Here is a 138,949-nt window from a genome sequence, read left to right as displayed (position 1 = left end):
TATAAAATATTTTATAAAATTTATAACTTGGTACTTGATAAATTTTATAATAATAATAATATTTAATAACGTGGCTGGCTCAGGTCTGGCTCTACAGAATGGAAACTGTATAGTTGTTCTTCCCAGGGGGGGGGGTACCATATTCTTCCGGAGACTCAATGTGAATGTCATCTTCTGTTACAATTTAATCACAAGGTAGGTGGTTAACGTTGCATGAAGAATAAAATATTCATGGTTTTAGAATGCACTAAAGCGGGTTAAACTTAAATGGAGGTAAATTTTACGGAACTAATCAGAGGGGTTTTTGAGAAGATGGCTTCTCCAATTGGCTCTCGTGGAATTAAACACAATTAAAATTCAACCGGCACTTTGAATTTCAAATTAAAATTTTGTGAGTGTCTCAGATCTGTTTATAGTGAAGTCCACGTTATAATGACAGTATTTGATCATCTTCAGTTTTGCTATCTACTATAGTGTACGCACATAACATAAAAGTTTTGTTCAACTATTTTTTAAGGTAAAAGTAAAGGTGTAAAAGTAAACGTTGAGTTTTAAATAGTAACAGTCATGTTAATTATTATTCGAAATGTGTTGATAATTTTAGATAACGAATTGTTGAAATACTTACATATTTGAGATATGTCACGCTACTACGCTACTGGTGGAACATGTTAGGGTGAGTCATTGCACCCTAACTCGGCAGTGTCTTGAGCTATGGAGCTCTATGACTGCTCAAAGTAATAACAGTGCTGAAGTTGGGGGTTCCTGATATATAAGACCTTTAGTAGAGCTTGGCAATTTTATCTTTATTTATTTATTATTCTCTAATTTTTTTCTTTTCCTAATATTAATTAATATCTGATATTCTAATTCTAGTTCAATTTTTCATTTAATTTTCAAAGTTAAAATATATGTATGATTTTTTTTTCTGCCAAGTCTACTTTTATGGGAGAAGTGGTAATGGAGAAGGGTTCTCTCCTAGGGAATGGAATACTGTGAACAGTGGCTGACTGACAATCAGCTGCTGGCACCTTTACAGCCCAACTGCTAACTGTCAATCAGGCCACCATTGTTGAAATGGGAGTGGCTTGTGGGTTTGAGGTGGTCGTGGTATTTCGTACATCTGCCTTATTGATGTACGCCACGAGATAGAAGCTGTATCATGAAGCTTTCGAGATGTGAGCTGAATGAAGTTGAGTAATTGAGGGGTACTGGCATATTCATAGAGTAACCTGTTATTCACAGTGTAGTGAGAGTTGCAGATGGTTCTTATGAGTCTGTTTTGAAGGCCAAATAGACGTTTTCTATTGGTCTTCGATAGATATGGGAACCAGACTGGGGCGGCATAGGTCAGATATGCCCTGATGATGGCTGTGAATATGAGCAGCCGAAATTTCAGGGGGAGTGAAGGGGTGACAAGTAGGGGGAATAGTTGTACAAACAGCACACGACAGTGTTGAATTTTCACTTTAATGTGTTGTTTGAAAGTGAGTGTTCTATCCAGAGTTACACCTAGGTACCGTACTTGACGGTATGGGACCATGGCAGGGCGTGGCCATGGATTTTGAGAGTGGGAGGAAGTTTAAGGCGACAGCCACACATTTAGTTGGATTAATCTCTACCTTCCAGGATGAACACCAGGATGTAAGCAGGTTTAATTGCTCTTGAACATTCCTGGCCGCCCTATTCATATTCATGCTGCTCGAGTGGAATGTGGTGTCATCAGCAAATAGACTTGTTTGAACTGAAGGTAGAGATGGCATGTCATTGATGAAGAAGGAGTAGAGGATAGGTCCAAGCACAGATCCTTGGGGGACACCTGCTGTTGCTGGGGTGAGAGCTGAAGAGTTTACTGAAGATGGGGTTCGGTTGTGAACTTCAAAATACCTATTAGTAAGGTATGACTTGAAGAGTCTTATTGTTGAAGGTGGAAAGACAGATGAAAGTTTATATAGTAGTCCATCCAGCCACACAGTGTCGAAGGCTGCTTTGAAGTCTATAAAGACTGCAGCCACGTGCTCTTTCTTGTTGAAAGAATCTGATAACTGAGAGCAGAATTTCATTAGTTGCAGTGTTGTTGAACAACCTGCACGAAATCCAAACTGCTCTGGCCTTATCACACTATCTAATGTATCTCTTATATGTTTCTCCAGAAACATTTTCTCAAAAAGCTTTGAGAAAAAGCAGGGTATGGAGATTGGCCTGTAGCTGGATGGTAGGGTGGAGCGTTTTCCTGGCTTTAGGAGCAGGAATAATTCGCTCTTTTTCCATTCTGAGGGGAAGTGTTGGGTGTTCAGAATGGAATTGAAAATTACAAGCAGGTGTTGGGCTAGCTCTGGAGGCGCATTTAAGATGGCCTTCCCAGAAATACCATCAAGACCTGGGGCCTTTTTTGGATTTGTATTTTTAAGTGCATTTGTTATATCTCCCATTGTAAAAGGTGAGAGATTATTTGGGGTGGGGTCTTGCACTGTTACTAAAACACTGTCAACTATTTTTCTAAAGTGGGTGTCGAGCTCTTGACTATGAGGGACGGGGGGATTTGAGAAGTGAAGTTCTAGATGGGAGGCAAACTCATCCACTTTCTCTTGGTCTGAGAAGATTAGCCCATTTGGGCCCTCAAGTGGAGAGTTTGGAGGTTTTTTCTTGAGAAGTTTTCGGGTAGCTTGCCAGGCTGAGTTGGGTGGCAAAGAGGTGAGGTACTCTTCCCAGGATTGGAGGCGATGTAGTTTCAGTAGTTGAGAGCATTTGTTTGATGCTCTATTGAATGCATATTTGTCAGCAGGAGCTCGTGTTATCTCCCAACGTTTGCGAGTGCTGCGGCGCTCTCTGAAAGCCACTTGAATTTCAGTGGGAAGTAGTGAGTGTCGTTGGGGTGGGGCTAAGGAAGTGTTATCAGCTAGTGCTGTTTTTATAACTTCCGTAATATTTGCTGTATGAGCTTCCAAGTCGACAGTGTTCGAATGTGTGCTTGGAAGGATGGGAATAGAGTTTGACACACTTTCATGATACTTCCTCCACTTCACTGTAAGGCAATGTGGAGGTGGTCTTGCAATGTAGTCGGGCTCACAACAGTGAACAACACTGGCAGGTGATCTGAAGACAGGTCCTCGACCACCTCAACCAGGGAGGTTCTTGTGAGTCCCACTGACAATGCATAATCCAATATGTCAGGTTGAGATATGTCAAGGATAACAACGCATGCGTAATTCGTTGTAATTTCCTCAAGAGAGGATTCGTTCGGAAGTTCTTGACTAGTGCTGCTACCAAGTGGTCAGTATTAGAAGTACACGCTCTGCTGCCTAAATCTTGATCACGTCTTGATTTCTTCGTTGTTTTGATTTTTTGATGACAGTTGAAAACTGCCAGAAGAGTGTAGTGTGGATTCTCTGAGTAAATTTCTTTTAATATTTAATTAATAATTAAATTTTTTCGTGTGAATTAAACTACACAATACGGAGCTAATCATACAATTATTTTGGCAGTCAATTATTAAAACACCGTAAGTAATAATACTATTATTAGTCTTGTTTATGATAACCAAAGTCAAAGTTGTAGATTTGATATTTTGCTAATTCCCAATTTTCAGTATATTGTTGATGAATAGTGCTACATGTACTTGGAATAGATTTCATTTAATTTGTCAAGTTTATTATTTGATCTTTATTATTTAGGGTTAAGACCGAGACCTACACTTTTTAAGTCTGATACAGTTGTTTCTTGTTTGCTAACTTTCAAAGTTTCATGTTAGATTATTATTCACACTTCACAGCCTGAAAACTGTCTGTATTTTATTGTTAAATTTCCATTACCTGCTAAAATAACAGTTAGTCCCATAAGTTTATAAAATCATTTCAGCTAATAAATGTCTACTTAGCTGAAATAGCCTAATAATGGTCTGCAGACCAGTCATCCTTTTTGCGACAGTTTTATGAGTTTATCTACCCTTTATGCGGTCAAGCTGAAGACTGTCTTTATTATATATTTCACTCCTGAAATTCAGCCCTATGATTGGTCTGTCAGTTTCCTTTTCTAAGATACAGCTGAGCTGTATTTAGTGGCATGAGCAATCGAGCATAATATTGCAATTTGCTATCATTTTATAGATTGCAGTGATAGTTTTTGTTCTTTATCAAAGTAATATTCTTTGAAAAATGTTAAGATGTGACTATATAATTATCATTAGAATGTTAACCAAGACCTGGCCTTTTAAACATTTGAAAGCACTCGTTGTTCAAGGTAAGATTGTTTAGTAATATTTGTTTCCCATTGCAATTTCTGTCATTTCATCGTGTTCCATATACTTTCTATTTTTTGTGTTTGAAATATAGTATGATTTCTTCGGTTATAAGTCGTAACTCAACTCAATTATATCTTACTCAAATAACGTTTGCCCTTATTAATAGTGTTATATTATTAACAATAGTTCAACACATTCAGAAATCAGACCACAGTAGCACTACAGAACTGAGACACTGCTGCCGCTCGGCTGTCGCACGGATATGTGTGTTCTTCTACCACCATCACCGTACGTCGGCGCGGGCTCGGTGCAGTTATATGTGTCCCGACTTTTAAAGTCCAATTCCTAACCGACGACTCTAGGCTGTAATAACAGCTGCAGTCTATTACTTTATATTATTGTAGGCCATAGTCGACATGTATAGACTAAAATAAACTAGTAGTTCTGCGAACAGTAGACCTCGCTCATGAATAGCCTACAACTTTCAAACTTATGAGAAGGGCCATTAGGAAAGTACAGTATAATGTGAAGATTTATCCATGTCATCTATTATTTTCTCCATTGAAAGTGCTAAAGACATTGTTTCCAGGGACACCGGACTTATAAATGTCTCTCAAGGAGGTACCTTCCTATCGTCCCCATATTTACAATATTACAACTTTTCTAACAATTATAAGAAATCGGCCAACTGACAGAAAAATGGAATATGCAGTTCATACGATGAATCGTCTCACAGACGAATGAGACGATAGTGAGACGGAAAATGATTCTAAATAAGATGGGTTTGTTGGTGACAATGACAGAAGGTTGCTAATAATATTTTTCATGAAAAGTAGATTCAATCATAGATAAAGGATAAGCGTAAGCCTATATTTATTGTCTCTGATTCAATGTTATGGCGGCTTGTTATGCCTATGCAGAATGTTTATGCTCACAAGTCGGTTTCCGATCTCATACTAAAACGAAAACAAGAGCTAACTAACTAAGCTGTGATGTCTCCGGCCGGATCGGTAGGTCTAGAAACTATTCATGAAACATGGAAATATCGTGTTGAAAAGGGAAGAAATGGTGCAATCAAGTGAGAAGTTTTCTTCAATTGATAAATACAGTATGATTTGGAGCGGCTCAGACGTTTCAAGGTTCACCGCTGACAACTCTTGTCCTCTATCGATAGCATTCCAACGATACCATTCATTCAATACAGCAAATTTTAGAGCGTCACAATTTATATTAAAACCGGAGGTCTTATAAAAAATCATAACACATACGTTTCTGCGCCTTGTTTCAAAGAACTTGCATGCCAAATTTCATCCAAATCGGACAATAACTGCGACTGTAACTGCGGTACAAACAAACAGACAAAAGCCGATCGAGTCGAAACTAAGACCTCAGTTTCGCTTCGGTCAAAAAAGAGTACAGTAGTAATAGAGTAGAGCCGTTAATACAGCGCGGCTGCAGTCGTCGCTTAGGAATTGAACCTTGAGATTGTGTGTTGAAGATGAAAAATATCTCTATAGGATAAGATCCATGCGTCTGCTACTCCCGTTGTAAGGATGACTACTGGAAGAGCTGACTCCTCTAAATATAATTGAATCGCTTCCCAGTGGTTCGGAGCCCACCTTGAGCTGTAGGTCCACTCATTTCTCATCATCATCCGTCTCATTACCCACGCACAAGCCTGGTGGTCATGTGGGCATCACCTCAGCAAAATAGTAGACTGGATAAGGCAATCGGATTGGTTTACATCAAATTTAACCCACTTCAATTTCTATTTCATGTGTTTATGACACATTTCGTGTTTAAATTAATCATGATAGTATAGGTTTTATAGAATTTATTGAGTACAATAGATGTTGTAAAACCTCTACATAATTGAAAATTTAAGAGTTCTATAAATTTCAATGCATTCCATTATTTGTTGTAGGTATGAATGACATTGGAAGTGGTGAATGCCTGGATGCTGATGTGAGCTGGGTGGGCATCCTGACGTCACTCCACCCTTCTGTCATCGCCCGAAGCCTCCAAGTAGGGCATGACAGGTAAGTCTTGTCACATGCCTCTGTGGCCCGGTTGCACTAAAGTCTGTTTAATTTTAACAAACATCAAATGTCATGAACACAAATCTGAGAGGGCATCTTTGAAGAGAATACTTCTCTGATTGGTTCAGGGGCATTTAATCAGCATAAAAATTTAACAGATTTTTGTGCAAGTGGGCTGAATCTTGCAATAATTTTATTCGATTTGAATTTGAAATTTCTAATAAGCTCAGGATTACCGGATTTTAATCAATGTGTACTGTAGATGGTGCGCTTGAAGCCTATGGTACTTTTCTAAAAGTTGTGTAAATCTTAGGTACGGTTGCTCAAAAGCCGGTTAAATTTCAATCTTGATTAATTTCATGGAAACCAATCAGAGGATTTTTGAAATAATTCACGATAAAAATTTAACCGGCTTTTGTGCAACCCGGCCTTGGTGATGAATAGATGATTAAGATATGATCATGACATAAGTGATATATATTCATGCTTTCTGTTGTTGTATTATATATTGTGTATATAGTGTGTGACTTGAACTTATTGTTGTTATGTTATATATTGACGTTGTCTATACTGTAAAGGCTTTTCGACAATGAAATGTTATTTATTTATTTTATTTAACATTATGATGGTGTTTATATGCCTGAAAAACAGGCACAGCCCTTACTATTTCTAACACAGTTTCGAAAAATCTAGTCCAAATTTTCAAGTTATCTCCAAAATTTCTGTTTATGCAACTATCATTTCATGTCAATAACAACTTATTATTCACTAATAATAAGCCGGGACGTTCCCGTCTATTAAGGCCCATTGACGGCTCAAATTATTTATTCAGGCGGTGGGACCTTCCCGCAAGGGACTCCCCACCAACAAAAGCCATACGAATTCACTTTTTTCTTTTATTCACTGATTAATAACAACATGTTCACTGTGGAGAAATATATTAGAAAACCTCTACTCTGTTTCTGTACTCATTTTTTCAGTTTCAAATACAAATATTCTGAGTTGATGAAGAAATTCAGTCTTGTTTTGATTTGTGACTTGGTAATTTCTTTTTCAAGTGTTGGTCTATGTTTCCAGGTTGTACGAGTACACTAATTGATAAGGTGGTCCAGCCTTCACTCTGCCCTCCCCCGCCATCTCACCACTGTGGGTCGAAGCTCGTGACTAGTTCCAATCAGGTAGGCTACATCATAATCTAGTGCATTTTATCTATATTTTAAAAATATTGTTTGTACGATAATTGATTGAAAATTCCACTCCTAAATTTTCAAGTCTTGGACCTGGATGCACAAAAGCCGTTAAATTTTAATCGTGGTTAATTGACGAGAACCATTCAGGCGTTTTGAAAAGACGGCCTCTCGGATTGTTTCTCGTGGAATTTAATCACGATTAAAACTTAACCGGCTTTTGTGCAACCGGCACTAATTTTTATTATTTAATGTTTGAATAAACAGTTCGTTGTCTGTAGACTTCAATAATTATGTTGTACTATCTACTTAAAAATTGAAAATCAAAGTACAATCATGCAGTGAAGAAAGATAGGAGAACAATGTTACCGATCCTAAGCCTTCTATAGACGGTAACTTATTCAGGTTTATTGATGTAATATTAACTGTTCATTCTCGTTTAAAATAATCAATTACATTGTTAAAAATTCTACATTGTTTAAAGACGATCTGGCAACAGAGCAAAGCGAGAAAGAGCTATCCGTTTTGCTGGATGGACAAGGATAGAAATACCATTGCTAATCAAACACTGCCATTATAACGTGAACCTCACTATACCGTTGCCAAATTGTTTGTAGGCTATGTAGAAATATAATTAACTACAAAAATATTTTTATCTCTCAATTGAGGAGTTGGGTGGAAAAACGACCTGAGTCAAGAAATTAAGTTTGCGTAAATTGAATTTGAAATATTTAGTACACATCTACATTATTTCATCAGAATGCAATATTCTTGCAAGTATTGAACTTTATTGATCTATTTACAATATTACAACTTTTCTAACAATTATAAGAAATCGGCCAACTGACAGAAAAATGGAATATGCAGTTCATACGATGAATCGTCTCACAGACGAATGAGACGATAGTGAGACGGAAAATGATTCTAAATAAGATGGGTTTGTTGGTGACAATGACAGAAGGTGCTAATAATATTTTTCATGAAAAGTAGATTCAATCATAGATAAAGGATAAGCGTAAGCCTATATTTATTGTCTCTGATTCAATGTTATGGCGGCTTGTTATGCCTATGCAGAATGTTTATGCTCACAAGTCGGTTTCCGATCTCATACTAAAACGAAAACAAGAGCTAACTAACTAAGCTGTGATGTCTCCGGCCGGATCGGTAGGTCTAGAAACTATTCATGAAACATGGAAATATCGTGTTGAAAAGGGAAGAAATGGTGCAATCAAGTGAGAAGTTTTCTTCAATTGATAAATACAGTATGATTTGGAGCGGCTCAGACGTTTCAAGGTTCACCGCTGACAACTCTTGTTCTCTATCGATAGCATTCCAACGATACCATTCATTCAATACAGCAAATTTTAGAGCGTCACAATTTATTAAAACCGGAGGTCTTATAAAAAATCATAACACATACGTTTCTGCGCCTTGTTTCAAAGAACTTGCATGCCAAATTTCATCCAAATCGGACAATAACTGCGACTGTAACTGCGGTACAAACAAACAGACAAAAGCCGATCGAGTCGAAACTAAGACCTCAGTTTCGCTTCGGTCAAAAAAGAGTACAGTAGTAATAGAGTAGAGCCGTTAATACAGCGCGGCTGCAGTCGTCGCTTAGGAATTGAACCTTGAGATTGTGTGTTGAAGATGAAAAATATCTCTATAGGATAAGATCCATGCGTCTGCTACTCCCGTTGTAAGGATGACTACTGGAAGAGCTGACTCCTCTAAATATAATTGAATCGCTTCCCAGTGGTTCGGAGCCCACCTTGAGCTGTAGGTCCACTCATTTCTCATCATCATCCGTCTCATTACCCACGCACAAGCCTGGTGGTCATGTGGGCATCACCTCAGCAAAAAAGTAGACTGGATAAGGCAATCGGATTGGTTTACATCAAATTTAACCCACTTCAATTTCTATTTCATGTGTTTATGACACATTTCGTGTTTAAATTAATCATGATAGTATAGGTTTTATAGAATTTATTGAGTACAATAGATGTTGTAAAACCTCTACATAATTGAAAATTTAAGAGTTCTATAAATTTCAATGCATTCCATTATTTGTTGTAGGTATGAATGACATTGGAAGTGGTGAATGCCTGGATGCTGATGTGAGCTGGGTGGGCATCCTGACGTCACTCCACCCTTCTGTCATCACCCGAAGCCTCCAAGTAGGGCATGACAGGTAAGTCTTGTCACATGCCTCTGTGGCCCGGTTGCACTAAAGTCTGTTTAATTTTAACAAACATCAAATGTCATGAACACAAATCTGAGAGGGCATCTTTGAAGAGAATACTTCTCTGATTGGTTCAGGGGCATTTAATCAACATAAAAATTTAACAGATTTTTGTGCAAGCGGGCTGAATCTTGCAATAATTTTATTCGATTGAATTGAAATTTCTAATAAGCTCAGGATTACCGGATTTTAATCAATGTGTACTGTAGATGGTGCGCTTGAAGCCTATGGTACTTTTCTAAAAGTTGTGTAAATCTTAGGTACGGTTGCTCAAAAGCCGGTTAAATTTCAATCTTGATTAATTTCATGAAAACCAATCAGAGGATTTTTGAAATAATTCACGATAAAAATTTAACCGGCTTTTGTGCAACCCGGCCTTGGTGATTGAATAGATGATTAAGATATGATCATGACATAAGTGATATATATATATATATTCATGCTTTCTGTTGTTGTATTATATATTGTGTATATAGTGTGTGACTTGAACTTATTGTTGTTATGTTGTATATTGACGTTGTCTATACTGTAAAGGCTTTTCGACAATAAAATGTTATTTATTTATTTTATTTAACATTATGATGGTGTTTATATGCCTGAAAAACAGGCACAGCCCTTACTATTTCTAACACAGTTTCGAAAAATCTAGTCCAAATTTTCAAGTTATCTCCAAAATTTCTGTTTATGCCAAAGGTTTATGTAACTATCATTTCATGTCAATAACAACTTATTATTCACTAATAATAAGCCGGGACGGTCCCGTCTATTAAGGCCCATTGACAGCTCAAATTATATATTCAGGCGGTGGGACCTTCCCGCAAGGGACACCCCACCAACAAAAGCCATACGAATTCACTTTTTTCTTTTATTCACTGATTAATAACAACATGTTCACTGTGGAGAAATATATTAGAAAACCTCTACTCTGTTTCTGTACTCATTTTTTCAGTTTCAAATACAAATATTCTGAGTTGATGAAGAATGCAGTCTTGTTTTGATTTGTGACTTGGTAATTTCTTTTTCAAGTGTTGGTCTATGTTTCCAGGTTGTACGAGTACAGTAATTGATAAGGTGGTCCAGCCTTCACTCTGCCCTCCCCCGCCATCTCACCGCTGTGGGACGAAGCTCGTGACTAGTTCCAATCAGGTAGGCTACATCATAATCTAGTGCATTTTATCTATATTTTAAAAATATTGTTTGTACGATATTTGATTGAAAATTCCACTCCTAAATTTTCAAGTCTTGGACCTGGATGCACAAATGCCGATTAAATTTTAATCGTGGTTAATTTGACGAGAACCATTCAGGCGTTTTTGAAAAGACGGCCTCTCGGATTGTTTCTCGTGGAATTTAATCACGATTAAAACTTAACCGGCTTTTGTGCAACCGGCACTAATTTTTATTATTTAATGTTTGAATAAACAGTTCGTTGTCTGTAGACTTCAATAATTATGTTGTACTATCTACTTAAAAATTGAAAATCAAAGTACAATCATGCAGTAAAGAAAGATAGGAGAACAATGTTACCGATCCTAAGCCTTCTATAGACGGTAGCTTATTCAGGTTTATTGATGTAAATTAACTGTTCATTCTCGTTTAAAATAATCAATTACATTGTTAAAAATTCTACATTGTTTAAAGACGATCTGGCAACAGAGCAAAGCGAGAAAGAGCTATCCGTTTTGCTGGATGGACAAGGATAGAAATACCATTGCTAATCAAACACTGTCATTATAACGTGAACCTCACTATAGCACCGTACCGTTGCCAAATTGTTTGTAGGCTATGTAGGAATATAATTAACTACAAAAATATTTTTATCTCTCAATTGTGAATATTTATTATTGAATCTTATAATGATTGACTTACCACATGTAAGGTTCCCACTATTCGGGCGTCTTAGACAAGCTGATTTTTTTCTAGCTCATTAGCCGGATGCATTGTCTCTTAGGCTGGTCACTAACCGTAGGAAATGCATGATAAACATGTCATACATTATTGTGTCATCAGCATCAGCAAAAAACTTCCAGTAAATTTTTTTTAGGTTAGAGTATTTTTCTATCATTGTAATTTGTAATTTTCCAGTGGTTTATTTATCGTTATTGGTTGTTCATTTTATGTCGGAAGCCTCTAGCTGATGACAAAATATTTATAATGAACATGTGTGTGTGACTGATGAACATGCATTTCCTACCGTTAGTGGCCTGTCTAATAACTAAAACTGTAAAATAACTATAAAAGCGAAATTAACGCTCTCCATAAGAGACCATGTATTTTCTGAAGATGCGCAAAATAAATTCAGCGCATATGTTGCCAGTATAGTTGGGACCTTAAGGCCAAGCCACATGAGGTATTTTTTAGATGAGTCGGCATTGAAGGAAGCTCTCCAATTGGGTTGGCGTTCGGGAATCAGATGATCAGCCAATCGGAGAGCTTCCTGCTCTGCCGACTCGTCTCTAAAACGCCTCATGTGGTTTGGCCCTTGTGCTAAGACTTTTGCTGCTGGTTGATAGACGTCCCCTGTACTCTTTGTCGAAAATAATCGCTCTCCATAAGAGGCCATGTATTTTCTGAAGATGCGCAAAATAAATTCAGCGCATATGTCGCCATTTATCTAAAGTGCCTAAGGCTTATTATTTTGTTATGATTTTAATGGTAGTTTGTATTTTTTATAGGACATGGAGGAGAGAGAGACAAACAACGCCAAAGGATGGCCTGCTCAAACGGAACAGTGGGAAGAAGAAGAAAGATAGGAGAAGACATACCAGCGAAGAAGATACATTTTTACAAAATAGTGGGGCTCTAGTGTAAGAGTTTATATAAAGTGAAAACTACAAACATAGACATTGAAAAGTGCATAACAGTGAATTATTGATGTGAAGTGATAGTGAAAGGACTCATTCATTTACTTTCATTCTCAAAAGACGTTGAATTGTTTCATATTTTTTTGTTTGTTTTTGATATTGTGCATGTTCTGCTGTAAATAATAAATGCCTATGGGGTGGGTGACCTATTTGGGGTATTTTCAGGTATGTGAAAACTACAAACATTGACATTGAAAAGTGCATAACAGTGAATTATTGATATAAGTGATAGATAGTGAAAGGACTCTAATTTACTTTCATTTTCAAAAGACGTTGAATTGATTTATATTTTGTTTGTGATGTTGATATTGTGCATGTTTTGGGGTGGGTGTCCTAGTGGGGTATTTTCAGGCATCGCGGAGGCAGCTGGATGGACGGACTACGCAGAACTTCAATCAAGGTAAAAGTCAGCTCTCGACCGATTCAAGCTCTTTTTCTAAATTCTTATTTCTTAGTTTTATTTTGAATTCACTTTTTCCACATCTGAATCATTGTCCCCTATTTCAGTGAATCAATAATTATTAATTCACTAAAATAGGAGAAAATTTATCAATTTTGAATTTAATTCCTCAATCCATTTAAATTATAAATTTTATTCTTTTGTCTTGTTGAACTGTTGGATCGGTCCTGGGCGACTTGTGTGGATTTGGTAATTGCATGTCTAGACCATCACCCCCTAAGTTTATTCTCTGCTTTTATACTTTTGAATTTGTTTTTATTTTCAGTTGCTTTGGAGTTTTTCTTTAGTTTGTTTCCTTTTATATTTTTTTAACTTCTTCCTGCTCTTTATTTTTTTCAGTTTCTTATTTTCTGTTGCTTTGGAGGCGAACCTTCAGTTCAAATTCAATATCGAAGTATATGTCAATAAGGGATGTTTTGTTTAGTTTGGTTCTTTTGATTTCTCCAAAACTGTCCCCGATTTTATTTGTTTTTATATTCAGTTTGAGATTTGTCTTCAGTTGCTCCTTTTCATTTCTTGGAAACTATCGCCATCTTCTTAGAATTTTTCATATATTATTGTAATAAGTAAATTTCTGGGGTGCTGCCACACTGTTTGCTTTTTTTCAGGAGGAAATCGTCGTCATCATTCATTTGTTTATTGTGTTTGTCGTTGTTGTGTGTTGTTGCATCTCTCAAAATATTGTTAGTGAACTATTTTCAATTGTAATAAGTTTATACATTGTAAAGTGTAATTTCATGTACTCCCTTCCTTCTCATTGCACCATCCATCAATTTCTAATTTCAATTCACTTTATTTTCTCTTTCTTTTTTCTCAATTTCATTTCCAACTTCTTGGCTTCCTGATGGTTCAAAACCCACTTTCCTGACCTGTAGGTTCACCCATCTCTCATCATTATCCATTCTATTACCCACGCACAAGCCTAGAGCTCATGTGGACATTATCCTTCATCCTCTTTCTTTCCCCATCCCATTACTTTCAAAAAACTGTCATTATCAATTACTCAATTGTTTTAGTATTTCTGACCACCTTTCCTATAAAATGATCTTTCCCTCACTCTATAAATTCATTACTCTCAAATTTTAAACCCCTTAAATCTAAATAATATCAAAATTGAGTTCCCAATCTTCAGTGTAACCTGAATCTTTGAATATTTGAAGAGCCGTCTCTGCTAAGGATAATATTTTAATCTCACTTGATAATAATTAAAATGCCACTCAATAATATGATAATCCCAATTGAAGCTTTAGGTCCACTTACCTCCCATCATCATTCTTCCTATTTTACCCACGCACAAGCCTGTAGCTTATGTGGTAATCATATTCTGCTTAAAAATCTATTTTAAAATCATTCGAAATCTAAATTTCAATCCATTTTCAAACGTTAATTTATATTCTTTTCACCTACCACATAGGCACATAGTAATTAATTTTACTCTGATAATCACTTGGTGAACTTGGAATTAGGCAAAGAAACTAATGATGATGTTTTCAAGTGATTATTAGAGTAAAATTAATTACTATGTGGTAGGTGAAAAGAATATAAATTAACGTTTAAAAATGGATTGAAATTTAGATTTCTGGATTGAAATTTAGAATATTCTCAATCATCTATCTTTCTGTCTCTATCTCATTGTATTATTCTGTATTGAAATTTAGAATATTCTCAATCATCTATCATTCTGTCTCTCTCATTGTATTATTGTTTGTCTCACCACCATTCCTTACTATTTTCACTTGTCTCACCCCCCCCCTCCACCATACCTAGTAATCTTTATTACCTTGCATTCCTTAGTCAAATCACTTGCCTCCCCCCCCTGTCATCTACATCAATTATTATTCTCCCCCGTCCTGTCATCTACATGAAATTATTTTCAGTTATAGTTAACTTTTTCTTCTCCCTTTTTTTTCTTCAATCTATTAATTTAAACAAGAATTGAACTATTCATTAACCAAAGTGTTAGATTGCAGTCAAATTATAACTAGAATTATAACTACAAATTATACTACAAATTATAACTACAAATTATAACTACAAATTAAACAAGAATTGAACTGTTCATTAACCAAAGTGTTAGATTGCAGTCAAATTATAACACTTTGGTTAATATTAACAGTTCAATTCTAGCTTAGATTAATAGGTTGAAGTTTCATATTGTATTATTATCATCATAGAGTATTATCTACTTCTTAGCACGCTTCTTGTGCACTTTCTGCTTGCATTGCTTTTCATTTGTTCCTATAATTAGCATTAATATTGTGACAGATGCAACAGCACTTGTGTGGTAGCACTCTTAGCTTATATTGTCCCCCCACTCTTATGGTCTATCTAGACATGCACTTATCAATACCATTGTTATATCCTCTTCTGGAGGGGCACCACCCTCTTCTATTCGTAGAAGTGAGAGTTGTCCCTTAAGAAGGGGAACCACTTTTTTTTGCCCCCTCAGGGGAACTGTCCCTCTTCCTTCCGGGGGGAAGGAAAGCCCCCTTTGGGGGATTTGTCCCTCTCCCTTCTGGGGAGGGAAAACTGTCACCTGGCTCCTGTGGTCCAGTGAAGGCTCAATGCGCCCTTTGGCGTGGGTGGGACCACTCACTACATTGGGGGGGGGGGGGCAGGACCACAGAAACCAATCATTGCTGAGAGTTTTAGCGATTTTAATTAATTTTTGGATTCATGAAAAATGAATCTGTTACCTGTTGCTTTTTTCTGCTGTGCTGTTCTAATTCTCATCCAATACAAATGAGCTCAGTAGTCACAAAAATCCTGAGAAATTTGAATTTCCCGCTGAAATTAGTCAGTACCTCTTGCATGTTTCTGTTGCCCTGGTAGTATTTTAGTTGGTTTTAATTCTGTACCAGGGAGTCAGAACACTTGAAGAGGTAGCAGGTTTTTTCAACGCCTTCCAATGCAAGCATAGGCAACCCGCAACACTGATCTACTTTGTGTACCTCTTGCATGTTTCTGATGCCCTGGTAGAAATCTGGTCATTTCTAATATGCAAATGAGCGACTATTTGAGCGGGAAATTCAAATTTCTCATGATTAGCGGGAAATTCAAATTTCTCATGATTTATACTATTTGAGCGGGAAATTCAAATTTCTCATGATTTTGACTATTTGAGCGGGAAATTCAAATTTCTCATGATTACTATTTGAGCGGGAAATTAAAATTTCTCATGATTTATACTATTTGAGCGGGAAATTCAAATTTCTCATGATTTATGTTACTACTGAGCTCATTTGTATTTTAGAATTGTAACAGGTGCCAGTATTGGAAGTTGAGGTTAGTGCCCGGTTTTTTTTGTGGGCCTATCCTTTCACTGTAAACCTGAATCTAGAACAAGAAGGGAAAAAATGGCGGTTTTGGTTTGGCAAAATATATATATGGTTGGTATATATATGTATGTATGTATAGAAATAAAAAGCAATGTATAATATAGAAGCAATCTTTATTGGTCTTTCATATACAATATGAATGATAATAAATATATATAAATTTCACCTGTGTATTTATTGCTAGCTATATATCCTACTATATTTATATACTAGTGAAAGAAGAATACTAGAGAATCTATCACTGCAAATATTGAAAGAAAGAAATTATTTCTCGAATTCCTGGGCATATTATATGAGAGGCAATAAGAGTAAATATGATATAGAAATTGAGGCAAAAAAATGAGACAATAAATTCCTTTATTAAATATTCAAGATAATTTTATTGATGACAAATTAACTTTGATAAAATAAATAAATACAAATAATATAATATTGGAAAAGAAGAAATAATAATTATGATAAAAATAATAAAATAATAATGAGAGGAAAATACTCAACATAAATGCTTTATGCTCTACATCACAACTCTAATTATTTGCCCTATTATTGCACTATTTTTAGGATAAATGAATGGAATGAATAATGGAAAGGAAGGGAGATTAGAATATTTGTCATGCAGTGCTCTAGGGTTGGACAGACAGATTAGAGAGCGAGAGAGAGATATAGATAGAGAGAGAGAGAGAGAGTGAGAGAGGAAAGAGAGAGATAAGAAGAGAAGAAGAGGAAAAAAGAAGGAGAAGAGGAATAAGAATAAAGATAAGAAGAAAAAGAATAGGAGGAAGAAGAAAAAGATGAAGAGGAGGAAGAAGAAAAAAAGAAGACGAAGAAGAATTCCCACTCTATATCGTCATACTAACTAGCAAACCTCCTAAGTCCACTTTTTCAGGTGTTGGAAGTGTATTCATGCGTATTTAAGGAAAGATTCTTGAAAAGTAAGTATTCAGTAAAGTTTATTTACTTCAATAAAGTAGTTTTCTCAGGTAGTATTTATTTAAAGCTGAAGTTATGTGTGATAAGGAGTTTGGAGATTTGCTACTATTTACAATTAGGTTATCTTAGTTTGCCTGAGAGGAGTAAGGAGGTTTTCTAATACCGGTAACCACAAATAATTTGTTTCATTTTACTTTGTTTCAGTTTGCTCATCAGTTTTTAGCTGGTATTTACGAATATAAATTTGATTCGTCAAGGAAGAAGTGAGGAAATATGAAGAGAAGAAAGGATATTCCTGTAAGTATACTGTGAAGTTATTCATATAAATAAAGACAAATTTGATTATGTCAAGCTTTAAGTTTTAAACTGCTGGCAATTGTAACCGGAATACTACTACTAAGTACATGTCTTCAGTTTTCTCAATTATAATTAACTACGTAGGCTATGTTGTTAACAATTGACCTATTTTTTAAGGTTAAGAGGGTGCATGGTAGCACTACCTATCAGATGTTATATTTTTTGGTTGGCATAGTGATACTGTCAATATCCATGAATAATGTCGTGTTTCTCTAGACAGTCAACAAATATAGTACAGTAGATAGTAATGTAGATTCAGAGATGATTTGATTGCAATGAAAAATTGATAGCATTACAACTAGGCTATTATTTCTTATTATGTTTGATTTCAGTCACTTGCTTGGAGCATTTATCAGCCTATTCATTGACTTATTAATTTTAGTACTCATCAAAATTGTTGAAGATAATGATATTAATCCAGTTTGTTGTTTTACAGGAGAGCAGAGGAAAAAGAATGCTGGAAATGGCTTTCAATTTTGACATCAATGTAATGGAGGTAAGCTTAGGCTGTTATACTTTCAATTTTATTGATCTATATTAATTGCTACAATTACAGAAATAATTATAATATAGCCTTCAAATATAGAAATATATAGGCCTAGCCTAAAAACAGAAATTGTAAATGGGAGAAAAGACTAGACTGAACCTGCACTAGCCTATCTCTTCCAAATTTTAATGAGTAGCCTAATGCAATACAACATTTTTTCAAATAATTCCAATTAAAATGGTTGAATTTCTTATTGTTTAGAGTATTTCGGCTTTATATCAACTTTGCAAAATTCAAAATTGATTTTATTTCCAGATAATCTTTTCTTCAATAATCTTTTCATCAATAATAGCCTATTGATAAACTCCAAGACTTTTTGAGTCATAGATGGATGCATACTATGTTATAATTGAGATATTTCTTTTGCATGTGAAACTATTCTGCATAAATTTTAATTGAAATTGTTTTTCCTCAACAGACGGATGATGATTTACTACTGATAGCAGCAGAAGAGACAGTGACAGCACTTCAAAGCATTAATGACCAAGGTGCTCAGACTTTCCCTGACAATGGAGAAGATTTTAGCATGTTGTCTGACAACTATAATCTCAAAGGTGATGTGAGTGAAGAAAATACCATCCATCAACATCCAGATCATGAAACCGTTCCTGATACCAATCAAGATGCAGATACTTTCCCAGAAATTGCAGAAGATATTCCCATGACATCTGACAACTACAGTCTCAATGCTGTTGTAAGTGAAGAAAATACCATCCATCAACATCCAGATCATGAAACCGTTCCTGATACCAATCAAGATGCAGATACTTTCCCAGAAATTGCAGAAGATATTCCCATGACATCTGACAACTACAGTCTCAATGCTGTTGTAAGTGAAGAAAATATCATCCATCAACATCCAGATCATGAAACCGTTCCTGATACTAATCAAGATGCAGATACTTTCCAGAAATTGCAGAAGATATTTTCATGACATCTGACAACTACAGTCTCAATGCTGTTGTAAGTGAAGAAAATATCATCCATCAACATCCAGATCATGAAACCGTTCCTGATACTAATCAAGATGCAGATACTTTCCCAGAAATTGCAGAAGATATTCTCATGACATCAGACAACTACAGTCTCAATGCTGTTGTAAGTGAAGAAAATATCATCCATCAACATCCAGATCATGAAACCGTTCCTGATAACAATCAAGAAGAGAACTCAGAAGATGAAGATAGCCCATTGGAGGAGGGTGTGAGACCTCAAGTTCGTAAAAAGCATAGTCAAGTTAGGCCAGAAGATTGGAAACCAAATAAGTCTAAAACAGCAAGAAAATTGGGCAAAAAATATTATGGTAAGAAGAAACTTGAGGATGGAAAGTGGAAGTATGATATTAAAAAAAAGGAGAGAGTCATGAAACCGAGATGTTTGTGCAAGAGTAAAGAAAATGGCCTGCTACAGTGCTCATCAATTACAGAAAATGACAGAAAGAAAGTTTTTGAAGAGTTTTGGAGTCTTGATTGGCAAGCTAAAAAGATTTTTGTTCAGTTTTTGGCCAAAAAGATAAAACCTAAACGAGCAAGAAATAGGGTAGAATGTGATAAGAGCAGAAGACAATTTTCAAGTATATATTTCCTGAAAAAAGGTAATAATACAGTTCGTGTCTGCAAAACTCTCTTTTTGAACACTTTAGCTATTGGTTCATGGACTGCTCAAAATTGGCAAAATGAACCAGATGGTTCAGAAACAGATAGCCCAGATGATGAGGATAATGAGGATAATAGAGAGCTGACCTGCTCCAGACCAAAGAAAACGAGGAAAGCAAAAGAAGTACAGAATTAACAAGCGATTTTATAATTTGAGACTACTTTTTCATCATGGATATTTCTGATTTAGAACAATCAACGATTCTACAAGATTCTGATTCAGATTATATTCCTTCTTCAAGTGGAGATGAAGGTAAATGTATAATTTATTATTATTGTTTCCTTTGATTTTTATCATAACCTCAACTATTCAATAACTAATCTTGTAGTGTTTATCTCAAGTTATTAAGAGCCTAATTAATTTTAATCTCATTCAATATGATGCCTGTTATCAAAGAGCTTGAAAAACTACAAAAATTATTGTTTATGATGATAATTATTGTTTCTAATGAGCTGCCATCAGAATAACTGCAACAATTTTATAGGTTAGCTCAATCATGATTGTAAACTCAACTTTTTTGTTACTCTATAGTTTACCATGTAATCCGAGGTCTATAAAACATTCCATTCTTATTAAATATTTATTTGACCTAGTCAAGTAGTATTTTTAATTATTTTCAATATTGGAACTTTCATCAAAATAACAAAAAAATTATTTAATTTTGTTTCATGTGATTGTTTCAGACTCAGACCCTGCCAGCCCAACAGCTTCAATCAATGGTGACAGTGATAATGAAATCAGCACAAAGGAAAAGTCTCGAAAACGTACCAGAAACTGTAACAAGAAAGAAAACAGGAAAATCAAACGCAGTTTGGGTGAGAGCTATATTACTGCCAAAGGTAAAGAGGTGTGTAAAAAATTATTTTCAAACGATCCATGCAGCTGCAGGTTAAAATGCATTGAAAATGTCTCTGCAGAAGAAAGGGAGGGGTTATTCAAGAACTTTTATGGAATGGGTAGCTTCAAATCACAAAATTCATATATTTGTGGGTTGTGCCAGCAATTCACCCCAAATGCCCATAGAATTCGAGATGGAAGTAGAGGTAGGAAAGGTATAACTATAAAATATTTTCTTCAGCTAACTACAAAAAATGTGCAAGTTTGCAAACAATTCTTTTTGAGAACCTTCCAGATTTCAGATGGTAGAGCATTCAGAGCTCTGAAGAAAATAAGAGAAGGCAAAGAGCCTGGCAGTGACTTGAGGGGTAAGCAAGCTCCAGTGAATAAGACCGATGATGCTCGTCTAAAGATTGTAAGAGATCATATTGCTTCTTTCCCTGCATATCAATCCCACTACACTAGGACTCACAATCCAAATAGAAAATACCTCTCTGAGTTACTCAATATCAGACAAATGTACTTGTTGTACAAAGAGCATTGTTCTTCTATGAACACTGAACCATTATCTGAATCCATGTACCGAAGAGTTTTCAACTATGAATTTAATTTACATTTCCATCAACCTCACAAGGATACATGTGTCAAGTGTGACACATTCAAAATGAAAATTGATGTTTGTGAGGATGAAGAAGAGAAAAAGAATCTTGAAAGTAGCAAGGTTTTTCATTTACGTAAAGCTGAACTTGCTCGGCAGAAATTGAATGAAGCCAGGGAAATGTCAAAGAGTAATCCAAACACTTATTCATTTACTTTTGATCTGCAGAAGGCATTGCAATTTCCAATGTTGACTTGTTCACTAGCATACTTTAAAAGGAACATGTATGTGTACAACCTCGGTTGCCATGACTTATCTGATGATTGTGCTTACATGTATAGTTGGTCAGAAGTAACAGGATCTAGAGGGTCCCAAGAAATCCTATCATGTCTGATTCAACACTTGCACCACAACATTTCGAGAGACACAGATCATGTTATCATGTTCAGTGACAGTTGTGGGGGGCAAAACAGAAATATTAAAGTCTCTCTTGCTCTTATGCACTTTATTCAGCAGGACACATGCTCTATCCAGACACTGGATCATAAATTTATGGTTAGTGGCCACTCCTTCTTACCCAATGATGCTGACTTTGGTGTCATAGAGAAATATGCAAAGGGAAGGGTAATCTATGAACCTTCTGATTGGTACAATACCATAGAAAAAAGCAAGCGAAAAAGACCATTCATGTTGAAAGTGCTGGAACAGAATGAAATTGTATCTTCTTCAAAGCTGGAACAAGCCATAACACGAAGAAAGGTCAATGTTGGAAAGGAGAAAGTATCATGGCTGAAGATTCAATGGCTTCGATATCAGAAGGATGAGCCATTCAAAATTTTTTACAAAGAAACCTTGAATGATGAGATGCCTTTTGAAGTGTTGGATATCACAGCAGCAAGGAGAGGTAAACGGTGCTTATCACTTGCCAACATTCCAATGGAACCGTTGTATACGTCTGCACGACCAGTTTCAGCTGCCAAGAAAAAAGACATGATGGACCTCCTGCCTTTCATACCGCCAATTCACCACAAGTTCTTCATCGACTTGAAAGAAGAAGGAGATTCAACTGAAGTAGATGATGCACCTATCATTGATAGAGGTAGTGAGAGTGAATCCGAACATTAAAGAGCATACAAGGACAGTTTATTACTTTCTTATTATTATTTTTCAGTGTTTCAACTATTTTAATAAAAGTCTAATAATTTTCAGTAAATATCGCTCATTGGCCTATTATTATTGAGTTCCATTGACCTATTTCTAACAAAAAGATTCATGGAAAAGTGGTGTAAGTCATTATTTTCATAGTAAAAACTTGTTTGAAAAGTTAAATAAAGAAAATTTTGTAAATTAACAACTTACTGATTTAGATCGAGTTATTAGGAAACATGTACACATGTTTTTAATGCTATATTTTGAGAATTCTATTTACAATATTAAGTCTAATAAACCCTCTTATTTCTCAAAAACTGTGAAATAGTATATTTCGCACCTAGAGCAGAAAATGGGATTTTTCCAGCTCGAAATCGGTTTTCAAGTCCGAGGCCGTAGGCCGAGGACTAGAAAAGATTGAGAGCTGGAAAAACATTTTGCCGTGGTGCGAACGATATTTTTCGCCACACTACAGGTATTGCTGAAAAAATAAATAAAGAATACAAAATAAAGAATACTCGTTAAGCTATCGTACCTATCTCTTGATTTTAGTGGTAGAAGATTTGCAGTCAGGATTTCAGATTCTTTTAAAATTTCACTTGGAATACCACAGTCATCTTCAAGCATTTTGAAAATTCGGAATGCACTAATCAACAATAAATAATTGAATAAAACTGGTTGCGAAGCGAATTAGTTTGATTCGAAACTGGAACTGAAATCATGGCGACTTTAGCTGATGATGAAAGTGGCCACTCGCCCGATCTAGCGGATGACTTATTAACTACTTCCATGAGTGGCTGGAAAGAGACAACTTTCTGGCCTAGCCCGGAAAAGAAACCCTTTTCTGACGTCGTCTGCAAACAAGGTCTTTCAGATCTACGTAGGGACTGGAAAACAGCTGCTTTCTGTGCAGTGTGGCGAAAAGTGACTTACACCACTTTTCCTCTCAACGGCTCATATGTTCTACAAGAATGACTGGTGTAAGAATAAACATATTGATCCAGTATCCATTTGTACATTCAGTAACAAATTTGAGGAAGGGAATTTGGGTTTGTTCAGACCAAAGAAGGATTTATGTGACAGATGTGAATCATTTAAAACAGGTAATTTAGATTCAGAAAATTATGAAGCACATATATTGAAGAAAGAGGAGAGTCGCATGGAAAAAAATAATGACAAAGAAAACAAGAAATATCTTACTTTTACTATGGACCTACAAGCACTACTAATGTGTCCTAAATCAACTGTCTCTTCATTGTATTACAAAATGAAGCTTTCTGTACATAACATGACATTCTTTAATTTAGAAACCAAAGATGGATACTGTTTTCTATGGAATGAGACAGAAGGGGGTTTGTCTTCCAATGAGTTTGGCACTATTATATCAAGTTTCGTCCTTTCTCTTCTCCCTCTACCTACAGATAAAGAAAAAATAATTCTCTACAGCGACGGATGTGCCTATCAAAATAGAAGTGCCATCATTTGCAATGCTCTGCTACACATTGCAATTACAAAAAAAGTCGTCATTGAACAAAAATATCTTGAGGTTGGGCACACTCAGATGGAGGCTGACAGCATCCACTCCACTATTGAGCGAAGGTTGCGATTAAGGAACATTCAAGTGCCAGCAGATTACATCTCAGTGATTAGAGAAGCAAGAATCTCTCAACCATATTCGGTGCAGTACATTGAACACAGTTTTTTCAAATCCTTCAATGATCATTTATTTTATAGAAGTGTTAGACCTGGTAAGGGAGTGGGAGCAAAGTGTGTATCAGACGTTCGGGCATTCATGTACCATCCTGAAGGGATAATTAAATTCAAATTGAATTTTTCTGATAATTGGTCAGACCTTCCACAGAGGAGAATCATGACAATGAAGCCAACAAATCTTCAGGACATACCCAATCTTCTTGGAAATAGGAGAAAGATAAAGAAAAGAAAATACGATGATCTTCAGGATTTGAAAGCCATCCTACCTGTGGACTATCACCAATTTTATGACAGCATTCCTTTCATGGACAAATAAGAAACTTAATCATAATAACAACTCCAATTCAACTTTTTATACTTCTTTCTACAATTTTATATTATATTAACAAGTAAATATAATGTAATTTACCTAGAAAAATTGTTTTATTTCCAGAATCATTTTCTTATCTAGATAATTTCACCTGAGGAAAACCTTCTATCTCCAATGCAATTGATAGGAAAACCTCTTAACTCCAATAAAATATATTATATTTTCAAATTTATCATAAATTTTTACTAAAAAACAAAGAAAACTGCTGCCATATGAATACTGATTGACAGTCAAGTCTTCAAATTGGATGGTTTTCCAATCCATATATACTTCATCACCTCCTACTAAATCTGGAAATAACTCTGAATGAGATGAATTCTCGGAATACAATTAACAAATTTACTATATATAATACATGTGGTCAATCATATAACAACGTATCAAATATGAAAATGAGCTTAGAGTTAAAAAATGAATAATATAGAAATAAAAATGTTTCATATTATAATATAAGTTTATATATATAAACTTAATATATAAAAGTTAATGAATAAGTTTATTAATAATATAAAGTAGATAAATAAGTTTATAATGTATATAATAATATAAGTTTAAAGATGTTTCATATAAAAATGAAACCGGTTTAAAGTTTATTGATTACTCAAGATTACAAATAACTTGTCACTAATGCTAGACAAATATTTTGAGGCTCTTTCAACATCCAGTCTGTTTCTATACTTATTCTTGATTGCAACATGGTTGAAAAGGCTCACTCACAAAGACATGATGTTAAAAATACAAAATTAGGAATCTTAATGCCTTTTCATATAGAACTTGATAGTTTGGCTTAATTTTCTAACTTTCAAATGAAGAGCAAGCCGGAATGGTGGTTTCTTGTGGAGTGGAGTCGAGGGGATAGGTTGTCGTGACCGTAGATGACTACTTGTACCCTCGTAAAATTATGCCACTGCCGTCAAGTTGTCCCCCCGACTACTTGACACCTACTGGACCGGAGGTGTCAACTAGTCCCGACCGTAAACGACAACTTGACACCTCGCATCCTTACGACAGGGTGTCCCCCTGACTAGTTGTCACCTCCTCAGAAAGGATACAACGGAAACGATAGACGGGTATGGCTCACGTCTACTTGCCCCCTAAAAACCGGTTTTAAAAGGGGACAACTAGTCGGGGTGTCAAGTAGTCAGGGTGTCAAGTAGTCGGGGTGTCAAGTAGTCAGGGTGTCAAGTAGTCGGGGTGGCAAGTAGTCGGGGTAACAATTAGTCGGGGTGGCAAGTAGTCGGGGTGTCAAGTAGTCAAGGTGTCAAGTAGTCAGGGTGGCACCTAATCGCATACCCAAGTTGTCTAGTCTATAGGGTATTATAGAAGTAAAACCTCTACTGTTCAGTTCATTGATTCATGGAAAATACTGAGGGATGTAACTAAAAAATTACAGAAAATATTTCACATAGAAAACTAATCTAGATGTAAAAATGGCATGCATTAGAAGAACAGGCTACCTGTTCACAACTAGTCAAGCGCTTTGTCCTGCAGTGGTGAGTCGTCTCTTTCAGTGGGCAGGCCAGCAAATCATAACTGACAGTTCAATCTGAAACAATATACAAAACATGAGCCAAAAACCTTTCCATCAAGCTGAAAGCCAAGTACATGTTTAAATTAAAACAATGAACCAACTTTGCTTGGATGCTTGCATTCCAAATTATCATTTCAAGACTGGATTGGTTTTCTGTAGATAAAATAATAATATTGGAGCACCGAGCTTCGCTCGTTATTTATTAATAAACTATTGATAAACAGAACACCGAGCACCGAGCACCGAGCACCGGAGCACCGAGCTTCGCTCGTTATTTATTAATAAACTATTGATAAACAGAACACAATTTTGAAATGATTGGGGAAGGACTAACAGGCACAGCCCAAAACTGTTTCTTTCTCGAATTTTGATTTATACACTATAAATAGTCCACAAAGTAGGTTATGTTCCATACACTTGAATTCAGGTTCAATTTTCAGTCCAAACATTTCAAAACAAAAAAGTTCTAATTTAGATTATTTACAAACCAAATTGGATAACAAAATAAAACTCACTAATCACTTAAAATTGTCAAATAATGAAAAACTTTGAAAATTATAATATAATCTAGTTTAGATTTATTATCATGTTATGTCAACAAACCAGATTATTTTCATAAAGTCGATTAAAATTTCTCGCTGATTGATTACACAGCTAGAAATAATTCTGTCTCTCTCACACACACGCATCTTCTGTTTTGAAAGACGAAAAATTTTCATCTGTTTTTCCAAGGATAAATAATTGTTATTCTTTTCACGTCCTTCAGCAAGTTTTCCCAGGGATGAGACCTAGTGCAATCGAATTTTTATATCAGAAACCTACTATGTTTCAAATTTCGTGAAAATCGTTAGAGCCGTTTTCGAGATCCGTTGAAGATAAATAAACAGATAACCATATAAAAATAACCAGGTACAATCATATAAACAGATATACAGAAATTTCTCGCTTAATATAATAGGATACTTTGCTTATTCATCATGACGTTACTGTACATTGGCAGCATTCATATCTTTTTGTCGGTCCCGGCTGAAGTATGACAGTCGTAAGGCCCATTAACGGCATAAATTATATATTCAGGCGGTGGGACCTTCCCGCAAGGGACTCCCCACCAACAAAACCCATACGAATTTACTTTTATTTATATTTAAAACGTGGAGAATTTGAAAAGGAGCATTCATTAAAGGACTGTTCGAATTGCTTTTCGTCAAGCAGGCTCTTTTGTATTGACAATTAGCAGATCTGTGGCAATACCTACTATTACTTCAACCTAGTAATAGTATATATAATAGTAGGTATCGCCTGTGGGGGCTTGACCATATAGAAAGCGAAAGATATCTATTAAAACGGTGTCGCGCATATACTGTTCCACTATTTTCCAACATCTAATTTACTTGCATTTAATGCAGCATAATGCTTGCATTGAATGCATCTCAAGCTTGAAGCTATCTTCGCCGATCCACTAGGTTTGCAGCTTTGCACCCATATTGATGGCCTTCTAGTCAAGTATCAGAGTGACACTTCAATAGCTGACTGATCAGGCAGGCTCCTGAGGTTTGTGAAGAGTGATCGAAAACATTTTGGCCGATTAACGTGGTTATCGAAACAAGCAGGTAAATACTATAAGCAGGTTATAATATTATAACAAGCACAGTTACAACAGTGCACGGTTGGTCTGTTATAAGGCTGGCCACTAACGGGAGAACACGCATAATACATAGTCGACATACATTGTTGTGACATCACAGGGGAAGGCATCAAGCAAAGGAGGTCAGCTTTTTGTATCTCAGATTTTTTTGTTCATTTTTTCTTTGCTGCTCTATTTGAGGTTATTCTTATATCATTATAATTTGCAATTTTCCAGTGGTTTATTTATTGTAAATGGTTGTTTATTTTATTTTAGAAGCCTCTCGCTGATTATGAACATGTGTATTTGCATGATTTACATGCATGTTAGTTGCCAGCCTAAAGCTCAGTTTACACCAAAGTTATTAACAAAATGTTAATAACTTAATCCTTAATATCGGGGACCGAGCTTCACTCTGGTGTACAAAAGCATTAAAAATTTATTACAAAAGAATAAATTATAATAAAATTCATACAGAAATGTTTCATCTAATAACAGTAAATTGAAATTAATTCCCAGAGGAATGCATAAACTTCCCTCACAAAGGCCCAGTTGCACAAAAGCCGGTTAAATTTTAATCCTGATTAACTTCACGTGATCCAAATCAGAGAAGACCATTTCAAAAAGATGGATTTACTGGAATTAATCAGGATTGAAAATAGCCCGTCTTTTTTGCAACCGGCACTAAGTACCTGATTTAATGATTACAAAAGTTCAACAGCTGAGTCATAATTTTGACACAGTCCCACACACATGAACTCGCTCACCCACTTCCATCACCAACAGACGACGAAATAATTATCAGATGTTTTTCCAAGGATGAATAATAATTATCCTTCTAATGTCCTTCAGCGAGCTTTCACAGGGATGAGACCTAGTGCAATCGAATCTTTATATTATAAACCTACTATGTTCTGAATTTCGTGAGAATCGTTAGAGCCGTTTTCGAGATCCGGTGAAATACAAACATCTAAACAGAAGTTGCTCGTTAAATAGTATAGGACAGATTCTATTAGATTGAACATAACTTATCATACACATGATGAACATATGTAATTGTCAAGTTCTGTTCAATCTAATAGAATCTATAAGGATTAAGTTATTAACATTTTGTTAATAACTTTGGTGTAAACCCAGCTTAAGAGTGTGTGCATTCAGAGAACATGTATGCAGTCGTTCATCAGAGCATGAAGAGCATGCAGTCTTCATGAGACAGATAGACAAAAAAGTAATTGTATTTATTGTCTATAAATAAATAAAAATATTTATTTTAAAAAATCAAATTACAAAATAAAATCGTATGTACTCAGTTTCAATACAAAACAACAAAAAAAAAAAACAATCTTATGAATACACTAAATAAATTTTATAGAAAATGACCTGCATGGACAAAAAATGCCTGTGTGCAAACCAGAGTTGCATATTACATGTTTTACAGAGAGGAAGGAAACACTAATATTATGATGCATACACAATCTTATTGGGTGTAATAAATTATTAAATTCAGTGAATTATTGGATAGCTGAAAAAAATCTGCATATAGATTTTAAGAACAGTAGACAGGTTGTGACCACCAACGAATTTATCGATCAAGCTAGGCTTTATAATTTGTTGTGATGATGTTTTCTTCATGAGAGCATGAAGAGTCGTTCTAATTTCCACTGAACGATAAGAAAGAAAGAAAAACTCTTATAAAATATATTGAATTAAAAATGGAACTACACTCACTAGCTCACTGTCTGAAAGTAGGTTATGTGGCGAATCATCTGTCCTCCTACACACATTCCTCCTGTCCTTTTGCACACATTCATAGCATCCTCATGAATGATATCATTCTGTGGGGAAAGAGTGTGAAGGCAAGATTTATCTTCATCCTTCAAAAAAAGGCAGTAAGGATAGTTGGAAAAATTCCACACAATACTCACTGCAAGCCTCAATTTATAAACCTTAAAATTTTGACTTTGCCCTCAATGTATGTACTCCATGTGTTATGTAATGTACAGGGTAATTTGGATAAGTATCTTGCAAATGGAAATTTCCTCAGTATCAATACACAAAACAGGCATAAACTTCGGATTAAACAATATTCTCATACAAAGTCTCAGAAAAATTTCCATTTCATGTCAATCCTATTATCTTCTGAGCAATTTCAGTATATATTATTATATCTGGTTATTTATGTTCAACGGATCTCGAAAACGGCTCTAACGATTCTCACGAAATTTGGAACATAGTAGGTTTATAATATAAAAATTCGATTGCACTAGGTCTCATCCCTGGGAAAAATCGCTGAAGGACATTGAAAGGATAATTCATCCTTGACTGAAACAGCTGTGGATAGTAAAAAAGTGAGTGAGCGAGTGAGTATGTGAAAAATCAAAATATCACATCCCCAAAATTCATAAGTTGACATCTTAGATCAGTTATAGAATAGACACGCTGGGAAGTCTAGCCTCTGAAGCCAACATCTACTGTCATATCACCAATCTTGACGTCACAACAGTGACGTCACGCATCGTATAGAAAACTTTCAGATTGTGTCTATTTCAGATTCATGGTGTTTTTAGGTTACTTCTAGCTACGGGCCAAAACAATATCGGTTAAGTTATAATGTGTTATGTGATATCGGCTTCAAAGTTATAATATGTTTTAAAAATAATAAGGTACGGTAGCCTACAAAACTAATTTATTGTCATGCAGCAATGAGTTCACTTACATCACAACCAAGGATAATATTACAGTTACAACTTACAATATTTATGAGTATAAATTTCAACTTACGCATGAAAAGATATTCCACTTTTTTCCTAAAAATTTCAGTGCAATTATATGCTGCACAGGACCTTTTCATAAATAATCATTACATAAATAAATAACAATCTGCTATGGAAAACAAGCTATGTTTAACAACAATGTAAGTTAAACACCACAAACACTTACCCAACAAACTCAAAAACGTTTTCTATAATTTCTATACGATGTGTGACGTCAATGTTGTGACGTCAAGATTGGTGATATGACAGTAGATGTTGGCTTCATCGACTTTCAGAAATACCTACTATTACTTCAGGCGCCACAACTAATTAATGAAGTCATAACATGTAGATTAATATTCTTCCTAGATCATAGTAGTTTCTACAAGCTTATCAATGTAACTTTTGTTACTGTATTAATTTTTTATTGGATGGAATACTATCTAAATTTCAGATTAAAGGCATTTGTAATTTGATAAATAGAAATTTCATTGAAATAAAAACACTTTATTCCGCAAATGCAATAATTTATCCATACTTTCAGCTTAATAAACATAGGCCTACTCGATTCAGTGATAGAACTATTGATAAATTCATCTCAACTAAAAATACTCAATAATAGCTTGTATCAGAATCGAAGGAGAGGTAAATCAAAGATAAACCAAATTTGATGTAACTCTTTTTTAGGAAAGAGGCTCCCACAAACTTGATCACAATAAATCTGTGGTTCAAAGAAACCTATCAGGAGACTGTTTTTCAGTTAGGTAAAACCTTTAATATTGGGATGTTATGGACAGTTCCAACACTTTGCATTTACTTTTTAATTTATTAGTTTAAAAGTTCTTTCACACACTTTATTTACACTGTTCTTCCACACTCTAATTACACTGTTATTTTACATTTTATTTACACTGTTCTTTCACATTTCAATTGAATTTTTAACTCACACTTTATTTACACTGTTCTTCTACACTTCATGTAAGCCGTTGTTTTGTAGAATTGAAGTTCTTCCTTCTTCTTGCTCGTATCCATTTTCGTTTCAAAGTTTCATCTTACGAGAAAAAAAATACCGTACGGAAACTTTTGGAGTCTTGATATAATTCCCGCGACAATTAGGTACAGAACAGTATCCCATGATTTAAAACCCAAAGTTCATTATTACTTTTCACAAGCAAGCAGGACGGTTTGTGCCGGCGCAAACACAAGCCTGCTATTCGCAGAACCAGTCTGGCATTTTGGCGCTACAGTTCGAATTCTCTGGCCAGACCATGGTTTATCTTTGATTTACCTCTCCTTTGATTCTAATACAGGTTATTAAGTATTTTTGGTTGAGATGAATTTATTAATAGCTCTATCACTGAATCGAGTAGACCTATATCTATCAAGCTGAAAGTATGGATAAATTATTGCATTTGTGGAATAAAGTATTTTTATTCCAATAAAATTTATATTTAATAAAATACAAATGTCTTTGATCTGAAATTCAAATAGTGTTTATCGAGAGATTTAAGGATTCAATAAGTTTAGGGAGCGTTCTAGAAACGCATTTCTCATGTTTATCGATTCAATAAAGTTATTGAATGGATACACAGTTTATGGAACGACTGAGAAACCGGGCATAAGAGAAATATTAATTAGACAGTGCTTATATACTGTAAATGAATTTTTTAAATTGGGTCGAGTGAAGTTTTGTAGCTAGTGTTCTATATTATTATTGCCATTGAGCAATTTATTGTTTATATTTACCTGACGATGTCAATATATTTCTCCTAAATATTGATGGCTAATACAATTCTTATTATTGTAATGAAGACACAGAACTACTATTGGAGTCTCCTACTCAGGGTCGAAACATAGTGGAGTGGCGAATTAGAGTGAATCAGTGAGGAAGCTGAGGGAATTTGAATTATTTATTTATTTATTTAATCATTCAGAATTACACAACTTACAGAAAAGTACCACAGGCTTATAAGCCCAGAACGGTTCCAATTCTAATTTATACATGTTTATTATTATAATTTATTATGCATACATGTATCTGAATGCCCCGGATTCCTTCTACAGTCAGTCCTTTAGTTTTTCCTACTGGCGGAGAGTCGCTATAGAGTTCAATGCTGCCCATTCAAAAACATTGAAAATCTATCAAAACTTTCTAATATTGCTACAAAAGAAACTTAATCCTATAAAACTAATAATTACTCATATTTTTTTGTCCCTTGAACCTCTAACATATCTACTCATTCAGAAGATTAATAGAATTGAATAAGAATCAAGACTTGATTTGTAATTAGTGTTCCCTTTTCGTTTCCTTTCGTTTCCAAGACAATCTCTCACAAAGATTAATAGAATTGAATAAGAATCAAGACTTGATTTGTAATTAGTGTTCCCTTTTCGTTTCCAAGACAGTCACTCTCAAAGATTAATAGAATTGAATAAGAATCAAGACTTGATTTGTAATTAGTGTTCCCTATTCGTTTCCAAGACAGTCTCTCTCAAATATTAATAGAATTGAATAAGAATCAAGACTTGATTTGTAATTAGTGTTCCCTTTTCGTTTCCAAGACAGTCTCTCACAAAGATTAATAGAATTGAATAAGAATCAAGACTTGATTTGTAATTAGTGTTCCCTTTTCGTTTCCAAGTCAGTCTCTCTCAAAGATTAATAGAATTGAATAAGAATCAAGACTTGATTTGTAATAAATGTTCCCTTTTCGTTTCCAAGACAGTCTCTCACAAAGATTAATAGAATTGAATAAGAATCAAGACTTGATTTGTAATTAGTGTTCCCTTTTCGTTTCCAAGCCAATCACTCTCAAAGATTAATAGAATTGAATAAGAATTAAGACTTGATTTGTAATTAGTGTTCCCTTTTCGTTTCCAAGACAGTCACTCTCAAACCAACCATCAGTAATTGATGAAACTTTGACAACATCATGAGAATGGTTGGAGTTTGCCAAATCGGGTCAATAAAATAATAATCCCATATAAGCTCCATTATAAAATTGAAATATTTGGAATCTATGGCGGCGGTGAGGAAAAAAGTTGCAATATCCTAACTGTCTTTGATATAGTAAATGTAGATATAACTAATAATAATACAGTGTAATTCATCAAGTTACTTACAGGAGAAATATTCCAGACCAGGATCCAAGCTTTGGAACAGACTCTCAGCAGACGCCCCATGTTAGCTGTCTGATGAGATCCCAGGCATTCTGAAACTGGACAAAAAGAAATAAATTGAATTAAGATGAAATTGAATTGTTGATATTAAAGTGATTGTTAGTGTGGTAGTATATTTTGAAAATTAAAAACCATAAGATTCTTAAATCAATCATTAAAACTGTTTCTGGGATCTGTATCCCACCTTCAGGACAGTGTGACTTTCTTTGATATTTTTCAATAATAAATTATACAAGTTGAACTATCTAAAATGAATTTTTACAAATTAAATCTTGATGCTTGTTTGCTTCTATGTTTACGGTACCGACATGTACTGCAGTTAGAGTATAATGTTAAAAAATTGAACTGAACTAAAATGCAACAATTATTACTTTAATAAATCCAACACTGTTGGATTCTAACCTAACTTAAATCCACACTGTGAAATTAGCCCATGATTGAATAAACATATGATGTCTTTCTAAAACAATCGGGTAGCAATTTTGTGATTGGTTAAAAAAAATTGGCAGTGCTCACGCACACTACAATGGGATTAACTTCAAATTATCAGCATTCCTTATAAATAAAACTCAACTAAAGCCAACAGTTTGAAGTAAATCTCACTATACAGGTCAGCAATCCAGTTGATCACAATGCATAAAGGACTCATAAAATTTATGTAGCCTACTTACTTCTCTACAATTCAAATCCAAATTTAGTCCTGTCAATGACGAGTTATAGAGAGTTATATTTGGAAGAAATGTTTGACCCCGCAGTTCTGTTTATGATAGTAAGGAGGTAAAAATATTAGAAGTCTCCACCCCTATCACAGGTGCTAGAGTGATGAGGGTGGTTTAAAAATCGCATTTTTAAATTTTTTGTTTAAAATCTTGACCATTCCAAAATGATTGCTCTCCCCCCCCCCACGGTTCCGCACCTGCTTCCATAGCAAGTTCTAAAAGCACAACGGATGTAGCTTCAAGCTTAAGAGTGTTGAAAAAAATGAGTGTAGTGAAATGAGTCCAAACATACTGCTCCATTATGGGCGACGCCATTAAATACATGCAATATTTTAAACACTTTAAACTTTGTTGCTTCCTACCTACATCCGCCACTTCAATATGTTTCACCTCAAGCTGAGGTCTGCAAAGATAAATATTCCCCCTGAAGGTTTTGTTCACACCGTAGAATAGCTAGAAATAAGTTTCCGAAATACTTAGGTGTCCTATCTCACAATGTTGAAAATCTGCGCTAAGCTGGTGTGAGCTGAACAGAATGATTAACACTGAGAGATAGGACTACTACGTCTTCCGAAGACGTATTTCTAGCTACGCTACTCGTGACCTTAAGGTTGGTGAGAATTGTAAAAAAAAACATAACAACGGGGAGGAATTTGTGTCAATTGATTTTTTCTAAGTATCAATAAATTTGTGGTTTTTTGACAATTTCTTAGTCTTTTTCATTCAATTTGTGTCAAGATTACATAGAATTAGAAGAAGGACTACTTACCTGCATAATGTGTGAGCCCTCCTCAGGTGATCCTTCAGAGCTGAAGGATATGTGAACCGTTTGTCACACAAATTACACGCATGATTTTTAACAGAATGCATGTCCTTTTGATGCTTATCCAAAGAGGATAACCGGTTGAAACATTTTTCGCAAATCGCGCATTTGAATCTTTTCTCATTCATATGTGTCTGAATGTGATTAATAAGTGATTGTTTCTTGTACAAAATCTTATTGCAATAAGCACAGATAAAATTGGGCATATCAACAGTCTTTCTCAATGAATGTTTTTTACTTGTATGCAAAGCTAAACTCACTTTTGATGTAAAATACACACCACATATCTCACACATGCATCTATCCAATTTTTCGGGATGTTTATCTTCCATATGCCTACGTTTAAAACTGTCTAGTGATTTGCATGCCACAACCAGTAATTCATTGCAAATGCCACAGAACCAAGTTTTCGTTTCTTTATGTGATTCAATATGTCGCTCTAGCTTTTTTGGGTCTTCTATAAACACCTGACAATAGTTGCAAATCTTCCTTTTCTGATGCAAAGATAAATGATCAATGTATTCTTTACTGGTATTCAGCCATATTTCATTTCTGCAACTAACACACTTTCTTTTCTTGAAAAAGCACGAATTAAAATGCATTCTCAATCTTCTAATGCCTTGCTTATACTTCTTACACTCATAACAAGTCATCGATAAGTGGTTCTCAATATGATTTTTGAATCTCTTTTCAGTTTGTAAGCTACTACAACATTTGAAGCAAATAAATGCAGTAGTAACTCTGCCACCTGGCCTTGTGGAAGAAGTTTGAAATTCCTTCAGATCAATTTCATTTGCTAGTATTTTTTTCAGCACATCAAAATGTTTCTTACTACTAGAGTTTTTCAAGATATCAAGTTTATTTTTAAAGCTGGTGTCATTGTTTTCTAAACTTTCTTCACAAGTAGTCTTACTGCCATGCTCCAAACCATGCACTTTCAAATGCAATTTCAAATATTCCTCGCAATGATAGGCCATTCCACATGCGCTACAAACATAACCTCCCAGAGTTGCAAGCGCCAGGACGTGATCTCGAAATTTGTCAATGCTCTCATAAAACAAACTGCAATCTGGAGAGCATAGTTCATTATTTTTCCTATCCTTTTCCAAGTGCTTCAACCAATTTTCTTCATCACAACACTCAAACTGACAAGGCGGACATCTGAACTTATAATGACCACGCTTGTGCACTGTGTATTTCTCAATATCACTTCCAAGATTCTCACCGCATGTTGAACAATCAAAAGTAGGCGACAAATGTTGAAGCATATGCTTCTTCAAGTTGGTTTGAGTTCTACAAAATTTACCACAAACTGGACAAATCCAGAGTAGATGATCTGCTAGATGGTTCATTACAAATCTCTTGTTTTTAAGAATTATATGCTTGCATATAATGCATTTGAAGCTAACATTGAGTTTACTTTTATCTAGCCAGCCGAAATAGTAGGGCATTAATGATATTTCGCCATTCAAAATATTATTCAGCCATTCAGTCAATATTCGACCAGCATTAGGATTCTTCAAATCAAACATCTTTAATTCAATATACAACTTATCAATAAAATAATCATGTTCACTATCGAATTTTGATACATCAGAAGAAATAGTGTATATCATGTGTTTGGTACCCATCTGAGATTTATTAATTAAATAGGGAATCCTATTGCACAAAAGGTCTGAGTTGATATTTGTCTCCATCCTGTAATAGTGGCCTTCAAAGAACTGCACTATTTCTGCGGTAGATGTAGCTTCCAAAGAAGTACTTTCAATTGAATTCCCATTGTTTGTATCATGTTGTTCTAAAACACTACTTGAATCATCACACATATTATCTTTAGTATCTTTAGAATAGTCATTAACATCCACGTTAAAACTGCATTCTACATACCGGTAAGCATTTTCTTCACTAACCATCGATATTGAATTGTCTTCAATATTTCCATCACTATCATCCTCCGAATATGGGTTACATTCTAATGCAGTTTTTTCACCAATTTGAACTTCTTCCTCTACATCAACAGATACACAAGCACTTCCAATATTATTAGATACTGTTTGATGTTGATATACATCAATGTCTTCCTCCTTTATCAATAAATCAGCAAAAGTTGACGAATTTGAAGCATTAGTTCTTGTAGAGGAGATGCATTTTTGTGCTTTATTTTTCAAATTTACACTATTCGAAAGGTCACTATTTAAAATCTCAGATTGCAATCTATCGTAATCAGAAGAGACTGGTTCATAAACGACTCTCACCTTCCTGAGTTTGATTTGCACTTGATGGCACATGTTTTTGAAACACCACAAACTATCCAGTTTGGTCACGCAGGATAAGCACACAGAATGAGGCAAATTGTCACTTTTACCCACAGCTATATCTAATAACTGCATTATTTTATACTGCAACATATTAACAGAAGCGAGTCTATCAAAAATATGGATAGATTGTTCACAAGGAAGTCCACATAACCTACAAGTAATATCAACTTCGGCCGACATAGTTACTTGTCTGTACTTCTCAACAAACTATTATAGTGTCTGGATGAAAAGAAGATATTTAATCCATTGTGAACTTTACATTATAATTATTCACTTTTATCAGAAAAACTTGATGTAAGTTCAGCTTGGACTGAGACAGAGACACAAAGAATACACAAGAAATCACAAGTGTCAACAAAATAACAAAATTCAAAATGTCGTCAAATGTGTGCATTGCGCATGCGGTGCGGACGTCACGGTCATTGCCATCGATATTAATAAAAATTGATATATCGATAGTTCGATACCCATTGGCAACCATCGATAGTTCAGAACATGTCGATATCTCTGTATCGATACATCTTATACAAAAACTTTTGTACTTTGCCTGTCAAGGTAATAAAAAAATCTGGTGTGGCGCACACTCACACAACCTTGCCGTTATGGAAATTGATCACGTGACGCTAGTGTTCCCGCGCATCTCAAGTCTACTATTCAAAGATTTGAGCAAGCTGGTGACAGGGCAATAACGCTGGAGACACACGATGTCTGCTATCTCTTCATAGTAAATCATTTAATAGAATCAACAGTTTGCAATATGGATAATCACATTTTCTCGAATTTCGAGCTTATTTTTAATTTTAGGTGAAAATTTTACAGAACATTAATTGTAGAGATTCTCATGCTCAATCTTTTCCACTCGAAATTTTTTGTTTAAATTGTATCTGAAGCCTGATAATTGAGAATCTAAAATCAAACTTTGCATAGATGGGGTGGAGCTCCTGAAATTTCTACAGATATGGGACTTGTGGTAGTTGATAGAGCTTATCGATGACTATTTTTCGAGAAATTCGCGAAAAACCCTGTTTTTGACAAAATTTTAGCCGCCATCTTGAATCGCATTTGATCGAAATTGTTCGTGTCGGATCCTTATATTGAAAGGACCTTACGTTCCAAATTTCAAGTCATTCCGTTAATTGGGAGATGAGATATCGTGTACACAGACGCACATACACTCATACACACACACACACACACACATACACATACATACAGACCAATACCCAAAAACCACTTTTTTGGACTCAGGGGACCTTGAAACTTACAGAAATTTAGAAACCTTAATTTGTTCGGAAAGCAATACTTTCCTTACCTATGGTAATAGGGCAAGGAATGTAAAAATCTGGTGTGGCGCACTCACACAACTTTCCTTGCCTTTATGAAAATTATTGATCACCTGACGCTAGTGTTCACGCGCATCACAAGTCTACTCAAGAATAGTGTATAGAGAATAAGTAGTGAATAGTGAAAAAAATAGTGAATAGTGCTATATACCATCCTTGAAGTCTACTAATCAAAGATCTGAGCCAGCTGGTGACGTGACAATAACGCTGGAGACACACGATGTCTGCTATCTCTTGATAGTGAATGATTTAATAGAATCAACAGTTGTCAACAGAATTGCATTTGATCGAAATTGTTCGTGTCGGGTCCTTATATTCTAAGGACTTCAAGTTCCAAATTTCAAGTCATTCGTCCGTTAATTGAGAGATGAGATATCGTGTACACAGACGCACATACACACACACACACACATATAGACCAATACCCAAAAATCACTTTTTTGGACTCAGGGGACCTTGAAACGTATAGAAATTTAGAAATTGGGGTACCTTGATTTTTTTCGGAAAGCAATACTTTCCTTACCTATGGTAATAGGGCAAATTTGGGAGAAGACAGTTTTGGGCTATGCCTGTTGTCTTCTCCCAATCATATTATATTTATTATAATTATGATCTGTAATGACAATGGAATAAATAAATAAATATCATTGGCAGTCGTCAAGAAGTCGTCATATCTAGCATGTAGCATTTTATAAAATTTCGGGAATTTATTGCCTCGGAAAGAATAACAATCAATAGATCCTGTATCATATTAGGACACCAGGCTGTGACTGGGACACTGTCCCATGACTTTGTGTTCGAGGGAGTGGAGGGGCTCAGGTTTTTTCTCATAGATTAGACACCAATCACCCAAGTCAGACACATACACCACGTAAGGTCCACTTTATATTGGCAGTACAAATAACATTGTTTTTGCTATCCTTGTCTAACATTCGATAAAGCAGGAAGCACTATCATTTTCCAGCTCCGCAACGTTCCAGATCGTTTTTCAACAATATAAAAATATAATTAATAAACAAAATATTTTATCCAAATTATGAAAAAAAATTTATCATAGGCTTGGGAAAGGTATGTCCAAGGCTATTTAGAAGTAAAGTTAGCATGCACTTGGATTTTGAAATATTAATCGACAGAGAATATTGTTATCAAACCAGATTTCAACTTAACCAAGTCAGATGAAGCTTCATTAAATGTTTCTGTCCAGATCTGAAACCAGAGCTGTATCATCAGCAAACAGAAACAGTTGTCCATGAAGTTTCGACCTTGTAATATTGTTGATGTAAATGAGGAAAAGCAATGGGCCAAGGTTCTTCCCGGAACCACACCATTATTGATAATCATAGTGTCACTGTCCACACCATTTAATGATATTAGGCCTACTTGTTTTCTTTCTTCAAAATAGCTCCAACAGTATAATTCCTGCTTAAACGTAAAATTCGAAGGTGATACCACATTTTCTGTTTTATTAAAAAGCATCATTTCAAAATTTAAGAATGAAATAATAGGTACTCGATTCCTTAAACTGAATCCTCATGGAAAATATTATTTTCTACTAACTTAAATAATATGAGTAGATAGATGTAGGTACCGTATAATATAGTAATATCGGGGCATCGAGCTTCGCTCGTTATTTTTATCTATTGATAAACAAAACACAATTCTCTAAAATGATCGTGTTTATATTTTACAGCTGGCTATACGTCAGCTTATGAATTTCGGGGATGCGATATTTTGATTTTCCACAGAATCACTCGCTCACTTTTTACTATCCACAGACGACGAAAGTCTCAGCTGTTTCAGCCAAGATTAATTATTATCCTTTTAATGTCGTACAGCGAGTTTCTCAGGGATGAGACCTAGTGCAATCGAATTTTTATATCATAAACCTACTATGTTCAAAATTTCGTGAAAATCGTTATATAGGTAACCCAAATAACCACATAAATATATATTTACAGAAATTGCTCGCTTAATATAATAGGATATTTTGTGGTACTAGTAATTCTATAAAAAATGGAATAGAATATTACTCTATAGAAATTATTTCAAATTTCCAATCAAAGCTATAGATAAATAGAGCTAAGAACAGCTAATATTGACAGAAGTCCTTAGTTCTACTTATATAGCATTAATTGGATACTTGAAATAATTATTATACATTAATAATACTGTATAACTGCAATTTCTAATAGATCTTCCATCTGGGATAAAATGACAAAACTATTGTAATTGACTAAACTATCCTTTTCCTGGTTTTCACATTTTTTATTCAAAGACAACTCATTTGTGTTTAACATAAAACTTCAATTAAAAACTACTCCTCAAAAAGTATCCCTCAATAAATGAATGGAGGATAAAATATAAATAATGCATGGGGATATAGGATACTTATAGGAAGAATAAAGTTGGATGACGGGATAATTCAGTTATCAGACAGCGATATAATTTTATAAAATAACATTTATAATAATACTCAACAAAAAACAAAATTAATTGATTGAAATACTTTGTATTATTTGAAACCATACTTGACTTGTGAAAATTCATCTCTTCGAATTTGTGTTCTAATATAATAAACATATATATAATTGTAATACTAATAAATTATCAACAGTAATAACAAATTCAATATATATAATTAAATGCAAACATTTTTCACAAACGCATTGATAGGAAAACATGAATAGAAATTACAATACCTTCAAGAATGTAGAATGCTTGGAGAAATTCGAATGAAATTAAATATCATCCTTGGATACATCCTGGAAAAATGAAATATTCACTTTTCTAGTAGAGGTTGAATTATATTTTGATTTAGGATAATATTTACCTCCAAGTTATTTAAAAAAACATATATTACTATGAACATAAAAGGGTTTCAGAAATTATATTCTTCTTCTCCCAATCTCTTAATTATAATTCAAATTTCCATATCATATGTTACTATAGAACTATAATCTAGATAGAGTACCTCTTCGAAACAGTTGTTAACTGGCAACTAAATTAATAATTTTGTCAGGTTGGCATTAAGTTGAGTTGACTTTGTTAGGTTGGCACCAAGTTGAAGATTTAAATGCATTTATCGAGGAAAAATTGATTGGGCACTGCTACTTCAATCCTGGGAATATTATATTACTAGCCGTCAGGCTCGCTTCGCTCGCCATATCCGTTTAGCCAGACGTTTAGTCTGGACCCCCGACTGGATTGTCCTAACATGATAAAAATGCAGGCGAGCGAAGCGAGCCTGCTAATCTCATTCTTGGACAATCCAGTCGGGGGTCCAGGGGGCGGAGCCCCCTGGCTAGACGGATATGGCGAGCGAAGCGAGCCTGACGGCTAGTGGAGGATAAAATATAAATAATGCATGGGATATAGGATACATATAGGAAGAATAAAGTTGGATGACGGGATAATTCAGTTATCAGACAGCGATATAATTTTATAAAATAACATTTATAATAATACTCAACAAAAAACAAAATTAATTGATTGAAATACTTTGTATTATTTGAAACCATACTTGACTTGTGAAAATTCATCTCTTCGAATTTGTGTTCTAATATAATAAACATATATATAATTGTAATACTAATAAATTATCAACAGTAATAACAAATTCAATATATATAATTAAATGCAAACATTTTTCACAAACGCATTGATAGGAAAACATGAATAGAAATTACAATACCTTCAAGAATGTAGAATGCTTGGAGAAATTCGAATGAAATTAAATATCATCCTTGGATACATCCTGGAAAAATGAAATATTCACTTTTCTAGTAGAGGTTGAATTATATTTTGATTTAGGATAATATTTACCTCCAAGTTAATTTAAAAAAACATATATTACTATGAACATAAAAGGGTTTCAGAAATTATATTCTTTTTCTATCAACTTAATGTACAGTAACTTACATAAATACACATTTTCGACCAGGAATTACATTGAAAAATTTCTGGAGAATTACGTCCAATCGGCTATTTTTCATTCATTGTCATTGTGTACAATTTTCCTGAAAAATTATTAAATACCGTCCTATTTCCTGACTTTTCTTTCAAGAAAACAAAAAATTGAATAAAATGCACGTAATTAAAATCTCAATTTAAGAATGGAAGACAAAACCTGATACACTTACAATAACCCGCAGAAAATACTATTTATTTTTAATATAATTGGTGTAGTGTGTGAATGATAGTTTATTTTATCTGAATATCAGATATTTGAGAATATCAATAATAATTAATATAGATGATCCCTAGGAATCTTTGTAATGTGAGGTATTACGTCCAAGGTGAAAAAATAATATATTCGTGATAAGATAGGATAGGATAGGAGGAAAACAAATTATACAAGAATTGATAGTGAGGTTTCAAAGCTAAAGCATTTCAACACGAAATGTATTAGAAAAAAATATTCTTTAGTCAACATGAATATCATCCTATAAACCTTTAAATTTATTCAAGGAGCAGGAACATTTACTGTAATTTAATACGTTGGAATTTGTATTTTTGTTGTACAGTAACAACTGCTTAATTGTTTTAGAGGATGTCATCGTGTAGTTTTAATTCTGCCAAATACACGATAATCTAATAAAAGTCCTCACCATTCAAGAGTTCTTTAGAATAAACGGATGCCTTAAAACTTTAGTAAACCTATACTTCCTGTTCAAACATGTATACTCTTACGATAATTTTAGTTATAGAATAAACGGATGCTTTGAAACTTTAGTAAACCTATACTTCCTGTTCAAACATATATACTCTTACGATAATTTTAGTTAATCTTTTGAGAGGCGAAACACAAAAATACACTTCAATATCAGAGTAAATCAAATAAGACACTGCTTGTATTATCGTTTTGAGCTGCATAGAGAAAAACTAGCAACTATTTGTGAGTATTCGTTGTAATAAAATCATAGTTTTATAAAACATATTTGAAACCTCACTAACAAACCCACTTTAAAATCATTCAAGGATAAAAGATACCATCAAAACTTGACGAAATATAGGAACATCAGAATACGAAAATCATAATCATAAAACAATTATGATATGAAAACTTACGTACATTAGATTACTTACAACCGTTTACACTCAAGTATTAGATCCCAAACACATACACACACACACACATTCTCACACTCTATTTGAATAAAAAGTATGATAATACCTATACAGAATAATAATCATCAACAATATTTACAGACAATTATTACTTAGGATATAAATTGATTTTATTGATTTTTGGTAATGAAAAAGTGATTCTTTACATTTATACACATACCTTACATGTCTCACCCAACAATATGATTTATTGCAAGAGCTAATCGGCTAACTTAAAAATTTATACTAAGAATACTTTACACATCTCTCATGAGTATTATCTTATTACGAATATCAAGTTTACATTCCTGACTTGACATAATAAAATTGTAATATTATAGAGTATATTTGATCTTTGTTCATCTAGTATTAGATTAAAATTAACATCAATTGCACATTGAATTTTTGTTTTAAAATATTCAAACAATACTGTGATATCCTTTTTTCTATCAAAATATTAGTTTTGTTTTAATCAATCAGTCTTTCTAATCTAAACATACAGTAACCTTATTCGCTTCATTTTTGTTCTTTCAAGCTTTTCTTTTACACACGATGACTAAAATTCACGATTTTCAAGTAAATACAATAGTAATATTTCGGAGATTTTCAATCTTGCATTTGGTTGAATTCAAATCTAGATTGTTCAGATGCAACAGCAGAGATTTTATGAATGAGTTCAAGGGATTCATAATTTTTGAGGGAAGGGTGTTATTATGAATGTTTACTAGTAAGGATGAGAGAAAAATGAAAATTATGAAAAAATAATGAATCAAGGATTGATTTGAATACCACATGGATTTGAAAATGTTGAAGTTTTATAAATTTATACATCAATTGGTATACTTCAGTTTCTTAGAAACAATTAGGTAACTTGAAATATTATATACCATGAAGGAAGAGCTAGGAAATAGAGATTTCATATTACATAATTATAAAACAATGTTAATACTAGACCAGAAGAGTTATTCAAAAAGAGGGACATGTATTATTAAACATTACAACCAAACTAATTTAATCTTTTATTTTGAAGGACTCTAAAAATTGGAAAAATTTACAATATTCTTTGGTAAGAGGCCCTAATGGGTGCTCTTTTATGACGGTGCATTTAGGTGGGCTCCGCACCACTAGGTGAGTGCCAATAAATCAGTTTTAAAAATAAATTCTGGCAGGTGGTAGAAGTTTGTTTTACCCTAAATCGAATACAATTCATTGCTTTCAGTAATCATAGACACAATAATTTCCCTGAAATATTTTTAGGATATTGCTAACGATTGCAAATATTTATTGAGCTTATTAACAGTCAACAAAGGAGCATGAACATTGAAGTTAAGTTTTCTAATAGAATAAATGTTGAATTATTTTTCGAAAAATACGAACGTTTTTCTCATAAATACTATAATTATTAAAGACAAAAATATTAAAAGTTCCTTGAGGCATCTTCTAATTTTGATTAACTAGTATACAACTCGTGAGTAAGGGATTAAAATAATTATTAATTCAATCCCTCTTCCAAAAAAACTATTCTTATTTCTCATTCATACATATCTAACTTCAATTTTAATAATAATTATCTATTGGACTTTACCACGTTCTCGTAATCCGAGCAAAATCGGCAATTTCACATCAATATCTTGAGCATCATCTTACATTAAAACACAACATTCACGATTCATCTATCAAAATTACAATGCTATTACTTATCATCTCCCTGAATATTCAAACTTCATCTATTTCTAAATCTCAATTTATTAGCATTCGTTTTTGAAATTGATAATTACAACCACTAAAGCCCCATATTAATTTCAGTGTTCTTAGTTGTTGCTCGGATAAATACATTTTTGAACAGAGTTTTTCCCGATCAATATACACCGGATTTGATCACTTTTTCTGTAATTGATTGACAATAGATTAGAAATAAAATCGTTATTACTTTCCATGTTTTTTCAAACGGAACATATCTCTCATTAATATGCTAAATTTGATCACATTCCAAGTTAATATTATTATAAAGCATTTTAATCAAACGAATAGTTTGAGACAAAAGCAAAATAACAAAATGATAGAGACTGAACTTTTAAAAAAGTTCCATTGTTAAGGAAACCTTTCAAAACATTTTTGACCGAAGAAAATAATAGGAACTGAGTAAACGAACTAATAATATCATCATGAATCAATTGATTCGGGAAAACAAGATCTTAATAGGATTCAATTCAGTTTATAGAAGACGGTTTACAACCTCCAAGCTTCAAAAATGTAGGGGTTGAAGCTTAAATGCTTCAAAATTAGGATTGTAACCCGCATAGATTCTCTATATTTGTTCATTAAAAACTCTTATTTTTAGTAAATAAATAGGGAAATAACAAATAAAATAGTGAAAATAAATAGAATAGATACCCGTTTATTGTAAATAGTTTGTTAGAGAACTTATCTGACGGAAACTACTCGACCCAAAGTATATACGGCTTTCTCAAGTCTAACTCGGGTATTGCAATCCTCAAGTTCTGTTCATAGCTTCCCAAGACTTACTTGACTCAAGTATGTAATCATAATGTAAAGATCTTGATTGTGTAGCTGCTGCATCAATCTTATTAAAATCATTAATTAGAAAAGATTCAATTAATCAAACTTCTATTTTATCAACAAAACGTAAGTCTCACAAAACCACAACATATAGCTGTCTACAAAACAAGAGATTGAATTGGTTCAAATTGACACCAATTTAATGAATCAATCATAGATATAAAAGAGCTTGAAATTGTCAAACATAAACAATTAATTGAAACCACAAATTCAATTATTATTGTATTTGTTATTCATTTATTATATTATCTTTAGATATTAGTGAAGCAGTTCATTCTATTCGTTTTCCAACTCATTAGGAATTACTGAAAATGGTTCGACAATGTTCATTTCATTTTGTGTAAATGCATCAAATACCACGTCTCTCATCAAGCAAGGTAACATTACTTGCAATTCATCCGAATTTGACATGGATTTTCCGTTTTTTCATCAAACTGGGACACTACGAATGAGGCCCATTGACGGCTTCAATTATATATTCGGGCGGTGGGACCTTCCCGCAAGGGACTCCCCACCAACAAAAGCCATACGAATTTACTTTTTACTACGAGTGATTCCTACAATCTTCAAGTTCTTCCATTTATATACCATACAATTAATTCCAATACTGAATGACTAGCTAACAATTTAGAAGATATTCCTTTCTATGTGACCCATTGATTAAATTTCTATTTTATAAGAATACCACAACATAACTTGAACTCAACCAATCACTCATCTCACCCTGACAACCATTCCTTCTAGCTGCCTTCAACATTTATAATTCAGCAATATTCTAACCAAATCACTATTAGTAGATTATATTCAAAATGGTTTGACAATCTTCGAGTTTTTTCCTTTTTGTAGACATAAAATATAGAAATTAGAATTTGAATCATCGATTATCACACTCAACAATTATTTTCTCATAGCTTCATTCAACAGCCATCAATCCACCATTTTTTGGTCACAAAACAGGGGCACTATAAGAATAGATGAAAATTGTTTGACAATCTTTGATTTTTAAACTTACGGTAGACAAATGTAAAAATCAATACGAATGGAGAAAAATCACTTCACCTCTTAATCATTCCTTCTAGTTGTATTGGACATCACTCTATCAGCCATTTCCTAATCAAATTGCTCCTATGAAAAATGGTCTCTTAGGCTCAACTCACACTTACGCGACTCAGGTCGAGAAGAGACTCGACTCTAGTCGAGAGCATGTATTTTCAAATGTTGACGTCGCGAAGACTAGAATCGACTGGTCTGAGTGTCACCATTTGAAAACACATGCTCTCGATTAGAGTCGAGTCTCATCTCGACCTGAGTCGCGTAAGTGTGAGTTGAGCCTTTATCATTCCTTCTATTTGTATTGGATATCAATCTATCAGCCATTTCCCAATCAAATTGCTGTTAGTACATACTATGAAATGTGGTTTCTTAATTTTAAAGTTCTTTTAGAAGAGAAATATGGAAACATCAATAATTTGACTAATCAATGATCTCACCCCTCAATCCTTGCCTCTATCTGCACTCCACATCCATCAATCAGTCATTTTCTTATCAAAGATCGGCAGCTTGGATCTGACGGCCCCCTCGCAGATCATCAGCCGCTGATTGATGCCGCGTTTGTGCGCCGGCGCGTGTGACGTCACAAAGCCGGCATTTGCGAGACCTGCTGGTGTCGGTACCAGGCTGCTGCTCCTATCGGCGCCTGGTAGCAGGTTGCTGCTCCTGGTGGCCTCCTGTTGCAGATAGCAGCGGCGCAGTTGGTAGTACTCGCGATGGTTGAGTTGGTGGTACTGGCGCTGTGGATAGGCGCTGAACACGTGTGACGAAGAGGAGGAGATGGGGTCCACATGGTCCCACCGGCTCGATGACAGGGCAACATTCGACTGTTTGCGCTCAAAGTACTCGACGATTTTGCTGATTTGCTGTGGAGCTGCCTGTTTTAACAAAAAAATAAAAAACATATTTAATACACAGTACGGTTCGGGTCCTATAGCTTTGCCTATCGGCGGAGGACCACTAGAATACAATACTACCCGTTCAAAAACATCCAACATTTGAAGGTTTTCCTAGTACATGGATATCCATAGTTGGAAAACCCCTTCAATCTTCCAACCTTTTTTTGCACCATTTTCTTTTTATTTTGTTTTAATGTGTATTGTTGTTGTTGTTTGCATGTATTCTTTTTGTTATCAAACTTGTACGTGTGTGTAAAAATAAATTGAATTGAATTTTAGAAAATTTCTAATTATTATTGAATTTCTTGGCATAATTATAATAACAAACTGTCATAATCGTGTTTGAGAAGATTTGAAATACTTAACAGAGAAAATATAACAATGATTTCGAGAAATGCAATAATTGAAAACTTTTTATCTATTTATTTAATTTTTTTTTTAATAATTTATCTTTCCATAAGCAACAGATGCTCTTTTGTATCTTCTCAAAAGCAACGTGTTGGATCCAAAAAGATACACAAGGAGCTTTTTGGAGTTACGTACTTTTAGCACAACACAGTTTACAGTCCAGGCCCTGTAGCTTTGCCTACCGGCTTATACAGGGTGACACATAATAACGGAACTTTTAAAAACGCCATAAAACATTAGTGGGAAGGGAAAAATAATTTTATTCAAACTAATGTAAAGTTCAAGACTTGCCATTTGAGAATTATTAATAACATCTATCACTTTTTGACAATAAAATCTTTAAGATGGCTTCCTCCTGAACGAATACACTCTTGAAATCTGTGTTGACGATTCCTCATTGATCGCTGCAACATCTGCGTTTTCTGATCCCATGATCTGTCCACCTGCGATTTTCTGTTTGTGGAGCTATCTCAAATCAAACGTTTTTACAACTTGACCAATAACTGTGGTTGAATCATAACAGACAATTCAAAATGAAATTAACAATATCCCAGCTGAAATGTTGTAGCAATCGTTCAGGAATCTCAACACAGATTTCAAGAGTGTATTCGTGCAGGAGGAAGCCATCTTGAAGAAGAAATAGTCGAAAAGTTATATATGTTATTAATAATTCTCAAATGGCAATCTTGAACCTTACATTAGTTTGAATAAAATCATTTTTGCCCTTCCCACTAATGTTTTATGGCGTTTTCAAATGTTCCCGTTATTCTGGGTCACCCGGTACTTGAACATTTTCAGTGAAGCCATCAGCTAACATTCGTTCAACATGCTTTTTCCACTTTTGGTGATAAGTTGCCAAAGTTAGTAGACTGTCTACTAACGTTGATAAGTTGCAACTCTCTCATTCATGAAGAATCTCTGTGTGTAGGGAGCTTCCTCGATTTAGGGTGTCTGACGCTGATGTTTTTGCAAAGCCGTGAATATTATCCCGCTCACCATACCTTGCCTATATGCCGTTTCAAAGTTACGGAGGTAAAGCTACGGGACGCCTACTGTACCACATTGCAATTAAACTCACAACAGCTCAAATCGAGGTAGATGAAATATTCAATATCTTGACTCAAATTATACAGAGTGAATCATATGTGTGGGAACCCTTCAATAAGTTGGAGACTGTTGTAGATATAATACTGTAACTTTCAGGATAAGTTATTGATCGAGTGCTCTACCTTTTGACGTACAACTGAATTTCAACCCCTCATAAGGGGATGACTTGAGGGTTGTAACTCGAATATTTTAAATGTAAACACCTATTGTGTGGTACATCATTTTAAAGGCCTTTACCACACAATGGGTGTTTACATTTAAAATATTCGAGTTACAAGCCCACATTTCTTTAAAAACAAAAACTTCAATCAGTCGCCATTTTTGATGCAAGTATCATAGAAAATTTTTATTGGTGCCATCTTTCTTGTTTTAAAAAGGCCTTTAAATTATGTAACACACAATGGGTGTTTACAGTTAAAATATTCGAGTTATAACCTCTAAGTCACCCCCTTATGAGGGGTTGAAATTAAGTCAAAAGGTAGAGTATTTGACCAATAACTTATCCTGAAAGTTATAGTATTATATCTATAACAGTCTCCAACTTATTGAAGGGTTCCCTTACACTATTTGTTTTACAAACAGTTGTTTACGTGCTTGATTTCATGCATGGAAAACAGCTGGAGGGCTCAGAGAATTAATACACATAGTCACAAACAGCAAATTTTTCAGGAGAACATTTTTGAATAAAATGCTACATGGACTCTGTGCATTTTTCCTCTGACCTTGTTCGTTATTACATTTCAAGCCATGGACTTTGTGCGTTACTACTCTGTATGCTATTTCTTCTTCTGCTCATATCTAGGACTATGTTCAATATATCTCTGTATTATTTTGCATGGCAATAGTACAGCACGATAGCCACCTGTTGCAATGAAAATCTAAATTTTGGACTATGTGCGTTACTCCTCTGAGCCCTTCAGCTGAGATTTAATGACTATGACAAAAACTATTTATACTGGGGGGAATAACGTTTATTAATCTAATTTTTACAGATTTAGTTGAGAATAGGCCTACCTGCAAGGAAGCGGCACGATCATCCCAAGCGGCCGCCAAGTCACTTCCGCCAAGACTGCTGACATCCTCACTGCTGTCCGTGTAGACAGACGACGATCGCTTGCCTCCCCCTCCCACCGCACCGCCGCCCCCACCGCAGTGCAGCATTCCCCCTCCCACCGCACCGCCACCACAGTGCAGCATTCCCCCTCCACCACAGCCGCGCAGGGGCGTGGCTATGTCCTCCAGGCTGCAGGAGACAGTGGCGCCCGAGTCGAGGAACAGAGAGGAGGTGGCCGACGACGAGGAGAGTGTTACTGAGGAGGCCGTCACTGTTTCTACACCTGCAATCCAACGCATCCAACATTAATAAATGTTCACATATCAATTCAAATTCAAATTCATTTATTTGCCATAAAATAATACCGATTGATAAAATAAACATTCTAACTTACAAAATGGCACTACCGGCAAAGAAAACTTGTGCGCCGGCAGTGAGTTCGAATAATACTGAGGTTTTTCTAAAAAAAACTGGGGTTTTCCTCAAAAACTCTGCTATTATGGCTTTATAGATGATAATCGGCTCTATGTCGTTTATTGTGATCATGAGTATTGAAATTTTGAGTTATACTGATCATTTTCACATACAAGAATGATTCATAAAGAGACCTGAGCGCAGGGGCCGAGTGATCTAAAACAATGAATAAAAAAGAGGTTTCATTGATTGGATAACTTTCATTGCCAAATACACAAATCAATACAACAGTTTTATAATGAGGGTCTATAGGTTGGAAATGAAATCATGATTTTGATATGTGTTTAGATGTTTATTGGTTATGTGATATATTATGATAAAATAATATGTTTTGGCCTTGAAAAATATTCTATCCCAATACAGTTTTCAATGGCTATAAAAGTGAAAATAGAAGGGAATTTCTTTTGAGTTATTTCTTGAATTTTAGTTTCAATTTACTCTACTCTTCTTGTTTGTCACAATTATTAAACTGCATCAAGGGGAGCAACGCTCCCGCAGTATATGACACGTCAAAGTTTAATCTAATACAATACTTATAATTATTATTTAACGAAAATCCTAATTAAATGCTATAAATCACCCCGAAGACATCTGCTACTGCAGACATTGACAACAGGGTTAACAGCTACCGGGAAAATAGCTGTTAACACTGTTGTCAATGTCTGCAGTAGCAGAAGTCTTCGGGGTGATTTACAGCATTTAATCAGGTTTTTCGTTAAATAATAATACATTAATTAGCATTTGAATGAATGCAATCTCTATTTAATTTCATCTATAATATAATACTACCATCCTTCATATTTCAATACAAATTTTATATGACAATCAATTGAATTTGGATGACAAAACCCACCTGGAAGACAAAAATCCTCGCCCAGATTGCTGAAGAAGCCCGATTCGCAGGAGCCGCGCCGCCTCAAGCCCTGTCCGGCCGGCACCACGGGGCCCGGGTGGAAGAAAGCGCCCGGAAGCACGAGGCCGCCTGGTGGAGAGGTCGGCAGATCATCCAGGTGAGTTGCGCCAATATTCGAGCTCGACGAACACGTGCGCAGAGGCGGCAGAAACGCCGACTGCGCACATTTGCCATCATCTACCATCATCAAAGCGGCCGGGTGGTGGTGGAGATGGTGTCCATGGGGTTTGTTGAACAGCGGGTGAGCAAACAGGGACGGAATCCGTTTCTGCGGGTCTGTGTGGACGGTGTAGTGCAGAGGTGATGATGTGGCTCCCAGGAACCTAAGTGACTCATCATAGCCGCCAGATGACTTGGACAGATGTGACTTGGTGAACCTTGTGAAGAGATCGGTGGCCAGGACTGTCATTGTGCTTCTCCTTCTGGAAAACGTTGGTGAGGATGGAAGCGACATGGGTTTTGTCTTGAGGCCGGTGTAGTACCTTGGCGGCTCCACACGAAATGAGCCACCAGCCACAGCACTGCCACCTGCACTCAGTCTCACATCCTTGTCATCTTCCACATCTCCATCTGCTGATTGTTTTGAAACAACTGTTGAAGGTGAGCCACTAGATGATTCCAAAGGTTCACTATGTGTCCTCTCAAACCTTGCATCCTCATTCGACGATGACACTCTCACTTTTGCAGCATCCACTCCATCACTCTTCCTTGAAGCCCTTGATTCATTCGGGATTTTTGATTCTGTTGGACATGTTTCCATTGAAGATATTTTTGATTCTGTTGATGTTACCATCCCCCTTCTTCCATCATCATTTATGGATTCCATAGGGGATATTTTTGATGCTGTTGTAACTGTTCTTGACTCTGCCATTCTTCTCCCGTCATCACTTATAGTTTCCGGTGACTTTGACGACTCCTTTCTAAACGTGTAGAACATTCTAGAATCGATCGGCCCCACCCTACTCAACACATCTCCAGTCTTTCTCTGGTCCCTTGTTGTTGAGCTCGAACTTGTCAACCCTTCACTTGTTGATTCTGAAGTTGGCAACCCTCTTGTTGATTCTGAAGCTGTTGACCCTCTCCCTCTAACTCCACCAGTCTTCCTCAACTCTCTCACTTGTGTAAAGCTATTCCTAGTCATTGTACTAGATGCCCCATCCCGCTCCTCACAACTATCCTTACAACTAACATTACTATCACTAGTTTCACATTGTCTTTGTTTACACCTATTTTGATTGTTGTATTTGAGAATGTGCGAAGGTTTCACGACTGGCTCCACAATTACACTGGGGTCTGGTTTTGGTTGAGTTTCTGCACTATCATCACTAGACTTCTGTTGGTGACTACTACAGGGCAGATTGGGGTTGGTTTTAAGGGGCTCTGAACCATCAGGACAACATTTCTGTTGGTGGCGATTGCATGAGTGGATATGATCTGTTGTTTTAAGAAGATCTGAACTTTCAGGACAACATTTCGGTTGGTGGTGAGTACAGATGTGGACATGGTCTGCTGTTTTAGGGAGTTCAGTACCTTCAGAACAACATTTCCTACAAGGAACCACCCTTGTGTCTGCATTTTTGAGGGAGTTATCCCCCGTTCTATGTTGATGACTATGGCTGCAAGGTAGGTCCAGTTTAGTTTTGCCTTCAAACGACGACTCGAACGGGTTGAGCGACTTCTCCTCGGCCGACCGGAACGGCGACGGTGAGGGCAACTCGAAGCAGGACGAGAACAGGTCGGTTGAGTTGGTCGAGGCGAGGATCTTGACACCCTTGCACTGGCCGAGTGCCGTGAACGGGTTGGCCTTCGACGAGGATGGCTTGTAGTGAGGATCGCCGCGGGCCATCTCCTCGCCGACATGCTTCAGCGGCGATGCGACGCTGAGGAAGTGGCAGCGAGCCTTGTCGCTGGGCGCCGTGTGTGGCGGGAAGACAAGCAGGCCCACGTCTTCTGACAGCGAGCGACGGTGGATTACTGCAAATACATAACAAAAATCCATTAGAAACAAACATTTGATTCAAATAAGATTATTCATTTAATAACCAATGATAAGAATAACCATAGACCTTTAAATAGAAAAAACAAATCTCAGTACCTTTTTTTAAATTATTTCATTACAACATGTTTCAACATTCATGCCATTTTCAAGTGATTTTTTCAAAAATGGCATGAATATTACAAGTAGCCCTAAAAGAAAAGAGACCATAGACCGTTATTGTTCATAAACCTAGCATTAGACCATAAATTGTACCACACGTTTAATACTATTCACTATTCAGTGTTATTTATTTATCAATCAGTGATACAAATAGCCATAACCATAGATAGACCTTTATTATTCATAAACCTAGCATTAGAACTATTCACTATTCAGTGTTATTTATTTATTCATCAGTGATAAAAATAACCATAACCATAGACCTTTATTTTTATTATTCATAAACCTAGCATTAGAACCATAAATTGTACTAAAAGTTCAATACTATTCACTATTCAGTGTTATTTATTTATTCATCAGTGATAAAAATAGCCACGACTTTATTATTCAAGAACAGTATTTAATTCATAAACCTAGTATTAGGCCATCAATTATAATACAAGTTTTATAATATTCAATGAAATAAAGTTTTAAATTATTAATGTATAATTTTAAATACCGATATTTCTGTTGTATGTTTTACTTGAGGAAATAAATTTCATTTGATTTGATCGAATGATTGGGAAAGGAAAAACAAGCTTGGCCTTTACTACTTCATTCCCGAATATTGATTTAAATAAGTGCAGAAAAGGGTGTGTTTTGTCAGCACTTGACCAAATACTGATAGAAGAGAAAGAAAGTATTAAATATTTTGGAGAGACTGAAAGAGAAATTATAGAGATATTCAAAGATTGAAAAGAGAAATAACGAAGATAATGAAAGGAATATTATATTAGTTCATCACATCATCTACATATTAGCACATCATAATGAAATGCAAGTGTTGTGGACAAAGTTAAGGCAAAAACAGCCCCCTGTTACATTATAACCCATTTATAACCAACTGATAGGTGATGGATTACTTAGTATAAGGAAAAATAAATTTATTGAAACAAACATTTGATTCAAAAGTGTATGATAACTTAGTACCTTAGAAGAGGGGAAAAAAGTAATTGTTTACCATTTGCATTTGCTTGGTAGGAAATTAAATTACCCATGTAAAAACTATGTTGATAATATCAACATAATATTATTAATGGAAATAATATTAGAAAGTAAAATAATATATGAATCGGCCTGAGGAGAAAGGGAACATGTCAAAATTTTTCATTTTTTATGGTTGAAATGAGTTGTTTACTATAGGATACCTAGATTATGGTTGAAAGGGTACATGTCAGCATTCTCTTTATACGAGAAACAGATATCGTATTTTTGCTGTACTGGAGTGAAAGGGAACTAGTCATGACACACATGTTCCCTTTCAACGCCGAACATTCGAAAATTAGCTGTTTGTCAGTTGTGATTTTTATGCTATTGTTAGGTTACCTTTGAGGTTACTTACGCGTTAATTTGAGGTTAGATTGTTTTCGGTTGAGGTGTTTATCGTAAAAGTGATAATTTATAATATCATCATGAGTAATAGGAAGTCGAAAAAACTCAATTTTAAGGGTTGAATCTTATATAAGTGCTTACACTGGATTAAAATTGTTGTCTTAAAATAGTTTGCACCCTAATGACAAAAAAGTCTTGAAATTATCAATACTTTTATCTGTATTCAGTTTTTTCTCTCCACTGAAAAATTCTGATTTTTGACATGTTCCCTTTCTCCTCAGGCCGATTCATATATTAAAAGTGAATAATATTAATATTAAAAAAGGAGGCAAAATGACAAAGCAGAGGGGAAAATATCATTGTTGTGTAAGCATAAACTATCAATAATTTGTAGAACAGAACAGGCATACATGAATTTGGACTGAATTGATCAATTCTTTTTTTCAATGGTTTCAAGACTTTCAAATAGAACTATAAAGAATTTTCAAGATTTGTCAGAACAAGAAATGAATTATAGAAAGAACCAAAGATCTGTTTGATGAGAAAGTATATGAGAAAGGCTCCACAACATTAGATATTTATAATAATTTATTTGATAGTTCATTGTAGTTCTCAAGAGTAAGAACTTTTTCCCTGTTTTACAAAATAACTAAATTTTTATCAAGCTTCAGATTTAATGAATGAGAAAGAATAGAGTTACACCATGAATAAAGTCTTTAAATTTTGAATAAATAAATCATCAAGAGACATCACTGCCCAAATTTATCTACTTGTAGATTTCCATTCCTATTGCAAGAGCTAGTTATAGTGATAGAAAATTCATAAAATGGTTCATTATTATTCAATTCACTTCAGACTAAAACAGGTTTATTGATCATAAGACTTAAGATTTGTGATGAGATCAATTAAAATTTCAAACATACTTTTTCATGTGAGACTATGATTGATTCGCTCTTTAATTCATTCCAAGTAATTAGATCAATAATATTCGCAAATATTGAAGAGCATCACTGAAAAATCACAATTACTTTTCCCACATTCCATAGTTTAACAACAATAGTGATGAAATTCATAACAAAATGATTGCAATGGAAATGTTAAAATTTTTTAATGATTGAGCATAATTTACAAGGTTTGATAGAATAACAATTTGTGGAAAGAATACAAACAATACTTTAATTAATTTTACTGGTAATAAGGACTGATTTAAATAGATAAACTAAGAAAAATTGGTTGCATTCAACTTGACCAAAATTGTGTGAATTTCAATACATGGCAGTTGGTCTTCAAATTGCATCATTGTGTTATGAAGTTTCATTTTTGGTTCTCTTGCATAGTGAGTTTCTCAAGTATTGAAACCAAACACCTAAGCATCTTGCTGATTTCGCTGAAAACAAATATAGTTTCAGTCTTTTAGAATATTATAGAAATGAAGATTTGAATTTATAAATTGAAACTATGTAAGATTTCAAAAATATTATGAGAGTGATTTATAGGTTAGAAATGGGCCGAAGCTGTTGTTCGTCCCGATCATATTTATATGATTTGTAATAATTGAATCCACAAATAAATAAATAAAAATTATACTATCAGTTGTATGGTGATAATCAAAACGAACGATGAGTAATTGAATAGAAACACAATACATTTTCTACTAAATTCATCGCGGGAAATTCTACAACATTTCTGCTAAGTGTTCAATAACTGAATATTCATCATTCATACAGTACAGAACCTCGATAACCCGGACTAACTGGCATCGAAGCCGGTCCGAGTTGAAAAAATCCGGGATAACCGGATCAGTTTTATCAAACGAATTATTCAACACACTTTTTCAAAATGTATGGGGTTATAATAAATAAATCCATTGCAAATAAGGGGAATCCGTTCAGTGTGGACGTCAAATTTGCAACTGTGAAAATCAATCTAAATAAACCCATTGTAATGAAACTCTCAATTTTTTCTTTTGCAAATCGTCCATGAAGTTTACTCAACTAATTATTCAACAACCTATTTCAACTAGCTGCAAGATCCTAACTTAATGAACAAACACACAGAGATGTTACTCTGTATAATAATGATTTCAAATATCCAATGAATGCTATATTAATAGAACCAAGGACTTCTTATACTTACTGCAAATATTGGCCGAAGAACTAAATTGCAGAATGAAATTAAAAGAATAGAACTGTCCAAAAATTGTGCCCAGACCGGGAATCGAATCCGGTAACATTGTGTACGTTCTGTGTACCATAAATTGTCCCAGTTCCAATCGTAAATAATTGTTACATCACGTGACTAGTGCAAAATGTTCCCATGGAACGCCATTTCAAAATTGTTGGTTCAAGCTTTTGGCGCGCACTTATAAAGAAGATTTACACCAAAATGTGTTGTTTACTAGCTGCGTAAATGAAGAAAGGCTGTTTTACAAACTTATCGTCTAGAAAAGTGTGCATTTCTTTCATTCCATTACTCTAAAATTTTCTATAGAGAAAAAATCATTCAACGAATGGTTATCAAACATCATTTTGTAGGTTATGCTATGGTAAACAAACAAGCTATCAGCGTATGCGCAGAGAAGCAAGCAGACTACAATTCAATCGACCAATGAGAGCTCGGATAGTTGGAACTGTAACAATTTACCAGGCTTCGTTCGACTGTGGGGCAGGAACTTGGAACTAGAACTGGTTTCTGGTACAGAATCTGTCAAAATTCTTCCCATCGGACGCGGAACTTTTTACCTAGTATATCGTGGATCGGACAATTTACCACATTCTATGTACCAGAACGGGCTCATTATTCATATTTCCATTTTCCTATTTAGTTTTTCGGTCAATATTTGCAGTAGCAGAAGTCCTTAATTCTATTTATATAGCTTTCATATTGGAATAATTATTATACAGTAATAATATTCCAGCAGTTGGTTAACTGCAATTTCTAATAGAATCTTCCAACAAAGAGATGCTGTCAACCATTATTAATAGGTTGAAAACATCTTAGTGTTTATTCGTTATGGAGAGATACCACACTACAATAATAGATAGACAATAGCATAAGTAGATATCTAGATATCTCATGGTATAGGGCATTTATGTCGCAACTTTTACTGTTATCTCAAGCTGATAGTCCACGTAGTTCTTTCCTGTGAAGCTTTATGACGCTGGTAGTCTCTCATATTGTGCCGTTTATACACTCTTACCCGGTCAAAACAGTAAAAATCGAGAATAATCTACAGTAATTGGCTTGAGATAACAGTAAAAGTTGCGACATACACGCCCTATACCATAGGATATCTACTTACGCTATTGTTTCTCTATGCTACAATACTATAAAGTTGAGAATCCTGACTTGATGTTGAAATTATTGTTAGTTTTGTGCAAATGAGCAGCTCACATTTTCGACTGGTAGATGGCGGTTGCTGCGACTCTGTGGTGGGTAGCACCTCCTCGCTGCGTGCACCTATGCCAGGCGATTTGCAGTGGCCGAGTGTGACAGGACTGGGGCTACCCACCAGTGTACGTGCACCTATGCCCGGCGACTTGCAGTGGCCGAGTGTGACAGGGCTGGGGGTGGCCACCACTGGTTGCTCCAGTGACCGCTCCAGCAGTCGAACGATGTCGGCGAACGAGGGACGGCTCTTTGGTTCGTACTGCACAGCAAACACATCACAGTAAATTACATGGCTGGTTTGTTAGGTTAGAAATTACTTATTCTAATCAAACAAAATTTACAGTGAACTTCTAAAAACTTAACACACTGTAGACTGTCTTCTTCTTTAGCTTCAATCATTTTGATTGATAACTATACAAAAATCCATAGTTCGTGCCATCAAGAAGGAGGGTAGATATGAACATTCTTTTCCTATCTTTCAGAGTCTCAGATGCTTGCCTCTCAGATATATCTTTGTTTTCAAGGTATTGTATATGTTTTATGTTATGTCTGGGAACTGTGGTCATGCGTTGTTCAGGGATGTTCCTAGTTATCAAGCTAGGAGAGTGACATCTGATTTACTAAGACTTCCTAAATCGTATACCACTTGTTTCCAGAAATCGTTTGTATTTCTCGGCCCTAAGTTTTTCAACAATATTCCTCTTGAAATTAAGAGAACACAAAATCGACTTGTTTTTAAAACAAAAGTTCTTGGATGGCTTAGAGGTCTTATGCCTGACTATCTAGAGACCTTATTCAATGTGGTTTCTTAGTTAAAATACTCTGATAATGGTGGCTATGCATTGGCTAAATGAGCTGGAATTGGAAAGTGAGCATGGTTAGTGTGAATGTGTGAGTGATTGGTTGCTAATTTTTCTTTCTTTCTTCTTTTTATATTTTTCTACTTCTCTATAAATTCATAAATTATCAGATATTCATTCCTGCTCGCAGACGTAGAGTTTTGTACTCTCAGCAAGCAGTATTTTTCTATCCAAATTCACAAATTAGTCCTGGTTTAGCATGTTCGAATTCTTGTCTGATGTTATTGTTTAATAAATTAGACTTTTATGTACTTTATAAATTATTAACTTATTACTCTAATATTGTTAAGCTGTATTATTTTTTTCTCATAATTTGTAAATATTGTGAATTGGATTGAATAAAATTTGAATTTGAATTTTGAATTTGATTGGTAGGCAGCTTTCCATCGTTTTCTGTCCAGAGCTGTACTTTCCAGTTGGATGTAGCTCTGGATCCCTAGATCTTTGGTAACTTGCTTCAGATATTGTAGCCGGGGTCTTCCACGTGCCCTTTGTCCAATTATTGAATAGTATTCCTAACGTGAATTCGTTGTGTCTAAATACATGGCCAAGCCATGAATGCCGTCTGTCCTTTAAAATACGCAAAAGGGATCGCTTTCCCTCAACCCTTTGAAATACTTCCTCATTAGTATTTCTATCAGTCCATTTCAACTCGAACATCCGTCTCCAGCACCATACTTCAAAGGCTCTTTTTTCTGGTGGGTTAAATGGAAGAGGGGGCTTTTATTGCCTCAATTTCGCCCACATCACTTTTATTGTAAAGTGTTAATAAAAGTCATTTATCTATCTATCTATCTGTTTTCTGCCTTACCAATAGTCCAGGTAATATAATAAATATTTCTATTGCATAAAAAGCTGTACAATTACAGATATGGCAAATGTCAATTATACAAACAAATAAAATACATGAAAATGATCAATATCACAAAGTACAAAACACAAAAGTACAATAAGTTATCAACCACATCTATTAATATTGAATGAAAAAGACTAAGAAGTTGTCAAAAAACCACTGATTTATTGATAATTAGAAAGACCGGTTTCGGTTATTACACCATTGTCAATCTCTGATAAACTAAAACTAAATACAAGAGCAGCAGAATTTATAGTAGTGAGCGAATTTATACTAGTTTTTAGTTTTAGTTTATCAGAGATTGACAATGATGTAATAACCGAAACCAGTCTTTCTAATTATCAATAAATCAGTGGTTTTTTGACAACTTCTTAGTCTTTTTCATTCGATATGAATAATTACCACAATATCAACTTCTCAACTACATCTATTAATATTGATAAGAACACAATATTATTGAAATGTATCCATGTATTCCTTTATGCAATAGAAGCCACCATTCAATAAATATTTCTTTACTTGGGCTTTAAATACATTTTTATTTGTTTTAATAGATTTTATTTCATTTGAGAGCCTATTGTAAAAAATTATTCCTTAATAAAATGGATTTTTCTGAACCATAGAGTGCAATACTCCAAATGCAACTTCTTATTAACTCTTCTTAACACTTTTATCAAAACTTCTTTTATTAACAACTTCTTATTAACACTTATTATTAACCTTCTTCTGATTAGTAGCTTGAGACTATTTGAGGAAAGGATATGCCGCTTACTGATTAAAATAGCAGAATTGATGGTGATGTGAAATCTCTCCATAATAAGAAAACAAAGATATTGTCAAATTTCACTAAAAAATTATTAAAAACTTTAAAACAGAACCATGGTTTCACGTAGTTAACCAACGCATCATCAGCTGTACTCTTTTTCGCTTTCAGCTGTACGCTTTTCTTATTATGATTAAAATAGCCTTTGCTTCTCTTATACGACGTTTCATATCATCTCTGTCCCTTCTATTTTCAGATATAATACTACCCAAGTATTTAAATTTTTCACTTGCTTGAGGGAATTTCTATCTAATTTTATTAAATCTAGTTCAGAGTCCTTAGAGCAGATCATCACTTCTGTCTTCATTCATTTGTTTTCATTTCTGTCTTCTGTAGACTGTAGTACACTGTAAATAAGGAGAACATTGACCATACAAGTCAACATTGTAGTAAATACAGTTGTAATACATTACATTGTAGTAAATACAGTTTTAATACATTACATTGTAGTTGAAACAGCTGAAATGGTAGATAGCTTAGGTTCAAGTCCTCTAAATCCTAACGCCGCCCTTAATAAAGGCAATAATATTCTATTATTATTCCAATTTTTGGTTCTAATAGTGAGGTTCTTATCTTATAATCATGGAGAGTTACATGACTTCCGCTTGGGCCGATTTTGTAGTTATGTTTTGAAGGGACGGATTCCAAAGGTTCAAAGGACCTCACAAGTCAACCGAAGCTTATTGTGTGTATAATGGAGACAAGTCGTGTAGTTAACGATATTGCAGTTGGTTTTAGATGACGTGCTTATTCGAAACTTACCAAAAAGGAGATAGTTATTATATTAATGTTATACATAAACCTGTGTAGTTTTGAATGTTATATATGAAGGGTGGCGAAGGTGAAAGTCATTTATTAAGCATGCTATGTATGTAATAAAGATAGGTGCCTCTTTACATTTCAAGAAAACATTGAAAAGTTTCAATCTCATTAGGAGTTTAGAACATGTTTCTCATATGAAAACCCTGGAATTATAGTGTAGCAAATCTTGGGGTATGCAGTGATATCGTTTTTAATGAGTTCATGTATCGTTGAAGAACGTCAAACATACTCTGTCAACACACATCTGTGCCATACACAACCAACACTCTGCCCTGTCCACAGGAAAATGTTTATCTATCAATTCATTCATTTATCAATGACATGGAATAGTTATTTGTGCAACTAGTGCGCAAAGTGTCAGTTTGCTGCACCGAAAGAAACGTTTACGCCCGAGCCGTAGGCGAGGGCGGAATGGCTTCTTGAGTGCAGCAGAGGAACTTTGCGCACGTATTTCACATTACATTTTTCCTACAGTTACCATTGAATATGAAAAGTGGGTAATTATGGATTAAATGATGGCTGAAATCCATCAAATCTTTGTGTGTGTGATGCTGTTATAAATAACAACCTTAATTCATTTAAAAATTAATAATCCAATTGAAGTTGAAAATTTTCAGCCAAAGTTCTCATTTTTATTCATTCAAGAATCAGAAAAAATATAGATAAAACAATAATTTCGCATTCAAAATACACGCCAACAGCTGGTTCAGATGACTGCAAAATGGCTGAACCGACAAGCGCGCGACCTAGCGGGAAAAATCATACCTAACTTCGTTTCATCCAGCTAAAAACAGTATTCAGATATTTAGAATTATGATTAACTAGAATTACCGAAAAATACTATAAGTAAACTAAAAAATATTTATAAAATAACATAGACAACAGAAAATATTTTATTGTAGTATATTCTAATGTTATTTTATTAATTTTATTGACATGGATTTCGAACGGTAATTATTTAACCTGAAAATTCGAATTTCAAAATGTGTTTGCTACATTCTCATTGCTTTGAGTGAAATAATTATTACTGTCATAGAAAATAAACATTATTTATTATTTAATGATGAGAAGTTATTATTTAATTATGATTTAGATAAACATTATTCTTGTTTTGGATTTCTAGATTGGGATTTTATCATAAATGTAGGGTAGCCATTGAAATGGTTCTTATCTAAATCTAACCACAGTCATTGTTACCAACTTAATTTTTGTTTTTGTGCACTAATCCTCCATATAACCCACCAACTATTTTGTGTTGCCATGTTGCAAATCTGGAGTGCAGAAACATTTTTTCCTGCACTAGAGCGGAAAAGTGATTCTTTGCGTTCTGTAATCAGTGCAGGAATGGCCATTTTTCAAGGTAACTGTAGGAAAACATAATTCATGACGTACTAAGCGATCCCATAGATATTGTGGCAGAGAGATAGTGTGCCAGTTACCACCATTTCATAAAAAGCACTGTTTTTGTTTCTCATTGCTTTTGCACGTTCCGCACCAGTCTATGATTACTAAATGGCAATGCCCAATGTGTTCATATAAATTTCGAATTTAGATTTTGAGGTTTTAAGCTGGATCCCCACATATATCAGTATAAGTGAACGTGACTGGAACTGTGAATAAACCATTTCTGTAAGTTCTACTTAGACTATTCATAAACAGCCCGGACGAGTCCAATTTGAACTTTATATTCTCTTAATATTTTAAATTCTTCAAAAATCTAAATATATAGGCCATAAAGAATAATATTCTCACTATACCGGATCTATATATAAATATACTATATACGCATAATATTTATAAATACTTTATTTTCACTAAATACGAATATACCATGTTATCGGATGGGCACGTTTATTGTCGGTCCCGACTGGAGTATGACAGTCGTAAGGCCCATTGACGGTTTAAATTATAATATTCAGGCGAGGTGGAGCTTCCGTCAAAAACTCATCGTCATCATGGATTAGGCTTTTCAAGCCTGTTCCGGCGTCCATCTCTTCCTCGGTCTACCAATAATTCCGTTAGGAACTCCCCACCAATAAAAGCCATACGAATATTATTATTACTATATCGGACACATTCATTGGCACTAGTATGTATGAATCCAGCTTTATACTGCAGTTTAAATTCAGTAATTCTGAAATGCAACCTTCTCGAAATCAAAGTGACAATTGAGAAACGATAGCATAAGAAGATATTCCATGGTATAGGTAATTAATGTATGATCCAAATTTGAAGACGATTTTTTGTTAACTCAAGCCGATTACTGTCGACTGCTGTGTATTTGATTATTGAGAGTAAGAGTGTAAGAAGGGCACAGTGTAAGAAACTACCAGCGTCACATAGCTTCACGAAAAAGAACTACTATAGTGAGCTCCACGTTATAATGGTAGTGTTTGATTAGCAATGGTATTGCTATCCTTGTCTATCATTCAACAAAGCGGATGGACACGTAAAGCCGTCGGTCCCGGCTGCCTAGCAAGCAGTCGTTAGGTCATGTCAGAGGCCCTGAAATTGATCAGTTGCGACCTGAAAACTCTGACACCAGACCTGAGCCAGCCAGGTCACTCGATATTATTATTATTATAACAAAGCGGATAGCGCTATCTCTTTCTCGCTTTGCTCTGTTGTCAGATCGTCTTTTAACAATGTAGAATTAATAATTAATTAACAAAATATTTCATCTTAGTTATGAAAATTCATTATGAAATTATTGAAAAATTATAATGTCTTGCTTAATAAAACATAATTGATTATTTTAAACGAGAATGAACCGTTAATATTACATCAATAAACCTGTATCAGCTACCGTCTATAGAAGGCATTTACAAGACAGAGGATCGGCAACGTTTTTCTCCTATCTTTCTCCACTACCATTATAGCGTGGACCTTACTATAGGACTGTCGGCTTGAGGTAGTGAAATTTGGAACATTTCCCCATAGCATGGGATATCTTTTTATGATATCTTTTCTTGGAATAGGAGTTGTGTTTTTCTGGCTCTAAATGTTGTAAAATTACGCAAAAATGTTCCAATTAATATGGTGATTTGAGTGTGATATTTTTGTTTTTTATTCTGTTTTTAACCTTCAAAATTCAAAATTCTTAGTTTGTCGTTGTTTTTTAGTAAAAATGGACTAAATTTTAGAAAAGTGAAACCATATCCCTATTTCGGACTTTTAAAATGTTATCTAAATTTGGAAAAGAAATAGTATAAGGAGTATCCTTAGTTTTTCTCTCCCAATAAGTGCTACTTTGTGAAAATTATAAATAAAAAAATAAAAAAATAAGTAGTCCGTGACAATACTCACATTGCAGCAAGAAAAGGCAAGCTTGAGGAAATCAGCGGGCGGATCCGAACACAGTTCGACAAAAGCGAGGTAGTCGAGGCCAAAGTTCTCAGTTCTCGGTAAGACATCAGGGTCAGCCTCGCATCGCGCGATCAGCTCGCACAGGATGATGCCGTAGCTGAAGATGTCTGAGCTGTTGTCGTACCACTCGCCCTTCAGACATTCGGGCGACATCCAGTACGGGGAGCCGACGGTGTGCAGACGGTAGCCACCCGACCTGCCAACCACAAAACACAAACTCAAAAATCACCGAGCAAGTTGTGTCAATATAATGAATAATGAATTTATAGTTAAATACAAGAAATATTTTTCTTCTTCTTTTACCTTTCAGGGTTTAGGCATCTCTGCCTGTTCCGAACCTCATATCTGCCCATCTTTTCCTTGGTCGGCCTCGGTCTCTCTTGCCTACTGGCTGGTAGTTGAGCACCAATTTTGGTAGTCTGTCTTCCTTCATCCTATTTACATGTTTGTACCATTTAAACCTACTCTGAGATATCTTTTCATTTACAGAAAATACATCAAGTTGTTTTCTTATCTCAGTATTTCTTAAATGATCTTCTCGGCTGCACCCATAGGTTCTTTGGAGAAATCTCATTTCAGATGCCTGTAGTCTACTTTCATCTGGCCCTGACAGCACCTAGGTTTCACACCCATATAAAAGGGTTGGTGCAGCTATAGTTTTGTAAAAATTTCAACCTGGTGCTCTGGCTAGCATTATTCTTCAGATTTCTATGTATGGTACCATATATGTTTTGGAAGCGATGTATTTTGTTGGTAGTGTCTCTCCCTTTCCTGTAAAGGTGCGTACAGATTTACGCGCCGCGAACATGAGCAATTCACTTTTAATCAGCTGATGCCAAGCTTTTTATATCTGTATCTTACCGTTTCTGTAAAAATACAGATATAGTCAGCTGATTAAAATTGAATTGCTCATGTTCGCGGTGCGCATATCTGTACGCACCATTAGAGTTACAATAACACTATGAAGGTATTTAAGAGGTCACCTTATTATCACCTTAAGAGATATCACAGCCCAAGTAATTGAAATTTGATACCTGAAATATTTTTACAAATAGAAATAATCATTAAAATACAATAGTTTTTGACGTGAATGGAAAAGAAGCCTTAAGCTCCAGCCACGAGTTCTAAAAATAAGAAATACAATTTTCAATCTAATAACAGCAGTACAAATGGAAAAATTCTGCCGTTGGATGATAATCTATGGATGTTGAATTTTATCAATAATCCAAGTACTTGATAAACAAAATATAAATGCACAGAAAAATAATATAATAATTGTCGAGTTTCAATAATTTTTACACAATAATTAATAATTAATATTATTTATTATTGTGTAAAAATTAAATGGAATCGTAAATAGGAAGCTGAAACATGTAGGTAATTTTGGAACTAAATTGAAAACATGTATTAAATAGAGTAAATATTGCTGGGAGAACATCAGTTCGTAAAAGTTTCAGTTCTTCACGTGTTTCAAGCAACTTATAGTGCGCGTCCCGTAGCTTTGCCTCCGTGACTTTGGAACGGCATATAGGCAAGGTATGGTTTGCAAGATGATATTCCGGGAACGCGACTAGGTGCCACCCCGACTACTTGACACCCCGTCAACCTGTCCCCTTTTAAAACCGGTTGTTAGGGGACAAGTTGACGTGTTCCATCCTCGTCTAATTGTCTCCTTTCTAAGGAGGTGACAACTAGTCGCGGGGACACTCTGACGCGAGGGTGCGAGGTGTCAAGTTGTCGTTTACGGTCATGAATAGTTGGAAACTTCGGTTCAGTAGGTGACAAGTAGTCGAGGTGACAACTTGACGGCAATGGTATATTTTAACGAGGGTACAGGTAGTCGTCTACGGTCACGACAACCTATCACCTCGATTCCACACCACAGGAAATCACCATTCCAGCTGGTTCTTCATTTGAAAGTTGGAAAATGAAGCCAAACTGTCAAGTTTTATATGAAAAGGCATTATGATTCCTAATTCCTCATTCGCCTTCTTATGGTGTGATTGCCATCTGAGCGCAAGTGTATATAAATAATTATTCATCCTCATATTAATTACCAGACTTCATGTAATATCTCAGTTGATAACCAGACTGATAGCTTCATCTACCATATCATTGATGGATGAAAACTTGACTGTCCTAGCATTAGGCTCTATTTACTCGTAAACGGTGAGTCTGACGGGAAAATATAACTGAACAAAATGTATTTAGAATTTTGTTCTACATCTGGTTCAGTTAACAAAAGGGCTTATTATTCAATTTTATTCTGTTTTCAACCAACTAGAAAAAATTGTCCTTAAAATAGCAAAGACGGCGAATATCTCCCGAACTGTGCGTTTGACGGGAAAATGTTACTGAACCAAAAGTGCTTAGAATTCAATTCTACATCATAATCAGTAATAAAAATGGCTTGATCCTCCGTCCCCACGCCGCGGGGGTGTAAGTTGTGCCAATCGGTGCTCTGTAGGTGACAAGTAGTCAGGGTGTTTAGTGGCTCTCCGCCGATAGGCAAAGCTACAAGACCGGACTGTAGTTTTTTGCATGCGACTTTCCGACAAAACTTAGGTTATGTTGTAATGCCGTTCAGTTCATCGAGCCTCACAGCATCACAACATAAGTACATAAGTTAAGTCGTGCACAAAAACTAAGTTGCTAGTTATCGCTTATAATTTTTCTTGTATTCTCAATCATTGAACATTGAGTCACTGGGAAACTGCGCTCAGAATGTTTTAATACTTCCAAGGACATTCAATTCTATTTAATGGTATCTTATTTTTTATTTTAGATTGTATTTTACCATTCTTCTTTTATTACCATTGTCATAGTTATTATGTTTTTGAGACAAGTCAAGATTTGGATTCATTTGAATTTTTGATCAATTTAAATCTTGATGAACTGAATGTCACCCGTTTTCACCCAAACACACACCGATTTTACGACATAGTCTGTCGTGTGTGAAAACGGCCAGAGGAGAAGCATCGCAAAATACTATACTATGGCTTAATTACTATATTAAGGTTTACAGTAATTACAAATTAGAAAAGATTCTAATAACTATTATTCGGACCTTCATAATCCAATATCTTAGCTCTAAGACATTGGAAATTTAGTTTTCGTTTTTAGAGTTCACATAAGACAAACTTATGATTCTTGTATTGCATTGGAATTTAATGGGCAATTCTACAGGAATTCAGAATGAGTAGTAACACATTTATCAAATCAAACTACTGTAGTTGGTTGAGTACTGTACCTGGGTATTTTAGCAGCCAACCCGAAATCGCCAACTACAGCTGTTAGCTCACCGGTCACTTCATTCTTTTTGATCAGTACATTCTGCAAAAAAATCCAATTAGTTAATTTAATAAATAGAAAAGTAGAACCTGGATTAGGAATAAGTCATTGTAATTGATTACCAAATCCACACTTGTGAACCAAAACCTGTATGCCCTGAATTCTGACAAGATTCCCAATAAGACACTTCACAGAATTAACAATCGAGGATTTCTTGTATTGTATACAATATTTTGAGATTCGAATAAATTTTACAGATTCGTAGCCTAAAACTTTATTTTTCCATGGTAAAATTTACTCATTGACATGACTTTTATTCATTATTCAACAGACACATTGTAAATAAACAATAAAGTTTTCCAACAAGAACAAAATAAAATGAACATAATTACTTTATTAATGACAGTAATTAAGAAACACGTGTAATAATAACTTTAATGATGGCATTTGGCCAAAAATTCCTTTCCTAAACACAAGCTCAATTCATTAGTTTACTGGTTTACAGAGCTCAACAGTATACACTTTAATAACAGTTCTTAATATACTTTGATATCTTTCAACTGTGATCATCAATCAACTTTATAAATGACTAGCAGGTAACCCGTGCTCCGCAAAGGTCTAATTGAAAACTTGACGTAATGTAATCTTGAATAATTTAAAGGCCCATAGCCACCCTCGGTAAATTATGAATCTATATGCAAAATTTCAAGTTAATCAGTCCAATAGTTCAGACGTGATGATGTGTCATTCGTGAAATTCCTATCCCGTAAGTGTATAAGCCATTTCTTTCCTTTATTATACCGGGTGATCCAAAAAGGACTTTACAACTTTGAAAATTCATATAAATCTTATTAAACAAGGTACAGAGCTGGTTTTGGTGTTGTTTTAAAGGAAAACACTTTAAGTTTTTTTACCTTATACTAAAGATGTTCTATGTGACTTCCGTTGGTTATCCTACAGACATTTACAGTCTATTTCATCCCAGAAATCAGTGGATTGGCCGTAATGCGCCAATTGCATGGCCCCTCGTTCCCCAGACCTAACACCGCTGGATTTTTTCTTGTGGGGTCTCATAAAAGATATGGTGTACGTACCCCCTTTGCCAACCACTCTACCTGAACTTAGAGCAAGGATTTGCGCTGCTGTTGAGCAAGTTACACCTGAAATGCTAGTGCGAGTCTGGGAAGAAATCGACTATCGATGGGATGTCTGCAGGATAACCAACGGAAGTCACATAGAACATCTTTAGTTTGAGGTGAAAAAACTTGAAGTATTTTCCTTCAAAACAACACCAAAACCAGCTCTGTACCTTGTTTAATAAGATTTATATGAATTTTCAAAGTTGTAAAGTCCTTTTTGATCACCCGGTATTATATAGATAAACGATTTCATGTTTCTATTGTATTTACAAAACAATATTTATATCAAAGGAATTTTGAAGTCAAAGGCAAAGTCAAAATACTTTATCTCTTTCCTGTATAGGGCTACTTGTAATATAAATATAAAGAAAATAAAAATCTCAGTACTCAGATTATTTTAAAAAAAGGTACTGAGATTTTTATTTTCTTTATATTCAAAATACTTTATTGCAGCAGCTAATTGAGAACATCAATTGCATTACAAATGACAATGATAGATTTTTTTTCATAATTATTACAAGCAGGAAGTCATTACAATAAATTATAAACATAAAAATATAGTTATTTTACTAACTGTCTTCCACTGTATGATCGTTATATTTTATCAACTGAATATTATACTAACTTTATTATTCCTTTCTTCAGCATCATTTCACATTTTTTACAAGGTTTAATGTTTGCTAACTGGATTAGAGCAATGGTAAGACTAACCGAGATCAACTTTCTTAAATCTAAACATACCTAACTAGCATTATACTGATCCCAGATTTTTCTTAATCTATTAGGTGTGATAGAACCCAGAGTAAGTGTCGAAACATAGTGGAGCGGCGAAGGTAGCTTGAAGCTTGAGTGTGTTGAAAATAATGCTTATATTCAAATGGGACAAAACATTAACATCACTATGTTTTGACCCATTTAGATATATGCATTATTTTCAATACACTCAAGCTTCAAGCTATCATTATTTTTATATATGAAGCGACCCATTTATAGTTATTTGTGCAACTAGTGCGCAAAGTGACAGTTTGCTGCACCGAAAGAACGTTTACGGCTCGGGCGGATGGTTTCTTGAGTGCAGCAGAGGAATTTTGCGCACGTATTTCACATTAGTTTTTCCTACAGTTACCATTGAATATGAAAAGTGGGTAATTATGGGTAAAATTGCCTGAAATCCATCAAATGTTTTTCTGTGTAATTTTATTATTGATAAAAACCTTAATTTATTGTCAAATTGAATAAAAATGTTGTCGTTGGTTATAATATATACTAATAAGGTGTTCGTTGTGCTTCGTTGCACCTCTGCTCATTATAGCAGCCACAGCAGTCACTGTTACCAACTTCATTTTGATTTTGCTGCACTGTTGCTCCATATAACCTACTAAGTATTATGCGTTGCCATGTTGCAAATCTGGAGTGCAGAAAAATTTTTCCCGCACTAGAGCGGAAAAGTGATTCTTTGCGTTCTGTAATCAGTGCAGCAATGGCCACTTTTCAACGTAACTGTAGGAAAAATATATTATGCATTATTTTGAACATTCTCAAGCTTGAAGCTACCTTCACCACTCAATTATGTTTTAACCCTTATTCTGGGTTCTATTATAATAGATTAAGCAAAATCTGGCATCAGTATTGAAAATCAAGTAGGTACGGTCAGATTCAGAAAGTTGACCCTTAGCCGACGTTCACATAATGGCCCATATGAATAAAACCAGAGCAAATGCTCATGAGCAAGAGCATGGAGCATAAGGTTTTGCTCATAAGCAAAAGGTAGAAGCAAAAGCATTTGCTCATTTTTATATGAATAAGCTTTACCTTATACTCTTACCTTATGCTCCTGAACTCTGGAGCAAATGCTCACGTATTTTAGAGATTTTTCATCAGCTGATTCGCTTTTGTAGCCTTAGTTTGTTTTTATAGCTCACGGAAGCGCTAAATATGCAAATAGGGTGCACCGCTTGTGTTTGCGTCGTCTGCTCTGTTTTCTATTTATGAATAGAGTTTTATGTTAGTTGAGTTTGGAATTTTGAAATAATAGCGTGAAAAAATGTCATCTCTATAATAATCTTCAGCATATTCTTATAATATCAATAGCCTTCTTATAATCGTTCACACTCTAATCTTCTTAAATGCCTATCTCCTATTTTGTGATGGCTATCTTTTTGTATTTATTCTTTTGTAGGGATAAAGGTGATATATATCATGGTTGAATCTAATAAGAGTTTTATAGTTCTCAACAATTGGTTGTGATCGTATCTGGTATAGTTTCCTCTTCCTCATACGGATTAGTTGAGCCATTTTACTATGAGCAAAAGGTGATAAGCTGCTCTGGACTAGACTTACCTTTTTTGAAGCATTTGCTTCAAAAGTTGAGCAAATGCTCTAGTTTATTCATACAATTTTGAGCAAAAGCTTTTACTTTTGAGCAAATGCTCAAACTATTTTTTTTTATGAGCATGAGCAAAAGGTTTTGTTCACGTTTATTCATAGAAAATGAAGAAAATGCTCCATATTTTAGAAGTATAAGCAAATGCTCAACTTTATTCATATGGCCCATTGAGTAGGTTTAGTAAATCATTAACTATAGCAAGCTAATTTTTTTTTTTAATTCCATTTACGATACAAATGACACTGATGTAATAACATTGATAGATAAAATAATAAGGTAGTCCTTGACTCCTTGTGCTATTTTCTTCTAAATTTATAGTTGATGACACAGTCCAAGATAAGGTTAGTATTTGACGTGTAAAATTTCTATAATAATATACATAATGCCATTGATTTTATATTCTCTTGATTTCCATAATATTTAACAAGATTGACATATTATTTAATACACTTGATTAGTTGATAGAATGAATTTGTTCACCTTGGAAGTGAGGTCCCTGTGGAAGACGTCCCTGGAATGGAGGTACTCCATGCCCCGTGCTATGTCCAGTGCCAGCTTCTCGCGCACCCTGTAGCTCAGTTCAACCGACGTCATCTGAATCAACTGCTCCAAACTCCCTCCATTGATATACTGCAAATAATAAACAAACACGTCAACAATAAATCAAATCATTTTTTCTCTCCCTATGAATAGGTATTTATAGCCAAATACAAGAAATATTTTTACAAATAAAATGATCATTGAATTACAATAGTTTTTGGCGTGACTGGAAAAAGAAGGTGTTATCATTTCAATATGTGTAAAATATTCAATGTTATTGAAATTCCAAATTGAATTATGTCAATGAATGCCTGTATTCTTGTGTAATATTTGTGAGAATAAGAAATAAATAGGTCTAAATAAATAATTCAAAGAATGTCAATTGGTTACTCAAGTAACAGTAATACCATAGAGAAACAATAGCGTAAGTAGATATCCCATGGTATAGGGAGTTTATGTCGTAACTTTTACTGTTATCTCAAGCCGATAGTCCACGTAGTTCTTTCCCTTGAAGCTGTGTGACACTAGTAGTCTCTCATATTGTGCCGTTCATACACTCTCACCCAAACAAAACAGTAAAAATCGACAATAATCGTCAGTAATCGGCTTGAGATAACAATAAAAGCTACGACATAAACTCCCTATACCATGGGATATCTACTTACGCTATTGTTTCTCTATGGCAATATTCATTTATTTAATGGAGATGTTTGGAATAGAATAATGTGACAATAGTTTCCAGACCTAAGCCTATTGGAACAAAACTCATTCAACAATAAAATTAATGTAAAAGATACAAAATACTATAATAACTTATCTACAGAAAAATAAGTTTCATAGTAAAACTGATTGAATTAGCACATTGATAAATTATCAATGAAAAATGATAATGGGAGAGTGATAGAATAAATTTATTGTAATATGATCATCATTAATTATTGCTACTAATATTGTTGATAATCCTATAAATTTAAGCGAGCAATTTCTGTATAATAAATATATCTGGTTATTTATGTTTTAAATAATATATCTGGTTATTTTTATATCTGGTTAATTATGTTTTAATAATCCTATAAATTTAAGCGAGAAATTTCTGTATAATAATATATCTGGTTATTTTTATATCTGGTTATTTATGTTTTACGGATCTCGAAAACTGCTCTAACGATTTTCACGAAATTTGGAACATAGTGTGTTTATGATATAAAGATTCGATTGCACTAGGTCTCATTCTTTGGAAAACTCGCTGAACGACATTAAAAGGATAATTCATCCTTGGAAAACAGATGATAATTTCGTCGTCTCTCGATAACAGAAGATGCGTGTGCCTGTGTGGGAGAGAGACAGAATTATTTCCAGTTGTGTAATCATAATCAATCAGCGAGAAATTTTATCTAGCTAGACAATTTAATCGATTTGATCAACATAATCTGATTTGTTGACATGACATGAAAATCCTCCTAAACTAGAGTATATCATAATTTTCAACGTTTATCATTATTTGACAATTTCAAGTGATTAGTGAGTGTTATTTTGTTATTTAATTTGGTTTGTATATAATCTAAATTATAATTTATTTGTTTTCAAATGTTTGAACAGAAAATTGAACCTGAATTCAAGTGTATGTAACCTACTTTCTGGACTATTTATAGTGTATAAATCAAAATTCGGGGAAAAACAGTTTTAGCTGTGCCTGTTAGTACTTCCCCAATCATTTTAAAGAATTGTGTTCGGTTTATCAAAAGTCAATAAATAAATAACGAGCGAATCTCGGTGCCCCAATATTGTTGTTTGTATCGTGCAAGTTAAAACCAAACAATCTGAACAGCTGGTGGACTCGATCATGCAATTTTTAATAATTTTATACATTTTAAGTTCGAAATATTAGCTTTTAAATTTTATTTGAGCCTTATACTTTACAAACAGCCTTAAGAAATGTAATTACTTTATAACTTGAATATCAGAACAAGTTAAAGTTCTATGGGAAATAATTCAACAGAGGATAAAGTCAAGGGAGACATATTTGAGGGAATAGATTGCTTGAGACTGAAGCATCCAACTTGCCGAATAAACAATTTATACCAATTTTTTATGGAGTTTGAAGTGAAGACTAAACTTAACTTGGATTTTACATATATGGCTTTGATAATAGTTATTTGTATATCTAGAGTGAAAAGTACTGTTTTTTCTCCCTGAGGGAAAAGTTTGAAGCCCGAGGCGAAGCCGAGGGCAACAATTTTCCTGAGGGAGAAAAAACATTTTTCACTCGTGATATACACAACATTTTTCCTCCACCTACATTTTTAAAAACTGCAAATAAAGAATATTTTTGTATCCACTAATAGAATTCAAAGATTGAAATCTAATTGAAGATTTTCTTCAGTAGAAGAAAATGAAAAACCATTTCAGCATTTCAAATACAGTAATTCAATTAAATTTCTTTTTTTTGGTTTCTGAAATTCAGAAAACTTTGCTTAGGGTTCACTGAACTCTTTCCTAACTCAGCTCTTACATTATTTCTTTCGTCAAGTGACAAAAGTACTTAGGGTTATGAGAGCTGAGGTGATGATAGCAAAGGCAGCTCTTCCTCTCCCTCTCTCTCTCACTCTCTTAACAAGGGTACTTCAAAGCACAACAGCCTTCTCTCACTCAGCTAGGGGAGAGAAAGTAAAAGCTCAACTCTATGTACGTTTCCGCTTCCTGTTTTCAATTGTCAAAAAAATGCCAGGACTTTACTCAGTTCTAATTCTGTTGTTTTCGATTTCGAAACTGATTCTTTTCAGTTGCTAGGCTGCTAGGGATTAAAATTTTTGAACAGACGGTACGTAATAAAATAGTATAGTTGAAACTCACAACTTCAGTTTGCTATCGCTGTACCGATCACGGGTTCGATTCCACACCGTTGCATGCATTGGTATTTTATTCCGGATGATGCCCACATAAGCGTTTTGCCTGTGCGTGGGCAGAAATTGTATCGACAGATAAACCATCGACTAATTTGGATAACATTAAAAGAAATCTATACTGGTATTTTGTAGCTTGAATAAGTTATGGTAGAATCTTCATCTAAATTATTCAAGATAATATTTGATTAATAAATCATCTTTGACCGAACGTAGTGAGTTCTATGTTTTAACTCGGATTTTCCTTTGTCTGTTTGTATGTAACGTGATTACGGCCAAACGCAAATTCGATGAGATTTGGCAGGAATATTCCTTTTTCAACTGCGCGTCGATGTTTACTCAAGGTTTTTGAAATTTTGCATTTCAAGGATAATATGAAAAGAAAAAGGAATTCCTTTATATAATTTCTTTTCTGTATAGGGCTACTTGTAATATAAATATAAAGAAAATAAGAATCTCATTACCCTTGTAATGTTTATCGAAACATGTTGTGATAAAATATTTCAAAAAGGGTACTGAGATTTTTATTTTCTCTATATTTGAATTCCTTTATACTCTGTTATCACTATTATTATCATCTACTCTGAAAATAGGATTAATTAGACTATAGAATTATTCATAATCAATCAGCTGACAAGTGGATTACACAGATGTTCTTGAGAAGCCGTGTCTATTTCTATAAGGTCTATAGTTTCAATCAAAGACCTTTAAGAGTTATGCATCTTTAAGGTCTTTGGTTTCAATATTTTGATTTGCAGTCATGGTATTATCATGCGTGGCTATCAGTATCAATATTCTCACATTTGAAAAAAAACTAATTTGATAGGTGATTAAAAATAATCAAATGAAGTAAAATAATGCTGAAGAAATTATAATACTTTTGATTGTAAAAAAATAATTTTCATCAGATGGAAAGATTATAACTGGATGAATTATATCATATGGAATACAAATTCAAACATGAACTGAGTTTGTTAACATTTCAAACAGGTGAGGTGACTTCAGATACTTGTGGATGAGAAAACTGCGTGAGGTCTACTGTTCACAGAACTACTAGTTAAATTTATACAATCTGACTTTACTTGGAAAAAATTGTTTCAACTGACCTTCCATTAAAATATAATTAAATTGCAAAGAAGCTACTGAGAAATTAATTTAATAGGCTATTTTAGAGCATAGTAAAAATTATGAAATAATCTGGGATTTGAATGATGTGGATAAATTTGAAAATATATTGTTACCTCAGTCAATGCATGTAGTTGACCCTCATGGACACAAGCACCCATAAACCTGAAATAAAGGAAAGCACATTAATATTTTTAGATTTTTGTAAACTTTTTTATAACGATGAACATAAATAAATAACTTAATGTACATCAAAAATTTCCAGTAAAACACATAAATTAAACCAATAACAATGAATCAGTTAAAAGTAATAAATACGAAAACTAATGACGATGCTATACATTCTATAAATGCACAAATTTGTATTTGTATAAATGTTTTCTGCAATAAAGAAATCTTGAATCTTCATAACTGACTACATAGTTAGGTTTGACTACAAGTTATAGGTTCTATATAAGAATTTCTAGTCAGAAATCATTAGATCTAAGAAATCAATACAAACATTCTTTGAATAACTACTGATATTGTGGAACGTTTCAAGATAAAGAAATTCAGATTTCATTATCAATTCAAAAAACAAGTTGAATTGCTGACAATAAAATCAGTGCTTATCAATACAAGAGTCATATAAAAGTGACTACCGCAAGCTATTTAGAAACTAGTAACTAAACATACATACGTATGTTAATCTAAATAAAAATATTAATCTGAGTATAAATTAATAATTTATACCCTTATAATTTATAAGGATACTCAAATTAATATTTTTATTTATATTAAAAGTAGCCCTAAAGTAAAAAGACAGTCAAATAGTGTATGTTAATCTATATCAAAAAGTTCCAGTTGAAATTCATTAGACCCAACAAATCAATACAAATCAGCAGACACTGCCTGCCGCACATTATATTCGCTTCCAACAACTTTTAATGAAATGAAGAAAGTGTAAAATTGTTAACACGAAATGCGGTGAAGCTCTTCTCTTACATTGAGCCTTTCTCCTGCATCTTACACTCATAAAATACATGTATACCGCACTCTATATACATGTTCTCACATAATATATGTAGGCAGGTAACCACACAATTAACAAGTAATGGCTAGAATAAATTGGCCTGCTCTTATTATGCCAGCAAACTAACTTACTGTAACTAACTATAACTGTAACTAACTTGCTCAACGGTAACTTACATTTTTTATGCACTTCTTTTACTTCCGAAGTCGGTGACATACTATATATTACATAATATGTGATAATTTGTTACAGTTGAAAGTGTTACATATAATTTTGTCTATCAAGATGTGAATGCAATCTTGTCTCTGTCTTCTACAATGCCATTAACTGGGAGTTTATCAACTATTTCACTATAATATATCTAGAACAATATAAAAACTCGATTCTGAAGAAAACTCACTTCTAATCACTTCAAATAAATTAGAAATTGCATTTTTTCAAATGCTAATTACGGTAATGAATAAGTTATTATTAAACAAAAATCCTAAATGCTGTAAATCACCCCTTAGACTTCTGCTACTGCAAATATTGAAAATAGGGTAAACAGCTAGATGGAAATTCACTTCGTAAATCAAGAAGAAAATCTTAAATTTCCTTTGGATCAGTATAAAAACTGAATGGATAACGTAGATTTTACGCGGATACTTCTTGTCAATAGTAAATTTGTCGTTATTTGTAATTTATTCAATCAGTAAAAATGGCCGAAAATAAAGCTAAAATCAAAGTGGAACTCATGTAATTTTCAGTGTATTGGAAATTTGATGGATCATCAAAATTCATCGTTTCTTATAGTAATATCCATAAATCTATATCTTTATATAAATATTGATATAGTAGTACACCTTCAATTCGAGTCGGAAGATGAGCTTTACGGTCGAAAACAATAATTATAATGAGCTTTAGAAGACTTCAATAATTCTTTAATTAATTCAAATTCTTTAGAAGAGTTTACAATTTAATTTTTCATTCTCAATGCGCCATCCTCGTCAGAAACTAACTCAATTTTTCCCTTAGGATTCATGACCTAATTTATCATTGATCATGTTATTGTCACATTTCAATGAACATTAAATTACCCCTTCTATTCAAATGAATCACAATTGGAACATTGGAAGTGATTCATCCTTTCAATCTTCTACAAAATATTGTACTGAAAAAACAATCCTTCTATGAAGGCAATTTTGTACCAGAATATTTACGAAATTCAATACCCAATTAATCTGTGATCAAGATCTAATTATATTTCAAAATTACTCAATTACCTCTTCTCTACACAAACAATCGTAATTGGAACTAATTCTTCATCCTTCTCCTTACAAATAATTTGAAAATCACAGGTCACGTTTACAGGTTAATCGGCCGATCGGCGACCATAAAAAAAATTGCATCCACATTTGTAGATGCATACAATGCATTCGATGCATTCCCAGGAGAACAAAAAACATGCGCTGCATTTCAATTATTGCAATGCAGCCAATTAGAGTCTTGTACGCTATCAATTCCATTACGACAAACAGAAAATGCATGCTATTGTTTAGAAATCAAACGCTCTGAGAGAATCCTAGTTGGGAATTTACATGGATCATCTCTTCATACTATAATTGAGTTAGTGTTTTTGTAACTATTATTACTAGTTACTCTATAAAACACAGTATAAGCGAAAGATATTGTAGTATAAGTAAGATATTGTAGTTGGTAATAAATACTGTAGTATCATAGAGAACGGTGTTACTATAAAGCACAGTATAAGCAAAATATTAGTAAGAAATTGTAGTTGGAATGAATTAATAGTACGGTATACTATAATAGGGAACGGTATGGGAGATATTCAATATTTCTATCTCATCATCATAAAACATGGGAAACGCATCAATCTTCTTCAAAGATTTTCTCATCAATCAATCACTATTTCTCTCTCACACTCATCATGTTTGCTCACTCTCTCTCTCTCCCTCACTCAACTCGATCTCTGTTCCTCCCGCAGAAAAGGTTTTCTTGTTTTTCACAGACAAACAATCATGAGATTGTAGGGAGAAAATTCTGTAATCCTATTATATTGAGCGAGCAATTTCTGTATATAATTCATATGGTTATGTGGTATCTGGTTATATGGGTACGTATTTATGTCCAACGAATCTCGAAATCGGCTATAACGATTTTGATGAAATTTGCAATATAGTAGGTTTATGATATAAATATTCGATTGCACTAGGTCTCATCCATAGGAAAACTCGCTGAACGACATTAAAAGGATAATTCATTATTGGAAAACCAGATCTGAGACTTTCGTCGCCTGTGGATTATGAAAGTACGAGTGCGTCTGTGAAAAATCGAAATATCTCATCCCCGAAATTCATAAGCTGATGTATAGCCAGCTGTAAAATATAAACATGACCTAAAAGATGAAGGAACCTTAAGGGGTTGAAAAGTAAAATTATTAATAATTAATCATAATTTACAGTTCCAAGTGATTAGTGAGTGTTACTTTGTTATTCAATTTGGTTTGTAAACAATCTATATTCGAACTTTTCTGTTTTCAAATATTTCGACTGAAAATTGGACTTAAATTCGAAAGTGTATGAAACATAACATACTTTTTGGACTATAGTGTATAAATCCAAATTCGGGGAAGATAGGTACAATTTTGGGCTGTGCCTGTTGGTCCTTCCCCAATCAATTAAAAGAATTGTGTTCTGATTATCAATAAATGGATAAATATAAACTATGCTTTTATGTTTCTATGTTTTTGTACTACAGAGCGAAGCTCGGTGCATCGATATTAATAATTAATAAGTCAATTCTATTACATTTCACTATAAGTAAAGATTTATCATCATCATTATTGGCACTACAGCCCATATAGGGCCTTAGCCTTCACAACCAAATCCTTCCATCCCTCTCGACATTCTGCTGTTCTTCTCCATCTTCTTACACCCAGTCTTCGCCACAAATCCTCCTTCACATCGTCAACCCAACGCTTTCTTGGTCTACCTTGTAGTCTTCTTTCTCCGGGTTTACCTTCCAGCACCATTTTTGGCACCCTCCCTTCCGGCATTCTGCACCCATGACCAGCCCATCTCAGCCTCATACTTTTCACAAAAGATAGAATACTGGTCTCCTCGAACAATCTTCCCAGTTCCTCGTTTGTTCTTAGCCTCCATATTTCATTTTCCTTGATTGCTCCAAAAATTCTTCTTGAAATCCTTCTTTCCCATCTCTGAAGCAGACCTTCTTCTCTTGTAGTCAATGTCCAAGCTTCGGCCCCATATGTCACTATTGGTCTTAAAACTGTTGTGAAAATTTTTATTTTGCCATTTTTGGACACATTCTTGGACTTCAGGATATTCTGCAGGGCGAAATTCAAATACACCCTATTTCCGGACATTATCCTAGCATCCACTTCTTCTGCTACATTATTCTCTTCCGTTATTAGGGTGCCTAAATACTTGAATGATTTCACTTTCTCAAAGGTTCTACCTGATAACTGTATCTGTGTTCCATCATTCACTGGCCTCCTGGACATAACCATCACTTTGGTTTTCTGCATATTAATTTCCAGGCCTACTTCTCTTGCCTCATGTTCCAGCTTTTCATAGATCTGTAGGCCTATGTTTATTTAGTCTATGCTACAAGTTAATGAAGGCTTGTTACTAAAACCTACAGGCTTCGTTATTGCAAGTATTGGACAGTAGTTGAAATTCAATTTTGAGAGAGTACCTCCTTCTTCTTTGGAGTGAAAAATATTGAACTTGAAAAAGATTTGATCTGAATGCGGCGAAATGAGGCAACAGAGTTTCCAGTATCTTTGATCAAATTCAACTGATAACAAAAAAATGGTACATATGTTTCTAGAAACCTGACTAGTTGGTCAAATAAGGAACAATATTTTATCCTGGAGCAATCCCTTGTTAAATTGTATGTTTTCCCTCATATTGTAGTGTGTTTTGAATTGTTGGTTCCCAATTAAGATAGCCAAAACTTAGTTGTTACATTAATCTAGCATGTATTCTTTTATATCAATACAATCCTCGAATGATAGTCCTAAAAATGGTTCAAAAACATTCATACATTTCTATTACTCATTTTTGAATGTTGAACCAATAGATTACCTTGAATTAATAGTACTGTAATAGGTTATCAAGTGGTTAAAAAACTGATATAAACTACAAACTAGAGTTGGGATCGATCTAGTTTCAACCAACAATCTCCACTCTATTATCACAATAAAGATCAAGACAAGCTAGAAGGTGAAAGTCCTTGAGAACGAATTAACAACATCGCCTTTACCGTAGAAAAACAAGCCCATCCTCTCATCATTATTTCTCAACCTTTCAAACGCCTTTGATTGACGCGTATCAAAGGAGTTTCCTGCATTTACCAAACGTCGACAGCGGCCTTCCGGTGGTCGCGAAATATGGGCTAATGGATAGGAATGCAGACAGGAAACGGGATCAATCGACCGTATCAAATCGATAGCGGTCATTAGAGAGAATGCAGAATTCCTCCCTGTGGTTCAATTCAAACTGACATGATTCCTAACAAATAACATCAATGCAGTCCATTGAAGCAATGCTGCATTAACTAAAGACTGTCATGTTGATTGGATTTATCACGGAGAATAAATAAAATATACTACCTTTATTTCAAGAGTTATAATATTATGTAATAGGTGGAGAGAGAAAGGTGTACTACAAGGACCTGAACTGTCACCACACATATTTTTCATAGATTCCTGAATTTCACAGTTTACCGTTTAAACTATCTGTCATCAGATTTAAGACTTCCCCAATGAGATTATTCAAGTGAGATTCAAATTGTCTCACATAGAACAGTCATTTTATAAAAATTGAAGGATTTCTACTATCTTATCATAAGTAATCAAGAGACAATCCCATCAATTTATTTAATTAATTGAAAATCCATGTGGAAGTTATGTGTCCATGTGTTAATCCATGTGTTTTTCTGATCTTTCATTTACTTAACAATCACAAATTATCTATCATGTGTTCATGACGGCGGTGATGCATGTTTTTGTCAGTTACACTTTAACAAAACATTTGCAGGACTGCAGTTTTGTGTTAACACACCTGAATATGTTAGAAGAAAAACATAACCAGTAGGCCTTCAGATGAAGATAAAGCCAAAATGGTATAAATTGTCAACAGATTCTGTATTTTTCAATCCCAAAAATATCAATTTATTTTTCTTTAAAAGCTCACAAGACTGCAACCCCATCTTTCAGGTATACATAAGACCGTACAACTACTACAATAAGTATTAAAATTATCGACTGAGCCAAGGCCACCTCTATAGTCGAAATTCAAACCAGTTTACTTCCTAGCAATTCTATCAGCAAAACTGACATAAACGACAATAGCTGGTAGCAACAACCAGAGACTGTTTTCCAGGTAGAGAAATTAGTAACGGACTCGCCCCGCCAAAACAAGACACTTCTTTTTCAGCACAAGAACGACAAAAGCAGCCACCGCCAAAACAAGACTGATTTTCAGTGCTAGGATGGATGTGTATAGCTTTGACGCTGGTGTATACTGACTCGTCCCGTTCTAGACACTATCAACACTATAGGCTGGTCATGATTGAGCAGCTAAGCCTATCAACCAAACAGCTTAATCGACAAAAAACCCATCTTGTACATAATTTCATAGAACTAAAAATTGTCACCCAATTCCCAGAGCTACTCAACTGTCATTGCAGTGACGCGAGGAAATACAATCATGGTAAACATGACGTCACATCTAGTTGGGATGTAGTCAGATGCACAACTGCAGCATTCCTCATTAGCAACAACCTACACCTCCCATTCAATCAATACTGACAGTATGGAGTGGATCTGAGTAGAGATGGGACCGACCCCCTCTATTCATTGGCAATTATTTAATGAGCCATGGCTCCCCCCGAGGGGACCGACAACTGACACAGTGCGCAATTTATGGGTCATGAGTTCAGAGCGAGTGTCATGAGTTCATAGCTCAATATTGTCAAGAGTGAAGTTGTAATTTATTCCAGATAGCGAACGTAATATGGTAATACAGTAGTTAGAAACATTAATCACGATTTTATTATCCATTGTGACCAATAGTAATTGAAGTATTAGGCTAGGCGCACACAAATTACTCTAGACAACACAAGACATGATCAGACACGTTTAGTCACACAATACTTCACATTGTTGCTTATGACGCAACTCACACTGATTAGTCATTGCAATTAGACATGTCTTCATGTAAGGCTAGGCACACATCCGTTAGTCAAGACAAGACAAGATCAGACACGTTTAGTCACACAATACTTCACATAGTTGCTTGTGACGCAACTCACACTGATTAGTCATTGCAATTAGACATGTCTTCATGTAAGGCTAGGCACTTACTAGTTAGACAAATCAAATCAAATCAAATTTATTTGTTTCCAGCATAAACAATATATAAAAAGATATAATTGAAACAACACACATGGACACGCAGGTCTGTTTGTGAGTTGTTTGAGTTCGTAATTACATTATTTAAATTATTATAACTTGAGAGAAATTCCTGGAAATTAGATTTGGCTTGGTACATTGTATTGAAATGAAAAGAATAACTTAAATAAAGAAGTAAATTGAATTATGATATGTTAGATAATAGAAATTATTATTCAATCATAGAAATATTGTAGCACAACTACACACATACAACTCACACTTACAGGGAGGGGGAAGACAGCCACACACACACCACACACATAAACACACCAACACAAGACCAACACACACAGTCAAGACAAGATAAGATCAGACACGTATAGTCACAATACTTCACATAGTTGCTTGTGACGCAACTCACACTGATTAGTCATTGCAATTAGACATGTCTTCATAAGCAACTATGTGAAGTATTGTGACTAAACGTGACTAGTCTTGTCTTGTCTTGACTAACTAGTGTGAGCCTAGCCTAAGGACGAAATCATATTGAGCGTTTTTTCAGACGTCAACCCAATCAGTGAGGTTTACCTCGTACTATCAGAATGGAAAGCGTTGATGATATTAATAAAGAATACTGAAAGTTTGAAGTGAATATCAATGTAATAGATATTCTAGGTTGAGCTTAAAAATTTCCATACTTCAATAACTTATCCACAAGAAATATTGAAACATGCTGATTTCCAAGATGACTTCAATTTATTTAATCATTCTCAATTACACAACTTACAGAAAATTACCACAGGCTCACCAGGGATGGTATATAGCATCTATACACTATTCTTGAGGCTCACACCCAAAACAGTTCCAATTCTAATTTATACAACAGTCCAAATGTAGCTAGGTTATGTATCACTTCAACATTCTTCAGTTACAGTTGACTTTGGCTAAGCCACCGGGAGAAGACACACGATTTTTGAGATTTTTAGGGTGTTTCAATGATAAAATTGAAGAGATTTAGATTCACATTAAGGCCTTCTTCGGTCAGAAGGAAGCTGGCAAGGAAAAACTTCTCTAAATTGAGCATGTCTTTTCACACAGTGACGAATATCTACATTCACTATAGAATAGAAATGACTTGAAAGAGATAAACAAGAAGCTGGTGAATAGAAGGTTGAAGATTGTGGAAATTCACAATGAATAACTAGCGTGAAAAATGAATAAAGAAGAGAGGGTGATGAATGAAAACTGAAAAGAGAAAGATATGGAGAGTAGAGAGACAAGAATACGAGAGGAATAGGCCTATCTACATGAAATACAGAAAAGTAATGTATTGAGGAAAATGAAAAGCTAATGAGGAAAAGCTTATGGAAATTCACAATGAATAACGAGAGTGGAAAAAGATTAAATGAGAAGAGAAAAAGAGGAAGATAAAGTAAGGAATAGGATTGGTGGGACGAAGAGGAAGAGAAAGAGAGAAAGAGGAAGGAAGACGAAAGAAGAGGAGAGATAGAATGAAAATGTTCATTGGCAAGCAGTGAGTGACTCATCCATTCAATTAAAAGAGTAGCAATCACCCATCTCCCTCTACAACACAGCTTTAGCTTCTTATCTTTTATTTATGATATCGCCTTCATTTTTTCGTTCTTTTTGTACAAACCACACAATTCCCAGTGAACGCGGAAAGATGTCAGCGTCCGAAAGATTTATTTGAAAGAATTTTTTTCAACGTCACTAATGAAAATGGCTCACAAAAATAGCTCGTTGTTATTAAAGTATTGCAACAAAACACAGTGAATTATGGATGTCCCTTTCAAGTTTGCTACTAGTATCAAATGACCATAATATCAAAGGATAAATTTTAACACAACGCTTTACATAAAAGGGCTATTTAAAATTTGATTCTCAAATGTTGTAATGGCTCAACAAAAATATTTTTTTACCTTATTCTGCATCTATTGCAAAGAAACGTCTAGTTAATTATGATGCAGGTATCCAGGCATACAAATTTGCTCTTATCTAGCACTGTATAAAGTTGATAAATTGGGAAGCGGTTTGACTCAGATCGCAATGATAAGCTATCGCTTACATGCTTCGGTAAGTTGAGAAACATGCTCCTGCAACTCCCGTTGGAAGGGTGACCACTTGTGTCAATTCCTCTGAATATTTATTATGAGTTGAAAAATCGCTTGCCGGTGGTTCGGAACGCACCTAAAACTGCAGGTCCATTCATCTCTCATTACCCACACACAAGCCTAGAGCATACGAGTATGAGAGCATCACCCTCAGCAAAAAAAATCAAGGGACGAATTTTGTTCAAGTATTTTCAGAGAAAGCCTATTCAATATTATTTAATAGTTGGTCTCCACATCTCCCCTTACAGCCAACCCGTTCCACCACAAGGCGCCAAGTGACTAGTAAGTATGCTTAGGCATTTTTGAGCAATAGAACGACACATGTAATATTCATATAATAATTTCCAACTGCTGTATTTGCGTGATTTCTTGAGAATTTTTGAGAGATTATGAAGGTATTTAAAATGTTACAGTATTTCTCCAAATATAATTTTTGTCATAGTCATTCAATTTCAGCTGTTTTACATCCATGAAACCATCCGGTAAACAGCTGATTGTAAAACAAATAAATATATGATTTTCATTACAGCATACTATACTGTAATAAAATCATTTGTTTTCTTTACAGTCGAGTATGTTTCCTAGTTCCGAATTAGGAACAGCAAAACTAGTACAAAAACCGCCTTTTAGCGCTCACGATGGAAGTTTTGTCAACTAAAATAAAAAAATTCCTGATTCGAAACTTGTAAACTAGGTTATGTTTATAGAATGCATGTAGTAATGTCAGCACAAGCAGGTAATGTTTTCTGTTTCTCAGTTATTCTTTTATAGATTATTATGACGAAAAATAGTGTAAGTTACTTAGACGTGAATGTCTTTTGCAGTGCTCGAATGAAATTCTAATCTCAGCTAATGCCTCGACTAGAAACATCATTCTCGCCTGCAAAAGGCCCCTTCCCGTCCTTGTGACTTAAGATACTATTCCATTGTAGTTCTCCCAATTAAGATAAAAACAATATTTATATTATTTTTAAAAAATCATAAAAAAACTTATTCAAAGTGAAAAACTCTTCCAATTATTAGAAATTCATGTGAAGGGAATTCACCCACAAGGAGGAAAAACCTGCGAGTTTAATAGATCTTATCATCAGATTACAATCTTATCAAAATGAATCACAATTGATCCAACACTCGAATCATTTATTTACTCTTCACTTGACAAGTTTTGCAGACTTGAGACAAGTCTGGTGAGTCAGCGAGATGCGAAGTCAGTAAGCCGAGGTCGTTAACATGCCGTTTATGGAAGGTTAACCTTCTAAGCTCTGTCCACTACAGCGGCCCCTATTTACCTACTTCACTATTTATACATGTATATTTATAGGAGCATTGTCGCTATATACAATGCAGTGGACTTGCTGGCGCCTGTAGGAAACACTATTGGTCACACGGTTCACTGATTGTACATCTGGAAATTGGTTAAATGTCGATGAAATATTTCATGGCATTCGAAGTTTTTAACACATTTTATTAAATCTTACAAGAATTTGGTTAATCCTTGTTTCTTTTAATAATTTCTCCTCCAAGAAATATAGAAGAATAGATGTATAGAAAGTATAGAAGAATAGACGTATGAAACGTATAGAAGTAGTAGTAATAGACGTATAGACGTAGAACAATATGAAAATCAGTATGCATCGATACTGCATACTTCTTGTACTCATACCACCTTACGATTCGATGCTCATACTACTGATTTCTTGGCATTCAAAGTTTTTCAACACAGTTTAGGTACACAGAATTAGGTACATTCTTGTTTCTTTTAGTTTCTCATCCAAATAATCATCTCATCCAATCTGGTGTGGCGCACTCACACAACTTTCCTTGCCGTTATGAGAATTGATCACCTGACGCTAGTGTTCACGCGCATCTAAAGTCTACTTATAAACAAATATCTGAGCCAGCTGGTAACAGGACAATAACGCTGGAGACATACGAGGTGTGCTATCTCTTCATAGTGAATCATTTAATAGAATCAAAAGTTGCCAAGTTTGCAATTGGATAATCACATTTTCTCGAATTTCGAGCTTATTTTCAATTTTAGGTGAAAATGTTACTTAACATTAATTGTAGAGATTTTCATGCTCAATCTTTTCCACTCGATTTTTTTTTGTTTAAATTATATCTGAAGCCTGATTATTGGGAATCTAAAATCAAACTTTGCATAGATGGGTGGAAGCTCCTGGAATTTTTAGACATGGGACTTCTGGCAGTTGATAGACCTTATCAATGACTATTTTATGTATAAATTTAATCAAAATCGTTGGAGCAGTTTTCGAGAAAATCACGAAAAACCCTGTTTTTGACAACATTTTCTCCATTTTAGCCGCCATCTTGAATTGCATTTGATAGAAATTGTTCTTGTCGGATCCTGATATTGTAAGGACATTAAGATCCAAATTTCAAGTCATTCCGTTAATTGGGAGATGAGATATCGTGTACACAGACGCACATACACACATACATACCAATACCCAAAAACCACTTTTTTGGACTCAGGGGACCTTGAAACGTATAGAAATTTAGAAATTGGGGTACCTTAATTATTTTCGGAAAGCAATACTTTCCTTGATAGAGATGACACAACCACTTATGCAAGTGCAGAACCCCTGCTCCTTCCCCCTACATTGGAAGAAGTAGAAGAAATAATAAAGAGGATGAAGAATAATAAAGCACCTGGCAGAGACACAATACCAGCTGAGTTGCTCAAGTATGGAGGAAAGAAAATCTTAAGAGCTGTACATACCTTGGTTGGATGGATATGAGAGCAAGAAAAAATGCCGGAAGAATGGACTGAAGGTATAATATGTCCCATCTATAAAAAAGATGATAAAATGGTATGCAGCAACTATAGAGGCATAACTTTACTTTGCACCTCTTACAAGATTTTTTCATCACTGCTGTTGAAACGATTAGGGGTCTATGCAGAAGAATTGATAGGAGATCATCAGTGTGGCTTCAGGCAAGGAAGAAGCACTGTAGACCAGATATTCGTAATGAGGCAAATCATGGAGAAATGTTATGAATACGATACAGATTTGCATATGCTCTTTGTGGACTTCCGCCAAGCATTTGATAGCATCAAAAGAGACAGAAGGATGAATGTGCTAGATGAGATGGGAATCCCAAGAAAGTTGACCAGTCTCATAAAGATGACAATGTATGGTACGACAGCGTTAAAGTTAAAATAGGAAACAAACTGAGTCGCTCATTCAATGTTACAACTGGTGTAAGACAAGGTGACGCACTGTCAGCAACCCTCTTCAATTTGATGCTTGAAACAATACTTCAGAAGATAGGTACAAGTAACACAATACTTAACAGAACAAGTCAAATACTGGCCTATGCGGATGATGTGGTGCTAATAGCAAGGAATCACGATAAGTTGAAAGAGATTTTCAGCACAATGAAAGAGGAAGCAAGAGTGCTGGGTCTGCAAATTAATATTGGAAAGACTAAGTACATGAGAATGTCTGCAAATGAAAGAAGAAGGCACGTAGACAACTTGATACTATCAGATGATTGCAGCATTGAAGGTGTCAGCGAGTTTAAGTATCTTGGAGTTACACTGACAGACGACAATAAGACTAGCCAAGAAATTTCTAACAGAATTATGATGGGTAATCGAGCGTATTTTGCAAATCAAAGGATTTTTAAGAGTAGAATAGTATCAAGAGCAACTAAAGTGAAAATGTACAAGACGTTAGTCCGACCGGTTGTGACATATGGAGCAGAGACATGGACATTGCTGAGCAGGGATGAAAGAGCACTGAAGTCATTCGAGAGAAAGATGTATCGAAGGATCTGGGGACCACTATGTGATGGAGGGGTTTGGAGAACCAGACATAACAGCGAAATCGATGAGGCTATAGGGGAAGGAAATATTGTAAGATTTATTAAGGCAAGAAGGATGGAATGGCTTGGACATGTGGTGAGAATGAATATGGAAAGGACCCAACTTAGACTGCTGGATGGACGAATGATGGGGATGAGAAAGAGAGGAAGACCGAGAACGAGATGGATAAATGATGTGATAGGTGATCTGCGTGTGCTGGGCGTATCCAACAACTGGCGGCAAAGATCCCAGAGAAGAGACGATTGGAGGCATTGTGTTGAGGAGGCCAAGGTCCACCCAGGACTGTAGAGCCAACTAAAGTAAGTAAGTAATACTTTCCTTACCTATGGTAATAGGGCAAGGAAAGTGAAAATATAAAAGAATTATAGAGAACGAAGACTGTCCAGTAGATAGATAGAGCTATCCCAGCTGTCAGACTAAGCTTCTCCCAGCAGTCAAAATAGTTTCTCCTCCAAGAAATATAAAAGAATTATAGAGAGCAAAGACTGTCCATCAGATAGAGCTATCCCAGCTATCAGAGCATATGACAGAGCAGACGTATCATGATATGAAAACCAGTATGCATCGTTACTGCATACTTCTTGTACTCATTCAATCTTTCGATGCTCATACTACTGATTTTTTGGCATTTAACGTTTTTTAAATTTTACAAGAATTAGGTACATTGTTGTTTCTGTTGAACGTTTCTTTTCCAAGAAATATAGAAGAATAGGCCTACCATGATATGAGAATTAGTATGCATTTACCGTAAACTTAAATATTCTTCATTTATTAATTTACAAATCAGACAATTATTCCAAAGTCACTATTGATATTGTAGAACCGTTCCATAATCAAATAAAAACACATAGATTTTTGTCAATTTTATTTATTTATTTATCCCATTGTATACAAATACTTAGAGGAAAGGCACAACAGGCTCATGCCCAAAACTGTCCCTTTTCCAATTTATACTATATACTATCCAAATCAAAATGTTGGTAATGTCACTTTCACTTTTCAAAATATATTTTACGCTCTTCAATACTCAAATAATCGAGCAAATTTTGAATCAAATAGATACTATTAGTCTAGAATCAACAAATAAATTTCACTACAATTTTTGAAATGGGCCATGGTTTCGTGGCCACACCGGTTACAGAGTTTTTATTTTATCACACAAAATAATCGATAGAATCAATCTCTTATCATCCTGGTAAGGAGCTATACAAACTTCGGTCTACTATCACCACCTGGATTATGGGTTCGAATCCCGCCGATGACATGGACGTTTGATCATCTCATCAATTCACCAACGCACTTTCTCCATTTATTAATTTACAAATCACACAATTTTTTCAAAGTCACTATTGATATTGTAGAACCGTTCCATAATCAAATAAAACACATGGATGGAAACTACTAAGATATTGCAATTATTCAAATGCTAATGAATAATTATTATTAAACGAAAATCCAAATTAAATGCTGTAATTCACCCCGAAGACTTCTGCTACTGCAAATATTGACAACAGGGTAAACAGCTAGATGGAAATTCATAATTTTTCAATAGTAGCGCTCATCGAATTTCCATCTAGCTACCCTGTTGTCAATATTTTCAGTAGCAGAAGTCTTCGGGGTGAATTACAGCATTCAATTGGGATTTTCGTTTAATAATAATTATTAAAAACACATATATTTTTGTCAATTTCACTAGCAATTTTGGAATGGACCATGGTTTCGTGGCCACAGAGTTTCGTCAAGTTACCCAAGCACAAGCAACAAGCTCATGTGGGCATCATTCGCAATGAAAAAAATGTGAGATTCACTGAATAAGAAACTTCTACAGCGTAGCCAATGATTTTCTCAACCAAATGTGAGACAAAATTCGAGTTTTTGATGCTGAGCTAGTTCTCCACCCCAAAAACGAACAAGGGTTCATGTAACAGTGAGACTTGGTGAACTGTGAGGTGTGTCATGTCTAAATGACACTTCGAGTGACACACCTCCCCTAAAACAAGCAACATTCCCCCTCAAGCCGTCCATTTTCGAGCGGGCAACACGAGGTAAAGAGCACAGCATCCATCTCAAAACACTTTCCATTCCGATACGGTCTATATTCTAAAATCTCATCTTAATTTTCTGAAATAACTTAATTTATTCAAAGTGCGGTGATAATAAGTGCGAAATTTGACTATAATTTGGTATTTTAATCATTCTAAATTCAAAATTTCTAGCTAATATATATTCTTGGACAGAACATTGAACTTTAAATTTCTTCAGTAAGAACATAACCTATTTTTTCGGACATTTCATTATTTATCAAAATTTGGGAACAGAATAGTTTTGGGCTATGCCTGTTGTTCTATCCCGATCATATTCATATGATTTGTAATTATATCAACGAATAAATATGTGCTTGGAGGAAGTTCTATAATATATCCTCTGTATTCTCAATCATTTTAAAGTAATTCGGAACCTACCTTCAACTGTATCAGAGAATAAACAATCTTATATATTGTATTTTTTCTTTAGGGCTATTTTTGAATAAAAATATAAATTTGAGTACCCTTTTTAAAATTATTTCATCACTTTTAAAAAGGGTACTCAGATTTATATTTTTATTTATAATCGTATATTTATGTTTATAAGCAATCTTACGCATAGGTTTTCTTTGACTGTATATCATGCTCAGGACCCGGCTTCACAGAGAGAGATATGCGATTCAATAGGTACTGTATAATAATGTGATGTGGAAAGCAAATTTAATAGGGACCAGTTGTCTCAATAAATCAAATTTGAGATATCATTTTTCCTCAATAAAGGAGACTTTAAAGAACAATTTAAAAAAATTCAGATTGATATCTTGAGAAATGACTGAGTATGCCTATTCAAACATAAAAACAGGGCAATTTTATAACTCCAAAATGACAACTGGTCCCTTTTCTGCAACATTACATGTGTTCATATAATTGACGAAAAAGTCGACTTTTCAATCGATTCTGACCAACAAAGGAAATGATACTGCATGATAATCGATTGAAAACTCGAAATCGATATTTTTGACCCTGATCTCTATTATTGTCTGCCCTGAACATTTTACTCTTCCGACTACTGGTCCCTTTTCGCTATCCACATCACTATATCTTAGATATTCAAATCTATATGAAATAATATATATATAACACGTAAATTATATATACATACGTAAAGAGATATTTTGTATTATTATTTTCTTATTTTTAAGTTAACACTTGTATTTTGTTTAAATTTATTGTTCATCATATTTGATTTCCTCTTTATTTGTGATTGTTTTTTAGATGGCGAAATAAATTATTTTGATTTGATTTGATTTATATTCTCCAAATGAATGGATCCACAGATCCCTCTCTGTGTGGAGGGACTAATATGCATCCAATCGTCAACCCTTGTCTTTGGACGCGCATTTCGAGAAATTGCACCTTTACCCAGCAGAACAAAACAACTTGTAAGACTTCATTTTCGTATTGAAAATATGACAAAGATATTGGAAAATGGCAAGAATTTGAATCAACTCACCCCAGTACATTGGCGTGACAGAGCTGGTTCATGAGCTGGACCTCTTTGAGCATGTTGGGTCGATTGGAGCGCAGGAGGTTCATCTTCAACACCATCACTTGCCCTGTCACTCGGTGAGTAACCTGCACAAATAAACAAATTTTCTAATTAGATCTAATAATTATGAGAAACAATAATACTCATGTTCATTCATTTATTCATTCATTTATTCGTGGATACAATAACAAATCATATGAATATGATTGGGAAGGAACAACAGGCTTGGCCCAAAACTATTCCATTCCCAAATTTTGATTACGTGTCCAAAAAATAGGTTATGTTTCTTCTGTAAAAAGTTCATTCTCAAATTTCGTCCAAAAATAAATATGAGATGCAAATTTTAAATTTAGAAAAATTAAATCACCAAATTAAACATATGTTGATTAGATTTCGATGATGAAAATAGTGCAATAGTGTGTAAAGATATGACGATTTTTGAAAATGTATTTATGGAATCGGCAAAATAAGCAAAAGAAACAAATCAAGTCCATTACTTCCCTTCCAATTGATACTTATAACTATGATACATATTCTAATATTACACAGTAGTCTAATAATAGCAGACGTTTTGTAACTTGATAACTATAGTCCAAATAGAAGTTGTGTAAACACCAAAATATTTCCAGAAAATTCAATCTTTAAATCGAAAACAATATTTCCTTAGATTTAATTTTGAAATTTCGGTTCACTGTAAATTTCCAATTTTGAAACCAGTTATTCATCAAGCACATGAGAGAAAAGAGTAGAAATAATGTAATAACAATTATTAGGTACTAATGGCGAAGATGATGACAAAAATGTCATCAATGTCGATTGTTGATGAGATCAACAATTAAATAAAAACTTGATGAGAGATGGACCTCAACTTATAGGTGGATTCCAAACATCTCGAAATAAATGACTTGAATACACTCACAAGTCTCAATATTGGGTACTGAATATACAATTAATAATATACTATTTCCAATTATAAATAGAAATACAAATCTCAGTACCCTTTATGAATTATTAAAAGTAGCCCTAAACAGAGAAGAGACAATAAAATGGCTTATTCCCAATTAAAACACTCTACTTGTCTTTCTCATTATTTAAACGATACGTGCATTTCTAATTTTACATTCTAAAAGATTAGAATGAGGTGCATTCATATTATAGCAAACAGCCTACCAAGTGTGATTCATCATATTAATCATAATTTGGACCATCAACACGTTCTCTAGTCACTCATAAATGTTTCAACACACATTAATCCGTAGTTACTTCTCATAATCAATCTCTAATCTGCAGTAATAATCACCAGAACTCTATCCATAACGTACTTGGAATTTCAGTAAAGTGCTTAAAATCCATTTCCTCTCACATCATTTGAAAACTAAAAGGTTTTCTCCTATCTAGCCTTGAAGAGAAAGATAAAACCATTGAGAAAATATATCATAAGATAAGATAGCTTATGACAGCTCAAGAGAAGATAGCTTATGCTATATTTTCTCTATGGTAGAACAATGATAGAACACAAAGATGAAAAATGAAAGAAAGCTGGAAAGTGAGAAACTTGGAAAACTGAGAAGTTTTCTCCTAACAAGCGTAACCTTTGGAGAGAAAAACTGGAACCATAGAGAAAAAATAGCATAAGATAAGATGACTTATGACAGCTCATGAGAACATAGCTTATGCTATATATTTTCTCTATGGTAGAACAATGATAGAACACAAAGATGAAAAATGAAAGAAAGCTGGAAAGTGAGAAACTTGGAAAACTGAGAAGTTTTCTCCTAACAAGCGTAACTCTTGGAGAGAAAAAGTAGAACCATAGAGAAAAGATAAGATAAGATATATTTATTGATAATAATTGTTACAAGGTTGTTGTCTATGGTAACATCTACAAAAATTGACAATATAAAATTAAATCAAACTTGAGAGATAAATAATTATTTAAAAGTTCTGCATCAGTATTAATCAATTACAAATATCAAAGAAAATAATATAGTATAATATTAAGCTATCAACATTCTACTATATAGCATAAGATAAGATGGCTTATGACAGCTCAAGAGAAGATAGCTTATTCTATATTTTCTCAAGGTAGAACAATGATAGAACACAAAAATGAAGAATGAAAGACAAGGAAGGATGGATATAGAAAGAAAAGAGATGAACAAATCTAGTGAAAGAGATACATTTCTCACAACAAATTGACGAAGGATGTATGAGGAAGAAGAAGAAAGATCATACAAGAGAAAATAAAATGGAAGAGGAAATTTCCTCCATGCTTCGACGGTTGAAACTGATGGTGAGAATGTAAGATAAGACAGTTAAAAAGAGATGCTTCCGAAAAGGAGAGTGATAAGAACACCAGAGGAATGTGTTACTATCTCAACAATTAATCTAGACTTTCCAATTCGCACCGGCGTGTACTATATTGTATTCTGCAAGTAGTTTATACCTGTAGATGTGTGTACTATGTTGAATTATACATGTGGTATATACCTGTATACACACCTAGAGCACTAGTAGACCTATGAGTGAAGTGAGGCCTTCCATTTAACTTTCATTATCTATGTGTGAGTACTACATAGACCACTATCACTATTGTGTAGAAACTTCCTCTCTTAAACATGTTTTACAATTTACATCATGGGAGTACTAGACTAGAGATACTTTTCCAAGAGTTGTTTGTATGATCTTGGATAGTAAGAATTCAAATTCAAATTTTATTCAATTCACAATATTTACAAATTATGAGAAAAAAATCATACAGCTTAACAATATTGGAGTAATAAGTTATAAAGTACATAAAAGTCTAATTTATTAAGATTAAATTATTCAGACAAGAATTCGAACATGCTAAATCGGGACTAATTTGAGAATTGTCCAGTAGAAGTGTCCAGTATTTTTTGGTTTTTATCAGGATGATGCCCACAGAGATTCAATGGTTGTACGTGGGTTGGGTGAAATAAAAAGGGGAGATGAAAAATGATAGGGGAAAGATGAGGTGAGAGATGAAAGAAGCTACAGTATCAGGTGGATTCCGAACCATAGGGAAGTAGTTTTGCAGTTCATAACTGGCATTTAGTGGAGCTTGTCTTGAAATAAAATTTCAAACAGGAACTTAGCTGTAAGAAGTTTTAGGAAACCTCAAAATATGAATTAATATATCATTGAATATCATTATGATTATTATTATCATGAATTCTTTATCAAGTTCATCTTATGAGAATAAAGATTACACATGATATGATTATATCATTTACATATTTTGCTTTAAATAATAACCTTGAATGATTGTATTGTTTTAAAATATATTTTTCGAAAAAACTACTGTATTTTGTTTCCATGATCAGAAGGTACCAATGAAGTTATGTTCTCAGGTTTTCACGGGTCCTGACAAATACAAATTACACATGATATGATTATATCATTCACATTTTGCTTTAAATAATAACCTTGAATAATTATTGTATTGTTTTGAAATATATTTTTCGCAAATAATTATTCTATTTTGTTCCCATGATCAGAAGGTACCCATGAAATTATGTTCTCAGGTTTCACGGGTCCTGATAAATAAAAATTACACATGATATGCTTATGTCATTTACATTTTGATTTAAATAATAACCTTGAATAATTATTGTATTGTTTTGAAATGTATTTTTCGCAAATAATTATTGTATCTTGTTCCCATGATCAGAAGGTACCCATGCAGTTATGTCCTCAGGTTTCACGGGTCCTGACAAATAAAAATTACACATGATATGATTATATCATTCACATTTTGCTTTAAATAATAACCTTGAATAATTGTATTGTTTTAAAATATATTTTTCGCAAAAAACTACTGTATTTTGTTTCCATGATCAGAAGGTACCCATGAATTTATATACTCAGGTTTCACGGGTCCTGACAAAACAAACGAGAATACTGTTTTTACTGTTATCTGACTCGAGAGATACTGTTCTACGAAATTACTGTTTTTGATGAGGATGATACCCACAAAAGCCCTGGACTTGTGCGAGACCCTAAACTTATAGGAGGGATGGTGTGATTGATGAGTGGACCTACAGTTTTAGGTGGATTCCGAACCATTTTGCAGTCATTATGTAGCTCATAGCTCTTACCAGAACCAAATAATCAAGGTAAATTAAACGGTATCTTTACTCTATGCCAGAACTGCCTATTACAGAATTATCTGTTACCAGAACTGATTGGACCTACAGTTTTAGGTGAATTCCGAACCACCTTGATATGATTTTGTAGCTTATAACTGTTACCAGAACCAGAGATGAATAATCAAAGTAAATTAAACGGTATATTTACTCTATGCCAGAACTGTCTATTACAGAATTTTCAGTTACCCTGAGTGAACAGTTTTAGGTGAATTCCGGACCACCTTTCAGTAATTTTGTAGCTCCTAACTGTTACAGCATTGTCTGTTACCCGAACTGAGTGAACAGTTTTAGGTGAATTACGGACCACCTTTCAGTAATTTTGTAGTTCCTAACTGTTACAGAATTGTCTATTACCCGAGTGAACAGATTTAGGTGAATTCTGGACCACCTTTCAGTGATTTTGTAGCTACTAACTGTTACCAGAACTGTCTGTTACAGAATTGTCTGTTACCCTAACTGAGTGAACAGTTTTAGGTGAATTCCGGACCACCTTTCAGTAATTTTGTAGCTCCTAACTGTTACAGAATTGTCTGTTACCCGAATGAACAGATTTAGGTGAATTCTGGACCACCTTTCAGTGATTTTGTAGCTCCTAACTGTTACCAGAACTGTCTGTTACAGAATTTTCAGTTACCCGAACTGAGTGAACAGATTTAGGTGAATTCCGGACCACCTTTCAGTAATTTTGTAGCTCCTAACTGTTACAGAACTGTCTGTTACCCGAACTGAGTGAAAAGATTTAGGTGAATTCCGGACCACCTTTCAGTAATTTTGTAGCTCCTAACCGTTACAGAACTGTCTGTTACCCGAACTGAGTGAAAAGATTTAGGTGAATTTGGGACCCCCTTTCAGTGATTTGTAGCTACTAATTTTACCAGACTGTCTGTTACAGAATTGTTTGTTGGAAGTGAGTGAACAGTTTTAGGTGAATTCCGGACCATTTTGCAGTAATTTTGTAACTCTTAACTGTTACGAGAACTGTCTGTTACCAGAACTGGCCTCAACGTTCCAACGAAATAACCGATAGCACAGCGCTTATCTTGACCTGTGCGATAAGACTCAACTCTGTCTCACTTCAACGAGGACATTCACTTCATCCACTCAACGATTGCATCTTCAACAAATCAATAATCTTCTCAAAAACACCAAGATAACTACAAGATTGATTGATTGCATCAGCACATCAATATCATTTTCCAGTACTACAAGTGCTATCATTGTCAGCCTTCAACAATCACACACCGACTTCCTTCCGCTGCGAAGAGATGGATGGAGACTTTTATTGCGGTATTCAATATCTATTATTGTATTGATACAGACATATTGGATACACAACAGAGTATAGTACGAATATACAGAGTATAGTTATAGTATGAGTCTAGTATAGTGACGAGGTGAGAACAAATAATAAATAAGAACACCGGAGAAATCTGGGAAGAGTAAAACATGGACATCGACACTGAGATTCACTCCAACTTATGAGAGAGTTTTTCTCTCCCAATCAGTGCTACTTTGTAAAAATTATAAATAAATAAAAAAAAAATAAATAAACTGTCAGCATTGGTTGAATGGAAAGCATTGATTGTTACTTATGACTAATACTGACAGCTTAAAGTTTATAAAATATTAAGTGCCGGTTGCACAAAAGCCGGTTAAATTTGTAATCGTTATTAATTCCACGAGAACAAACAGAGAAGCAGTCTTCTCAAAAAAGCCTTCTCTGATTGGTTCTCGTGGAGTTTAATCACGGTTAAAATTTAACGGACTTTAGAGCGAAGGGGCCTAATTCACAATATGTATAATTATTATTTATATATTTTTTTTGCTGGTATCTGTTTTTCTATGTTATTTTAATGAAAAATTGATGTTGTACCGTTGGAAGTTGAATAAATAAATAAATATGATGCAGACGGTCAGCATTGGTTGAATGGGGGGCATTGATATTATCTATAAGGAACAATGACAGTTTCAAGTGAAATGCAATGACAGTCAATACAGTAATAGCAGTGATAGATGTAGGCCTACAGACAATGAGGCAACTAATTATTTTATCTGATAGACATTTCTCGACAAAAGTACACGGTTTTATAACACAACCAATCATTTGTTACATGGATGAACATCGATGATCAGGTGAAAGGTGATTGGGTGATCGATGATATGGAAGCTGATATTACGCTGAATTTGTAAAGGTCGAATTTGAAATAGTTTGGCATAGTCGAGTCGTGGAGACGTTTATACGTAGACGAATAATATTGGTTATCTCAATATTATATTTATAACTTTAATAATACTTATATTACCTTCTCTATCCTATACTATTAAACGAGCAATTTCTGTTTATATAAATTTATATTTGTAATTCACGGATCTCGAAAACGGCTTCTCACGAAATTTGGAACAGTAGGTTTATAATATAAAAATTCGATTGCACTAGGTCACATCCCTGGGAAAACTCGCTGAAAGACATTAAAAGGATAATAATTATTCATCCTTGGAAAAACAGCTGATAATTTCGTCGTGTGTCGAAAATGGAAGAGAGTGAGAGCGAGTGCATGTGTGTGGGACTGAGACAAAATATTATGACTTGAATGATGAACTATTCCAATCATTCAATCAGGTACTTAGTGCCGGTTGCACAAAAGCCGGTTAAATTTTAATCCTGATTGATTCAAGAAGAACCAATTGGAGAAGCCGTCTTTTTAGAATGGTCTTCTGTGATTTGGTTCACGTGAAATTAATCAGGCTTAAAATATAACCGGCTTTTGTGCAACCGGGCCTTTGTGAGAGAGATTTTTGCATTCCACTGGGAATTAAACTCAGTCCACTGTGATAAGATAGGAGCTTCCTGTATAAACTAGCCGACAGGCTCGGTTCGCTCGCCATATAAGTCTATGAATATATCAATTTTTTTCTGTTTTAATAAATTTTCTATGCTTTTGTAATCTAGAGCAAAGCTCGGTCCCCAGATATTATGGTTTATGCTTCAAAACTTTGGTCTGGGTCTGGCTCGAAAAAATTATAATATAGTACAGTGAACAAGGATAAAAGATCAAGAAGTAGAAAGAAGAACAAAGTAGATGAAGTAGAAAGAAAAGAATAAGGAAATGAAGTACAGTAAATTAAAAGCAACAGCTCAAACTACGTTGAATGAAGACAGAAGATGAAGGAAAATAATTGTACGAAGGTCACAAACATCAATTGCACTCGGTATTTGAAAAAGGAATCGCCATTTTGCAAACGTGTACACCTAAATTAGGCAAACAATAGTCTAGAGTATATTTCTTCGAAAGTCGATCACCTTTCTAAGAACAATGACCAGTTTTCTTTTAAATATTAATTATTGTCCACTTAAATACACCTACACACAGGTCATGCATCTCTTTACACCCAAAAAGAGATAGTAGCCTACAAACAGTGTAGTAGAGCAATGATAATGACAATTATAAAATAATTGTCTCATTATTTTAATTATCCCACAATCGATTTTGTCAAGTCAGCTGAAGTTAATAGCTGCCGAAAATATGCTGATTAAGTGTTTTGGTAATAATATTGCTACATCGACTGAAAGCTGATAACACTGTAGTAGAAGTAGTATTAAATTGATAGCTAGTAAATTGATTTTAATCATTGTTAGAGTAATTTGTGATAGACCATATATAGATCAGTGAGTATAAAATATAATTGACCGAGCGAAGTGAGGTCTAAGATTCAAAGTTTTGCATTTCTCTTTATTTTTAGGCCTATATGTTTTTATATTCCGCATTTACGGCGAAACGCGGTAATAGATTTGACAGGTATGTTCCTTTTTGAATTGCGCGTCGACGTATATACAAGGTTTTTGGAAATTTTGCATTTCAAGGATAATATATAAAAGGAAAAGGAGCCTCCTTCATACGACAATATTAAGCTGGGTTTACACCAAAGAATTATGTTAATAACTTAATCCTTATATATTCTATTAGATTGAACATAACTTATCATACACATGATGAACATATGTGTTTGTCAAGTTCCGTTCAATTTAATAGAATCTATATGGATTAAGTTATTAAGATTTTGTTAATAACTTTGGTGTGAACTCAGCTTTAGAGTTAAAATCAGACTGTAGAATTATTCAACATAACTCAGCTGTCGAGTGGATTATAAATTGCATGCAATTCAATATCTCAACGTAACTTAGTGAAAAAACAGCTGTTGTGTGGACAACAAGGCAGTGAGGCATGCAATTATTGATAACTTGAAGTAGCATAGTATTTTCTCCCGACTTTTCTCTGCTTTCAACTCGGTAAGCTTTTGATGATAGTAGCAGAGCTGTTTACATCAAATTATTAGCATAGTCGATACAACCCAAACTGCCATTAGTCGTTTATACACCGATATCTCGCCGACAGGACAGAATTTACTCTGATGGAGACTGTGGATTGTGGACTGTGTATTAGAGGAGACTGTGGTTTATAACTGCATGAGGTCTACTGTCCAATAGATTTTAAGAAGAGGAATGAAAGTTCCTACCCATTGAATTTCCTTTTATTTCTACAGGAATATGGAGAAGTAGAAGCAAAATCAGAGAACAACTAGTTTTACATTTATATTCTATACTCAGTGATATAAAGACCCATACTATATCATGATTTTCAAATTTTGTAGGATTTATCAAAATTTAAATACAAATTGTGTAGACTTATCATTCTGTTATAAACGAGCAGCTTGAGATAAATAAAAAATGATAATCTATTAAGTTCAGCATTTGATGATTTGAAAGCGGATAGAGCCATATCTAAATACTCACATTGAATAGGAAGCGTGCTCTCGGTTCTTTCGTTGGAAGGGTGGCTGCTTGAAGCCAGCTCCACTAAAGCCATTCAATAGCAGTTAACATCAGGGCTCACAACAAGAATAAATTATAGACACTGTAGCCTGATGTTATGAGTAGGTGAAAAAATGAAATGAAAAAAATCTTTTCCTCCACCTACTGGCTAAAGTACTTACTTTACTCCCTGAAACATAATACTAAAGTGTCACTTTTTCGCTCTCGGTAGTAAAAAACAGAAAAACTCCCTAGGGAGTAAAAGTGACTCCATTTAAATAATATGGGAAGCATCTCTATTTTAAAAACTTACATGGTAATAGGTTAGAAGATCTAAGCTCAGATGAAAAAGCGTAATAGAGGTGTCTGTCATTGAGTCAACTGAATCCAATACCACAACCAGAAATTTGATCAACTCATGAAATATATGTTTGTATGATATTATATTCTTAATATTAGTAGACGATAAAAATTTATACAATTTTTAAAATATTTTATTCTTTTCAAAATACCAGTCAACAAATATTTTTGATCTGCATTCTGCAATTCAAATCTGAACCGCGTGATCTGGAGTCAGCCATTTTTGGTAGCCTGCCCAGCTGATATAATTGTTACAACTTTAGCCGATAGATAGCACAATCGGCAGTGCCAATCAGACGGCCGGTTTTAAAGTTTTAGATTTTAGGTTATGTTGTTAGGAAACATTGTCACCAATACGTAAGTTATTAAAATGATTTTATTTGCAGTTCTATAAAAAAATGTAGATGGAGGAAAAATGTTGTGTACATCACGAGTGAAAAATACTTTTTCTCCCTCAGGGAGAAAAAGTCGTACTTTTCACTCTAGATATACAAATAACTATTATTAGGCGGAGTCCTGTCTACCACTCAACCTTGAAAATGTATAGCTGTAGATATTAAATAAAAATATAAATCTCAGTACCTTTTGAAATTAATTTCTCACAATATGTTACGGACATTTTCAAGTATGTAGTAGGTATTGTATTGAACAATAACATTGATCGTCTCTAAACGCTAAACTAACATTATAGTCCAGTCAAATGGTCGTTTTTCAGGAAACAGCCCTGAAAGAGTTTTTCTCGACGGTTCTATATGTATTTTGGGGCGCTGAATTCCAATCCGAAATTTGCTGATACGCCAGAGGGCGGCTTCACCCCCGAAACCCCGCAAATTTCTTTATTTTTTGAAACAAACGTATCTTACTTCATGATTATATTTTTACAAAATTCATTCACCTCATATAAAAGAGGAGATTCTGTTCTTCAAATCAAGACCAAGTAGCATTTTTATCATTTGGGTTACCGAGATACACAGTTTTGAATATAGAAATTGGGCATTTTTCTGTGTATTTAAATATGGGCTAAAATACACTAAAAGAGGATTTTTTAAATTTTTCATCAAATTTAAGTTATGATACGTGATTTTGAACCGCCTTTAGCTGAGAAGAATGAGCTGTAGAACAAGGAGATCTCACCATTCTGTCAAAAGTTATAAGTGTTTAAAGTTTTGATCATTGACGTATCCTTATGGGTGCCCCACCCGGAAATAATGGAATTAAGTGTATCTAACGGGTGATTCTCGGTAGAGTCCAGCGAGACCACTCAATTCTATTTTCTTTAAATTTGTCAAGAATGATTTTTCTTGAGAAACTCAAGGTTTTGAGATTGAATGAGAAGTTCAAAAAAAGTCCGATATTTTGGGAGTTTTTGGGGGTTTTGGGGGTGAAGCCGCCCTCTGGCGTGTCAGCAAATTTCGGATTGGAATTCAGCGCCCCAAAATACAAATAGAACCGTCGAGAAAAATTCTTTCGGGGCTGTTTCCTGAAAAACGACCATTTTACTGGACTATTAAGGTGCGTACAGACTTTCGTTCCGCTCCAAGACCGAACGTCACTCCAGCAGAGCGATTGATGATCGACCGGCGAGCAACAATGGTTCGACCAGGGAACGCGAGAAGATCTACCATCTTCCGTAACGTTCATGATCGGTGCGAGTAGAGAGCGGAGGCGGAGCGATTGCTATGCGATGGTGGTACGTGGGCGGTACGAGGGAGGAGCGTGCTCGGTGCGGGTTGGAAGCACGAGTATGTGTACGCAGCTTATGATTGCTAAACAAACAATATAATATGGTCATCAGTATCACTCCCCGGTGGTTCGGAATCCACTTAAAACTCAATCTCTTATCATCATCTCTACTATTGTAATGTATTCATAAGGAAATGTAATCTTATCTAATGACCACATACAAGTATTCTAGACATAACATTCATAAAAAATATTACAGTAACTGTTAATTTACTATTTGACAAATTAATAGGGTGATTCAGTATTTTTTCAATAAATTCTACTCTATTTGTAAGCTGGAACATCCTATAGATTTTCGAATACTTCTCCAATTCATATCAATGAATACAATCAATTCCTAAAATAGAATTATAGTACCCTTTAAAATTAATGGTGTGATCACCGAAACTAGTATTTACAATTTGTATTCTTGTTTTATTAATTTTCAAAGGGTACTATAATAATTCTATTTTATAAATACAAGAAAGTAGCCCTGAGTTCATACATTTTACAATCAATTCAATTGATACAACTTGTAATCTTGTAATCTAAAGTATCCTATACATTCCCAAATACTTCTCCAGTGAAAAAATACTTCAAAAAAACACTTGTGACATCTCCGAAGCCACAACATTTATGTTCGGTTATATTTAGTCGATAATATTTATAATAAAATATATCGGTTACAGAAATTCTGTTGCCAGAAACCTCACTGACACATCGCATGGAGACGGTTGGGTATTTTTAGATGTGTGAAAAGTGTATTTTTGATACAAGCGAACTAGTAATACCCTCTTTCCCTCATTCTTTCTCTCTCTCTCTCACACACACCCTCTCTCTTCCTGCACTCTGATAGGTTCACGGTTTGTGAATGAGTGCGAATAATTTTGCTTGGGATAAATAAATATAGTGCTACTAGTTTAATGACGTTCGTTTAGTCATCACTAACATCATCGTCATCGTCATCATCATCATCATCGCTGTCATTGAGCAGATCAGCATGTGGTTGGATCTGATGAGGATAGATTTAGTGATATTCATATTAACTGTCATCATTCATATTCATATTAATTTATTGATCCAATTAAGATTTCATATTCAATGAATTAAGATTTCATTAATATTCATTCATTGATTATAATTCGATGAAATGATTAGGGGAGGAACAACTGGTACATTCCCTACATACTGGTTTCTCCCCTGAATTTTGATACTTATACTGGTCTAGATAGTGGGTGGTTTTCTTCATTTTATAGACTTCCAATTAAATGAAAATACTATAGACTTCCAATTAAATGAAAATACTAAGAAATTGTCAAAGTCTAAAAAATATTCTTTTTATTTATAATTATTATGAATAATTACCAGAATAGAAACTTCTCAACTACACAAAAATTTATAAAGTTACATACCAGTACATACTGGTTTCTCCCCTGAATTTTGATACTTATACTGGTCTAGATAGTGGGTGGTTTTCTTCATTTTATAGACTTCCAATTAAATGAAAAGACTAAGAAATTGTCAAAGCCTAAAAAATATTATTTTTATTTGTATTTAATATGAATAATTACCAGAATAGAAACTTCTCAACTACACAAAAATGTATAAACTTTTGTTCACTTTTCAGTACGAACACTTACAAGATTTTGAATTCAGTTGGATTTGAAATCAAATTAATAAATGGGGATAGAAATATCACAATCAGCAGACACTTTAAATTAGAAAATACTAGCTACTTTGAAAAGTAGTTGAAAATAGTTTGATAACAATGGTTGAAAGGGAAGCATTTCTGGTATTTTCATTTTATTTATTTATTTACAATGAAAATGAGACTAATGTAATTACATTGGTAGATAAAATAATAAGGTGGTCCTTGTGTTATTTTTCTACCAAATTTATAGGTGACACTGTCCAAGATAAGGTTAGAATTTCATGTGTACAAGTTTTACAAAATTTTAGTACAAAATAAACATGAAAATCTTATCTATACAAAATGTTTGCTGTTTACAGTGAATCACACTATAGAGGAAGGGATATAATATAGTTATTTGTATATCTAGAGTGAAAAGTACGACTTTTTCTCCCTGTGGGAAAAAGTTTGAAGCCCGAGGCGAAGCCGAGGGCAACAATTTTCCTGAGGGAGAAAAAGTATTTTTTGCTCGTGATGTACACAACATTTTTCCTCCATCTACATTTTTTTATAGAAACTGCAAATTAAATCATTCTAATAACTTACGTATTGGTGACAATGTTTCCTAACAACATAACCTAAAATCTAAAACCAAAAAACCGGTCGTCTGATAGGCACTGCCGATTGCGCTATCTATCGGCCAAAGTTGTAACAATTATATCAGCTGGGCAGGCTACCAAAAATGGCTGACTCCAGATCACGCGGTTCAGATTTGAATTGCAGAATGCAGATCAAAAATATTTGTTGACTGGTATTTTGAATAGAATAAAATATTTTTAAAAATGTATAAATTTTTATCGTCTACTAATATTAAGAATATAATATCATACAAACATATATTTCATGAGTTGATCAAATTTCTGGTTGTGGTATTGAATTCAGTTGACTCAATGACAGACACCTCTATTACGCTTTTTCATCTGAGCTTAGACCTTCTAACCTATTACCATGTAAGTTTTTAAAATAGAGATGCTTCCCATATTATTTAAATGGAGTCACTTTTACTCCCTAGGGAGTTTTTCTGTTTTTTACTACCGAGAGCGAAAAAGTGACACTTTAGTATTATGTTTCAGGGAGTAAAGTAAGTACTTTAGACAGTAGGTGGAGGAAAAGATAATTGAGGATAGTATATAGAGAAAAAGTAGCAGTTGAAAATAAATTTCAGTAACAACGTAAGTTGATTTTGTTTGTTACACATGAATAAAGAAATCTGAATCTGAACTTTCTCACCCTACCTTCTTCCTTTTCATTCTCCTTTCACTACTTATTCTCTTACTCTTCCTATTACTTTTCAATCTCAATTTGTTTGCTACTTTTTCTCAATATACTCAAGTGGGAGAGAAATAAGGGGGACGGAAAAGAATGAGAAAAATAATAGAAAGAATGTTAGAGAAATTACTTGGGATTAGGATAGAGATGGAAGAGGATGGAAGAGCAGAGGAATGAGATGTTGAAAGAGTGAAAGGGAATGAGGGAAGAAAATGGCTAGCGATGTAGGTATGTATCTGGTAAAAATACCAGAAATGTTTCCCTTTCAACCATAGTTATCAACCTATTTTCAACTACTTTTCAAAGTAGCTAGTATTTTCTAGTTTCAAGTGTTTGTTGATTGTGATACTTCTATTCCCATTCATTAATCTGGTTTTAAATGAAAGAGTGATAAAAGAAGAAAAGATGGAGTCATGAAAAACAAAAATACGAGGTAGAAGAAGATAGAATGGGGAGGAAAAAGCGAAGACAAAGGAGGGTTTAAACAAATCATTAATTAGAATTAGGCAAAGGTTGTAGAGAAGTTTTAGTTTTTCAGTGGAGAAATATAATAACAGCTATCTATATTGTCGTTGGTTTTACACACCTCCTCAAAGGTCTCAAATTTGGCAGACTCACATTAGGCTTCAACACTATTTTTGAAAATATTTTGCTGACTAATATTTCAATAATAAACATCTGCATAAAAACCACGAATTTGTTTTGTCAACCTACAAAGCTACGCTTTCTGATCAGTGAGGAATTGGCTGAAAGCCTATACCGGAACTAGAGAGAAAAGAGGGTGTAAGAGGAGGGGAGGAGGAGGAGGAGGAGGAGGAGGAGGAGGAGGAGGAGGAGGAGGAGGAGGATGATAAGGAGACAGAGAAGAAGAATAAGAAGAAGAAGAAGAAGAAAAGAAGAAGAAGAATAGGAAAAATAAGAAGAAAAAAATAAGAAGTAGTAGAAGAAGATAAAGAAAAAAAAATAAGAATGAGAAAAAGAAGGAGGAGGGAGGAATAAGTGGGAGAAAAATAGGGGAAGGCATCCAAGAGAGAAAGAATCAGATAGGGGAAAAAGAAGGAGAATGAAAAGGAAAATGAGAAGAAGGAAGCAGGTGAAGGAAAACTAGGATGAGAAGTAGAAATTGATGAATAAGACAAAAAGATGATAAAGAAGGAGGGTCGGAGAAGGAGGTAATCACTAATCAGCAAGATGGTGGTAGATCATAAAGTTAAAGGAGAACGTGAATGTGGAAAAATAAGTTGGGAGAAGACAAATTTGAAAGCAAATAAAGAAGAAGTTAAGCTGATAATGAAGGAGAGGTACGGTGAAAAAGGTATGGAGAGAGAAGTAAAAAGAGGTATGAGGAGGAAAAGGTAAAGCGAATGGATAAGAAACAGAGAAACAGAAGGAGATGATAATGAAGAAGTCAAGTTAAGATGAGAAAAATATTAAGGAAATTGAGAATAATGAGGGAAGAAGAAGAGCCTGGAGGAAAAGAGGAGGTGAAGAAGGATAACGAAAGTAGAAAAAGTGTAGTTAAGAAAGAAGAGACTGAAGAAAAATAATAAAAATAAGCAGGATGGCAAATTCACAGCCGAAACTATTTTTAGATTTTGGCAAAAGTCTCCACTCTACTTCGCTCTCATTCTCTCTTTAATTGAAAAAATGTCTCGGATTGTTTTGTTTGTTGCACCGGCATTTTAACTTCACTACCGCGAGAGCATTCACTGTCAGTATTGCCACACTTATAACATCAATGCTTCCCATTTATCCAATACTGACAGTTGAACGTGGATCTCTCTATACAACTGAGCAAGTTCGAATTTTATCTGTCAAAATCTGTGTTGGGGCCGACCGGCCGGCCGGTTCCGTTCATACAGGGTGGCTCAAAATGTGACCCAAATGCCTGTCAGTATTTTTGATTTGGCAAATTGATTTTGTTATACTGAATTCTTCATTAATATTGAGAGATTAAAACGGTCATGCATATAATCAAGTATATGGTCTCAAGGATATTTCACCAAATTTTTAATAATTCGACTGAGTTCACTGTTGATGTTGTAGAACCGTTCCTTAATGAAATAAAAACTAACATATATTGTCAAATTCTACAGTTTCTTTCAGTGGTTACAAAACCCTGGTCCTGTACCAAATAAAACTGTAGAATTTGATGATATATGTGTGTGTTTTTATTTCAAATTTTTAATCAAAGTTGTTATAGAAAATCAACAATGACAATATTACAAAATCAAAGATCTTCGCTCAGATAATTTATGAAAAATAATTCATATTTTTAAATGTATAAATTCAAGGCTACTTTCTTGTATTTATAAAAAAGAAATATAGTACTCTTTAAAATTAGTCAGGTAACCTGACAATGGCGTGATTACCGAAACTAGTAGTTATCTTACAATTTGTATTATTGTTTAATTATGTTATTCATTTTAAAGGGTACTATCATTCTTTTTTTCTACAACTGCGCGTAAAGAAAGAATTTAAATACTCAATTATCCTCATGAAACAGCTTATTTCTGAGGAGAATCTACTTTTTCGCTCGCTAACCATCCGCGCATGCGCAGTAGATTTTCTTTACGCTCGCTAATCAGCTGATGGTAAGCAGCTCGCCAAAAAAGTCAGATCTTAACCTAAAAAGTTGGTAATTGTACCGGTATGCCAGATATAAGTAATTTAACAGGTTTGGGCAATTGTATAAAAAAATGTGTATGTAATTCGCGCGTAATGCTTCTTTATTGCTCTTGCAAGATAACTGTTTTGCACGAGCGATAAAGTCGTGCATTACACTCTTAATACATAAATAGCTATTTTAGAAATATAATTTAATTCACTATCAATTCATTAAGATATTGATTAATATGGTATAATATTGATTAATTTATAAGTACCACTACACGGATTTTCCGGAAAAATTGTCCTCGGAAAAAATATAAAAATTACAAATTCCCAATAAGTTAGTTGTTCCATGATAAATTCATTCATTTTTTATATATAAATTAAATCGTCGTTTCACTCGAATGGTTCATTAAATGTTCATATCCTAATAGATAGAGTAATAAACAATCATTTATTTTGGTAAAATAATCAATCATTAGATGATGAACTCCACTTCAGACCTAAGCTAGGAGATATAATGAGAGGTATAATAATGACGAATTCACGTTAAGAATACTGGAAAGTATAATAATTGGACAAAGGGCTCGTTGAAGACCCCGGCTACAATATCTGAAGCAAGTCACCAAAGATCTAGGGATCTAGAGCTACATCCAACTGAAAAGTACAGCTCTGGTTAGAAAAAGATGGAAAGCTGCCTACCGATCGAATGATTGAAGCAGAAGAAGAAGATAATGATGACCTAAGCTGGGAGATGCAATGAGAGGCGTAATGATGACATGGAGTTTCAAGTGGGTTCCGAACTACCAGGAAATTATTTTGAAGCTGATAACTGTCTGTTAGCGGAGCTGCCCCAAGCGGCCACCATTCCAACAGGTGAACCGAAATGAGAGCACTGTTCTTTTCCAATCTGTGCAACCATAAACTATCAACTGCTAAGATAACTTTATAGCCAATCCATTTTTTTTCATTCCGATTGATTAATGAAAGCAAAACGGATAAGAAATTGTTTATTATATTTTTCTATGATGAATGGGACCCTAAGCTTCAACTTTGACCACAAGGTTGAAAAAACACATAGAAATTCAAAATTCAGTTGACTAAATAGAATTGCAGTACTGTAAATTTATCAATCTCTAAACAGTTCATTCAATTTGGTTCAGAGCTCTTATCAATAAAACAGCAAACTCTTTAAATGAATTGTTTCTCTATTTTTCCATCATGATATGGAGCCATAAAAATTTATTTCGACAGGCATTGCAACAATAAACGTCAAACATAAATAAAATGTTATTCGTGCCTATTTTATTGCCTGGTTAAATTGATTAGTGACCCACTAAATCAGAATGAGATGAAACATGACGTTAGTAATTAATTGCATCAACAAGGCAAATGTTATTTATGATTACAAAAAGAGAAAATATTTACAATAAGTTTTTTAAACCTTTTTGGAATGAGTATTAAGTGGGAAAAATTATTAGTGATAATTATAAGGCAATGCAATTAGGACGATTAGATTGGATTTTTTGACAATTATTAATAGGAAATTGATGGCATCTACTCATGCACAAACCTAGAGCTAATGTGGATATCATTCTCAGAAAGGAAAAATTCACAAAACAAATAAAAGGTGAATATAATTCTTTGTTTTCAATGATAATATAGTTATTGCTTTTTGGAATTCTCAATTGGTTAATCAGGTCAATGATTATAAAAGAAGTTTATGAGAGAATATTAAATCAGAAGTTTATGAGAGAATATTAAATCAGAAGTTTATGAGAGAAAATTATGATTTTGAAATATTGTGAATACTTTAATCAGTAAATAAGAGCCATTCATCAGATCTAAAATTTCCTCACTTTGAATCAGAATCAATTATAACAATCAATAATCACATCTTCCCTTAACTTTGGTACATCAGATCTACAATTTCCTCACTTTAAATAAGAATCAATAATTACATCTTCCATTGACATTGATATGAATCAATAATGATCATAGATGACAGCCGATATAGTGACTAATAATGTGAAATTGCTATGCCCAAATTATGAATCGAACAACCATGTAGAATAAAACATCCAATACACCAAATTCAACTACCAAATGATCAATGAATGAGATCTCAAAATACATCAGTCAAGTCTGTTTGATGTATTCAGACCTGATTGTCTAATTTTCAGACCTGATTTAGGTCCCAAAAACAGATCCAAAACCATAAATCCAAGTCTGAAAATCATACCTGATTTCCAGGTCTGAAAATCGCAGACCTTATTTTCAACCAGAAAATTCAAATACCAAATAATCAATAAATGAAATCTCGAAATACATCAATCAGTCTGAAATAGACTCTACCAACGTAAAAACTGCATTACAATGTTGATGACTAACTTATCACCTACAAAATTATACCATAAATTTTTGCCGAAAATGCCCCAATTCCTACTAGATTTCCTCAATTTCTTACAACTACATATAATTTTCCCCATTTCATGAGCTGAAAAAGACCCATCCAGACTAATTATTACACCGCTATTAGGATGTGATGAGTCTGAAGCCTTGACATAAAACTGTCTGGTAACATTTAATTCAGATTATCCACTAATCAATGTTGAATGATAAGGCACTCGAGTTTTTAATATTACTTTGATAACAATGACTGCCACGTGAAAACGATGTAATTATCGCTTTTTCAAGAGATCACTTGACATTTTTTTTTAAATGCTTCAGTTTTCTTGATTTTTTGAATTTTATTTGATGATTATTAAAGTAACATATGAGGTATGAATTCATTATTTATTATGAATACTATGTAATTACAGAACTAGGAGAGGAATATTGAATTGAGGGATTATCCCTGTATTCGTTACAGAAATTTTTATAATATTTTATGTGTATGACATTTGTTTGTAATTAGTATTTAGGCTATATTCCTTAGTATTCTGTGACTCTATTCATATGTATTTTTACATGTTTATGAATAAAGATTTTTTCAATTCAATTTTTAATGAGTATAACAATCATTATTACAAGTACCGGTAGCTCAAGTATGCACGAAATTCAGTTTTGTATGAATAGTGTTCTTGGTTTTCGAATGAAAATAGATGGAGAATAGTAAATAAATTTTGAAATTTTCTTTTTCTTCTTCTTTTCACGGGTTAGGCATTATTGCCTGTTCCGAACTTCTGTTCCTCTAAAATCAATGACTTCCTGGGAGGACCGCGACCTCTTCTTCCAAATACGATAGATCCGTTTTCTTTGACAGTTTGAAATATTCTAAACAAATATCTATAATCTAGCAAACAGGATGGAACAAGTCTCTAAACTAAGTTTTTTTTCTTTCAATCACATTTTTCACCAGATATAAGGTGTATATAATAAGGTAAGATATAAGGTTTTACTACATAAAAAGGTTTTGAGACGGGAAAATTATATACAATTTAGTAGCGGCCAAAACTTTTCATTGCTTTGTATCCAAAACGTTTCATCTGCTAAACATCTTCTGTCAAATGAAAATTTATCAAATGAAAGAGACTAGTCACCAGTGATTTGCCGTCTCTACGTTCTATAAGCTGTTTAGTTTAGATTTAGAATGGTTTGTATGAATATTTTTGGACTGAAATTTTTGTGGAAATCTAGAAGACATAACCTCATTTCGGACTTTTAATATTACCTAAATTTGGGAGAGAAATAGTACAAGGTATTTTTAGTTTTTCTCTCCCGATCTGTGCTTCAATGTAAAAAAGAAATAGTTTACAATTGATAAATAATTAGAGCAACTCATAATATTGGAGAATCTTTAAATTTTTGCTCCACAAATGATATTTATTTATTTATGTATTCAACAATGATAAAACACATAATCATAAAATAATTGGGAATGGAAAAACAGGCTTAAAGTCCTTACTATTCTCAAGTCCTTACTTGATATTGTCCCACTAACTTGTACAAATTGGATACAAAATTTTCTTGGAGTCTTTCTTAAAGTAGTGAGTTTGGAGTTTAGCAAACCTCTTTATTATCATCGCACTAATTATCATCTTTCTCATCCGGTGAATGGCGAAGGCAGGCAGAGAAAAAGAACAAGTCAAAAGAGAAGGAAAAGAAGAGATGACCTTCTCACGGTAGTTTCGTCTCAATTATTATTTCACTAAACCGACCAACTGAAAAATGTAAATTTGCCACTCCACATGTACGCGCTATTATGGGAAGATCTGCTACCTTTCAGCAAATGCGTCGCTTTTTTACAATTGAATAGATCCGGACTTGGAAGTTGAAACACCTATAATTTGCGCTAGACGGCGGTTGAATCTTCTAAAATTAGATTCAAATGGACGGGATTGAAATTTCTCTCAATATATCCTGCATATTACATTTCCTTGCTAAGCTATTCTCTAACTATGGTAATTTAGTCAAGTTTAAAGCTTCATTCAGTCATAGAAGATAGTTAATCAAGTACAGTGATCAATCATTATACAGAAGACAGTAAGTTTTGAAAAAAGGTGGAGTCATCTATAATCTATAATCTTAAAAACGACTGCCTTGGTCAACAGCCACTATTGAAGCAAGGATAGGAGACAAAATTTATAAGGTCATACCAGAAGGAACAGAGATTCGGTGGAGGAGACATAAGGATCAGATTTTGAAAACTTAGGAAGGGAGAGATGTAATGTATTGAGAAATCATATGTTTAATTGGAACGTTACCATGGGATTTAGGATTAATAGTTAGTACATAGATCTGGCCTAATGGCATCAAGTTAATGTTGTCTTATTTAAGTGAATAAACGAATACTTCACAATGTCACTTGAAAATGGCATGAATGTTGAAACATGTGATAAAATAATTCAAAAAAATCTGGTGTGGTACACTCACACAACTTTCCTTGCTCATTGATCTAAAAGCCTCATTCTTAAACGAGGATATATTAGGGGAATAACATTATGCCGATTGGCGACTAAATAACTACGATTATACTATTGTTATTGTGTTCAGAGTACATTTTCCTTTGTTTGAATTATGAAATTTCAGGATTTTTTGAAAGTTGTCATTTTTGAGAAAATCGTGATAGAAATTTAACAAAATTCATTCTTCTCAGGAATATTACGGAGCTTCTGCAATTTTCCCAGAAATGAGACTCATGTCAGTTGATAGGGCTTATAAATAGCTATCTATGGTATAAATTTGAAGAAAATCGTTGGAGCCGTTTTCGAGAAAACCGTGAAAAACATGGCTTTTTTAGTAATTATCCGCCATTTTTCTCAAAAATATTACGGAGCTCCTGCAATTTTCCCAGAAATGAGACTCATGTCAGTTGATAGAGCTTTTAAATAGCTATCTATGGTATAAATTTGAAGAAAATCGTTAGAGCCGTTTTCGAGAAAACCGTGAAAAACATGGTTTTTTAGTAATTATCCGCCATTTTTCTCATGAATATTATGGAGCTCCTGCAATTTTCCCAGAAATGAGACTCATGTCAGTTCATAGGGCTTATAAATAGCTATGCATGGTATAAATTTGAAGAAAATCGTTAGAGCCGTTTTCGAGAAAACCGTGAAAAACATGGTTTTTTAGTAATTATCCGCCATTTTTTCCGCCATCTTGAATTGAATTTTATTGAATTTCTTATTGTCGTGTCCTCATGATATAAGGACCTTAAGTTTAAAATTTCAAGTCAATCGGTTAATTAGAAATGGAGTTATCGTGTTCACAGACATACACACATACACACACACAGACCAACACCCAAAAATCATGTTTTTGGACTCAGGGGACCTTAAAACGTATAGAAAACTTGAAATTGGGATACCTTAATTTTTTTTGGAAAGCAATACTTTCCTTACCTATGGTAGTAGGGCAAGGAAAGTAAAAAGGGTACTGAGATTTTTATTTCTATTTATATTACAAGTAGCCCTAAACAGAAAAAAATCTATAATCTTTCTATAAAACATGATGAACGAAAACCCTTATTAAACATGTACGGGATAGGAAATACACGAATATAATATTATTTATTGAAGTTAGTAAATTATGAGAAGATGGAGAGTCAGGGATGATTCTCTATTGTCTTTTTTCTTTATGGCTACTTTTAATATAAATAAAAATATTAATCTGAGTGCCCTTATAAATTATTTTGTCACTACATTTTTCGGCTACTAATGCCATTTTCAAGTCATAGAATGACTTATTTATGATTCTCTATTCTTATTCTATGGTTATATGCGCAACATTTTATAAAAATAATGAGTTTAATTATTTCATTTGCTATCAATCAAAACACCAACATTAGCCAATATTCCAAAACAGATTATAAATTTCTCAACACTCAATCCATCTTAAATCATCAATCAAAAGTAAATCTAAGTGCAGACATTTTTCAACGATGAAGGTTTACATTACTCAATCCATGGGAAATTATCGATTAAAGATAAATAATTTGATAAACGTCTGGACCTTGCCTACTGTTTACTGCGCTAAATATTTATCCAAGCTCCCACTAATATAAGTCGACCGTTATTTGGAAGTTGAATTCAACTTTTTCTTATCAGATGCTAAATAAATATTCAACTGGTCCGTTCCAAAATGAGAAGATTCGGATGCAGTGAAAGAGCATTAAATAAGAGATTAATTATACTGCAACGGTGATTTTTCATCACTGCAACGGTCACGGGTTCGATTCCCATTCCACCTGGCATTACTTAATCATCACTCATTTTTATTAAAAACACACTCCAACTGGCATTACTTAATCATCGCTCATTTTTATTAAAAACGCACAAGTTAAGGTTCAAGAAAAATCTTGGTCAATTGAGATCATCTTGAGAAAAATATGATTCTACAGTCAGGCGCGGATTCAGCCATCCCCCTTTTCCAAGTAGTGTTTGAAAAAAAGTTGAGGGTTTGTTAAAGATTAAGCTAAGGTGGTAAGTTCTAAAAATCTAGTTTATTATTATTCCTTAATAAAGCTCTCAAATGCTGTTTTCGATTGAGAACTTCAAATATTTACCGGGTGGGGCGAGTCCTACAATCCCAATGCTTACAAGTTGATAGTAAAAAAATTACTAGTAAACAATGTTAAACATTGTTAACATTGTCATAGTAGTAAACATTGTTAGTAGTAAACAATGTTTTCAGTAAAACATTGAAAAAAATATGATTTGATTAACAAATAATGCAATGAGTTATCCTAGGGCTTCGATAATAACATTCAATAAGGAGTATTTTTATTTGCATATTTCTATATGCTAATATTTCGGTGATAAAGTCACCCAAGAATAATATGATTTGATCAGCGATAGAAGGATAAATTTCACATCTATAGAACTTCAATTAAATTCAATTAGGAATTTTCTATTTGCTCAGACAATAACGGTCTAAAATTTTTACGCGCCTTTTACCGTTAATAAAGTTTTTTATAAGTGATTTTAATTAGAAATAACAGGATGAAGCTAATTTAATTCAATTTTTTGTGAGGTCAGGTTAGATTTTCTATTACATAAGACATCGGGAAGATTCTGATTCATGATTCTGGATGAGAAATGAGTGAGAAGATTGATGAAAATTGAACAATAACTATTTTTACACAAAAAATCAAGGCCAAGTACTACAATAATAATAATTAGCATTCATACATTTTCCTAAAATTCGCAAACAAAGATTCCTTGCATCCTTATTACCTCATTATCCATCTTTATTATTACAGTATGGAGGATTAGTTGCATTACTGGATTTCAAAAATATTACAGAGCTAATAATATAATTAGCATTGGAGAAAACCTTATGTTTGATCAGATAAGTTATGTTGAATTACTAAGAATATTTTCAGCATCAGAGAACACCTTATTCTTGAACATATAAGTTACTAGCCGTCAGGCTCGCTTCGCTCGCCATATCCGTCTAGGAGCTCCCTGGACCCCCGACTGGATCGTCCAGGGATGAGATCAGCGGGCTCGCTTCGCTCGCCTGCATTTTTCATTTAAGCAGATAGTCAAAATACTGAGAAAACGCAGAAAAGCTGAGAAAAACGCTGATTTTGGGCGTATCTTTGATGAAATATTAAAGTCACCTCATCACAACATTTTTAGACCCTACCTAAACCTCTGTCTGAAATTTGGACATTTTGTGTCTATTACTTGATGAAAGAACTAAGAAAACGCAAAAAAACGCAAATTTTGGGCGTATTTTTGACGTTATTGCAAAATTCCTTCTAACACAACATTATTACACCCTAGCTGAGCTTCTGCACTAAATTTGAACATTTTCTGTTCATTTATTCTCGATAAAGCTGAGAAAGCGCTAAAAACCGCTGGAAAAATGCAGATTTTGGGCGTATTTTTGGAATTTTTCCAAATCCGTTCTTAGTGGAGGTTCTGTAGGTTCTGTAAATCCGTTCTTAGGGAGGGAATGTATTTATGTTAGTGACTTACATCATGTAATCTTGAACTTTTGACGAGGCCTGAAATGTACTGTACAAATGTATTTATTGGTCAATAAAACAAATTTATTATATTATAATTTATTATTATAGTGCGCCTCTAAAGGGCCAGCTGAGCATACCTACCAAATTTGAACGTTTTTGGTCCGGTAGATTTTTAGTTCTGCGAGTGAGTGAGTCAGTCAGTCAGTCAGTGAGTGAGTGCCATTTCGCTTATATATATATATATAGATGTTAACTCTAATACTGATTATGTTTGTTTTCTCGCTGAAGACGATGTCATTTGAGCTCAGGCTTGTGCATGAGAAATGGGATGGCTAAAGATGGCTAAATTAAACAATTTAGGAAAAACTGTAGACGATATCTACAGTTTAAGGTGAGTTCCAAACCACAAGGAAGTGATTTTGAAGCTAATAACCTTTGTAAAACAAATTTGTTGCAATTCAAACAACCCATAACTTATTTTGAAAGAAATTTCAACAAACACTACACTACTAAAATAAGCCTATATTGAAGCTAATAACCTTTGTAAAACAAATTTGTTGCAATTCAAACAACCCATAACGTATTTTGAAATAAATTTCAACAAATACTACACTACTAAAATAAGCCTATATTACTTCAATAGCAATAAATTAGCTTCTAACTGACAACAAGGAATGCATAGAATGTAAAACGGCCTTGAAATGTACAAGCTATCATCCAACTAGGTTAATGAATACAAAATTGTAACTGATAAGACAAGTTACAAGGTGGGTGTACACTTTATATGACTTGTCTTCTAACTATAGAGTTATTACTCAAAACTCTGTAAAACCTTCTTCTATATAGCATTCTACTAATGAAAACCAAGAATGCAATAGCAAGTAGTTTAGATTAGAAATACACTATTGAACTATGAATAAACAGGTATATTTGGAACTATCTATAGAATGTGTTCAAAACCAAACTGAATAGAATCATCGACCATGTAAAATTAACAAGACTTGCGTCAGTTAAAAGCTGATAAGGAAATGCACTTCTTGAAATAGATGTTTTCTTTCTTTGCAGACAGTGGAAATGTGAAAATGAACTAAAAAACAATAGCCGACACTAACATGTATTCGACACTAAACACTATAGACTATATTCGACATGTATCTGGACTGAATTGAATAGAATTATCGACCATTTAAAGTGACCATAAATTACATCAGTGAACTGATAAGGAAATGCACGTTTGGAGTACATTCATTGTATTTCTTTCACAGTGGAAAAGTACTGACTACCCAAAAAGTCTAATGACCAAGGGAAAACTTGAAAAAAAATGATTAAGAATTGGACAAGCCTAGAGACAAATATATCAGCATGATGGGTAACAACATAGCCACCTCTAATATAAGGCCCTGGCCTACGATATTGCAACGTCGCAGTGTAGGCCTATAGTGAGGTCCACGTTATAATGACAGTATTTGATTAACTTTGATGTTGCTATCCTTCTCTATCATTCGACAAAACAGGTAGTACTATCCTTTTCTAGCTCCGCAACGATGCCAAATCTGTTTTTGACAATGCAGAAATAAAATTAATTGAGGCAGATAATCGACAACGCTGTTTTCCTATCTTTATCCACTGTCATTATAACGTGGACCTCACTATTGAATCTAATACATGATTGGTGAAGAAGATTAAAAAAAATACCAGCTGATCTTTTTCACAAATCATGTATTAGATTTTAGGCCTACAGTGCGAAGTTGCAATATCGTAGGCCAGGGACTTGTTGACCGAGCGAAGTGAGGTCTAAGATTCAAGTCGATGGTTTGGCATTTCTCTTAATGTTTAAATGTTTATATGTTGCGCATTTACGGCGAAACGTGGTAATAGATTTTCATGAAATTTGACAGATATGTTCCTTTTTTAATTGCGCGTCGACGAATATACAAGGTTTTTGGAAATTTTGCATTTCAAGGATAATATAAAAGGAAAAAGGAGCCTCCTTCATGCGCCAATATTAGAGTAAAAATCAGACTATAGAATTATTCATCATAAAGGTAGGCGCACACAGATCGTCATCGGACGAACGGCACGCATCCAACGGATCGGAAGAATAGATTAGCTGCATTGTTTTCAATTGGAGTTCGCATACCTATCCGCATCGTATAGGTATGCGCACTCCAATTGAAAGCAATGCATCAAATCTAATCTTCCGATGCGTGCCGTCCGTCCGATTACTATATGTGTGCGCCTACCTTAAATCAGCTGACAAGTGATTACACAGATGTGTGGAGAAGCCAGTCTATTGCTGTATTTCCATAATGTCTATAGTTTCAATCAGGTACTTGTGGACGAGAATACTGCGTGAGGTCTACTGTTCTAGTATTAGAGATGGCTATGGTAACAATGATTAATGATTAATGATCTATGAGGCAATTGATCTATGGCGGAATCATCCTCTTATCTGGGTCGATTTTGGCAAACAAATTAGACGGTCAGACATCTGCCTCTGCCGTCTGAATTTCAAAAGTTGGCTTGATCTTCAGTTTCAGTAAAAAATAATTTCTGATCCTCTTGTAAGGCAGTGGGTGGACAGCATTGTGTGTTGGTGATGTTGTGTAGAGAATCAACTGATCGTCTGATAGGAGTTGCAACCAGCTAACACTATCTTCATAATTTCATATGAGAGCTAAAAGTTCAAAATACTTCAACAAATCAATACCAATCATCTTAGTAATATCAATATACTGGTCAAGACACTAAGGCCCGGTTTCACCAATCTCGGTAAAGACATTTTAACATGGTCAAATGAGGTACGGTTCACGAGTGCAGTGGAACATATGATTTCTATCTATTTCTATAGATAGTTCCTGTTTACACAATGTAAAACGTATACGGCTTGACCATGTTCAAATGTGTTAACCGTGCTTAGCGAACCCAGGCATAAGTGTGAGCCCCTATAAATTTCATAAAACATGGTGCTCTGAGAGGAACGTTAGTCACCTGATGTTACTCTCGTCAATACTGATGTTAACTTCATTGCTGGACTCGTCAATACCAGTTCACAATCCTTTCATTCACACTGAATCATGTATTGTAATTATTCATTTCGGTATTCATTTTCCCCAAAAATATGTTAGGTGACTACTGTGAATCGGTCTTGCTCCTCCAAGATCCACTCTCACACACAAATGTTTGCTTATCTCGGCTCCCAAAACAAACTGTAGTATTCTGTTCAAGAGAAAAGATGCTGAATTCACACATATCAGTGTCAGTGAAAGTGACCGGTACAGTAAGAATATTATTCCTATAAGATTTAATGGGACTGTTCATACTCTTTTGGCCGTGCTGAGTGGGAATAGTACAATTAGAACTCATGGAAATTATATTTTCACTGCGTCGGTCACTACCACCATAGATAAACTGAATACTAATACGGATATTCGTTTGTCTATACTGAAACTGATACGTTATCATCATCATCTTAAGTGCAAGGACTAGGCTATTGTCTGTTCCGACTTACAAATAGCTTATAAAGTAGTTATTTGAGTTCAAGTACGGGGACCGAGCTTCGCTCTGGAGTACAAAAGCATAAAAAATTTAATACGAAAGAAGAAATAATAATAATATGCAAAATTCATACAGAAATGTTCTATCCAACCACAGTGAATTGAGATTAATTCCCATAGGAATGCAAAAACTTCCCTCACAAAGGCCTGGTTGCACAAAAGCCGGTTAAATTTTAATCCTGAATAACTTCTCGTGAACCAAATCAGAGAAGACCATTTCAAAAAGATGGTTCTACTGGAATTAATCAGGATTAAAAATAACCCGGCTTTTTTGCAACCGGCACTAAGTACCTGATTGAATGATTACAAAAGTTCAATAGCTGAGTCATAATTTTGACACGGTCCCACACACAAGAACTCGCTCACTCACTTCCATCATCAACACACGACGAAATAATATTATTATCAGCTGTTTTTCCAAGGATGAATAATAATTATCCTTTTAATGTCCTTCAGCGAGTTTTCCCAGTGATGAGACCTAGTGCAATCAATTTTTTATATTATAGACCTACTATGTTCTGAATTTCGTGAGAATCGTCAGAGCTGTTTTCGAGATCCGGTAAAATACGAACATAAACAGAAATTGCTCGTTTAATAGTATAGGATAATCCAGACAGCCAAGTTGACTAAGGCGTTGCACCCTTCAGTCTGCTAGTGCTACCTGGTCGCGAGTTCGAATCCCGCCGAATCCCCTCAGGCATGGACGTTTGATCATCTCATAAATCACCCTCGCACTTATAATTACCCACGCACAAGCATATAGCTCATGTGGGCATCATCCGCAATAATAATAAAAGGCTATAAATTTACATTTTTTATACATAACATAATTGAAATACATTAATTAATTATTGACATCTCTTATGTGGTCTTCCAATTGATGTTCTAGTTTCTAATTTATCTACAGAATATGTTAGAAAGATAAGAATATGTTAGATAGATTAGAAAGATATTTTATCAGATAAATAACGATGGAATAAAGTTTGAACTAACCTTGAAGACCTCAGAGAAGAATCCTGAGCCGATTTTCTCGCGATTGAAGTCGTCCAGCCGATGCAACCCGGAAACAGCATGACGCAGCGCGAGGCACGAGGGTCCCGTCACCCGCGAGTCGCGGTTCGAAGGAGGATCCTCGCCGAGGGAAGCCTCCCGGAGGTCGTCGGCTGCCATCGGAGGGAGTTTCAGGGCCCCTCCGCCGCATGAGCCCCCCTGCTCCTCACTGTACCCACTGTCGCGCAACATTACCGTTTCACACGTAAACGCATCCTTTGTGCAGCACACATTTAGATGGCGCCGTTTACAAACTCGCCGATTTTTTAGTTGCCCGACAAAAATGTGTTAAACAGCGAACTATGATACCGTTCACACCGATGACAACTATTTCGATGACAACACAGTAATAAAAGATACCGGTCAAACAGGAGGTGCCGGGCCCAGTGTTACACAATAACCACCTACACTGTTCACAGAACCGTTTACTCAGGGGATAACTATTTAGTTGACCGAAAAAATGTATAATGCAGTAATAAACGAGAACGTTAAGCAATAGGTGATTACTTAGTTGCCGGGCTCAAATGTGTGAAACAATGATCAATAGTACCATTCACACAGAGGGTATTCAGTTACCCAAATCATGTATGTTACGCCAAAATCAATTGAAGCTATCACACACAATATTTCAGATTATTCTAGTTGATTTAGGCAATTTCGCAACGGCGGATCAATAATTAATGGTTAATTAGATCGTAGGTTGGCAAAACTTGAACAAAAATAATTTTCTCTCAGACGTTGTCTCTTTTGATGGTAAATTGATTGATACAACTCTCACTCTCATTTGAAACTCAATAGCACAAACCGAACTAGAACTCCCTAGTTTTTTGAAACACTAAATTGATATCATTCGTAGAAACGCTTGGAACTAACCGATGAGTTCATTATATTGAATTAAACGGTGATAAATGGAAAAACGTCATTATGAGCAAATCAGATTCAAGCTAGTCGACGATTGTACAGAGAATTTTCATCTGGATCTGAAACAAGAAGAAAAATTGTTCATTGAAATAATTTTCATTTGATTAGGTATTAATTATTATTAAGATATTTATTATAATATTGTTATTGAATACACTTTTCCTGTAAACTTATTCTATGTTGAAAATAAATAATATTCCTATTTACATATAGTATTTCTGAGAGGTCTCAATATATTTTTTTCAATATGTCAACTACTGTTAAGCTTCAAACCTTTTTCACAATCGAGCGTAGTTTGTTTACGTTTTATTAATTTATTTTGATACTTCAAAATGGCCTTCATGTGTCCTAACAAGACTTAAGTTAATTAGAATACAAATAAAAGGGTACGAATTGATTAAAAAATATGTAAGCTAATTAGAGACCCCTATTTTTACAACACAGGTACAGTGTATTTCCAAGGATTGTGTATGATCATTTCTTGACTTCCTATTGAATAAATTGTTTGTTTTTCAGATATAAAAATATACACAAGGTGTATATTTCTTGAAATTATTCATGATAATTATGAGGCTAGTTTAAATCTCAGTACACATTTTTTTCATAGATCAAAAAAATATAATTTATATCAGAGATTTTTGGAAGTAAATAAAATATTTTGGATATTTTCCAAGTTCAACAGCGAAAAGATGCTTTGCATCAATAGCTTTATCTAAGAGTAAGTAAGTAGGCTATAAAATTTCAACGAAAGTTCAACCAATTGAATTACAAAAAATAAAACTTGACATGCAAATAAATTAAAATATAAGTATAGTTTCAATACATGAATCTGAAAAGTGTGAGATATTCAAAGTTAAATAGTTGTAAGTAGAACTCGAACCATTGTTTGTTAGATACTTGTTAGATAAATGATTGAAATGAAAATTATATTTTTAAAATTATAAAACGTTATAAATTATTGTAATCACGGTACTGTACTGAGTATAAATATATTACCGGTAATAATTTATTGACATTGATCAGTGTTAATGTAGCACGAATTCACAAGTTCAAACCTGACTAAATTAAGTGGTACCTATGAGTTAGTTCAGTTTGATTTAAAAATATCATTATTCAAATAAATAGCTCAATTTTTTATAAGTGGACCTATGTTACACTAAGTTACAGTTGGTCAATAAATATAAGAAAATAACAAATACCTTAAAGAATTACAGACTGAAAGCACTGTCAATGAACTTCAAAACCTCAAATTGAACTGGAATGTTGAAATACGTTTGCCTGATTGAACTTGATTAGGGTAATAGCTTCATTTGAATAAAATCCACTATTTTCTAAATAAGGAAATTATAACATTGAACTAGATAGTGTACTGGGTTAATAAAAGCCTTAAATTTGCAAATCTTGAACATTTCTTACAAGAATTGACTGTCAACCTATATTGTCAATAAACTAACATAACCTTCACAACAAAACAGGAAGCTTCTAAATAATTATTATTTTTGACAATTTTCATGGATTATATAATTAAGAAACTATATCAAAAGATAATGCAAAGTCTTTGCAGAATACACTAGTAGATAACACATAAAGACTAAAATCTGGGAATTATTATAAAGCAGATAAGATACGTAGCACTAGGTACTTCGTGTAAGAGGCTAGATAGGTTGGCCAATTGCAAAGGAAAACCCTCAATTCAGACAATATTCTAAATATTGGTTGAAATACATTGAGATAATAATCAAGACAAAAAATCATTGAGGTAGAGAAAAGATATGATAATGATAAGTGAAACTACATAGAAATTATTACGAGTGAAAATGACTTGCCAGCAAAACAAGCAGCAAACACTATTTTAAAATTTAGCTTACTTTTCAAACACACACACCTATAGAGTTTTCTCACTTTATCTATCCATGGAACACAAAATTTTCACTAAATAGCACTACTTCATAATTGACAAGACATTTACTACAGCTCAACATTTCCATTACTATTTAGAAACTTTCTACTAACCAATAACATTCACCAAATCGCCATCTTGCAACTGCAGCGCCGTCTGGTCACATGAACGTCAACTATTTCGATCATGTGACCAGCGGCGCTATATTTAAAAACTTTTAGACTGGAAATTTTTCATAATATTTATTTCTATTCAATTATATCAATTTGATAAAGTTTTGAATGAAATAGCTTTTAAAAAGTTTATAATTATTTTTGGCTTGTCAAGAGTTTTTTTTACATTAAAATTTCAAATAAAGCAAATTCGAAAACTATATTCAACATTCAAGAGAATAAGGTGCTGTACAATAATTTTTGTTTATGTATTTATTTGTTATTTCCACTTGTAATAACTTAAAAAATACTGTTTTGCATACCAATAATCATAATGTACTATATTATTTGCTTATAATTTATTGGAAATAATGAATCATCACAGACAATAACTCAATCATCACAGATAACTAGAAATAATATGATTTAAGTTAGTGATGAATGTATAGAAATATAACTTTGAATAAGTTCAGTAATACTGTTCAGTAGCTACTACCTACCTAACTTATATAAAAATGGAATTTTTAAACCTACCGTACTCACAGTAATTTTATGATTAATGAATGTGGATAATTTTAATTGGTGAAGTATATTTTGTCTCAGTAGCAGTTCCAGAAAGGAATCACGCTTTAAAAGAGGAATTTATAAGTTGCATTGAGACATTACTTTGAGACAATAAAATAAAATATGATATAGGCTACCGTGTAGTATAACATGAGCTAATGATAATAATCATATTTATTTAAATATGTTATACAATGTACGGTACGAGCTTCAATGCTTAATTAATAGATAGCCAATCAACAAAACAATATCAACATTACAAGATATTCTTTTACTTGAATACCGTACCCTTGAATACCCTTTCATAGATGAGAAAGAAATTCTTCCATCAAAAACCCTGATTATGGAAGAAACAAAGGTTATTTTTTCCAAAGTTTGCTAGAACTGAAGAGATTTTCAATATTTTTAGAAGAATTCTTTCCTTTTAAAAAAGTTAGTGATTGTGACTGTGTGTTGACCATTTTAGGCTGTACCGTACTTTCTAAATTAAAAGAAAATGGGCTAGGTATTGAAAATTAATTTTCTCCGTCGAAATATGTTCTATATTCCCCAACTATATTGTCACTGTTCTGTCTATTCGTTCATGTACAAAAACAAAAAATTTGATTTATTACAATAATGACTATCACTGAAATCTTGAACACAACTCTACACAAAAACACTGAATTGAATAATAAACATGACGGAGAGAACATACTTTACAAATAATATTTATACTCATGTATCTTCATTTTTTTTAAATATCGGTAATACTCTTCTATATTTATTTTGTACTTTCCTTACAACTACCAAGGAAAGTAGGAGAAGGAGAGTAATATGACTTTTTATTTGCATTCAGAAAACACTTCTAACCAACTTATATCACTGCATATAAAGGTAATAATACACTATAGTCTAGTAGTTAAAATACCCTAAAGTAGTTAATAATCGCAAGATCACAAACCGACACTGAAATGACTGACTAAAATGAACGACTGAAATTATGTCAAATTCTGAGTTCAGTCAATTATTATCAAGTTTATATAAAAGAATTATAGAATTATAGTACCCTTTTTGAAATTAATAATAAATAGATTAAAAATACAAATTATAACAAATAGTCTCAGTGATCCACAACATCTTCAAGTTTTAATGATCTATTGGTTATTGATCTAGACATTGAGAATAACAGTATGTAAATTTATTATGATTTACAGTGTTTGGCTTTGTTGTTCTAAATGTAGTTTGCCACTACTTTACAGATTTAATTTTGTTTTATTATTGTACATTTTTTGTGTGGGAGTCAAGTTATATCCTTTTGTAAAAAAATTGAAACTCATTGTATGTTTGGTTATACTTGCTGCATTAGTTCTGATTTTGTTCAACCCTACTGTGCATATATTCGAATCATTGTTGGAAAAGAAAAATCCATGAACACAATACAAAACTATTGTTGAATTTTTTATTGCATCGTATTTTTGAGTTTATGTGTCTATTGCTTTTCAACATTAATAGTACAATAACATTGTTTTGCAATAAATTGACAAAAATATGAATTTATGCAGGAAATGTGTGTCCAGAATTGATACTCATATTTATTCATTTTTTTAGTGTAAGTTGTGTTGATTCCAGTCCAGTTATAATTTTACTTCTCAAATTGTGTATTAGGCCTATTGAGTGTTTTGTATATAATATTTTCTGCTTTCATGAAGGTAGCCTACATTTGTGTATACTTTCTTTACCGTGATATATTTATATTGTTGAAGCTTTGGAGTTGTTTTCGATCATGCGCAATCACTTTTCCAATATGGAATTGAGATATGGGGGGCTGCTTATGATATCCATATGAACAAATTATTCACATTACAGAAACACCTTATCAGAGCTGCATTATGCAGGCCAAGATTGTACCCTAGTAGACTTCTTTTTCAAGAATTCCAGGTGCTTACAGTGAGGAAAACATATGTTAAAAGAATCATATTATTCATTAATAAGAATAGTAACACATTCAACTTAAGGAATAATCCATATAATTTGCGTCCCTCCAATCCATTACAATTTGATATTGACTTTACCAGCTTAAGTGTATGTAGACGTCAGTTTGAATATCAGTGTTACTTGTTTATAAATAAAGTCCCAACTGAATTCATTATTAATAGAATTACAAAATCCATAATGAATCTTATACTGGATTGGATTAGGATAAATGTTTATTTAAAATCCATTATGTAGTGTTTCATTCTTGTGTTATAAATTTAAAAAAAAAATTTCATGACTTCCTTGAATTGGTCTTTTTAAGTTTGTCATTTGCTTGTGATTTTGTTACTTTGTCTTATCGTTTGTAAGTATTGAGATGTGACCTGGTTTCCATTATTTTAGTTATTCTAGTGGTTTGAATAAGCTCTTTTTCTTTCTATTGTCATGTTTGCTGTACCTAGTTGTTCGAACTCACTGCCGGCGCACAAGTTTTCTTTGCCGATGGTGCCACTTTGTAAGTTAGAATATTTATTTTATCAATCTGTATTATTTTATGGCAAATGAATGAATTTGAATGTAATGATCATGGCTGAATTTTTTTCAGAAAATTGCAGCTGCAGATAAAGATTGTATAAAACCTATTAAATAATAATTTTATTATGAAAATTGTTACTATTTGCAGCGTGTGTGGCCACCTTCTATTCTATTACATTTGGCGCATTTCGACGCAGCATTCTGCTGCAAAAAATAATAATGCAGCAGTTAGCTACTTGTGATACTGACAGGAGGTACTGATGTAGATCTGGACTATACTGACTGCTTGCTGTGTGAGCCTATCCTGAGGGAAAATGAAGACTCACCCCATCTAGCAGCAAAGCTTCTAACTACTAGTTCGACATTGATTTAGCTACAAACAGAACTTAGGAGTTGAGTATTGGGAATTCAATGATAAGCTGCAGAAAAACAGAGAGAAATAGAAATTCACTCATTACTAGATTAATCATCTCACAATATGTGGCCAAATTGAAAAAAAATCTGTAATACCTAATCCAGAGATTACAGATACTGTAATAGGCATGGAATAAAACCAAAAATGAATGGACATGAATTTAAAAAAGTAGATTATTAATACAGTTGTTCATATATTTATTTATTTCAATGACAATTACAAATCATAATTATAATAAATATAATATTATTGGGAAAAGACAACAGGCATAGCCCAAAACTGTCTTTTCCCAAATTTTTACAAACAAAAGTTTCAAAAAAGAATAAGGCTAAGATTTCACTTTCACTTCAAAAAGTCCAATTTCCACTTCAAAACCAATGACTAAACTAAAAAATTTGAATTTTGATATTTAAAAATGATTAAAAACAAAAATATTTCACTCAAATCTCTACAAATTGGAAATTTTTGAGTAATTTTGCAAAATTTGAGCCAGAATAGAAACACAACTTCACATTTTAATTTCATAACGAAATTAAAAATAGAAATATAATATATAGAGTATTCCACAAAAGGTGTAACAGTCGAAGACCATAGATTCTACATAAAATTTGCAACAAAAAATATTCATTAAAAGTTTCTTCTGTCGACCTTAGTTTTAGAGATATATAGATTTTTCGATATTTCTGAAAAACGTCAATAATTACTAGTAAACTATCAGTCAAAATCTGATTTTAAGGATATGGTTGGAAAGATTAAGAAATTTTCAATAAGATTCTTGTAATTTGTTCCTTTGTTTGGCGTTATTAAACATTTTATTAGCGCTCAAAGTTGAGAAAGTACATTCGTCAAGTTCAATGCAAAATTTGAACAGTTTGAACGCTCATAAAAAGTTGAAAAACGTCAAACAAAGGAGAAAATTATATGAATCTTATTGGAAATTTCTTCCTCTATATATTTTTTACTTTTTTGTATATTTTATCAATGGAACTATTATAGTATACTTCAAATATTTATGCGTAGCATCATGAAATTAGACCAAATACAACCTATAAATATAAAATTTATAAAACAAAACTAACAGTAGTTAGAAGACAGCTCATTTATATAAGTACAAGATTCATAAATGATTTGCCTTTTGATCTGGAAGCAAAAATTAATTACAAAATACTAAAAAATTGGATAAGAGAAAACTATTTATTTTCAATTGAAAGCATTATCTAATTTTTTAAAAACATATTTTTAAGCGTGGATTATTTTTTTCTCTATTATTGTATAAAACTAGGAAACAACCAATGTAACTAGCTGATTGCAACTCTCACCAGCGGGCAAGGCTTGATTCCTTTTGCTGGTGATGCCGGATTACCATTGAGAAGTATCTAATTATGACTTTGGTATTATTTATGCTTAATTTTTATTTTAATTATTTTATACTTTTGATTATAAAATTAAGTATTTTCTTTTATTATGTTTTGAATATGTATTTATTGTATGGCAAATAAATGATTTGATTTTGAAATAAAAAATCTGGATTATAGAATGAACAAAATAGATTGTTTATGTTTATTACATAGTAATATAACGACATTTTTTATTATTGAAGTATAAATAGTTATGCACCTCTATGGGCCGTTTGCAGAGTCAGTACTTAAATAACTAATGTACCGGTACCTAGAATACAGGATACAATATGTATTCTAGATACCTTAACTTAAACTGAGTGTAATCAGCTGGTGGCTGAAACTTGAAATAAAACACATTATAACGAATCAGCCTTTATATGGATCTAGTTAAAAATGAAATTTGGTTCAAACCAAGGTATCTAGAATACATACATATTCTAGTTACCTTGGTTTAAACTGTCACTGTGTAAACGGCACTATGTGTCCCAATACAAATGAACAGTTGAAGTACAGTACGGTATATCTCATAGTTCATTTATTATCCATTTATGTTCTTGTTTTAACGTATCCATAGTATTGCTTTTATGTACCAACATTCCATTGTATACATTAATCATAGATTTCAAGCATTCACGTTGAGGTACACATAGATTTGTACATAATAGCATAATAACATAATATCAGCTGTGCTAATAGTGAAGTGTTGTGTTTCTTTTCTGGCTCAAAATTTTGCGAAATTACTCAAAAATTTTCAATCAGTAGAGATTTGAGTGAAATATTTCTGTTTTTAATCAGTTTTTAAATATCAAAATTTTTAGTTTAGTCATTAGTTTTGAAGTAGAAATTGGACTTTTTAAAGTGAAAGTGAAATCTTAACCTTATTCTTTTTTGAAACTTTTATTTGTAAAAATTTGGTAGAAGACAGTTTTGGGCTATGCCTGTTGTCTTCTCCCAATCATATTATATTTATTATAATTATGATCTGTAATGCCAATGAAATAAATAAATAAATGAATAATAAATAAATAAATAAATAGATTGATACAGTTATATCCAAGAAATACAGATACATTCATACTCTATTAAGCTGCGCTTACACCAAAGTTATTAACAAAATGTTAATAACTTAATCCTTATAGATTCTATTAGCTATATATTGGAACGATTGTTTAAAAATTGATTTATTGACTTTTGGTAAACGAAACATTCTTTCTCTGATTCTTCTTGTATTGTAATATAAATTCTCAGTACCAGTATTGCCAGCTCTGACAAAGAATAGCTTTAAGACTTTATATACAAAAAGATGTTTTAGAGGTAATGCTCTTATGAAGAAATATAATGGAAAAGAACTTTCTCTTCTAGCACTGTTGCATATTATCTATATATATATAAAAGCGAAATGGCACTCACTCACTGACTGACTGACTGACTGACTCACTCACTCACTCACTCGCAGAACTAAAAATCTACCGGCCAAAAACGTTCAAATTTGGTAGGTATGTTCAGTTGGCCCTTTAGAGGCGCACTAAGAAATCTTTTGGCAATATTTCAACTCTAAGGGTGGTTTTTGAGGGTTTAAAGTTCGTCTTTTAGCATGTATATTCTTCTTATTCTCTTAATTATAATTGAAAAATGTCCATACCATATGTTAAATATAGAACTATAATCTAGAGAGAGTACCTCTTTAAAACAGTTGTTAACTGGTAACTAGATTAATAATTTTGTCAGGTTGGCATTAAGTTGAGTTGACTTTGTTAGGTTGGCACAAAGTTGAAATGCATTTATCGCGGAAAAATTGATTGGGTACTGCTACTTCAATCAGAGCTATTCCTCGCTTCGCTCGCCATATCCGTTTAGCCAGTCGTTTAGTCTGGACCCCTGACTGGATCGTCCTAACATATGATAAAAATGAAAAATGCGGGCGAGCGAAGCGAGCCTGCTGATCTCATTCTTGAATGATCCAGTCGGGGGTCCAGGGGGCGGAGCCCCCTGGCTAGACGGATATGGCAAGCGAAGCGAGCCTGACGGCTAGTACGAATTATATTATTCCGAGATACTCTCAGCTTTTCAAGGTAACTCTTACAAGCACACTCCAGCTGAGAATCCCATACTGCAGTCTGGATTGTACCGTACTGTAGTGAGGTCCACGTTATAATGACAGTATTTTTTCAACTTTGGTTTTGCTATCCTTGTCTATCATTTGACAAAGCCGGTGGTACTACCCTTTTCTAGGTCCACAACGATGCCAATTATGTTTTTGACGGTGTAGAAATATAATTAATTAATGGAGAGAATCGGCATCGCTATTCTCCTATCTTTATTCACTGCCATTATAAAGTGGACCTCACTATAGTGCAAAATATAATATTCTAATAGATAAAGATCACAAAATTTTTTCAAGAGAAAACGTTGTCACCGATGATTTAATGCTCTTACGCAAGCTTTGAATGTGAAAGTTCCAATTTAAATTCAACACCCAAATATTTAAACGTAGTAGTCCTTTCTATCATTTCACATGTGCAATTTATTCTGTTACACTGGTACCTACAATTGTGTTTATTCTACATTCACTCACACCATGTTTTTGAATGGTGTGGAATAAGCCTACATAGAACTTTTTGTGTAGTTGAGAAGTTGATATTGTGGTAATTATTCATATTGAATGAAAAAGACTAAGAAATTGTTAAAAAAACCACTGATTTATTAGTGGTTAGTAATTATCAATAAATCAGTGGTTTTTTGACAATTTCTTAGTCTTTTTCATTCTACATAGAACTGTATAAGTAGAAGATATAATTTTTTCATATTGCAAGACTTTTTAATTGTGACGTTTTACAAAACATGCCCCCTGCCTGAGAACTCACATCCAATAATAAGTGTAAACATAACGTCGGTGGTTCAAAATCTTTGGCTCATTAACATGACTGTGAACTCATCTCTGGAATGGAAGGAATCCCTCGCACTCTCTCACTTTCTCACTTTTTCTCCCCTATATCTATCATTTTCTCACACACTTTTTTCTCTATCATTTCCTCTCTTTTCCTCGTGAGGAGCAGATGCGGATGTGAGAGGCATGATGCTCTCACTTAGGGAAGTGAACTGATGACCTGTCAAACATTTGTCATTACTTCTGAAAAGCAGAAGTGTGTTTTGTGCCACAATTCTGAAACTTTTCAACTGAGCATGTGCATTGGTGACATATTCATTCGAGCTGTACACTTACAATTATTAATAAAAACAATATAATAGCTTGTATTACCCTTTATTAAAAACTTTAAAATATTTTAACGACTAGTTTCGACGAAATATTTAATATTTTAAAGTTAATAAAGGGTACTACAAGTTATTAGATTGTTTTTATTAATTTGAATAAAGTAGCCCATATAAGTGGAGTGATTTTACTTACAATTATTTACACTTGCTACAGCGAATCTTCAACGATTTTCCATGAAGTTGGAGAAAATGAAGTTTTTCAACGTCATGAACAATTTTTGAAGAACGCTGTTGAAAATAGGGAATGGATAAACCACAGGTTCAAGGTTTGCACAATAGGAAGGAAAAATTGAATGCAAAATTGTTTGCCCAAGTCCTTGGAGAATTTAATTCTCCTCAAGGAGTTCTTCCTCTTCATCCTCATCCTCCTTCTCCCCCTCCACCCATCCTCCACCAACTCCTCCCCATCCTCGCCCTCCTCCTACAAATCCTCCTCCTCCTCAAACTCCTTCTCCTCCTTTTCATGTTATGCATCTACCTTCATGTCTCATTTTAAAAATCTTATAGTCCTACAAAAATCAATTGTTAGAATAATGTTTGGAGCTAATAGACGAACGCATACTTTCCCAATATTCAGGTTTTTTGGAATTCTACCTTTCAGATACATGTATGTACTGAAAGTTTTATCTTTGTTTTATAAAATGAGTGGGGATAGGAATCAAATGGGGAATCTTGAACAAAATCAGCAGATAACTAGGCAAACTACAAGGATGCTAATCAGACTCCCCAAACCAAACAGCACTACCTTCCAGAGATGCTTTTTATTCCTTGGACCTAAATTCTTTAATATTCTCCCAGATGAGATTAGAAAGCTACAGAATCTCAAGAAATTCCTAAAACAAACGAAGAGTTGGCTATGACTTCATTCACCATTAGAAGTAGAAGACTTATTCAAAGTAGTAAGCTGAGAAACACATAGTGCTAATATCTAATCGATTATTGAATATGAATTTCAGTGTAGTATGGTCTTTTTACTGTAGTTACTTCTGTATCCTTTAAAGTTTAACCTTTGCTTTGAGCTTTGGTCTGCAAACATTGCTTTATTTGTCACTGTTATGTCTAATCTTTTATTTTTCATTTTTTCCCTCTTTTGTCATGAATTATGTTGAAAAAAATTATACTGGTGATTCTTCCTCCCATTTTTTCGCAGTTTGAACTACATTTCATAATATAAGTATATTTAAAGAGAGGAAATGCTACAATCAATCAATAAAATTACTTGATGGTGGTGATTGAATGTGTGTGTGTCTCTGTGTGTGTGTGTGTGTGTGTGTGTAGGCTTTTTTCTCCTCCTATATCCGATTAAACCTCAACTCCTGCTCACGGACAAGTGCTTCATGAAGCACTTTGTGAGCAGTTATTGTTCACATTAATATTATATTATATACTATTACTTACAATCTATTATTAAATTTTTAGATGGATTATTGTTGTATTTGTCAAGCTAGACTCTATTTGGTTTCTGTATATGTATTTATGAGTGTGAATATTTTCCTTTGAATCCTCTTCCTCCTCCCGCTCCTTCACGAAATACTTCTCCTCCTCGTCCTCATCATCCCTCACCCTCCTCTTACCCCTCCTCCTTTTCATCATCCTCTTCCCATTACTTCTTCTCTTACCCCATATTCTTATTTTTCTCATTCACTTCCTCCTTTTCTCTATCTCCCTCTTCTTCTTTTTTCCTCCTCCTCATCTTTTTCCCCCTCCTCCTCCTCCTCCTCCTCATCTTTATCCTCCTTCTCCTACTCCTTTTTTTCTCATTTACTTCCTCATTTTCTTTATCTCCCTCTTCTTATTTTCTTCCTTCTCCTCCTACTCCTCTTTTCTCTCATTTACTTCCTCATTTTCTTTATCTCCCTCTTCTTTTTTTCCTTCTCATCATCCTCATCTCTTCCCTCCTCCTCCTCCTCATCCTCCTCCTCCTACTCCTCCTACTCCTCCTATTCCTCCTACTCCTTCTCCTCTTCCTCCTCCTCCTCCTCCTCCTCCTCCTCCTCCTCCTCCTCCTCCTTCTCCTCCTACTCCTCTTCATCCTTATCCCCCACTCCTTCCACAAATCACATTCAATACCAGAATATTCTCGGTGAAAAATACGATTACAGTCCCGGTGGCTGGTCAAAATAATGAGTTGGGGCCTTGAAAATTGCAGTATGGCGTTCAAACCCTCAACCATTATTCCATACATGCACGGAGGCGAATGATTCATGTTGTTTTCGAGCTTACCAAACATATCTACAATACTACAATCTAAGTATCTATATATCTGTGGTCTACGGTAGCCATTGTGGGGAGGTCCAGCGACGAAGGGTTGTTTTCACCCCCTATGAATCTATTTTTTCTGCTTCACCCTTCGACAGGAGTGATATTATAGCGTGAGATGCAACTATCAGCTTCCATTTCGGTCCGTATGACTCATGCAGGATCCATTTTTATTAACCAATGCCCCACCCACACATATATATACACTCTATAGACTGAACATCGTTATCCAAGAATGACCAACCTATATTTATGTAGAAAGGAAGAAAGAAAATTGAAAATTGTTGTTGGGGGCTGTAATGAGGATACTTGCAGTGCTAGTGGAGTATTGTTCGTAAATGACGTAGTTAATTAGTTTATTGTGAGGGGTGTAAGATATAGAAGCTGATAGAGTTTTATTTGTATCGACATTGTATAGGGTAGGTTGTGAAACTATGAACTATTTTGGTTCTAGCGTAAACAGATAATACTGTTCATTAAAAATTCGTATCAGTAATAGAATTTTTCATTAGTTTTTTAACATAAAAAAAATAAAAATATATTTAAATACCTAGGAGCACAATAATCACAGCTCTGCTTAGTGAGAGGAGTTGTGTGTATTTTTAGGCTCAACATTTTATAAAATAACTTGATTAATTCAATATGAAGTAATAATTAAGTGTTCTATTTGAATATAGTTTGGTGTTTTAATTTTTATAAATTCAAAATTTTTAGCTCATATATATATTTGGACAAAAATTGAACTTGAACGTTTTACAGTGGAAACATAACCTATTTTTGGACATTTATTAATTTATCAAAATTTGGGAATGGAATAGTTTTGGGCCTAGCCTGTTGTTCCTTCCTAATCATATTTCTATGATTTGTAATATTGTATCCACGAATAAATAAATAAATAAATAAATACTGTATCAATGAATACTGAATAAATAAATATATTTCAATATATTTTCCATTCCCATTGCAGTAAATTTTCATGTGAATTATTTAATAACATGTTGTAAATATTGGTTCTTTTCTGTTTAGGGCTCACCAAAAAAATGTTTTTTTTTTCTGTAAAAATCACTTGAAAATGTCATGAATGTCCAAAACATGTTGTGATAAAATAATTGAAAGAGGGTACTGAGATTTGCATTTCTATTCATGTTGTAAATATTTATGAAAATGAAACAAAATTTCATTTTTTATTTTTTTTATTTGTACATAGAATTTTGAACTCAAATGGTATTTAGAGCAGTTTGGCTCTTAAAGCAATCATCACTCTTACAACATGAGTAGCACATCTTGACCTATCTTATCAATAACTTGTCAGATTTAAATTAATATTGTTAATAATTATAATAATTATAATTATAACAATTATTGTTATTCATATTTGAATTATAATATACTGAAGCCATAGAACAATATGAGAAGAAATCGTTGGGTAAAATACACAATGTTCAATCATTAAACTAGGTTCATTAATTTAGTCTAATTTTCATGATAAGAC

General features: G+C 34.0%; 5 protein-coding genes across 13 annotated transcripts; 3 read left to right on the top strand and 2 right to left on the bottom strand.

Annotated features, from left to right (window-relative positions):
* Positions 1–17,295: 17,295 nt before the first annotated feature.
* LOC120354036 lies at positions 17,296–19,444 on the top strand. Of its 3 annotated transcripts, XM_039439930.1 has the most exons (3): positions 17,296–17,597; positions 18,094–18,153; positions 18,623–19,444. In XM_039439930.1, exons 1-3 carry the CDS (start codon positions 17,574–17,576, stop codon positions 19,136–19,138), a joined length of 600 nt encoding a protein of 199 aa, XP_039295864.1. In that variant the 5' UTR covers positions 17,296–17,573; the 3' UTR covers positions 19,139–19,444. The 3 variants fall into 3 exon arrangements, with proteins under 3 accessions (XP_039295864.1, XP_039295865.1, XP_039295863.1); XM_039439931.1 differs by lacking the exon at positions 18,094–18,153; XM_039439929.1 differs by lacking the exon at positions 17,296–17,597 and having other exon boundaries at positions 17,676–18,153.
* Positions 19,445–19,992: 548 nt separating this feature from the next.
* Positions 19,993–20,783, top strand: LOC111052559. Its single transcript, XM_022339279.2, has 2 exons — positions 19,993–20,112; positions 20,544–20,783. Exons 1-2 carry the CDS (start codon positions 20,107–20,109, stop codon positions 20,751–20,753), a joined length of 216 nt encoding a protein of 71 aa, XP_022194971.2. The 5' UTR covers positions 19,993–20,106; the 3' UTR covers positions 20,754–20,783.
* A 1,643-nt stretch (positions 20,784–22,426) lies between these two features.
* On the top strand, positions 22,427–24,481 carry LOC120354035. The gene is made up of 2 exons (XM_039439928.1): positions 22,427–22,768; positions 23,367–24,481. Exon 2 carries the CDS (start codon positions 23,403–23,405, stop codon positions 24,471–24,473), a length of 1,071 nt encoding a protein of 356 aa, XP_039295862.1. The 5' UTR covers positions 22,427–22,768; positions 23,367–23,402; the 3' UTR covers positions 24,474–24,481.
* A 571-nt stretch (positions 24,482–25,052) lies between these two features.
* On the bottom strand, positions 25,053–37,856 carry LOC111044667 (zinc finger protein 99). Of its 2 annotated transcripts, none has more exons than XM_022329873.2 (3): positions 35,104–37,856; positions 33,559–33,653; positions 25,053–26,079 (listed from the first exon to the last, which is right to left on the bottom strand). In XM_022329873.2, exons 1-2 carry the CDS (start codon positions 37,653–37,655, stop codon positions 33,620–33,622), a joined length of 2,586 nt encoding a protein of 861 aa, XP_022185565.2. In that variant the 5' UTR covers positions 37,656–37,856; the 3' UTR covers positions 25,053–26,079; positions 33,559–33,619. The 2 variants fall into 2 exon arrangements, with proteins under 2 accessions (XP_022185565.2, XP_022185564.2); XM_022329872.2 differs by having other exon boundaries at positions 25,053–26,073; positions 35,104–37,849.
* A 3,404-nt stretch (positions 37,857–41,260) lies between these two features.
* On the bottom strand, positions 41,261–127,050 carry LOC111045830. Of its 6 annotated transcripts, none has more exons than XR_005572787.1 (12): positions 126,873–127,049; positions 124,027–125,063; positions 94,392–94,513; positions 77,553–77,601; positions 73,349–73,498; positions 69,303–69,385; positions 65,993–66,248; positions 59,332–59,587; positions 52,350–54,383; positions 50,983–51,305; positions 42,641–48,432; positions 41,261–41,648 (listed from the first exon to the last, which is right to left on the bottom strand). XR_005572787.1 is itself a non-coding variant. In XM_039439927.1 (12 exons), the coding sequence occupies exons 2-11, from the start codon at positions 124,273–124,275 to the stop codon at positions 48,031–48,033; spliced, it is 3,924 nt and encodes a 1,307-aa protein (XP_039295861.1). In that variant the 5' UTR covers positions 124,276–125,063; positions 126,873–127,049; the 3' UTR covers positions 42,253–42,572; positions 47,995–48,030. The 6 variants fall into 6 exon arrangements, 4 of the variants coding, with proteins under 4 accessions (XP_039295861.1, XP_039295860.1, XP_039295858.1 ...); XR_005572786.1 differs by lacking the exon at positions 41,261–41,648 and having other exon boundaries at positions 42,253–43,474; positions 43,556–48,432; XM_039439927.1 differs by lacking the exon at positions 41,261–41,648 and adding an exon at positions 42,253–42,572 and having other exon boundaries at positions 47,995–48,432.
* Between the last annotated feature and the right edge of the window lie 11,899 nt (positions 127,051–138,949).

The sequence above is a fragment of the Nilaparvata lugens genome, chromosome 13 (assembly GCF_014356525.2).
Source record: "Nilaparvata lugens isolate BPH chromosome 13, ASM1435652v1, whole genome shotgun sequence".
Taxonomy (NCBI): Eukaryota; Metazoa; Arthropoda; class Insecta; order Hemiptera; family Delphacidae; genus Nilaparvata; species Nilaparvata lugens.
This window is presented reverse-complemented; position numbering and strand designations above follow the sequence as displayed.

What these genes read in the sequence shown, in the direction of transcription:
- LOC120354036 (XM_039439929.1), top strand. Translation starts at nt 18,064, where the DNA reads ATGATATTAATCCAGTTTGTTGTTTTACAGGAGAGCAGAGGAAAAAGA. An exon ending in TTGACATCAATGTAATGGAG is followed by an intron (nt 18,154 to 18,622) that starts GTAAGCTTAGGC and finishes TTTCCTCAACAG; the next exon opens with ACGGATGATGATTTACTACT.
- LOC120354035 (XM_039439928.1), top strand. Translation starts at nt 23,403, where the DNA reads ATGTTCTACAAGAATGACTGGTGTAAGAATAAACATATTGATCCAGTA.
- LOC111044667 (XM_022329873.2), bottom strand. Translation starts at nt 37,655, where the DNA reads ATGTCGGCCGAAGTTGATATTACTTGTAGGTTATGTGGACTTCCTTGT. An exon ending in AGGGCTCACACATTATGCAG is followed by an intron (nt 33,654 to 35,103) that starts GTAAGTAGTCCT and finishes CTTTTTGTCCAG; the next exon opens with TTTCAGAATGCCTGGGATCT.
- LOC111045830 (XM_039439926.1), bottom strand. Translation starts at nt 124,275, where the DNA reads ATGTTGCGCGACAGTGGGTACAGTGAGGAGCAGGGGGGCTCATGCGGC. An exon ending in TTGGCTGCTAAAATACCCAG is followed by an intron (nt 66,249 to 69,302) that starts GTACAGTACTCA and finishes TGTGGTTGGCAG; the next exon opens with GTCGGGTGGCTACCGTCTGC. An exon ending in TTGCCTTTTCTTGCTGCAAT is followed by an intron (nt 59,588 to 65,992) that starts GTGAGTATTGTC and finishes TTTGCTGTGCAG; the next exon opens with TACGAACCAAAGAGCCGTCC.